Source organism: Falco biarmicus, chromosome 6, assembly GCF_023638135.1.
Source record: "Falco biarmicus isolate bFalBia1 chromosome 6, bFalBia1.pri, whole genome shotgun sequence".
NCBI classification, from domain to species: domain Eukaryota; kingdom Metazoa; phylum Chordata; class Aves; order Falconiformes; family Falconidae; genus Falco; species Falco biarmicus.
Genome location: NC_079293.1, coordinates 51,458,345 through 51,570,398, shown reverse-complemented (window position 1 = coordinate 51,570,398; position 112,054 = coordinate 51,458,345). Strand labels below are relative to the sequence as shown.

The following is a 112,054-nucleotide window of genomic DNA, read 5'->3' as shown; positions in this document are numbered from 1 at the left end:
AACTGTGCCCTCTGGTGCCTGAGAAATACCAGAAGGGCTTCTGCATGGAAGAATGCAATGTTGGTAGCACTAGACAAAAAGGTTTCCCATGTTATGACTGAACACTTTATCTCTGAAACCCCGTTGCAAGGGAGGGAGCCTCAAATCCTTACTTCCTGTGTAAGGTTTTCAGCAGTCCGACTAATCATCTAATCATGCATTTTAGCAAACACTGCTCCATATGCCTACAGCATAATTTTTCAGCCTTTGCATATTACCACAGAGAAGTTCAGGAGGAGTGTAAGTGATTAAGGTGGTCCAGACTTACAAAAGGTAAACCAAATCCTGCCGTGGGGGAAGGAGGGCTGTGGCTCAAGAGAGATGAGGTGTGATTTGGAGATTGGAAGCACTCTAAAGAGCCAGCCATAGCTGTTTGTGTTTAATTTTGCAAGCAGATACTGCGGCTGGTTTGAATAACCTTGAAGATGAAAACCTGTGTGTCAGTTGTGAAAAGCACTCTGGATAGCTGCCTCTTAAAATAGGAAAATCTGTTTATGAGGTGTAAATGTAAATAAGCTACTGTCGGGTAATGGCAAGTGAATGCCGTGATTCCATACCGGTATTTTGCTGAAGGGATCTTAGGTCATGGTTTAAGCCCTAAGCCTGTGTGGAAAAGCTAAAGGAGAAGTAGTATTTCGGGGAGAGCATTCCCCTGGCTTAATTACTGCAGTCTTTAACGCTTTTGGTACTGAGCAGTAAACTGCAGAACTTCAGTATTGATCTGCTGCAGTAATTACTATGCTGCTAAAAGAAACTGAATAGCATCATGAGAATGTGGAAGAAAGAAAAAGTTACTGAAAAAAAGCTTTTCAAGCTGTTACATGATAAAGTATGTAGTTAAAATAGGGGTGGCACAGGCAGATTGGGTTAGGAGCATGCCTGGGCTCATGTTCCTGCTGGAGGCATTTCTAATTGTATCAGAGGGAATGAACTATTCAGGCTGCATATGTGTGTGGGTGTGTGCACCTAAAAATACATGTCCAGGTTTCACACAGCTATATTAATATTTTTGTGACGGTATTCTGTGAAACAACTTCTGTTCATTCTGATGCTAGTAAAACCTGGCCATATAAAACAAAACCTGCTTTCCTGTTGAGGCTGCAGCTGCTGTGCTTTGTCATTGATTTGGTACATTAGTGGGTTTTTGGCCCTAAATATGTGTATTAGTCACTAGGTTTCCTGCACATTCACTTTTCATTCAGTGATGTCCAACCAACATCAATGGGACATGCAGAGAAACTACAGCGGCTGTTATAGCTCCTTAACCCACAGATGGCTGGATGCGATGCTCAACGTGGACAAAGCTTGCAGGGCTGAACCAGCCACGGTGGCATCCAGGAGTATGTCTCATGCCATGTTCCAAGAAAAAATTTGCTCCTTTCTGCCATGAAGAAAAATGTTTCCTTTTTGTAATGCACCTGCCTGGAGTGCTGTATATTCAAGAATTTACATCTGACTCCATTATATAATGTAACCCTGAAGCTACTCCCTTTTGTTAAACATGCACTGCACTTGTTTTCTTGTGAGAAAAACGTGTGCGGATCACATCCATCTTACTGCTTCTGTGTCCCATTTTCCTGGCTACATACTCATTTAACGAGCAGTTGAAAAAAATAAAAAGCTCCGGCAGGATCTTTTCAAAATAAAAATCTCCCTGGTTATCCAGATAAGAGTTACAGAATAACAAGTCAATGCTGCCTTTGTGTGATGCCTGCATGACTCTTACTGATACAAGAGTCATAACTGTGGAATGGAGTCTTTGGAGATAGAAGGTAATCTGGCCATAAAATCAAGGAGACTTAAATAATACAAATTGCCAATTGCCAGATACTTCTGACTCTCTTTTTTTTTTTTTTTTTTTTTTCCCCCTTTTGGGTTTGGGGTTTTGGGTTTTTTTCAGTGCCTGAGCTTTTAAATGGGTTTGGCTCCAACCTAAATAATACCTTGTGTTTGGAATGTGATTAATAATAGGCTCAGTTTAATTGCTTGGGACTTGTTCTAAGGAACATCTCTGCTAGCGGATTACTTGTATAATGTTCAAAAACCTCCCAAACCCCACATGCCAAACTTTTCTTTTTGTATTTGTATGTTTAGGAAGCATCATTCTATTGCCACAAGACACAAATACTAGTTGAGGATACTCGGCATCTCTGAGCCGTGTTCTTCCTTTTCTGTGTCTTCTCTAAAACCTGGAGGCAGACAGCACCTCTGAGGTCAGAGACTAGAGGAAGGTCAAGAAACTGAATCAGAATCAAGGATCAACATTTTAATAATGAGGGAATATTTTCTTTAAAGCTTTGTTTAAATGATTGCTATGGTTACAAGCTCTGTAACCAGGATACTCCGGTTACACAAATAGTAACTGAGTTTAGCCTGCTTTTTAATCTTAATTTTCTGCCAAGGAATATATTGAACTGCATGGGAGGACATGGGAACTAAATGATTGGTAGCAAAATCCTGTGTAAGCTGTAATTCACTGCTGAAGGTGGTGCAGCAGCCAGGTTGGTTGGTGTACAAGTCAAGTGCAGAGTAAGGGGTGTTTCCTCTCAAAAGTTTTATGGCAGTTTTCCCTGATGTTTTTATAAGCAGTCCTCACTTGGAAATTGGCAGTGCTTGTACCTTGTTGGATTTAACTTCCCCTAGCTCTGGCTGGAAGAGTCCCTGTTCTTCTTCATCTCTTCCTTCCCACTTGTGCTGGGGCTGAAGGGCTGCTCACGGGGGGGGGGGGGGGGAATGTGGACCTGGCTTCTTCCAGACCCACCTCCTGGCTGCTCACCTCAGTGCTTGCAGGTACAAGATGCAACACAGAGAGGCTGAAGTCAGCCCTGGAGAGGGCCAGCGTGGGTAGGACTGAGCTGAGTTATCTTGCCTCCGTGTTCTGCCTCCCTCATCTGTAATACGCTTCTGACCTACTTCTGAGGACTATTTATCATAAAGGCTTGCACGGAAAAGGAAGGCAAAAAGGAACGACACTTAACTGCTCCTCCTGCTGCGTGTCAGTGGCACAATACCTGTTGCCCAGGGGAACATCAATCGTGGCAAACTTGCTCATGTTCCCTGCAGCACACAGATGTCTTGTGAGGGTCCTTGTTTCATTACTTGTGTGCTGGAAGAAGATTCATAGGGGCATACTGGTACTTCTGTGATGTGACTGTGTAGTGTGAGGCATCGTGCCTGTGGAGGTGGAGCAGCTACGCAACGGGAGAAGCGGGATCACCCAGCCATCTTTCTGCTCTTTGGGAAGATCCTAATACAAGTAGCTTCCAGGAGGTGGCTGGCTGTGGCTGGAACAAATGAGAAAAGAGTAGTTTACAGCAGAGCTGGGAAGCCAAGCCAGGATTTTGGCAATGTAGCTGTCCTCTGTCTCTTGAAGTCCGTAGAAATGGCGGTGTGCCTGTTTATGCCAGAAGGGGATTTGTCCTAGTGCTTCAGATAATTGCTAGACATCAGAAATTCAGAGTACAGGTATTGCTGTGAACAAGCACTGTATAAATTGGGCTAGTCATGTGTTTGGCAGATCTCTCATTAACAAGGATTTCTTAATAAGTATTATAATATTCTTATTAATGAGGAATTACCTTCTAAATCCCTTTCACAGGAAGAAGTCTGACTCATGCAGTGAGGTGAGGATATAAGGCTGAAGGCATGAAGGAGGTGATGGGAGAATTAACATTTCACTTCCCCTCTGGAGAGCGTGCGGCAGAGCATGGGTGGAGGGAGGGATGTCCTGAAACTACAGACTGGGGAAAAGGCAGAATTAGCATTTTGGTGAAGATGGGGGCACCTTCAATCAAGGTGTTTGATGACTAGTTTAGTTTACCTGCAATATAAAATTTGGCTTGGGAGAAATGGTTCTCAAGTACGAATGGCTTCATTTGGTTTCTCTTTCTTGTCATTGCCGTCACTGGAGCTGGTAGGAGTTAATACCTGTAGCAGTGGACACAGCCCAGTGTAAGAAAGCCTTGAGAGGGGAGTCTGTGGGTTGCGCTCGGCTTTTGCTGAGGATTGTGCCTGCAGAGGTGGCAGTGTTGTCCTGGCCTCAGTGGAGGTTTATTTGTGTGGATTTTGGCATGCTCCGTGTCTGATCTTCTCTGATGAAAATGTGCTGGCAGCAGAGGAGCGCTGGAGAGCCCAGCCCTGTTCTGCTTCTGGGCTGAGGGGACGGCTGCCTTGTTGTCCCGTCACTGATCAGCTGCCACCTCTGTCCAAACACACACCTACACCTAACGCAGCTGGATGTCCCAGGCCATATTGTTATTGAATCCTCTCTCCCCGCTGTGCTCAGCTGCTGATTAGTGGAAACACAGTTTTGTGAGCCAAGCCTGACAGAGCGGGCCAAATTTTAAAGTGGGTATGCATAATCTTTAGAAACTGTGTAACTGTGAACTCTCATTTTCTTCTGATTGTTTTGGTGGAGGTGAGGGCATGATAAACGGGCATGTGAGAACTCGCACTGGATTTTAACTGCATGAATTTGAAAATGGACAGACACGAACAAGACCCAGAAACTTCTGTATTGCACTTTTGAAAACCTGTAGTATGGTACTGAGGACCCCAAAATAAGCCTGACTTTCCCTCCATAGTACTGTTGTTCCCTGTGACTGCTGTGTGTGTGCACTGCAGCGGCACAGTGGAAGGTATTTCAGACAGGCTTTTGAGTCCTGGGGTCAATAGTGCAAGGGCACAAACCATATGAACTTCATCAGAGTGTCTTAACCTTGCCCCTGGCTTTTGAGACCAAATAGCAGACACCTCACAAGTCTTGGCAGTTAAGTAGTTAAAAGTAGTTAACTGCTGACAGTGACTCTTAGCTAAGTTGTTTCTGCAGAATTTTTATTTAAAACATATCCAACGGACTTCAAAATGGTTGTCACACGTTTATTGTTCAGACTTTGCTGCTTCGAGTACACCTGGGAGATGTCCTGTAGGGTACATTTCTGTTCAATATTTGTCGGTGATCTGAATGCAGGAGTTGAATGCACCATTAGCAGGTTTACTGATGATACCAAACTGGGACATGCTATTGATTCTTCTGAGACAAGGGGCCTTGAAGAGGGACCTAGATAGACTGGAGCACTGGGCAATGATTAATGGGATGAAATTTAACAAGTCCAAACACTGGATCCTGCATGTGGGACAGAATAACACAGGGCACAAGTATAAATTGGGAGAGGAGAGGCTGGAGAGCAGCCCTGCAGAAATAGGGTACTGGTGGGCAGCAGGCTCAGTGTGAGTCACCAGTGTGCCCTGGCAGCCAAGAGGGCAACCCGCATCCTGGGGTGCATCAAACACAGAACAACCAGCCAGTTAAAAGGTTCTTATCTTGCTGTATTCAGCTTTGGTGTGCCTCACGTGGTGAGTGCTGCGTGCAGTTCTGGGCCCCACAATTTAAGAAGGATGTGAAGGTCCTTGAATGCATCCAGAGGGCTAAAAAGCTGGTGAAGGGGCTGCGAGGAATGCCCTGCGAGGAGCAGCTAAGGAGTTGGGGCTTGTCTATCTTGGAGAAAAGGAGGCTGAGGGGTGACCTTATTGCTCTCTACAGCTTCCTGAGGAGGGGACATGGAGAAGGAGGTCCTGAGCTCTTCTACCTGGGATCTGGTGCTAGGACATGTGGGAATGGTTCAAAGCTGCACCAGGGGAAGTTTAGACTGGGCATTAGGAAGCATTTCTTTACTGAGAGGTAAAATGACTTTACTGAGAGTGGTCAGACACTGGAACAGCCTTCCTAGAGAAGTGGTTGATGCCCCAGGCCTGTCAGTGGTTAAGAGGCATTTGGTTAATACCCTTAATAACGGGCTTTAAGATTTGGTCAGCCCTGAAGTGGTCAGGCAATTAGAGCAGATGGCTGTTGTAGGTCCCTTCCAACTGAAATAGTGTAGTCTATTCTATTCTAGAGCGGTGGTGGTAGGTTGGTATGACAAGACAAAATGTCTTTACAAGACTGACTTCAGCTTCTTAACCTTTAAGGATTATAAAAGACGTTTGCTTGTTTTATTTTCTCTGGTTCAATGTAACATGCATGGCTGTGCTTTAACCAAGTTCTTGTGGTACTGCATTTTTCTTCTTACTAATCCTTGTAACATTTTGCCTGGCGAGTAGGAGCAGTACATGCAGAAAGTTCATACACCTGTGTAAATGTTACTGTTAACAATTACTACTCTGCTGAGGACTCAGAAAGATTTGCCAAAGGCTCAGAAGAACTTCATCAAGCATAGGAAGCTGAGCTTGTGGGAGGTAGGGCCCCAGTAGCTGGTGCTGTGTCACATAGCCCATTGGAGCTGCAGCTGCAGGGGGGTGAGGATTTTCCATTTCCAGCGGACCTGGATGAACCCACCTGTTTGCCAGCAGTTGCTCCCCTACTCAGCTGGCACAGCTTGCTACATAGTCATTCCCTGAGCAAAGCCAGGTCAAAATGGTTTGTTTGAGCGTTTTCCTAACTAAATCTAAAGCTGCCTGATGCGTTTTCACCAGGCTGAGTTGGGAAATCATCACGCGAGCTGGTAATCTGGCCAAATTGGTGAGGGGTTAAGCTGTGTTGGAGTTCATGGTGAGGTACTGGGAAGGCTGGGGGATGAATGGGGAGTTGGTGACTGCTTTGCTTGGATAGCAGCAGTTTGAACATGCAGGGAACTCATTGCTGCAGTTAAACATGTATATGGGCTCTTTTGTCATGAAATGTGGGTGTCCCATGTCATTTCAGCAGCAGAAGAGTTGCATTTGTTCAGCCTGGAGAAGGCTCGGGGGAAAAGAAATGCTGTCTTCAGCTAATGATGGGAGGCTATGGAAAAGACGGTGGTGCCCAGTGGCAATCTGAGAGATCACAGGCATGCGCTGCATCAAGGAAGATTAGATAGAAGGAAAAAAAATCCACTGTGAAGGTAATCACACATGGGACCAAGTACCCAGACATGTGCAATCTCTATGCCTGGAAAGATCCAAAACTGACAGGACCTCAGCAATCTCATGTGACTTCAAAATTGGTTCTGTTTCCCTTGGGAAGGGGAAGTGGCCTCAAGAGATCCCTCCAACAACAAGTATTCTATGATTATAATTTTTTGTGGCATTTTAAATTAGATGAAAGCAATTAATCTTATTGAGAGTGTGATGAGGTAACCTTGGCTGGACGCTAGCTGCCCACTGAGCCGCTCTATCACTCCCCTCCTCAGCTGAGTGGGGAGGGGAGAAAAGAAGATGAAAAAAACCTTGTGAGTCAAGATAACGGCAGTTTAATGAAAGCAAAAGTTGCACATGTGGAAGTGAAGGAATACAAGAAATGTTATTCTCTACTTCCCATCAGCAGGTGATGTTTGGCCACTTCCTGGGAAATTTGGCTTCAGTATGTGTAGTTGCTCCGGAAGACAAACGTAAATAATGAATGACCCCCCTTCCTCCTCCTCCCTCTTAGCTTTTATATCTGAGCATATGGTATGGAATATCCCTTTGGTCACTTTGGGTCAGCTGTCCTGGCTATGTCCCCTCCCAAGACCTTGCCCATCCCCAGCCTACTGGAGATGCAGGGGATGTGGTGGGGAATGTTGGAGAGACAGCCCTGATGCGGTGCCAGCGCTGCTCAGCAGCAGCCAAAACACTGGTGTGTTATCCCCACCTTTCTAGCTGCCAATACAAGGACAGCACTATGGGGGCTGCTGGGGGGCTCAGCCTGACCCAATACAGCCGCTCTGTCACTCCCCTCCTCAGCTGGACAGGAGAGAGAAAATATAACAAAAAAGCTCATGGGTCAAGATAAGGGCAGGGAGAGATCACTCAGCAATCACTGTCATGGGCAAAACAGGTTTGACTTGGGGAAATTAGTTTAACTGATTACCATCCAAATCAGAGTAGAATAATGAGAACGAAAACATCAAAACACCTTCCCCCACCCCTTCCTTCTTCCCAGCTTAACTTCACTCCCCATTTTCTCTCCCCCCTCCCCACCAGCGTTGCAGGGGGACGGGGAATGGGGCTGCGGTCAGTCCATCACACGCTGTCTCTGGGGCAGGAGGCTCCTCACACTCTGCCCTGCTCCAGCCTGGGGTCCCTCCCACAGGGGACAGTCCCCCACGAACTCCTCCAACGTGAGCCCTTCCCGTGGGCTGCAGTTCTTCATGAACTGCTCCAGCGTGGGGTCCCCCCGATGGGGTGCCGTCCTTCAGGCACAGACTGCTCCAGGGTGGGTCCCCCACGGGGTCACAAGCCCTGCCAGGACCCTGCTCCAGCTGGGCTCCTCTCTCCACGGGTCCAGAGGTCCTGCCAGGACCCTGCTCCAGCATGGGCTTCCCATGGGTCACAGCCTCCTTTGGGCATCCCCCTGCTCCAGCGTGGGGTCCCCCATGGGCTGCAGGTGGCTATCTGCTCCACCGTTAACCTCCATGGGCTGCAGGGGCACAGCCTGGCCCACCATGGCCTTCACCAGGGGCTGCAGGGGAACCCCTGCTCCGGCGCCTGGAGCACCTCCTGCCCCTCCTGCCCCGGCCTGGCTGGCTGCAGCGCTGCTGCTCTCACCTGTTCTCACTCCTCTGGCTGCAATTGCCATTGCACAGGTTTTGCCCCATCTTAAATATGTTATCGCAACGGCGCTACCACCATCGCTGATGGGCTCAGCCTTGGCCAGTAGTGGGTCCATCTTGGAGCTGGCCAGTATTGCCTTCATCGGACATAAGGGAAGTTTCTAGCAGCTTCTGACAGAAGCCGCTCCTGTAGCCCTCCCCGCTACCAAAACCTTGCCCTTTGAACCCAATACAGAGAAGTGAATGTTGCTTGTACTCAGAACAACCCACCACCATGTTCACTACCTGAAATTTACATGCAGGAAGATGAGGCAGAACATCATTCCTCTGAGAGTGGTCCCAAGAGCAGGGATTATAATGCAGAATATGCAGAGGTTTTGGGTGCACAGCCTGGTGTTGGTATTGTACATCTCCCCCTGCTACCTACCAGTGCTGATGGGATTCTCCAGGGTGCCGTAAAGACCCCCGCTACTCCCTGGCGGGGAAAGGCACTAAGCAGAGCAGCAACGTTGCAGCCTGTTTCTGCAGCTTGCACCATTAACGTGCTTACTACGGCTCTGCAGTTCTATGTGCTTCACAGCTACAGTACAACATGCTACATCATATGATACATTATGTTAATATATAATTAAGATCTTAATATGGTATATGTTAATTCACTGGTAAATGCAGATGAAGCTGTGTTCCATCAAGAATCTCTATTAGTATGTGTATATTAGAGACATAGAAATAGATGATAGCAAATATCGTAAACTAAAGGTGTGGAAAGCCTGGGTGGGTTAATGGCCACTGTTCTGCACACACAAGGTAAATGTGATCTTTTACAGAAGGAAAAGTTTAATCTCCTTTCTGGGCAGCCAGCTGAACATATGGTGCTTTTAATCTATATTTTAGTGGTGTGAGTGTATTTAATGATGAAAAAAGTGATAGATTAAGAGGAGTGGGCTGACCGAGGCAGGTGCAGAGAACTGCTGCTGGGTAAGACATCTCTTGTGGCAGCAGGTCCATCTCCTCCTGTCTCTTATGTCAAGCTGCTGTTTCTGTTGTCAAGATTTTTCTGAACAAACTTGCTAGTTGTACAGAATACCACCAGTCAAAAGTGTGGATTTCTGCAATGGTCTGGCAGTCTAGCAATGGTGTAGAAGCACAAACTTGAACCCACAACTGTCTCCAGTTGATGTAATTCAGATATGACTCTGAATTTCAGGAGGTAGCACTACATTACCAAGCCACAAAAAAAGGCTGCTTCTGATAAAAATGACACTGACCACACTGTCTTTTTTTCTTTCTTTGAAACAAATGCCTCATTTTCTTTACATTACATTCAGCCTCTGGTGTAACAGAAAGATGAGTCTTGTGTTCTGGGATGCCATAGTCTATAGACATTAATTTAATAACATTTTGTAGTACAATAAGCAAAGAAAGAAACTCAGTACATTCATATTGCTGAGGGAATTTTCCAGTTAGGATCTACCAGAGTGACTGAGAGCAGAGAAATGATCCTTGAAGTTTGAGCAATCACCTTGCTGCTGGCACAGGACCTGTTCTCGTGCATGAGAACCAGGGTGTCCATATGGAAGCGTGAGACATTTCATTTTCTTTGTGAGCAGAAGATGTAACTCACAGTTCTAAACACTGGAGCTGGTCATTATCATCGTATGTTGGGTATAGTGGCTTCCCTGTCTTTTGTGTAGAGGGTCAGACTGAGATTTAAAATAGAAATTTTCAAATTCTATTTTCAGTCCAGGAGACATCTGCTAAAATAGTCAATGGAAAGGCTACTGTTAACTCTGAGAACAACATTATGCTCCAGAGTTAACATCCAAATGTGTGGATTCCTTTATGAGCCAAGGATAGATGAAGTTCAATTGGCAGTTATTGTCACCAGAATTCAGGTCACAGTTTCATGAGATACTGTCAAAAAAACCCCAACTGGATCACTGCAATGATCTGAGATAAAATTAGCTCTTCTTGGCGGTGGTAGCGGTGAGAGTATTTTTAACCTGAATTGTTTGAGCAACCTAGTTCAAGTGCAGCCATGCAGCAGCACACTGATGAGGGCAGTGGGTGCAGCATGTGGATGGCAGTGATGCCTTGAATGGGGGGGCAGGGGAAGAAGTTGTAAGTCGTGTTACTGCTAGAAGCAGCATTTTATTTTTAATTCTGTGGAAAACTGGTGGAGACATGCGGGAAGAGACAGCTGAGTAACACGATGACTAGCACAACTGGACTTACCCCTTGGGACTTGCTTAAGGTTCTTTCTGTGTACAATTGCTGTGACACTGGAGGTGTTCAACTTGCGACTTTGTTTTTCAGAAACTGAACTAGCTGGCAGTTTGTAAGCTGAAGCTTTTTCTGGTGTTAGCTGTAGGGCACTGGGACCACCTAAACTGACAAAACAGAAAATCCAGAACACCAACAAATCTCAACAAATGCTGATTTTAAAAAAGCTATTGCTTTTTTCTGTTGTTGTGTTAAGTAATACCCTCCAAAGGGATGGGTTGAAAAGTGGACTGAGTGTCACAGTGCCCAACTTTAATGTTGCTGACACCTGGTGAATTATGGAGGGACCTTGAAAGGCTCCCTGTCTGGGTGAGGTCTGGCATGGTCCGTGTACCCGAATTGCACAAGCCAGCTCTCCCAGCCCTGTTGTCTTGGTAAAGTGCCTAGACCTATGTCCAAAGCATGCCTCACTGAGCTGGCACATGGTTCTGGGACCTCAGAGATTTCTCCAATTCCCTGGTGCCTAGACCATAGCCCATTCTTTAAGGAGCCCATGGTGTTGTATAGCACAGCTTTTCCCTCTGGGCTGCCACAACCTGCCATTCGAGGTAGCTTTTTTAGCCTAGAAAACTGCCCAGCTTTGCAAACTGGAAGTGGTGTGAAATAAGAGTGATCTGCCAGAGGAGCTCTTCATGGCCCGAGTGTTACTGGTGTGTGGGGGCATGAGTGCTCAAAAACCCTCGGCTTTTCACAGTTTCCACACTGAGTAAAGCACTAGTACCCCAACCTAATTATAAGCCAGTTTTGGGAGCCACAACAGCAAAAAAAAAATGGTTTTGCTTTTGCAAGAATAATTTTCCACCAGGTTAAACCCCAAACCAGCCACAGCTGGGTCGAGGGGTGCCAGCACCCAAATAAGAGAGGAGCAGAAGCAGGGGAAGGAGAACTCCTTTGGTGGCAGCTAGTCCTTAAGAAATAACAAATACCCAGCTGCTCACAACAGTCACCCGTCTGGTCCTGTATTCTGTGCTGGCTGTAGCAATAGTAAGATCACATTTTGGGTAGCGCTGCAATTGAGTAGTAAGTGAGCAGGATTTTGGTACACCTGAGCTGGCCTAGTAGCTTGCTGCTGCCAGAAGGACTATTCCCACTTCATGCATCAGCACTCTAACATGCTGGAAAAGAATCCTTTGTTCCTTAGTTAGATTACTTTTCTGTTGGGCTCATGAGTTAGATCAGTTCATCAGAGAGCCTGACAAGTGCCTGAGCCAGTGCGGAGGAGGCTCTGCAGAACTGTAAGCCGGTGCGAGGAGCAGGACCTCCCCCGTTGTGGAGACAGAGAGCTGTTGCAGCAGCTCAAATGGTATTGTCAGCCCTGACCTAGATCTCATGTGAAATGAAACCTGAATCTAATCATATTTTGTTCTATTTTTAACAAGGACTATCCAGCAAGCTGCAGCAAGCAGAGTAGGTTTAGATCTGTCATTGGGTGGGAGAAGTGTGAGAAAGAGTGAAGAGCTACAGGAAGTGGGTGAAGTGATTGAAGAAATCATAGGATCATAGAATGGTTTGGGTTGGAAGGGACCTTAAAGATCATCTAGTTCCACCTCCCCCGCCATGGGCAGGGACACCTTCCACTAAACCAGGTCGCTCAAAGCCCCATCCAGCCTGGCCTTGGACACTTCAGGGAGGGGACATCCACAGCTTCTCTGGGCAACCTGTTCCAGCACCTTGCCACCCTCACGGTAAAGAATTTCTTCCTTATATCTAATCCAAATCTACCCTCTTTCAGTTGAAAGCCATTCTCCCTTGTTCCATCACTGCATGCCCTTGTGAAAGGTCCCTCCCCAGCTTTCCTGTAGCTCCCCTTTAGGCACTGGCAGGCTGCTATAAGGTCCCCCCAGAGCCTTCTCTTCTCCAGGCTGAACAACCCCAACTCTCTCAGCCTGTCTTCATAGGAGAGGTGGTGCTCTGCCTTTTATCCTTTCTGATGAGAAGATGTGAGCTGGAGCATTGCAGCACTTGGTGTTTGGATGAGTTACAGAGCAGAGGCCATGGCTACTTGTAGTCAATAAAGATTGCTTTATTGGCACTTTTCCTAAAAGTAGCTTCATTAAATGCAATGTGTTGGCCAAATTCTAATTGAGTAAATCCATTCTTTTTATCTCAGGGCCCCTGAAGTAAAATGTCTGGGTAAAATGTTCACTTCACAGGAACAGAGGGCTTGCTAATGGCCCAGTAATTCAGCCCCTTGGATGGGATTCTCATCGGACATTAGTGTGTGGAGCTCAGCTGGCTCCAAAGGAGCTATTCTGGTTTACACCTGAAAAGATCTGGACCTTTTGTTTTCTGCGGATGGCATTGCCAGAATTATCAGGGCAAGGTACAAAAAATTAAGCCATTAGGAAATTGATCATTGAAAAGGTTTCTTTCTCTTACCAGACAGTTAATGCTTGGGTTCTGCTCTGAAGTTTTATACCTAGTGAAAGCCACTGCCCTAAGAGTCTATGTTTCTGCAGTGTATTGCTGTTGTTTACAACCCAGAGCAGGTGGCCCTCAGCCCAAAGTGAAATCATAAGTAATTCCTTAATATTTATAGCTTGAAAAGCATTTTGAGATCCTCTGAAGTCACTCTCTGTGGTGGATTTTGATAACCAATGACTAAAATGATTCATGCAAATAAGAGGGCTTCCTGAACATCCTTTTCCCCCCCTTTTCCTTCTTTTTATTTTCCAGGGAAAAAAAAGAATATTCTACTAATACAGAACTTGTTTTCTTGACCAGTGAAAATGAGGTATTTTCTTCTTCTCTTCATTGAATTCATTAGAATCCTTTTTTGTGCTCAGTATTTTGCTAAGGCTGTCTTTCTCTCAGGCTGGACTGTATTTTATCTGCGCCTCAAAGCTGAAGCCTGCTTTGTCAGAGACAGACTTGCACTTAAGCCTTTCCCTTTTTTTATTTTAAGCATAAAAATATTTTCAATTGGATAAACAGAGGAAGTAACCTTAAATCAGAAATGCATGGCGGGGGGGGGGTGGGGGGGTAGGGGCGGGGAAGCCAGGATCCAAATACAGGGCAATGTGAAGCTTTTCCCATTCTTCCAGTCAGGGCCTTAAGCAGCTGTGACAGGGAAGGAGGATGATGTGCTTGTTCCCTCCTTATGGGACAGAGACCACATGCCTCATTAAACAGCATGAATGGGTGTGTTTGCATGCCTTTGTCACATCCTCAGGGTAAATCCAGGACTGTCCTAGCCTGGATGCATGACTTCAGTTGCTCTGTCTGGACATGCTTACATTATATGGGTCCCTTGAGTAGGGGCTAGGGGCAGAGAGCAAAGATCATTCCCTTTAGACCCTTGCCCATACACATGTAATGTAGATATTGTAAAGTACGCTATTCTGGGCTTATTTCTGAACCATTGCCTCTTTTGGATCTTCATATGCCCCTTTTTTTCAGACCATCTCCAAATATAAGGAGTGTGGAAGCTACTTTGCTGATGTAGAAAATTGCTTGCAAATGGCATATGCCCTGGTGTCTTTCTTTGCCACCCCCCTCCCAGTGTCAGGACTGAAAGGTGAGAACCTCTGCCACTCCTCACCATGCCTGCGGCGGCGGAGCTGGCCCATGGTTTGTTCAGCCATCTGCAGCCCATGAGCAATTACCACTTGGATTTCTGTGTTGGGTCAAGTGTGATGAGCGGCCAGGGCTGCAGGGTGACCTGAGCTGTGAGCCATGTGATGCTGTGAGCCAGTGGACACTGTGGATGTTCATGTTTCTGGGTTCCCCTGGGGTTTGAACGCTGTCCCAGCACTGTCCTGCCACAGCCACAACCATCATCTCCTCCTGCATCTTTGAAAGGGATGTGATAAGTCTTTTCTAAGTAGAAAAAACAACATTGCACAGTAGTGAAGCATGTTAGTGCAAAAAATTCAAGGGAAGGGGAGCCCGCCAGTGCAGCAAACACTGTTTCTCCCTGTCTGCCCTTCCCTGTCCTCCTGACTCCCTCACCTAGCTGGCATGTGCTGCTTTGCTGGACAGGCTGACTCAAGGGCAGGGTTATGTCCATTCCTTATGCTTGCCCCTTGGTTCAGCAAAAGTCATGGGTAAACATTAGTATGAATGGTATTGCAGGGGTAGTGTGTGCGCCCAGGAGAGGAATGAGTCTTGCTGCCATTTCCTAATAAAGTAAAAAGAAAAGTCTAAATTCAATACTGATGAGTGCGCTGATGTTCATCATGAAGAGAGAGGGGTGGTGTGAATCTGCAGACAACTGCATATGTGGTTGATTGCAATCTGATTGACAAAGTGAATTTAAAGATGACATTGATAGTGAAGCCTAGAATGAAAGTTTCACTGCTATTTACCATACGTCCCTGATCTGGGTCACTTACACGATTGCTCCAGTTCTGTCATCTGGATTATATATTCCATGCCTGCGTCTACTTCTGTTCAGTTTTGTGGGAAAAGTTAAGCTGAAATAGATTAGCTGTTCCTTACTAATGTCTCATCAACAAGATTCATCATTACTGTGGTCTGCCACAGGGATCAGAAATTAGGTGAGAGGGTCATGTTAGCATCATGGATATGATTTTAGCTGTCATCATGAAAATCCCCTCACATTTGGATAAACTCTAGGTTATTGAAAAATGTTGTGTTTTATATGTTCAGCAGGGGAGCTGTTAAATTTTTGAGGTGACAAAGGTCAGGCATGCAGAAAGGGAAAATATTTTTGTTCCTTCCTTGCAACTTTTGCAAATAAAGGCTGTTGCTGGTTCAAAAGCAGTGCAGCAATGGGTGATTTTAGTAAGAAGGATATAGCTACCATCAGCACCTTTCCCCCCCATAAATCTGTGCCTGGTGGTGTGGGACTAACTGTGAAATAAAAGTAAGACTGAAGGAGGCAACCACAGCACACACCAGGATTCATGAGACTGGAAGTATGATAAGGATGAGCAGCAGGGAAGATGCACATCTCACTGCGACTTACCGCCTCCGAATGATCACAAAAGTGTGGTGGGTTTCTGTGTTTTGAGCACAGAGGTACCTGAGGGAAATGCAGTGAGCTTATGTGCAGACTGCAGTCCCAGAGGCTTTTCACAAGGACATTACTACCACACAAAGGCACTTTTGTGTTGGGTACCAGTACAAGAAGAGAGCAAGAGGAAGACAGCAAATAGTGTTGATGAAGAGTGAGAGGAAGTAGGTTAACACACAGAACTCTGTGATGGTGATGGTGGTTCAAATTGCCAGTCTGACGCAATGGATGACGAACAGGCGCGTGGTGAATTTTTACAGATTTTCTGCCTCTATTGAGGGTACTCCAGCCTCCCACAGCTCTACAGGCCATGAGATTACACATAAACCATCCCCACAGTTTGACTCTAAATGCTCGTAATTCAGCCTGGGATCAGCCAGAATTTTCCCTACAATTTTTTCTCCCATCTCTTGCAAAGATGTGAGGCCCAATCCTGGAACTAAAATCCGGGAGGGTCACTCTCCTATGCTTCCAGTGTTGTATGTATGCACTGAGAACAAGGATGAAACTGCTGGGGTAAAATGCAGTTGGTACCTGGTATGGAAAAAGAGAAGGAACAGGCACGTGGGTGGAAACTCACAGAGTAATAAGAATTGCAAGTATGTGAGTGCAGTTTTAGATGCAAGAATTAAAAGGGTGAAAATGAGCAAAGTGGAATAGAGTAGGAGTGATTTTCCCAGAAGGCTGTGTAATTATTCATGAGGGATGATGCTGTAGGAATCAATCATGACTATTTAGGAAGTTTTTATCTGTAGGAACCTCGTTTCCCTGCTTGCCGAAGTTGGAACATATGAGGCAACAATTATATAATTAAAGATGCGACCATAATGATTATGTAAAATAGAACTAATTTGATGTTGCAAGGCCATGTTGATAATTATTATTATGTAATTGAATATTTGAATATATAAGAAAACTTCAACAACTAAAAGCATTCTAAGGGCCTACTTGAAGAAAAAATAAGTTGGACTCATGCAGATAATTGCTAAAATGGCAACAGAATTAAATAAGACCAAGAAAGGAAAAAAGACATTAATGGCTATATAAATTGCATTAATTTTAAAAGTCACCATAACAACAAACAAAACTTGTAATGGAAACGATATTTCTACAGACTTAAGTCAATGGAAACAAAAGAAAGTAAATAAGGTGAGTATAACTTTTTATCTTAGGATAAGGATTTGTTAAAGGTTAACATTTTCACAGGCACATAACTGCCTTGGTTTTCAGATATGGCCATTCACTTAGGGCTTTGAATCTGAACATTTTATGGGATTCATCTTGCCTTATTTAGACACCTAATAATAAACCTTTTAAGTTTAAGCCAGTTATCTTAGGCTGACTCTAGAATCAGTGAAGAGAAATGGCATCTTCAGAGAGAATGTAATTTCTCCTGTCTTGGATGCCAGGCTTACTGTGAGATGACTTGTCCTTGAATGATGCCTATTATTCTCCACTGCTTATAAAAGGAGCTTAAGGTACCTAAGACCTGAATGATCTACTTTCAGGTGAAGAAAGGCATGTCAGTCTTCATACCTAACATAAGGCATCAATATTTGAAAACTAGCCATAGTAGCTACTCGTAAGGCCATATCAAAACTGTTGCAAGTTACGCTCTGTATACTCCAATGGTTAGCTCTTGAAAAGGCTGAACCAGGCACTGCAGACACAAACATGCTTAACCAGGGTGTGGGCCGTGCTGGCAAGTAAGCAAAGATTCAAGCCCTGCGTTGAAGGGTGGCGTGCTGGAAGGGCTGACCCGTCTGCCAAGGATGGCATCTTCACTCTTGATTCACCTGTATTTCAACTCCGGCTTGAATGAGTCACTTTGTCTTCAAGGTCTTGTTGGGATCTGTCTATAAACATGGGTTGGTTTGGTTGTAACATTTCCCTTTCCAGCCTCTGGACATCTTGTTTAATTGCCCTTTTCAAATTCTTAAGCTATCCCGCTCAGACTCCACAAGGTCTGGTCTGAATTCGGAGGAAGGGGGTGAGAAACAAGAAATGTGCCAACAGGACTTTTTTATCCTTCTTCCAAAAAGCCTTCTTACTCTCCTCACTTGAAAGCATACAGCTCTCTGGGTAGGTACCCTCTCTTGCCCCCTTCCCTCTTCATCTTTGTTCTTGGCAGAGAATCAACCAGTTTCTGACAAGGTAGGTACATTATTAAGCAATGGTGTGTTGGCAGGCAGACGGGCAGAGCCGGTTAGACAAGAGGGGGGATGAGAATGCAGCTGGTTCCCAAAGGTGTCTGTGAGAGGGATTCCTGCTTTCCTGGTACCTACTTGCTCCTGGGCTATTTACTTGTGCTGTACTCCAATGAATGAGGTGACAGGTGAGTGTGCTCACCCTTCTGGGATCATCAGCACATGCAGCAGGGCCAGGAGGATGCTATGGTGGAGAGGTTCCTGTGGCCATGACTGGGGGAAGAGGGCACCATCCAGAAGCATGATCTCAGGGGTATCTTCTGGAATACATCCTGGTACCTTCTAGTGTAGCTTCACTCTGCTTTCTGCTCCTGGCCTAGAAGCTGGGATCTGCAACCAGCCTCCGAACTTCTGACCTCATTTGTGAGCTGGAAACAGCCGTGAGCCCCACTGTTAGGCTCATGACCCCAAACAGTATGACAAACTAGCAGGTTTCTGTTGGATGCAGAAAGAGGGTTGTGACCCCTACCTTGGGAATTGCCATCAGTGTGGAAATTGCTGTTGTTTTCAGTCATTTTATGAGGAATCTGGAAAAGTTCCACCCTCCCCTGTAGTTAATGTTAAAAACAAAAGGTCTTTTACAATGCTAAGCAGAAAAGACCAATTGAAGGTAAAGCTAAGAGCTTGTGGGTGCTCCGGCCACAGTGCGGAGCAGTAGTTTACTCATACAAAAATTAACCTTCAGTTACTGCACCTCTCCTTGGGTATGGCTGACCACATTGATGGTTTCACTATGTTACTTTGTAATTACAGATTCCTTTCACCCCATTAAAATCACTATGTGTCCAAGTAGGCCATCTTTCACACAACATCATAACCAATAGATACAATTAATTATGAATCTTTAAATATATGTATGTGAATTGCAATGACTTTTGAAACACAAAACTTCAACAGTTTAAAATTATTTTGCTGAATGAGATGACTCATTATGCCTGGGAAAAAAGATCCTGTAATTTTGATGTATTTTCCTGTCATTAAGAAAATATTATACTTCAAGCGGATGAAGGCAGCAAAATTCCCAGACCCATTATTACTGGACAGTGGTAGCAAAGAGAAGTGGATTACATTTGCCTACAGATATGCGCATGTGTTTTAGCACCCACTTTTTGTTTATTTTTTTTTTTTAAAAAAAAAAAGGGTATCAATTTAGAGGACAAAGTAGAGCTGTGGTTTGTAGAAGACAAGCCTGGACACACCAGTGTCTTCAATCCACTGCTTCCATGTCTGTGTCCCCTGTTTGCTCTGCAGACTGACCTTGGGCAGACTGCTCTGCTGGGTCATCCACGGGTTCTGCAGCTTTTGGTGGACTTTTTGTGGGTCCTGGCATATTCCCAAGGGGAGAAGGCATGTTTTGTGTGGGTGTTGGCATATTTTCGGGGGTTGCTGGCATGCTTTCAGTGGGTTTTGGCATGTTCCCAGCGGGTACTGGCACACTCTTGGGAGGTATTGGCACACTTTCTGTGGGTTTTGGCACCCTTTCTGGGAGCGTGGGCATGTTTTTGGTGGGCTTTGGCATGTTCTCAGTGGGCATCGTCATATTTTCAGTGGGTGCTGGCGTGCTCCCAGTGGGTGCTGGCATGTGTTCAGTGGGTGTTGGTGTGCTCGTGCTGGGCTGCTCACAGTAATTCCCAGCCTCTGACTGTGTGGTGAGAGGAGAGGGGAGCTCTGACACTAGGACAGCATTACATGTTTGAGCATCACAGGTCTCTGGATTGCTGCTGTTGCTTGAGAGGGACTCCTCTGCCTTGTGTGACACACTGAAAGCTTCAGCCAGCTCCTTCAGCATGCTTTCATCAGCAGTGCACAGCTCAATGCTTGCCTGCTCAGAGGAGGAAGGGCTCGTATCAGTGTCGTCATCTTCTTCTAAGACACCATTTCCATTCACCTCCTCAGGGAACTGTGCTTGCTTTATTTTTTTGTACAATTCATTCCTCTCTTCCTGCAAAGCCCGGCAAAGGTTCTCTAGCCTCTGGATTTTCAGCACGAAGCACTCATATTCCTTGGACCTCATGGCTTTCTGTGGTCAAAGACATCAGACAAAGTTGTGGACTGAGTTTGAGTGCATGCAGTTAATTGGTGGAACTGGCAATTAGGAAACAATCTGAGATGTAGGCAGCCCTCACAGGACTGTGCCAGGTAGCTGGCTTTCACCAGCTGTTCTACAATAACTATGGTCTTTTGTACTGAAGCTTCAAGAGGACATTCGCTCCTGTTACTGCAGTGTATTAGCATTCCCCATACAGACTCACATCAGTTTCTCTCAAAAACATTTGCAGAAATACCTGTTGATGATCTGTAGAGATGGAAAAACATAGTGGATGTCCGTACAGATGAGCATCCAAAAGCCTACCTGGACTTGTGGTGGGTGTTAGTGTGAATTTGGGAGAAAACCAGCTGTATTATATTTTTTGTTTATTTTGCTTCTAGGTTCTGTGAGAGCAGCCTGAGTTAGAACATTTTCTTGCTTCTACACCCAGTGATGAAACAAGAGATACAGAATCCCACAGAAACAGCAATAGCACAGAGCTACAAAGCTAACCAGAAGGACCCGGTCCAAGTTCAGTGTAAGTTTGGGGTGAAACTTCAGGCAAGCGTCTTATCTTGTTTGAACAAGTTCCAACATGCTTATGAATTTCCTCTGCAATGCCCCTGTGACAGCATTTTTAAAACTATGGTGAGCCACAGTACTTGCTTTTGGCTCTTAGAGTTTGCCTACACAGGAAGTTAATGAAAGGCGTGAATTTAAAGTTCATTAGCTAGAGCACATTAATTCCCTGGGTGGATGCTCTTGTGCAGAAAGAAAGTAGCATGAAGTGAGCTAATGCCAATTTGCTTCTATGTGAGAGCATTAACAATCACACATTTTTAGAGCACTTAAAATTCACAGTTGCATAATTCAGTTTCTCATGGACATAATGAAGGTCTCTGCACAATATAAAAGCCCCAGCAGTTGGGACTATCTTTGTTTAAAAGACATCTAATTATTAAGTTAGCTTGAAAAAAAGACACTTAGATTCAAGAACAAATTTTTCATTGACTTCTGACAGTTTCAAGTTCTCGCATCTCCTAGTTAAAGCTTTACATGGGGAAAGAGGTACATCCTGAGAAGAAAGAGACTGCTCACCTCTTCAATCATGTCCAGTAATGCTCTGTTACAGTTCTCAAACCTGGATTTCCATGTAGCAGTATCCTTTTCCAACTTCTTCATTTTCTTTGTCATCTATAGAATCGGGAGGAAAAGCTGAATCACAACAGGAATTCCACACTTCAGATTAAATTAGGGCATCCCTTTTATTCAGGTCTTTGGCTATACTCATAACTCTGCTACCAGCAGCTGTAGTGGCTGTGCTAAGTAATAATTTTCATTAAGGGATGAATTTTAAGTAGCTGCCCTATAACTTTCAGCCTTCAGTCTGTAGTCCTAAAGTAGGGCCAGTTGATTATGCAGTTAAAAGTATAGCCAACTCCCAGAGTACAAACTATCATGAAAACAAAAGGCAAAGAAAAGGTGGCATTATTGGGTTTGTCTCGTTACCAGACCACAGTGTTAGGTTGCTGGGAAGTTAAAGAAGGGCTTGTATCTCCTGAGCCAGCAGTGCCAAGGAAGTACCCTCTGGATTAGTCACCTCCATACTACCTCCAAAACACACCGCTAGCTAAACAGCATCATCTTTCCCTTTGGTTTTCTGCAGAGTGAACTCTCTGTGAAGATCATTAGAGGTTGCATGGATCAGGGCACCAGGGTTTCGGGCCCTGGTGGCAGAGCAGAACATGGTTTATTATGACAGTGGGAACAACATGTGGGTGTGTTTGTTTTTTGACTCCCATTCATTACAGGAAATAAGTACCCCAGCTGCAAGGAAGCGGTAACTTGGGCTTAATGGTGGGAAGGTGTCGGTGGGCTTCAGCTGACGCCTGTAGACTGACATATAGCCTGCATCAACCTTTCTTATCAATGCCAGTCACCCAGGAGGCTCTGGGCACTCCTGAAGACATGGGCTGACAAATTCAGCTCTAGACTCCCCCTTTGGTATCTGAGGGTTCTATACCCAACCACCATATTAGGTTTTAGGTAAAATGTTTATTCTTCCAGGCAACTTCGGTTTTAGCTGATAGGGAGAGTGAAAAGTTCAGTTTGCAGTGCTGAAGTCTAAGCTGCTATCAGTTGTGGCTGAGGGTGCCCCAGATGTTATTTGGATGTTGATGAGATTGTTCGCCAAAATGTGCAGAAATGGCTGGACCCCAGATAAAATTATTGCAGTGAGAAACAACAAAATCTAAAAGGAAAGTGTCAAGCACAGAGTTCAGGCGTGAGCTGCTACTCACTTTCTCCATCTCTTGTTTGAATGTGGCAAACACTTCATTGCTTTTGGTCAATGTCTTCTGAAATTCTTCAAACCTTTCCGAGTAGAGAGTGATCTGCATTAACAGAGAAAAACAAAACAAAAAAAAAAAACCAAAAAAACAAACACCACAATAATTTCAGAGACTCCAGGATGGTGAACTTCTACTTTGGTAGAAGTTAGTAAGTATTGTGTTCAGACATGGAAATTCACTTATGTTTGGAGACCACAAAGCACAAATATCAGGGAACTGAAACTCTCTGCATCTTTTTAAGATTGCAAACTATTATGATTCCTCTGTTGCAGAAAGGTAAACTGAGGAAGAACAGAAAGATGCAGGCCAGAGATTTAAAAAAGATCTGAGAATTATGAGTGCCCTATTGTGAAAGTTCCAGCTATGGTGTCTCTACACAGCGTGTCCAGAAGCAAAAGAAGTGGAGGCTTCCAAAAATATTTCCCTTGGTAACTCTGTAGAGACTTCAAGAGGACAGCAGCAAAGTCAGCAAAGATTTCCAGCCCCTGCCTTTCTGCACAAGCCCTGTACACTTCTTTTCTGTGTACAGTTGTGGCTGACATCTACAGGAAAGGACTTCTAGGATGACCTACGGAATGGAAGAGAATGATGTGATCCCTGTGCCATCTCCATGGGAAGAGACTAATCTGAGCTGGTCCAACCACTGGTGTTGTGCAGAACCAGGCAGTGGGATTAACTCAAGGTGAGAGCCGGCATGGTCAGAGCCGTGCCTGTGCTCTGAGCCTTGCTTCACCACGCAGACAGCGCCAAACTCTAACCTCAGGGTATCAGCTCTGGCAGGCTTTAGCAGAGGAACTCAGTGCAGCCTGGCTGCCTAGCTGTTTACCTGCCTTCTTGATTCCCCAACAAGCCAGACTGGGAGCTGGATGCTACCCTGGCTGCACTGCTTCTGATGTCCAAGTGAGCAGGGGGGGAGGCAACCCCACATCACGCTGCAGCCACAGTTTACCCTCTTCATCTTTCCGTTCCCCACTCGGTGGCCCAGGCTATGGCCAGGAGCTGCACTTGATGTGCCTCAATGCGACTCCACCATCGAAGGGGAGCATCGCTGCTCCCTTCCTATGTTATCTGTCATGCAGGGTAGCCCCACCAGTAAGCGAAGCCCAGCCTTTGCCTCACATCACCGTGATTCTGCACTGGATTCCTTCAAGCTGCATCCGTGCACTGTGGCTTGAGTGAGCTGGGAGGGCACCTTGTCAGCTCTGTTTTGTAGCTGTGTGTGGACTGCAGCTACGGGCAAGGCCAGCAAAGGCAGAGAAAATAATCCCCTGCCAGCCTCTTCTGCCAGTTTCACTTCACTTCATGAAGCAGAAGCAGAAGAAAGATCTGTTGCAATGTGACAGCACTTAAGACTATTAAGGCTCCATATTTTGCTATCAATTTATACCTGGTAGCCATGTGAAAGTTAATCTGTGGCTGTATTTTGTCAGTAATACATATTTTTATATGTAAAATCTGTGCATGTTTAAAAAAAAAGATGTTCTAAAGATCTGAGGCTAGTTTTTTCTGCAAGGTTTTCCTGTTTTCTGCTTCCTTTGTTTTTGGGTTGGTTTTTTTTTCTGGGTGGAAAAAGCACTTTCAAAGCTCCAAAATAATGCAGGATGCTATATAGCTAAAACATGGTTATCTGCTCTTTGGAAAAGAAGACCAGCTCCAACTCACTGACTTCCCTCCGGTGCCAGAGCACCCCCAGCAGCGTTTAGGTGATCAGACACTTCATCTGCCCAGCCTGACAGCTCTCGTTAGAAAAAGAGTGATTGGTGTAACACACAGGGGCTGAGGTGAGGTGGGCACAGAGCAATGGGAGGTTCAAGAGCAGCCTGCAGTGCTCAGGTGTCTGGGTGTGAATACAGCACTAGCTGCAGCCCTTCCCCGCTGAGCTGGGTGAAGGCATGGGAGGATGGGAGGTTAATCCGTGCAGAGCTCTGTCGTGCCGGTATCGGAGCTAGCTGACATGAAGCTTGCATGTATGTGTTTATATCAGGCTGTAGCCAGATCTGTGACCTATGCACAAACAGAAACTCAGCGGGATTTGTTTTAGCAACCTGAGTGCCACAGTGGGACACTGATACCAAATGAGATGTTTGGAATAGATGTCATGGATCCAAGGAGAAATGCCTAAGCATCCCAAAGCCAAGCAAGGGAGCAGGGGTGGGGAGCCAGCAAAGTGGGGCTCCTAGCCCAGAGCTGTCATCTTAAAAAAACCTCATCTCAATTTTCTGTCTCTGCTTTTCCTTTCCAACTTTTGCCTATTGTTTAATTAGATTAAAAACCTTTCAGGTTTGAACAGGGCAAGCTCTGATCTCAGCTGGGGCCCTAGGCAGTACCACAGCACCAAGAATAGCTTCTGTAACTTAAATTTGAATAGTAGATGAATGTTTTCATAGTGGCTGGAAACAGGCTGAGAGCTGTCTCTCACTAGGAGCAGGCACTCTTGCTCCTCAGTTAAGGAGATGAGGACCCCTTGCTGCTGCCCAGCACCCTAACAGTGTGGGCAGGGAGAGAGGAGGCAGCACTGCTGCCAGGTGGGAACATGGAAGTGGAGGCAGCTCAGCATCACCATGCCATGAGGGTGCTACAGCAAGGGTGCTGCTTACATTCTTGGTTGCCATAGCCCACTGGTTGCACTACTACAGCTACCAAAAATTAAAACCCTCAGCTGACTTTTATCTTCTTGCTTTATTGTAAAGCACAGAGCTAAAAATGTCCGCCTAAGCAACATGCCTGGGGAGGGTGTGCAACATCCTGGGAAGCACCACCATGGTTTGGGTGTATTCCCTCAGGTGGTGCCAGATCCCTGTCACCATTTGAAGAGCCCGATTTGGCTGTCTCAGGCACACTGAGTCCCCCAATTCCTTCCAGCTCAAGGAAGCAGCGGGTGTTCATTACCTCCTGTAAAATGGAGTGGTATCTCACTCACTATAGCAGCCTGTGAGGGCTACATTATGGCTTCTCCTTATCCCACTGACCAACGTCTTCTCATAATTTCCACGTAGCTGTTCCTCTGTTAATATCCATTTCTTGTTTTGTGCTGTTTGCATCAAGGAGCTCTTTATGCTCTTTCTGTTCTGCACTTGCACAGTGACCTGTGTGATGACATCTGGTCCATGAGGGAGGCCCTTCAGTGCTACCATACTGGAAATACTAATACTACTACTACTACTACCTGTTGTTATTCCCAGTAACTCCAAATGGAGGCTGCTGTGTGACCGGGCCCTCACACTTCAGCAGAACACCTTACTGCATATTCCACTTCAGCAAGCGAATCACTTAATTTTCATCTACACAAGCCCGCAAGGGGCACATGTATTATCAATGCCTTTGCAGACTTGTTTGACTGGATTTTTCTAAAACAATTTTAGCATTTCAAATGTGTGCTTAATATATTCTAGCTTTTATCAATACCTTCAGTTTCATTAAACTGGCTACAGAGGTCTGCCTGCATACAAAACTCTTTCTGGTTGAACATAGAAGTTTAATTAAAACCACTATGAGAAAATTTGAAGCAGGTTTGCAGTTGGGCCAGACTCAGCTGGATGCCTTTGAGGTTTGATTGCAGGACCTGTCAAACTGGTGTCAGCAGCAGTTTATGTGATGTTCTTTGGTGCATTACCGGCTTATCTTAGCCTTTGAAAAAACATGTGAAGGACCAAACCCTTCTTAGCCTGTTCCCAGTTTATCAGTTTAGTGCTAGCCTTTCCTGAGTGCTCAACAGGTAGGAAATAGACCATCTCCAAGGGCAGACCTGGAAAAACTTACCAGTATGATTAACTGTGAGCAAAGGCTGGAAGGGGACTTCCTGATGGGTGAGGAGATGGGCAGCTGCAGAGGGGCTTAAGGGCTGACAGCCACCCCCACCCCCCTGCCAAAGCTCTGCTGGGCGAGACCTTTCTCACAGGCAGGTCAAAGAAGATAAATCTACATGACCATTTCTGTAAGTCTAAGAAAAAAAATCTACCGATGCTGTCACTTTTTGATGTGAAAGTCCAGCGTGTCATCTAATGATCCCACTCGTGTTCAAGGCTGATTATTGCATTGCTCTCAAAGTGTAGTATATACTGGCTGTTTCTTGCTTTTACTGCCTTTCACTCCAGCCTGACTCTTAGTGTAATTTTGGCAAGTAATTTTATTTTATTGAATGTTTCAAATTCCAGCTAAAACCTGAAATCCTAGAGGCCCCTTTGTATAAGCCCTTAGAGGCAGAATTCCTGACGAAGTTGATTAAAACACTGCCTTAACACCCCAGTCCAGAAAAACGTGTGAGTACCTCAGCTCCAGTTTGGTAAACATGTTTCGTGATATGTTCAGTGCTTTGCTGAGTTAGAAACCTGCTTGAAGGGTAGTTATGGTGAATAGTCAAGCCAAAGCACACACATTGGTATGTGGTTGAGTACTATAAACACTCATAAATCATAGCACCATAGAAGAATGGTTTGGGTTGGAAGGGAACTTTAAAGATCATTTAGTCTGGACCCCCTGCCTTGAGTGAGACATCTTTCACTAGATCATGTTGCTCAAAGCCCCATCCAACCTGACCTTGAACATTTCCAGAGATGGGGCATCCACAGCTTCTCCGGGCAACCTGTTCCAGAGTGCCACCACACTCATAGTAAAGAATTTCTTCCTTATATCTAATCTAAAGCTACCTTCTTTTAGCTTAAAGCCATTACCCTTTGTGCTATCACTGCAGGCCCTGGTAGAAAGTCTCTCTCCATCTTTATTATAAGCCCCCTTTAAATACTGAAAGGCTGCAGTACGGTCTTCTCAGAGCCTTCCCTTCTCCAGACTAAACAACCCACATGCCACAGTATGGGCATTACCTTACAGTTGGCTTGAAAATAATCTCTTTCCTTTACAATAGTCTAGGGGATGTAGAATGAGGCTAGAAGGAATACATAGAAAGTAGTTTGGATACTTTACCTGGAATGTACCTCATTGGTTAAAAACTGGGAAACAAAGGCACACCATGCAATCACCTCTCCTACATCACCTGTGCCTGTAGGACAGTCTCTTGCTCCTTTAACATTTTGGCCTGGAGCTTCCATTCTGCAGCTTGGTTCAGGAGCTGTTTTAGACAACAAAAGGAAAACTGTTAGGTCTCTGGTTTATCAGTTGGAAATCCTCATCCTGCAGCTACCTATGCTTTTGACACTGATACCTTGATAACGAGTGATCTAACTTTCAGGTGAGTGTAGTTAGAGGCGTTGGGCAAGACAAAGTATTTAGTGCTATCCTGAGTCATGGGACAGGGCATTTGGTTTCCAAAGGTTTGTTTGAATAGAAGTTCAAAACCTACTTGTAATAAGTGTGCAGCATAGTGGACTCTAAAAAGTGTAGTATTTAACTGTATCTTCACCAGACTTCTAGAGAATGGTTATGGTACTTTCTGGCACTTTCATTTCAGCACAACTTTAGCCAAAGTCTTGCTCTCCAGTGAACAGCAAACTCCCTTTTGCATTAACGATCAGGACTTAGCATACAGGTATAGTCACAGCCAGACGTGCCTCAAAAAATCTGCAAGCTTTCAGAAAGGGAATTCATATTAATTGTCGCAGGTTTACTGTTGTCTTCGGGCTCCATTGGCATCAACGTGCCATCAGTGGGGAAGCCCAGCTCAGGGTGATAAATGCCTCAGATCAAGGAGGCAGCCCAGGAAGAGCCTGACTGCAGATTCATCTCTGGCTGCTCCTGGGAAGATGTGATTCTCTACTTCAAGGTATTCAGCAAAATGACATTCTGATGTGCAGGCTGCAGATGGAAGGGTCAGTCGAGGCTGAATGAATTATAGGAATGAGGTGTACAGAGACTTTTCCAGGCTGCAGTTCTGAGTCAGCACTTCCAAAGTACGTAGTCATTTTGTAGTAATTGGTTTAATCTGAAAGCAGGAAACATTTACTGAAGTGTTAAAGAGATGTGCCTTTCACCTACTAAGCATTTATAAAGCATTTTTACTGGTTAGGCCAAATGTATTTTAGAAAAAGAATGCTAATGATAGCTTGAGAAATGAGATATAAACAATTTAGTTTACCACAGGACTTTCCTCTGTTGGATTAAGTTGTACTGTTTGAAATAGCACAGTTGTGCTCTGAAAATATATTGAAAATAAAAGTGCCATGTAAGTCAGTAGATCCTACTCTTGCATTGGAAGTGAAAGGTGAGTAGAACCATATGCAGAAAACGTATTTGATCCCTAGTAAAAACTTTTATTCTAACCATTTTGTTGGAAATAACATATGTAAACTACTTGAATACCACCTGGCAAAAGAGCTGAGGATGTACCCTGCAGATGCTAACTGAACCCCATAATGAAATCCCTCCCTACCTCCAGCTGTTTGTGGCACAGAGACTGTCTGAATTAGACTTGTTGCCCATGTAGGGGTGTGTGTGTATATATATATATTAGTTGTAGAAAAATATTTTTCCATTGATTTGGCCTTTTGAGTTGGACACACTGAATTTTTATCATCTACAGTTTCCTAGATAAGAATGTTTTACAGCTCAAGTATGCAATGCATGAAGAAATACAATGTTCTATTTGTTTTATACCTGCTTCTCAATCTTTGAGAATTTAATTTAATGTTTGGTTCAAGGGAGGTAAGTCAAATTATTCAGTTTAGATCTTGGCTAAAATTTCAAGTAAGCTGTGTCACAGCCAGTAAAAAGAGATGGTATGAGTAGCCTGGGTTAAATGAGCCTCAGTTCATGCATTTGTTTTCCTGGGAGAGGGTATTTTCTACATATACAAAAAGATTTTTTTTTTAAGTTTGGGTGAAATCTGGATTTTTAAGTTTCAAGTTTCTTCAATAGCTACTTGTTTTGAGTTTTTTTTTAAATTTAGTTATTTATTTTATTATTTTTTTTAGGAAATAGAGGATGTCTGGTTTGAATGCTTTAATGAAAAGTGCTTTGAAAACCTTCCGAGATACCCAATCTCTAGTACAGTCATTACTCTGAAGAACTGGGCTTTTAACTGTATTGCTTAAATCTCAGCTAGGGTTACCTTCGTGCCCAGCGTGCCTGGGATAATGAAAAGGCCCCACTTCCCGTGTGATGCTTCTGCCACAGCACACGAGGTGGGCAGCGAAGGCAAAGAAAAGTTGCTTCTTTTGCCTGTTAATGAAATCCTTCTCTCTTATTGACCCACATAGCTTCTGCAGCCACTAAAAATCCAGGAGTTAATAAACTCTTCTGTAATGGAAGCAAGCCACAGAGAGGCTTGCTCAAATTAGCATGCACTCTTATGCAGCCTGAGGTCATCTAAAAACACCAAGTTGGGAGAAAATGAATCAGGAGAACTGATACATTTATTAATAGGCTATGAAGAGGTAACAAGGAGGCTGAAGTGTAAAGAAATGAATAAATATTGCATGTGGTGTTTACAAAGCAGCACTTCAGTGGTGTGTGGTGATGTCACACGGTATTATTGGAACTATGATAGCTGCTGGAGGGCCAGACAGTCACATCGTGCTCAGGACTAAAAGAACCAGTGCCCAAAAACATACATTCCCATTTAATGACATGGATCTAGGGACTGGCTTAGTGAAAATTAAGCTTCCCTTTTTGCTGCCAGACTCTGCAAATTCCAATTATGTAGAAATCTGATCAATACCTTCCAGTCATATATTGAAAGCCACGGAGGCTTAAACTGTGATTAATTGCACATCAAAGTTTGCATTACAAGTGCTAAAAATATATGGTATGGTAAGCAGTCCAAGTAGAGCTGACCAGTTGTAGGATAATCTTAAAATTGGATCCTTAGGTCAAGTTGACCCTTTGGGAAGGCCACACAGTATGAACCATTGCTGCTTATAGAGGGGATTGCATTCTTTGTTGCACCTGTAGAACAAATTGTGCAAGTAATGAGATGACCTGCCTGTTGAGATGTGATGTACCGAGGCTGCAGGAGGGGACATCTTCCTTGTGTGAGGTAAAGAAGTTTTGTACAGGGGCAAAGATTCCTACATGGAAGAACTGCCTAGGAAGACATCAAAGTGAGCCTTCAAGGAGTAATCAAATAGATAACAGAATACAAAAATTTTCATTTAAAGACATTTGTAAATCCTGCAGCAAAAGCCATGCACAGGGATGTAAAAAATGGCATGGAGGGAAAGGTTCGGAAAGCTGTTCCCTCAAGGAGCAGGATGCTGAAATGCAGTAAGGCTCTGGCTTTGATCGTTACCGAGCTGCAGAGAGATACAGCTAAATGAGAGGACTCCGTCAAAAACACTGTGATTTCATACATACATATATATACACTACTCCCACAGAAACTAGCACAATAGCTGGGTGGGTGGGACTGAAAGCTCAGCAATAGGATTGAGGTGGGAGACAAGTGTAGGCCAGCTCTCTGGGTGCTGGGCTACCTGCGATGAATCTTGACAGGCTAATTGTGCCTTGACTCATTGAATGGCTTCTGGCCAGTCACCTAAGTTCTTCAACGACATCTACCTCGCTCTGAGGCGGTGTTAGCCATACAGCAGCAGCCTACCTCAGAGGAAGGGTTTTAAAGCGTTTCTTTGGACAGTGTGAAAAGCATTCCTTGTACATGGTGCATGTCATTACACACCCACTGCTTAAAGGCTTTGTAGCCTGTTTTCAAACCTGCTATTTCATAGGTGCTAGTCACACATACAGCAAAGCCACAAAGAAAATCTCCCACTCCCAAATGGAGATGGTGATGACTTTCACTGCTTTAAAATAAGTGAAAACTATGCATATCTGTTCTGGATAAAACACACAAAGAAGGTTTGGCTAGAAACAGGGCCAGTCACAGGCAACAGGCAGCCCCAAAACTCTTATTCTGTGAGGCACAGCAAGAAAGGTCATTGATACGAGGCCGTATGTGTCAGTTTTCCACAGTGTCAGTGCCCTGTCTTTTACATCATCTGGGTTTTTTTCCCCAGTATTTGAAATCTGGTGCTCAGTAGCAAAACCCCCAGTGACAGCAGTAAAGCAAGCCCAGATTTGCTTTGCTGTTGTAAGGGATTTCTTGGAAATGTTTCCTAGGGTTTGAATCTGCCAAGAATTAATGAAATTTTGGGGTTTGACTTTACACAGGCCTCACAGCGAAAGACAGTAACTCAGCTGGACCACAAAGTGTCATGCAGTGACATGCAGATGTGCACATGGAGAAGCCCTAGCTCCTCTTCCCCCCCTCAGTCTTCATCTGGGAGTAAAGCTGAGCAGGGATAGGTGTTCCAGCCACAAGGTCAGTACAGAGAAAGAGGATAAATGCTCTTATGGGCAATTTTTGATAAGAGGTGTTTGTTGTGTTTCCCTTGGAGCCCCACATTTTCATCCATATTTTATGATACTTTGGCCATGCTTGGGCTAATGTATCTGTTTCCAGATATGGGGAGGGGATAAATATACTATCTTTAGAGCTCTCTCATGCTACTCCTGAGTTAGCTGGGTGACTGGTGAAGAATAAAGCTTTCTTCCAGCAGATGAGAGCCTGTCACTCCCCCTGAGCAGCTTCAGCTGCTGTCTCCACTGAGAAGAGGAACTATGTGACAGTGTTGAACTCCAATCCTTTGTAGATGTGAGGATTGCTGTGAAAATACCAGGCAGCCTGAGAAAATTAATTTTAGTCTGATTGAGTCACAAAATGTGTGAGACCACGGAGGAGTGCCCCCTTCCCATCCCAGCTGTGCCTGCAGAAGACATCCCGCTTGGCTTGGAGCTGCTCTTCTCTGTCCCTCTGTCAGAGATGTCCCCTCTGCCAGGTGGGGAGGAGCAGCAGATGGGGCTGCTAAATGGACCCAGACCCTTCCTCCATGAGAGAGACGCTGGCAGACCCATGTGGGGAGGAGAACCTCTGCAAAAGAGAAGGGGAAGCTCTGTCACAGCAAGCAGCTCCTGTGGCCTCCTCCACTGGCCAAAACGGACCTGCAGAAGGACCTCTGGGGAGGTTCAGAGCCTGGGGGGATAGCAGCCTTCACCAACCTCACGTTAATCCCACGTTCTTATTCTCCTTTCTGTTTGAATGTGCTCATTTATCATGGGGGGAGATGGAGTATCAAATATCAGAGCCGTTTGAAAGCTAATGGCATCACCTGACCCAATGCCATGATAAATCACCTGTGTAGTAATGGTGAGTTAGCTAGAACGGTCTGTGCTCTAACCCACTGCTCTGCACTTGGCTTCAAAAAGTGTAAATGCCAATGAAAGCAGCCTTTCAGGGGCTGTTCCTTTACATTAAGCGTTGACAGTAACAATAAAAATGTCTCTGCTACCATATCCCAGCTTGTGCCTGAAGAACCAATATATTGGTGAAATAGCATGCAGGGCTCATTTTGGACTTAAGTTAGATAAAAGACAGATTAGAAGGATAGGTACATATTCCTTTTCTTTTTGATGTCGCTCCTCGGCTTCCTTCATCATTTCCTGAGACTGCTCCAACTTGGCATCCACCAGTTTCTGTTGAAGTTCTCTGTGCTTAAATATTTTATCAAGGTGCTGTAAGAAAATAAATTCCGCTGAATGTGCAGGTTTAATTATGTACACAGACCTTCATGCTCATGCATGTACAGCTATCTACTGGAACACTCGTAAAACAAAAATATTGTGAAACAGGAAGACTCCTAGCCTATTGCAATTACTAAAAAACTACAGCACTGATAAGAACAAACTGCGCCAGAATTTAAATGGGAAGGGAAACCTGTTTACATTATCTAGTTAAGGTTTTTTGGGGTTTGTTTTTGGTTTTTTCTGCAATAAATCAAAAAGCCTTAGCATCTTTGCCAGTTCTATGGTCTACATATGAAGTCATCAGTATAATCCAATATAACTGAAGATTAAATAATTGCTCATCAATAATAAATACGCAGGGGACACACTTTTCTTCATACTTCTCTCGATCTTTTAAGTGGTCAATGGATCTAAGGCACTGTGTGGATAAATGTGTAAAGACACACTGCACCTGTAGTACTTGGGAGCATGCGGACAGCTCATGTCATCCTCTCTGTAAATACAAGCCCCACACATCCCCTTGGCTCCAGCCACACATGCACAATGTGGGCTTGGAGGGCCCCGGTGAAAGTACATGCGTGGGGATGTGGAGAAGATGAGACCAGATGAACAGAGGCCTCCTCTGTTCTGTAGACTATCTGGCTCCATGGTGACCTTCAGGAGGTAAATGTTGCTAATACGCTCTTCACTCCTGATTCATTTAGATAAAATTCACAGGAGCAAATATTCTGAGTGCATCCCTCTGCTTTACATTCTCTTCTCATAGAAACCACAAGGCAGGAACATACATTTCCTTCACTCAGATTTCACACATGATGCAACAGATCTGGAAATGCATGTATTGTATCAGGCATTCCAGGTTGTAAGGACAGATTACTTATGTTTTATTCAGTATGATAATGTTGTCTGATTGCACTGAGGCTCACAGCAAACGTATTTAGAAACAATAAAAAGACCCATTGTGATGTTTCTTAGCATTCATCATAAAATAAATTTTAAAACATGGTTGTCTGGGATTTTACTGGAGGATTTTTTTTCGCGTCAAAATTTTCTGACCAACTCTTAATGCTTACAGAAATAATAATTTCCCATCTATCTATTATCTGCTAGATCTTATGGCAAGCATTGTGCCTGCAAAGAGGAATCTATTCCAATGCAAAGGGCCTCCTTTATCTGCCATCTTAATTTTCTGCTTCTGGGGAAGGGTCAAGGCATTTACATTAGAGCCCTTCTCAGCAGCCTGTGTCTGGAGGGAGCAAAAGTGTATCTGGTGTCACCGGCTGAGCAGGCTGTCCAAAATGATGGGACCTGGTAGCTGCTCCGTGGGGACTTGGGGGGAAGCAGGAAAGGGGAGCTGGGGGAGGTCCACAGGGGTTTGGGGGAGCTGTGAGGGGCAGCTCAGCAGGCAGCTGGCACACCTCGCTGCTTGGGTGCCTCGGTCCCTCTCCCCACAGCAGCAAGGCAGTGGTGGGTGCTGCAGGCAGGGTGCTGGCAGAGATTGCCCTGTGGAGTCTGGTGGGCTTGCTGCGTGCATAGTCCTGCTCAGACAGCAAGGTGTGTGTCGGGGCTATCTTCGTTACCTCCATGAGACACCCGAATGACAGCCAGCGGGGAGGACAGGCTGGCAATGCTTTCTGCTTTCCCCTGGGAAGCCGGGTTTGCTGCCTATCCCCATGGGCAGCCAGGGCATTGCTCTCACCTCTTCCCGCAGCTCGTACTGGTCGATGATGCTTTTCAGCTTCTCTGCCAGCTCTGTGTTCTCCTGGCAGAGCTTCATGTTCCTCTCGCTTTGCTGCTCGATCTGAGCCTGGATTTCACTCAGTGTGCCCTGGAAATGATTAGTTATTTCTTTCCTCTTCTCATCTTCCTCCCGTGCCCGCTGAATTGTTTCCTCCTGTTGTTAAATGGGAGAGAATGCAGTCATGTAAGAAAGACACATAATAAGCTGTTCCAGAAAGATACTCTTTCAGAGCAGCATAAGGCTTCCCTTTGAAGGATTATACGTGTTTGTGTTCCTCTTTGGAGATCTTGCTTTCCTCTGCTCCAGCATTAGGCATGATTCTAAATTTACAGAGCAAATTATGCAGTGGCCTTGAAAAAATTAGGAAACTAAGAATTCACATTTCTAAAGATGGATGTGGAGCAGTCTCAGATCAAAGCAAGCCTGGAAAAGGGGACATACATACATGTCTTCGTTCACGATACTGCAGCACAGCTTTTGCTTTGGGAGAAGATATTTAGTAGAAGTAGTCAAAAGCTCTTTTATTGAAATTCTTCTTGAAAGAATTTAAAAAATCACCCTTTAGAATGCCACCTTTTAACTAGGAATGCTCATATTAAGTTTATGGTCTTTGGGATTTTCATTTTTAAGAGAAATCCATCACTTTCTGTAAAATCCCTCCCAGTTCCTTATTTTCGCTTCCCTAACTTTTTAAATGACACCAACCTTTGCACTAATTTATTAGGTAGTGCAATCAAGGAAAGATTGTAGACAGTTTCTTACAGAATCAAAGCAGAAAATCAGAATTTTGCCTGGAGAAAGATAGGTGGATTTTTTTCCCCTGATTATTGAAATTCAGTTTTGGATTTATTTATATAAAAGTCAGTGCAGAAAGAATTTGGATTCATTGCTTTGGATCCAGAAATATGGACTGTTTTTATTCCCTACTCATTTGTTTCCAGGGCAGTCTGCTCTTTTAGGGAATATAATCCTGACATACAGTGGCTAGGACCATATCTGCTCTAGTTACAAATCATGCCAGAACCACATTAAGAACCCACTCCACAGCATGCAAATGGTATACTCTATTAACGCTTCAACTAGCATAGTCATTTACATAAAAATCTCTGATAACACTGCATATGGATATTTTCTATAAATATACTTGAATAAAGCCTTAGCTGACTCTAATGAGGTATAATTTGTATCATAAATGTGACATAAAAGGAGTTGATTCAGGCCCTACTCTTAAAGTAAGATGAATATCAAATGACCCAATTTCTACTTAGCATGCACAACACAAGCCTGATCTTGGACAACTGCTCTTCAAAGCAGGGGATGTGTGTCCTTCTGCTGACGGGTGAGTGATAGAGATGACACCTTGGATGACAAGAGGAAAGTATTGAAACCATTAGTGCTAATAATACTATGGTGCACAGAAATCACCATGAAGCCCTGCTGTGCTCTCTGCAGTTTACACAAGAACACGTGTGTGTACTGACAAACAGAGTAAAACAAAGCGTGAGCCCTGAAGGGCTCTCACTCTTAGGAAGAAGGAATTTCAGATGGAGCTGGGCAAATGACTTGCGGGCTCCTTGTTCAGTACTGGGGTTGGAAATTGGACCCACAAAAAATATGCAGCAAGATGAAAGAGAAGCTTTCCAATTATTTTTTTTAATTGGTGAGGATGATTTTGATTTAGCCTGAAACATTTTACTTGACCAGAAATTGAGCTGTGTTCTGTTTGTAGTTATTTTTGCTTATCCCGTTTAGTGCAATATCGAAACAGAAATGCTGTTCCAAAGTAAAAAATTCTACTCAGAAGGTGTTTTAAATCAAGCACTTTAGCATTCCCAAAACTAAACATTTATTTTTCCTTTGCAGGGGGATGTTTACAAATAATGTCCTCCTTTTCATTTTTGTTCAAAACTTTGCCAAATTTAACTTGAACTCCTAGATAGTTTTGGTCAAGTCAGAACTCCATTTTACCTCTAATACACTGTTTTAAAAAAATTCTCATGCCTTTTAGTTCTCCACTGTATAGGTGCAGCCTTGAGCAGGGAGGAGCATGAGCAGGTGCTCTCACTCCAAGAAGTCAGAGTGAGAAATTGAACTCGCATGCCTAGAGTCCTATTTCTATGACTTCAAAACATCCTTCCTCAAAAATACTTTATTGTTTCAGTGGACCAAATGGTGTTATAACATGTCACTGCTGTGAGTTAAAGCTTTCTGGAGTAATAAATTCGGCTGAATATAAAACAAAAATTTGGTGGATTGTGTGCATTTCACACTGAACAGTTCTATTACAAGGTGAAATGAGACATCCTGAGAGTAGCAATTATGCAAATGTAAAAAACCCCCACCTCTATGCATGTGTTACTCAGAGGATCTTATTTCCTGCTCATCCTCTCTTTTGACGTAGAATAATTATACAGAGTGCAGAGACGATACAAAGATTCATGGTTAAAGACACTAAGCCAGGAAGCATTTAGTTGCAGGGCACAGTATTTCTCTTGACCTCTTCTGTTTCAGAGAAAAAGATACTTGAGGAGGATATTTGCCTGAGGGGGGGCCGGGATGTGTCCCAGAGCGCTCCTCAGGGTGCCTCATAAAATGGCAGTGATTTGTTACACCTGTGCCAGGGGACAAACCCCTCGGTGCCTCAGTGCTCTGCTGTGCCACGGAGCTGGCTGCGACACTGGCAGTGCTCAGCTGATGGTAGGCTCATGCCCAGTCCCTAAGGTAACACGGTTTCAATCTCAGAGGCTTCTAGGTGCTACTGAGAACACCATGGGAATCGTGATGGGTCTTTGGAGGTGCCTGCTTTAAATCTGAGCCTTTACTAGCGGTAAAAGCCTACAGCTGAGGCACTGGCGTCAGGGAAGGGCTGGAAGCCCACGGTGCCACCAGCAGAGCCCTGCGTCCCTGCCAGCTCTGCTGCAGGGCTGTGGGGCTGGCTCCCCTTCACCACCTCACCTGGGCAGGCACAGTCTGGCAAACCCCAGATCATTGGCATCACCCAGCTTTTATTATCGCGAGGCTACAGCCCTAATTCTTTGCTTATACTTGTCCCTGTGACCGAAGAAAATGCACTTTCTTCCAATAGGTTCCTTAGTCCTTCCCGTTTCAAAGTTTCCCATAGTGTAAAGTAAGATCTTTAAGTTTTTCCCCAGACTGGAGGCTTGACTTCTGTATTGTGTTACTGCTATAGCAGCTGAAGTAGCTGTGGGGAGGCAAGAGCTCCTGTCTTGCTTGGTTGCAGGGGGCAGAGGGTGTTTGGGGTGGTGACTTCTCAGCGTCATGATGAATCCATAACATGTAAACCACAACTGGCCTTGTCATCTGCTTCACTATGGGCTTATTCTTTTGATACTTTTTAAATTAAGTGTTCGGTTTTAGTGAGAAAAATAAAGCGTTGTAAATTCTTTTTAGATTTCCAGTTGTGGAAGGCTGAAGTCCATCCATAAACTATTGTTCCCTTTCCTCTGCACTTTCTTAGCTTTGTGCTCCCTATCTACCTTGTCAAAGATATATTCTTGTGTCCTGCTGCAATACTGCTATCATTCTTGTGTTTTACTGCTAAAAATGTAAGAATGCATTTAATAAAACCTTGTAAAATTAAGACAAGGATATTTTGCCATTTGGGATTTATCACTGGAATGTGAGACAATTTGCAAATAGAAGGGCAGGATTGTCTCTGGTCTTCATGCCTCTCTGAGGCAACGCAAGAAGACTGTTGGTTTGCTGAAGTCGTATCAGCTGAGGCAATACGAGCATGGACTCCTCGTTTTCAATGAACCGTTCTCTTCATCCCCAGGCACCACAGCCTGAGCCAGTTTGGAGCTGAGCCCATACTTGAAGCTGCTGACTTCTGTGACATTTGTATGAAAGTCACTGCTTAATGGCCAGTAGCAGGAAGGACAAGGGATCTGAGATGTTCATCACTACAAGATGCTAAGTGGCCACCAAACTGTCAGATAATTGGCAGAACACAAACACCATGCAGAGAAATGAGTTGCTATTGGTCTTAGCAGAGCTACTCTCTATTGCAGTGGGAACACAACCTGCTATTTCACGAACATTTATTCTGCTTTTTTTGGATGGAGAATTAAACATCTGTTTTCTGCTGTGAAGTATAACTGCAAGGAAATAATCTGAATAGCTGGACTGTAAGTAAGTCAGATTTTGAGGCCAGTGTCCAATACTAACCAGAAATTTTTCTTCTCTGATCTGCCCTGTCGATTTTCAGCGCTACTCCACATTGCATATTCATCACCACTTGGCTGCACTGATCTCCAATTAATGGGAATTCCACACACCAGATGAGTGAAGATGACATTTACATGACGTGATGTGCATATAACATACCACACGGTAAGTCAGAGGAGATTCATGATCTGGACAGGCCAGGTTTCTCCTTTGCTATTGAAATGACACAATCTCCTACAGTTTCTATTTTCCACGCTTTGGAACGTAATCAGAAGTGCTAATCCCAAGTGCTAAAAAATTATGAATCAGCTTCTCTGTCCTGCCAAAACCAAAATAAAAATTACTTAAGCAGGAGATTTTAAAAATAACATTTGGTGGATTCTCCTGTTTTGGGCCCTCTCAGTACAGTCATAAGCGAAATAAAATTGCACTCATTTAAATAAACAGAAGATGAGATTCCGGAGAATCACAGATCTCCAGGAGCTAAAGCTTAAATGCAAATATTCCAAGAACTGTGTTAAAGTTCCTAGAGAGACAAAACCAGATAAAGATATGGAATGCCTTTGTTTAATTCTCATTCATTCTGCAAGTGTATTTTGTCTTACTGTCTTATTTAACTTCGAGGGTTTTATGCTGAAAGCACACTTAACAGAGGAAAACTAGTATTCTGGGTTTCTTAAAAGGTCTCTGATTCTTGAAAGAAGTGGGCAAAATTTGAAAACTTCTTCCTACTACCAGATCAGCTTGGGTACCTTTCCTGGCTCACCTTGCATAGGTGCACGATAAAAACTGATAGGTTTATTTAGAAGACATAGTCCCAAAGTAAAACAGTCAAACAAGTGGACTTTCCTAAATGTAAAGATGAAGTATTCATATGCAAAGAGAAAAGAGAAATCATGCTGTTTACTAGTGAGATTAGTAAGCATATGGTAGCTGGGAAATCATGTGAGGAATTCAACAAAACCTTTTCCAAATATAATTACTTTTTCTCTATACCCCAGTTTCCACTGATAACAATTTCTTTAGAAAACTCAGTTAAGTCTATGCAAAGCACTGTACACTGTACTCTTAAATCACCTTAAAGGCTTGTATTTCTGTTGAAAGATTTTGCCCAAAGACTGTCTGGTAAATCAGTGTGGATCAATGTCAAGGTACAGCTCCGGTCCAGTACAACTGACAGGCACAACTGTAATCGGCACAATCAGTATTGTGCTACTATAACTGAGCACAGAGTTTTGCTTCTAGTTTTCCTATCTGTTAAACTGCTTTCGTCCTTCTACTAGCGCACTAGTTTGAGTGTATACGTGGCTGTTCCCCCTCCCAGCTGTATTCTTACCAATGTACAATGAAAGTCAGAGCTAGACCCTGAAGGCCCACTCCTGAGCTGGTGGAAATGAGTGAAAATCCATTACAACTGTAATAGAGATTATATCAGGTGAAATTCATGCTGCTGACAATTGATACGTGTAATTCTATACATAGCTATATCCCCATAAAGAAGGATTTTTAATAGATCAAAGCAGAGGCTTTTTGTATAATACCACCAAGCATCACTAACATGTACTTGCAAAAAGGAAGATCACAACAGAAATATACTTCTTGAAGCTAACATTTTTCAAGAAACATAATCATATTATAAATTTCACATTTAAATGGTGTGATGTACCAAGCAATAGGCAGACATGGCATATGGATCCCAAACTTTTGACACTCCTGAAAATTTCCTTTTAGAACTGATTCTAGTAATCCAAATTACTTCCACAAACAGGTTGGCATTCTTCCTGTTTGGAGGTTTGATGTCCTGAAGCAGATGTCCTGACTGACTACCCCTCACAGATCACTTGAAAATGCCCAAGTGCTCAAATTACATGAAAACGCCTGCCAGCCTTCTGTGAGTCCCCTGGAGCAAAGCTGGTGTTCCTACTACTCTGTCCACACACACACATTTGCATCTGCAGACTCAGAGACCTGGTCTGTTAGCATCACTGGTTTTCTCTGTGCTGAGCTCCCTGATTATGCAAGGAGGGCTTATGGGTAGTGTGGGCAAACTAAATGTCCAAAACTGCTTGGATATTTCCAAACGAGGAATAAAGGCGTGACAGTCCTCAAGACTAGAGTGTACATGTGACTATATATTGCACGTGCAGTTGCAAATGCCTCTTTGATCTGGTTACTAGAGCAAGGTGGGAAACCATCAGCATCTTCTTCCCCCCCACTGCCGGGTAACTTGATAAAGCCACCGCTTTACTCACCTTGAGGTTTTTGTTGTGCCTCTGGAGCTCCCGGCACAGACTCTCGAGCTTGCTGCGGGCGAGGATGGCTCGGCTGTGCTCGCTCTGCAGCTGGTCCTTCTCCTTGGTGATCTGGGCCTGCCTCTTCTGCAGGTACTTGAGCTTTTTCTGCTCGGCACGATGTTCTTCGAGCTGGGTGGGAAATAAAGTGATACAGGAAAGAAAAGAAAATGAACTCTTTTGGTTTTGGGAAAGTCTTCGTACTTCCTCAGCCTCCTAGGAAATGTTTTGTATTTATCAGGACTAATGAGAGAGGAGTGAGTGACCTGGAGGGAGTCCCACGCCTGCTCACTGCAACAGTCCCACGTGTGAGTGGGTGAACATAATTTTTAATACTCTTGCCACACCATTTCAGCCTTTCCTTCTTTGGTTTGAATTTCTTTGAAGGATGGCTGTGAGGTTTTCATTTTTATTTCAGTGTTAGGAACTGCAGCAGCTGGTAGTGCTTTATGCGGTGAGATTTCTCCAGATCATGAGATAATGCAGTAGTTGTTCATTCTACTTTGCAGCTTCCTAGATACCCAAGAGCCAGCTGGAAAAAACAGCAGCAAAAGAGGTGCTGGAGACCAGAGATACCGTCTGTGTGGGGGCTTTGCTGCTGATGAAGGAGAATGCTCTTCAGGGAAGAGTTCCCCAAAATGATGTGTGGGCACTTCCTTTAGCCACGCTCCTCTTGGTCGTGGGTGGACGAGGGAGCATCCGTCCGTTGTGTTTCTGGAGGTCCTGTCATCAACAGGAGTGGGTTGTGGTGAATCAAACCTCTTTTGGGCTCTTTGGCTCCGCGTAATTGCTGAAGAAAACACGGACAGTCCCTGATGCTTACTTGGGAACATGCTGTTCCTGTGGGTGCATGGCTCCTGCCTTCCCTAGCGGGCTGGTGGGGAGGAGGGTATATTTGGAGGGGGGATGAGGGGCAGCAACAGAATTGCTAACAGCAGTCCCTGCACAGGCTGTTCATTTCTTCTGACACGTGCCTATTACTGCTTGCTTTGAAAAAATTTCCTGAACTGCAAATTAACACTGTAACAGTCATGTCAAAGAAGCATTTCACCTCTGAAGCTTTCAAAGATTTCATCTCCTGTTCCAACACACAGCAGCCCTCCTCGCTGTACTACAGGCGTGCATACATTGCGAGGTATTTCAGAAGTCCAGATGTTTTCTGGTTGAAAAACAGCAGCACATGAGCTGCAATGTGCAAACCTTAATAATAGCAGTTGCTATTAAGATTATGTTATCTAATAATCTGGTACCACTAGTATTAATTATTAAGCCCAGTATGACAGGGAAAGTCTGTGAGTGCAGGGGAATGATGTGCAGCTCAAACAAAACAGTCAACAGGCATCATATTTTACACTTTCTCTGCCCGAGGATCTGTTTTCTGCAGATGTTCTGTAATTTATGCTTACAGTACAGAGTTCTGTGTATTATCAACCAAATCGCAGCTAGGCATACCACGAAAGAATGCAATCACCAGCTTGGAGTATATTTATAGTTTATGCCCAACTTTCAGCATGTGTATTGTGTTTTTACCCCTGTCAATCAGAATAGGGGCTTTTGCATCTAATCAAGCTGCACTAGTTGAAATAATTTTTTTAGTATTTAAGGAAAAAATAGCCTCTCTGTAATTAAGGCTGAGATTTGTTTTCCTTTATAAGCTTGATTTTGGCCCCTTCCGTTTTAATACACAAAAAAAGGTTAAAAGAACCTTCATGTTTTGCATGTGCAGCCTGTGCTAAGCAGATAATGATTTATCCAAATTTTAGATGATTCACTCAAGCTGTGCTCAAGATAGGGGGCTTAGAATAAAATAGGTCTTAATCGTGACATGAGAAGTCTTCCAAGCATTTTTTTCTCTTTTTTTTTCCCCCATAAAAATAACTTGAACTAGAAACTTGCATTTCAAAGTTCTCAGGAATGTCTAAGACATGGTGTTACTTTTGCACTGAAGAAGGGAATTCACTGGTAAATGGGAATGACAAAAAGGCTGCCAATGATAAATGTTTAAGAATAATTAATGAAATGTTAGCTAAAATTAACTGGAAATAAAAGGAATTCTGATTTTGGAATGCTGACTTACAGAGATAAACTCTTGATTAAGGAAAAAAGTTTTATCTTGACCCCACTGCAGACAATGACAACACTCATGTTTATTTATTAATGTGTAGTTCTTGCACCCAGCACTTGCGAGACCCTCAGGACCTCTGAAAACAAGATGGTCACAATCAATTCTGCAACAGCTGGTTGTAGGCAGATAAAGCACAGTCTGCTTTACTAACTCCGGCCACTCTGCCTACAGCAGTATTAGTGGATAAAACGCTCTCTGATGGCAAGTAGCACGGCACAACTTGTGCCCAAATGGCTGCACTCCCTTGCTTCCCTGTCCCTGTAGGCATGGCTTCCTTCGCACCAGCCCGTGCTCTTCCTGATGCCTTCCATTTTCTGGGGTACCTGTCGCTTTAGGCTGTGCCAGGGCATGTACTAACAGTCAAATAGCATGTAGCTGGGTGTCTGTGGGGAAGCGCTGGTGCTGCATAGGGTCCCCCAGTATGGGCAGCCTTTTAAGCCACAGCCAGCAGCACACCACCTAATGCAGCTGAAGCCACTGCCAGCACCCAGCTCAGCCTGGTGCATGGCTGCACCTTCCCCTGAGCTGTGCTGCAGCAAGTATTTTGTCACCACATGGTTCACCAGACCAGGGGATGAATCTGGCTGGAAAACAACTCAACAAAAGCAAGAAGTGGCCTAAAGTGTGTGATGGGGATGGGCAAGAGGGAGCAGACAGAGTGGTAACCATTACAGCTGAGTGCTGAGAAGTGATTAATCACACTACAGCCCACAGCCGTGCTGAGTGAGCAATGGAAGACTTTCTCCAGTAAACTTTTAGCTGTGTTTATTAAGCAATTTATTTTAGTGACATTGCACGAGATGTCAAAAACCAATGCTCAGTATTTTTGCTTTTAGCACCTTTCTCCTGCATGGGTTACTGGCAATACGGCCCCTGTTCCGTACAGTGCTCCAGTGATGTTTGAATGCAGTGGAGAGTACAGTATAGAGGAAAAAGAAGACCTACTTCAGTTAATCCGTGGGCATGAAGTCCCTTTAAGCATGAGCTAAACCATAAACAGCCTGAGTCCAATTTATGAAATCAGAGGATTTTACATGAAAAAAGGGAAAACTGAACTTCACATTATGATGAGACATGGACACATCTGTGCGTAAAACCAATTACAAAGTCAATGTTCTGCTTGGCACATTTTTCAGCACTCCACAAGCTGTAAAATGCTGCAGCCTTTTCATTTGTAAGATTTCCACAGCTTATGGCCATACAGCCCTTTAACTACTTAGAAGAAAAAACTTGATCTGAAAATAACCCATCTGAAGTGTGGAAAGAACTGAGTCAGACTGGTGACAGTGTTACAGGGGTGACATTATGGTGGCAGGGGCTTTGACTTTACATATCACTGTGTTGTGGTTTCTTTCACAATTAGCCTCAGTTCTCTATTTTATGATTTTCTGCTTCCTAACATTTTATACTAAGCCCTGTATTATTTTCATTTTGATCAAATGTATTTGGTTTTTTGTGTCAAAGTTTTGGTAGTGGGGGCGCTACAGGGGTGGCTTCTGTCAGAAGCTGCTAGAAGCTTGCTCTGTGTCCGATGGAGCCCATGCTGGCTGGCTCCAAGAGGGACCCCACTGTTGGCCAAGGCTGAGCCCATCAGCGATGGTGGTAGTGCCTCTGCGATAACATATTTAAGATGGGGCAAAACCTGTGCAATGGCAATTGCAGCCAGAGAAGAGAGGAGTGAGAACAGGTGAGAGCAGCAGCACTGCAGCCAGCCAGGCCAGGGCAGGAGGGGCAGGAGGTGCTCCAGGCGCCGGAGCAGGGGTTCCCCTGCAGCCCCTGGTGAAGGCCATGGTGGGCCAGGCTGTGCCCCTGCAGCCCATGGAGGTTAACGGTGGAGCAGATAGCCACCTGCAGCCCATGGGGGACCCCACGCTGGAGCAGGGGGATGCCCAAAGGAGGCTGTGACCCATGGGAAGCCCATGCTGGAGCAGGGTCCTGGCAGGACCTGTGGACCCATGGAGAGAGGAGCCCAGCTGGAGCAGGGTCCTGGCAGGACCTGTGGACCCATGGAGAGAGGAGCCCGGCTGGAGCAGGGTCCTGGCAGGGCTTGTGACCCCGTGGGGGACCCACCCTGGAGCAGTCTGTGCCTGAAGGACGGCACCCCATCGGGGGGACCCCACGCTGGAGCAGTTCATGAAGAACTGCAGCCCACGGGAAGGGCTCACGTTGGAGGAGTTCGTGGGGGACTGTCCCCTGTGGGAGGGACCCCAGGCTGGAGCAGGGCAGAGTGTGAGGAGCCTCCTGCCCCAGAGACAGCGTGTGATGGACTGACCGCAGCCCCATTCCCCGTCCCCCTGCGCCGCTGGTGGGGAGGGGGGAGAGAAAATGGGGAGTGAAGTTAAGCTGGGAAGAAGGAAAGGGTGGGGGAAGGTGTTTTGACGTTTTGGTTTTATTTCTCATCATCCTACTCTGATTTGATTGGTATTAAATTAAATTTTTGAGCTTGTTTTGCCCATGATGGTAATCACTGAGTGATCTCTCCCTGCACTTCTCTTGACTCACGAGCCTTTGGTTATATTTTTTGGAGTGACAGAGTGGCTTTTGGTGGGCATTTTGTGTCCAGACAAGCTTAACCCACCACATTAAATCACTGATATGTACTTTAAAGCAATACCCACATACAGAAGTATGCAAAACTGTTTGCAGAAGGTGAAGGCAGGAGCCTAGGCACTGGCCTCCAGTGTGGGTCAGTTTGGTAGATTCACCTTTAAGTACAAATATTCTGCCTCATCAGCAACTCAAAGCCCAGTTTGTTTTCCTTGCTCTTTACTGTTTTTCTCCTTTTCACCCATAATTGATTATTTGACCCTAACAGTTGTTTTGGGATTCACTTAACAGAACAGACACGACTACTATATGAGGCTTGACCATGCTGCATGGCATATGTTTTTTATACCTTCCCGTGTGGACAGTTTGCACAGAAAAGAACCAGTGCTGTACTAACCAGCTCAGCATACTTCTTAAATAACAGGTCCAGCTTCTCCTCTGGAGTATTCATCTTGTTCAAGCTTTGCATCAGTAGAGTGGCTTCCTTCCCTTAAAAAAGAAGAAGCAGAGATTTGGTGGTAGAGGTAGTTTGTAGCTGATGTACTATTATGAAATTGGCTGGTTGATGCATGCATCTGTAAAAACTCAGGGAGAAATGAGGCATTTTGGAAGGAAAGGAATAACTTTTGCTATGAATTTCTGAGTTTTTCTTCTTCCCATAAGAACAAACATGCTTGAATTTCCCTCCATTTCAGACCTCAGTAATGTGCTGTCTTCTAGCAAAAGCAAAATACTTTTGTCCTGTATAATGTGATTTTCATTTAATGCTTTTGTAACGTGACTGGGTCACGTATACGGCACATTTGACTGAAACAGGTTGGAAAGGGCCTGGAGCCTGAAGGCTCAGAAACCAGATCTCTTCGCAGGTGAAAACTGGTCAAAGCTGGTGCACACAGCTCCTGTGCTGCTCAACCCATACTAGACATAAGGAAGATTAAGTTAGGTACGGTGGCTGTGGTGTGAATGGAAACAGAGAGCAGCAACTGCCAGCCAGATCTGGGCTATATGATAGTGGTGTAAATCACTTCCCTGACTTGGTGAAGAGAGTCAGGATACCAGGGACAGTCTAATAACTATCTGAGCATGCATTGCTAAATCACTGCATAGCCATTTATGTATTGCTTCTCTTCTGTTACTTCTTGGTATTCATTTCAGCCCTGAGTATGAGCTGAAGCTTGAACACTGCTTGTTCATCAAATATAATATGGCCCTGGAGATAAGGATGGGTGTGGTGCCAGGAGGTTGGCCATGCTTTTCCAAATGCTCCTCTTTCCAGCAAATTTGCTGGACCTTTTCTACTTCAAGTCTAATGCAGTCCAGGAGTACTGCCTGTGGAGAAAATACACTATCTCACGCTAAGTTATCTCTACAGCACCAGCGTAAATAAGTTGAAGAGAGCTAAAATCAAATCCTGGAATGAAAACTGTTGCAAGTGCAGCTTGAGAACTGTGCTTTGGTAGTGTTTTCACTGGTCTTGGAGAAGTACCAATAACCACACCAAAGCCAAGGCCATAGAAACTGAGGAACTTTCTTCCGGACATACAAAGAACTTATGGAAAAAATCCGTGCTCTGTCCTATGCTTAGTCCATTGCCTGGTAAGAACGTCCTGCAGTGATTTTTCTATACAGTCTGCGGCTGGGTTCGGGTTCTCACGCAAAGGAGAGGCTTCCAAGGCTGGCGGCGGTTAAATGTGGGAAGGGAAATAAATTACAGGGTTGCTGGGCTGGGATGTGACTACATTGCTCTCTAGTGGCTGCCCAGCAGAAAGGACACACTTTAAAAAACTCGCTGAGACTTCTTTCTAGCTCGGCTCGCAGAGCCCTGCCATAGCCGAGGTGCTCTGTAAGCCCTGTGCTTAGAGCAAATAAGCGTGTTGGCTTATTTCATAGAGTTTGTGATGAGTCCAGAGGTCTGCTAGAAGAAAGATAACCTGGGCGTCAGAGTGAATTTGTTCTGCAGATTCCCGTGCCACACGGTAGCACCATTAAGACCGTTACGACCAGTGAGAAGTCATACCTGAGGAAGCAAGGGAAGAAAAAAATTACTGAGGCACAAATGAGCAGCCAGGTTTTCCTTTGTTTAGGAAGCAGCTTTGTGCAGTGTGTTGTCAGACTCACAACTTTGGCTAACTAGTCTGGGCAGCCCAATAGTACGTCAGAACTGTGTGATACAATCCTAAGCTTTTGTATTTTTAAAAGGACTAATACCTGATACAGCCTGTGTGTATCTGTTGGGTAATTGCTGAAAATAAAGATCCATTAGAGAGAAGTTGTAACAGTCACGTAATTTTCAGTGGTAACTAGAGATCCCACAGCAGAGGCTTAACATGGGAAAGGGCACAGACCAGGGATTTTTTACTTCTGTTCACGGAAAGCGTGTGTAAGTATGCAAATACTTGCCTAGTCCTTTCAGGATTTTCTTCTCCAGCTTTTGTTCCTTGCTGCTGCTGAGCTCCTTTGCTCTGGAAGAATCCCCAGGAGCCAGCTTCTCTTTCTCACTCTCCTCATTCGCATCTTCATACTCCACATCCTCCACGCTGCCTGGCTCTCCCTTCTCTGGGCTGTCGGTTCCAGTAGTGGTGCTTTCCTTCTCCATCAGGCTCACAGCAGACCCGTAGGTTTTAATAATGTCCTCCAGCTGCCGGCTCAGCTCCTCTGAGATGTCACACACGGCTGCTTCGGGCCAGGCGCTGGGCTGCTCCGTGGGGGCTGGAGCAGGGGGCTGTGAGCCAGGGGCAGGTTTGTCCCCGCTCTGCCCCTGGATGTCCTGCCCAGGCAAGGTGGGAGACTGCTCGTTCTCCATGCCTGGTGCCGTGCCTGACAGCAAACAAATGGAGGGTTAATTTAAAAGCACATGGAATTAGTCATCTAACTGTTCCCAAAGCTCGGCCAGCACATGAGTGATTTTGTGTGGAATTTGGGAGGCAGCTCATCCGTCAGCTCTGGCTTGATAAATATGTCACACTTAAATAAACAACCAAGGTGATTTGCCTGCAGGGAGAAAAGCAAATTATATACTTTCCAAGAGCAAAAGCCTGCCCAAATCTAATACTTAAAAATCAAACCCTCTTATTCCCATTCCAGCGATAACACACAAAATGACACCCGAGTCATTTATAGCATTTCCGTACCTGAACATGCTGTTTGCCACATGTTTACTTTTCTTGATCGGTTTACCTGCAATGCTGACTACTGACATGGGTGGCTTCACTTCAGAGCTGCATCAGTTTAATTTCTATTTATCCCCTGTCGGCACATCTCAAGTCAATAGTCATCAAAAGGGAATATTTTAAATGAAGCCTGTGCACTGAAAATTGTGCTGTGCTCTTGCAGAGCCCAGTGTGGTGCTTTATCTACAAGAGGCCTGGCTTGGTGCTGTCACAGTAACAGCAAAGAATAAGATAAACAGCTCTAACCCACTCTTCTCTTGTACCTGTTGCATGCTGCTGACAGCTTGTTTGACACAGTACAAAACACGGAATAAATAAATCACAGTGAAGTAAAACCGACCAGGCGTAACATAGGTTGATAGTCCATAGCATTTACTGTGGTGAATTTCAGCTAATTTGCTCTCTGTTTGCAAAGGGAAGCTTTTGTTTCTGCATGTCTTTGAGCGGCTGTACTCAGCCAGGCAAATACAGAGCCCCTGACGCGTCTGTGTTCCTCCAGAGGCTGCTCTGGCTTACCCAGGACCTGGTGATGATGATCATCAAGAGCATCCCGGGCACCTGCTCCCAGATCCTGCAAGGTGTGGGCCAGCAAAAACCGCATCTATGACTGCATGCGGCTGGAAAACTCAGTGTAGAGAGGGCTCCTTCCTTCTCCGAGTGCCAGCAGAGCTGCTGTCACCTCTGCCTTGCCCTCATGAGGTGGTGCAGAGGTGCGGGGTGTGCAGCTGGGTCTTGCCCTGCAACTAGCTCCTGCTTCTGCATGACTACAGACTCTGTACTCTTTATAGCCATGAGTCCTTTTTGTCTCTTTTTCAGGCTGATTTTTGTTCCTCCTTTTAATGATATGATTAATAATGGTGTAAATGGGGAATGAAGAGAGGAAGATGACTGCTTTCTTGGTTCTGTTCCAGCATCTGAGATAGTTGCTTTCTTATGTTTTAAAAGACAACTTGCTTTGAAAACATGGAGCTAACCCGGAAGCATTTTGTTCCCTGTTCAGTTGGCCATAACATATACCTTCTATGGTGTCTAAGTCCCTACAGCTTTCAAAATCATAAACTAAGTTGGCCAAAGGCAGTATATGATAAGAGAGATGTAATTTACTGTAATATGTGACTCAGTGTTTGCTATTAAACTCTCCCCAGTCAAAGTGATGTTTGGAAGTGCAGTGATGGCCATCACTAAGGCAATGTTTTTCAAGATTTGATTGTCAGCCTATTTGACTGGGCTTACAGATAAGACAGTCAAATATTATTGTTTATCATCTCTCAAGCAAATAATGGGAAGCTTTGAGTGGGGCTCAGGATGTGCTTGAGGACTACTAGCTATAAATCCGTGCTGCTGCAATCCTCCCACAGGTACAACTTGCCAGCAGGAACGGCTTGGGAAGGCAGCTGGACCTGGTCTCTCTGACCCTGTCAGAGGGATGCATCCCATTCTTTCCTTCCTGCTTGTGGCATGGCCATTATATCACTGCAAAGTGAATGCAGAATTATATCCATTTGATTTGATGTCATATTGAGTTTAATTTACGTTGAAACATTAGACCCTATGCACAATTTAGGTAAATAATTCCAGATAGCATGACTGTTAGGTTACAGTTTGTGATCTTGTTTTAACTAAAGTTAATTGACTGCCAATTAATTCAAGGTCATTAAGATTATTGTAAATGCTAAGCTAGAATCTCCACAAAATAAGTGTTTATCTCTGACATGTTCAGACTAGTGTTTACAGTTGTATTCATTAATTAGAGCTAATTGGTAATTGGTGATCAATCAGCTAGAAAACCCAGGATCACCAGCTCTTGCCTAGACAGAACAAAAGTCTCACAAAGTATATCCCCAGTTTAAACCAGCTACTTTTGTCATGTGTTTATCGTGGAAAGAGGACAGGATCGCTAAATGCTCCATCTCCAAATATGAATTTCTCTTCTCTCTGTCTCCTCCTCCTTGCAAGAAGGCACAAGCTGATGCATTTCTCTCTATACCCTGACTCTCTCCCTCAGCTGCCTCCCAACTGCATTGCTCATGGAGCAGCACCATCTGTCTCAGGATTTCCTCCTACGTGAATCACAAAGCATACCTGCAAACACAGTAGGCTTTACATCAACAGAGGCGATCAATTTATGCATGGTGTTTCTCAGTAATAAGGGAATACCATGGGTGAATTGAAGAGAAACTGGGCGTTTAGAATCAAGGACACAAGCTGGCCTCGCAGGAAATCTTCCCTAATATACATTCCTGGCTAGAAGGGGATTAGTTATAATCGGTCTCTGAAACCATGGCGATTCACATCTGCTGAGATTCAGGCCACCAGGCTGGAACGGTGAACAAGCAGGAACCACAGAAATGCCCAGAGATGAACCTTTAACCCAACAGCACCCACCTGCCGGGTCATACCGAGGATTGTATTTACACACACAAATAAATATTTTAATGTTTTATTCCACTCTTCTTCAGGCTAAACCAGAGGTCTGACAGCTACTTTCAAGCACAAACACAACGCCTGTTAAGAATTCTCTGCCTTGTTTTGCGTAACACCTTCCACAGCATCACGGAGTTTATATTTAGGGAGACAGGGCAGCTCTCATCTGCTGAGAGCAGCTCACTTACAGCCTTTGAGGTTTTGCTGCAGTTGGCCCCGGTCCTCCTCCCACTCCAGCCTGTTTAACCTTGATTTACATCAGGAATTCTTCCTTATCAGGCCATAAAAAACTTTTGGTGCCGATCTCAGCAAGACCCAAAGAGTTTATAATATATACTATCTCAGACACAGTGATGCCTAAAAATTAGGTGACTGAGCTCAGAGGAGGAATTCCTTGGTTTCTCAAGGAATTTTAGGCTTCCTCAATTTTAGACTATCCACCTCTTGAGTTTTATGACTCCTACTACTATTACTGTTGCCTCCAGGCACATGAACTTCCAACATGGCCTTATCCTGTTTGATGCAAGGGGAAGGACTGACCAGTTATCTGACTGAGTCTCAGCATTGCATCTTGTTCACTCTTTTCCTCCTGCACTCCCAAATCCTGGACCTATTTCACAGCCCTGAGATCAGTATCTTTCATGGCCCTGGTGTTTTGCATGGAAGCTTGATCCTAGACACTTGTGGTTGCTGCCTACAGATAGCCGTCCTGGTCCTCCTCTCCTCCAGTGGGAAACAGCCCCAAGAGCCAGAGGGTGCTACTGCCTCCCCACTGTGAGAGAGGCTCTTCTCCATTCTCCTCCCTCTGTTAAAAACTTGGGATAACCCAGGACAGCAGTGGAGCTCCTCAGAACATGGGTGACCTCCCACCTCAGGTGGGAGGTGACAGACACTCGTCCCAGGCTGACGCCTTTCCGTAGGAGGACTCGTGACCGTACCTGCTGTCCCACAAGGAGACCGGTGCTTGTGGCAGCAGCAGTCTGTGGCTGGCTCCAAAGGCACAAAACTGGGCTGAGCACACAGCACAGCCACAGCTGCACTCAGAGGCAACAGAAAAAGGTGTGCTGCTAACGTGTCTGGTAACGTGCTCAGTTTGTTTGCCTCTGACTGTATCCCTTAACATTTCACATTTACAGCACAATTTACCCTCACTGTGCTTTGATATCAGCCAGTACTTCCAAAGTAAAAGGTCAGTTAGCAAGAGCCAGTGCCTAATGTAGCACAGCTGCAATAGCCATCCCTCTGCTGCTGGGGAAACTGTCCCCCACATTGGCTGCGCCAGGCCACCTCTTACACTGCCGGGGCAGACACTGCTGCTCAGGCATCATCCTGGCATGAACAAAGCACAAAACAAACGTCTTCTTAGCTTCTCTTGCAGACCCTCTTGCATACTGTTGCAGGGTTTTGTTTACCTTTTCTAAACAGTGTGCTTCCCCTTCCTTCTCATGGGATTTGCTTCCTCCTTCCCTTCTTGCAGTTTGAACTTACAGAGGGCTTACAACTTGGTCTATATTTAGCTCTTGCCTCCCCATGTATCCAGCAGAAGGACACATGGCACCTGCTCTGCAGCCAGGAGTTATTTTAAGCACTTCTAAAACGGGTAATGGTATTTAGCGCTTTATGCTCAAAATTCACATACCCATACACAATTCTCTAAAACAAAGAATTCCATACACTTACACCACCCAGCATATGCTGATAAAATCTGTATTTTATAACACCAGACTGAACTACAGTAACACCTCAAAGCAGCAGACGTTAAACTCTGGAATGGCCTGTGCTACCGTAGCTCCAATTACCCTCCAGAAAAACAGAAGTGCCTTCTCATAGCCTAGACACTGTCTTATGTATTACTTCACAAAGCGGTGGTAAAATCAGCTTTATCGACTACATGCTATATTTGAATAACTTTATGATTTATGCACAATTTTCTACTACAAAACTGAACAAAAATTTGGAGGTTTCATGGCAGGTTTCCATATAGGCATGGAAAGAACCAGACTCGGAGACTTTCCGAAGTCCCCTGCCTCACCTCTCATGTGGCACCCGAGTCCTGATCGCTTACTGTTGCAGCAAACCAGCCATGGCCCCTGGCCTCACGGAAAGGCAAGGTCCACCAAAGTCAGCTCAAATTTTTTTGATCACTCTTTAGAGAAGCATTTCTTACTTTCACCAACAGCCTTAGATACTCACCTGTTTTCCTCACGTCACACGGTGCCCAGGCTTTTGAGGCTTTTCCTAGAAAATGTGGGCTGACAGTTCCGAAGGGAAGTACTTAGATTAAAGCCCTTGCGCCATGCCACCAAGCAGTGACAGGAAGGAAGCTATTCATGAGACTTACCGGAGTAAAGAGAAGAGCTGAGCAGAGAAATAAAGTCAGGCAGAAAGCTTAGGCAAGGGCATGCCAGCAACAGGACACTGGTACTGTAATCCTGCCACTGAGGGAAGAGGGATGGGAAGACCAAGTGAGGGGGGAAGGACAGAATGACACAGCAGGAGCAGACACCGGGAGACCGAATGCGTGCCTTGCAGGGGACCGGCTGTGATAGGCGAGCAGGGAGGCTGCCTGCGAGCTGGCAGCCTGAGCAGCTATGTTGGCTATTCCCTGCTCTGACGGAGAAAGCGCAAGGGATTAGAGACTCGGGCCCTCAGAAAGACAAAATAAAGGAAGGATTCATACACAGCTGCTACCCTTCAGAACTAAGTCTTAATCCTTCAATGATTGGACACATTGTGCTGGGTGAAATTGGTCTGTATTGACTATGGATTGCTCAATCTTGGTCTAATTTTTGTCTGTACCAGAAAGGCTGGGATGGCTTTCCATCATGTGAACTCCCAGGTGCGACTGCCCTTTGCAACCTGGGATTTGGGCAGGATTTGTTAAAAAACAGACTGATTCTTAACCATAGACTCACTGGCTTGAAGGGACCACAGGAAGTCTTCAGTTCTACCTCTTGCTCGAAGCAAGCTCAGCTGTGATTTCAGACCAGGTCTCTCAAGGCTTTATATTAGTCTTAAAAACCTCCAAGGATGGAGACTGCATGAACTCTCTGGGAGGTCTATTCTCCTGCCTGACTGTCCTTGTGGCAAAAAAATTTCTTCTCATACCTAGCCTGAATTTCTCTTGTTTCAGCTTGTGGCCATTGCCTCTTGGCCTCCCACCTTACACCCCTATGAAGAGCCTGTCTCTGTCTCCTCAATAACCTCCTTGTAGGTACTCTGGAGCTGTATTAGGGGCCCCCATAGCTGTCTCTTCTCCAGGCCGAACATCCCACTTCCCCCAGGCTCTCCTGAAGGAACAAATACTCCAGCCCCAGCCAGCCTGGTGCCCCTCCGGTGAACTGACCAGCTCCTCCCAGTGGGGCAGCGATGCGAATGGAGATGGCTGGTTTAGCTGTCCCCCTGATCTCAGTAGCTCCCAAACATATGTCCCCATTGCCAAGGTAACCTGTCTAACCTACTTTCTGCATGTTACTGTGCCGACTCACATTGGCCCAAAGTTTTTTATAAAAGCAAGCAGAGCGCTCCCCAGGGAGCTCAGCTGCACGCTGTTTATCCATCAGCCAGCATCTCCCACTTCTGTGACCCACAAGCCACTCGGGCAGCATCTTGAGGTGCCAGATGGCCTGAGGACCATCTGCTGCCCACTCCCTAGAGAGAGATGTAGGTCAGTTTAATGCACAAATATGCAAACAACTGAGAAGCGATAGGCTGGTACTGGAAGTGGCAGCCAGGGCTATGGAAGAGAAGAGAAATGGAACATTGGCTCCAGTGAAAAATAATAAGGCTCAGAACAACAACAGGAGGAAAAACACACGCATGCTACAATTATTTGGAGTAATCTTTCAAACCGAACTGTTGTTGCATGGCATTAGAGGAACCAGAAATGTTTTGCACCAGATTTACAAGGGATATAAAAGAAAACAGTACTGGGCAGCTTAGTATCAAGAAGTACTGGCTCAGAAATAGTCCACCTGTTAGCAGCACCTCAGACTTTCACTGGAGAGTTCTAAAGGTCCTGCTATATTTGTAGAGACAGTGTCTGTGAGGTGGAAAGAACATACTTGGGCTGGTTTTTCATTAGTCTTATTTATCTGCTTGGAAGAGGCAGCTCATGTCATCTGGGGACATGTGGGTATTGTGGCTTGAGGAAAAATCAGTTCTTCAAATCTTCTTCAGACACTGGTGGTGGCTCAGTAGCATTCCTAAGGAAGTCACAGATTTAAGGATAATGAAAGGAAGCTTGCAAGGTCAGGGGCTTCTGCTGCAAATCCTTTGGAGGGGGTTGGAAACCGGCTGGATGTGTTTTGAGAGAAGATAAAGCTTTAGGTTTGTTTATGACAGGGCAGTGTAAGTGAGTGGAATACCAGTAAAGATAAAAGTGTGTGTGTGCGGGCTCCTTGTGCTTCTCCTGTTTTGACTGGAGAATTCTCCTGTTCCATCCCCTGTTCATCTTTCTTTTGAAATAAAATCACCTTCAGGGTTTCTGAGATCAAAACGCTCAACTGAGCTACCAAGGAGCTAAGCAACAGGCGAGCTGCAGGGAGTTACTCCGGCATATCCTCAATCCTTGGCAGACACAAGGCAGGACGTGTTCAGCTTCGGTGTCTTTCACTGGGGTTAAAGCTATTACATGTTAGCTCATTTTTGCAACAGCCTGACAGCATGCACACAGACCCTCATCACAGTTCAAATGGCATGCAGAGATTCACTGGGCAGTGGGAACCTGGTCATGACCTTGAGACATCAGAGCTTACCGGTAACAGGAAATTAGTTGGGGTCATCATTATAAAAACTAGCTACAAGAAATCCAAAGCGACATGTTCTGAGTTGTTCCTAAATATGCAAGTAAAGAAAACAGTCTTTCACAGGGTCAGGGAGCAGAAAAGGGCAGATAAAATCACTGATCCTGAGCATGTGTGGAGTATGTGTGTGTAGCTCCAGAAGATTAAAAGGGATCTACTGGATTTTCGCCTGTGAATTGAAACAACCACCTCAAGAATGGAAAGGGAAATTCAGACTGAGAGGTTTAGAGGAATGCGTTGAAACTGCCATGCAGGTAATTTACATGCTGAGGACAGCTCATGAGGACTGGCTTTTGGATTCTGCATGCTGGGATGGTTGCATCTGGTGAGCTGAGGAGAGAGCTGGCTAAAAATGCTCTCTGTGAAACCTGCACTGCTTCTGAGGTTTCTGCTTTTGCAATGCTTTGGGTATTTCATGTCCCTGTTCGGGGGAAGAGAAAGAAAAGCTTTCTCTAATCCATAAGAAAGAGGATAAATGTACCTTACTCATATTAAAGCTAGACCATTCCTTGAGAATTTGCTGTAGCATGTCTGAATTTATTTTTCAGTTGTGTCCAGCTGTGAGCAGGATTGCATACCTCTACACTCTCTTTGTTGTGCAGTGGTGTTTCCACTGAGGTCATTGGTAAAGTCACACAGAAATTGCCTGTTGCTGTATTAAACAGCAGCAGCAGCAGCAGCATAGATCTACTGAAGACATGGGCTTCCCGGGGCAGGAGTGGGAAAGTAAATTAAGTAAATTTCTACCTGTATTTATCATTTGCTCTATATGATATTCAATGCATTCAGCCTTACCAAGTGGAAGGACAAGATCATTCATTAAGTCAATGTTACTGAAGGATTTGGGGTTTCTTCCTATGTTTTTCTGATGTGTTTTTTCCTTTCTTTCCCCAGCCATTTTCCTGTATTCCATGCAACATTCAGCTCTCACCTGTTGATGCTTTCTCCCCTCTCAGGTGCTACTGTCACTGGCATTGAAACTGTTACTTTTGGGGATTTTGTGTGGGGTGGGAAGGTTTTAGGTGAGAGAGTGACAGTTCAAATTTAGAGTCTCTCTCAAATGCTCAAGGGCATTAAAAAACGCAGACTGTCTGAAGGTAATACTGTGCTGGTTAAAAGCACTTTAAAAAGTTCTGAGGGTTTCTTTTTCACCACAAGCAATGGCAAGCCTTAATTCTTATTCCACCTAAATGAAAGCTTAACTTCTGCAGAAGCGCTAATATCCCCTGGAAGCCATATAGCCTGATGTGGCCTGCAGGCCAGTCTCTTGACTGGTAAAGAGGCTGAGGAGGGTCTCCTGCCCTTTGCACTGACCAGAAAAGGGCCATCAGCACCCCTGTGCAAATTGTAGCTGCTCTGCTCCGTGAGACCCTGCCTGCAGAAGAAAATCTAGAGACAAGCATTCCTAGTCCCACAGTACATGGGGACGCAGACTGTGGTGGATGCCATGGCCTGCCACTTCAGTGCCAGATCCGTATCAGTGAGAGCATAACTTTTGGATTCTAGCACAGAGCCCCCACTAAGAACTTGGAGGAGTTCTTCACAGCTTTCCTGCTGAACAGTTTTTCATGTCTTTTTGGAAAGATACAAGTCTTTCAAATTATATTCTACCTGGGCAGAACCAGTTCCTGTAATACTACTATTTCAGTCAATTATATTGGAAATAAAATTGATCCATTCTGTTTACATATGTACCGTAATATAGTTATGCCATTACATAATTATATGATATACTTATAACATGATCATATAAAGTAACAAGCAGGCATGTAAGCTATATAATGAAAGTATACTGTGCATGAAGAATTTAGAAATGCCGATAATGTAAAATGTGATAATTACAATTTAGAAAGAGCCTTCGTAAAGGTCACAAGACACAGAAGCATGGTGATGTGTGAGCAGTGGTCTAGAAGTCAGAAGCTTGCTGAGTCTGGCACCGTTTCCCTGCTGTGGGCAGCTACAACTGGACCCGTGTTGGGAGAGTCCTACGAGCTCCCAATGCAATGTGACCTGTTGGGAATCATTTCTCTCTTGCTTAGTACTGTGTCAGTTAAAAAAACAAAGAGGGAAATAATAACATATTTGCATTTATTTGCATATACAAAGCAGGTGCTCCACACTGCATCAATTTTCTACAGAGTTCCTAGCTCCAAATCAATCTCAAAAGGGCTGGGAGGTTATGATTTGCCTTCTAATAAGATTTTATGGCCTGAAGGGTTTGTCATATACCTAAGGTTTGCCAGTGTTCTTTCTTCTACAGCTCAAAGAGTCTGGCTACCAACGGCAGTTAATAATGCAGCCAAATTAACTGACATAGAAAATCCCATTAGGCAACAGACTTAACTATTTTAAGCAAATAATTTAATTCTTGATCTACATCAGTAAGAATATAATTTCTGAATTTCAGCAAGGAAACTAAGATTCTGGAGGAATTCCCCACGGTTCACTACTGAACAGTTTTTGATTTATTCTTGGAAAGATTCAAGTCTTTTGAAACTTTAAGAGCAAGCAAAATCAATTATCAGGGTTTCAATTTTCTCCAGGCAATTTCCACCGCTTCAGCTTGCCCAAGAGATAGACTCTCCATAAATACATTATGCTATGTGCTATTTGAAGAATTTGGCAAAGTGGAGAATAGCTTCACTTGAAAAATCACACATAAGGTAAAGGAATCCCTCAGGTAAGGCATGCAGTCTCACCTGAATGCATCTCTGCAGTTTGGAAACAACTCTTCTCTAATAAATACAGGTAATTTATTGGGAAGAAAAAGAGCAGTATTAGCTGTTTCCACTTGTTCTGGTACTGCAGTGAAGTCACTGGTGATTTACACCCTTATAAGTTAACATAAAACCTAGCATGAAACTTCAAAAAGGTACTGAATCCTGAAATGGTCTATTTTTAATATAATTTAATTTTAAAATGATGCTCCTCTAGCTAGAAATGATCTTCTGTCAGCAGACTGTGGAAACAGAGTTGGGCCAAGTCAGCCGTCAGCCCTGGACATTTTGTGAACCTGCCAGGGGAAATCTCTGGGCCCAGTTCAGACGTGATCATGCTGTAAATCACACATCAAGTGTAATCTGGAAGTCTTTTAAACGGCAATGGTACATTGGCCAAGGGTGAGTTTCAGAGAAAAAATTATCTATTCCTGTAAGATAATGTAAACTGATTTGCTTTGTATAAGGTAGCTTTTTGCCTTTCCCTCCCTTTTCTATCCCCTTCCATTTGCCAGTAATGTTCATTTGCATCCGTTTCATTACCAATATGCAACATTTTTTTTTTTCAGATGGCTGCTAGAACTGGCTTGTAAAAATTAGAAATGGAAAAGACTCATTAGAGGCTGGGTCCTGCAGCTGCTCTGTGTGTGGAACTGCCATTGATTTCCCCAGCAGCACCTGCTGGTGAGCAGCACGGAGAATAAAGCCAATTAGAAATTGAAGGCTAGCTCTCTCAGCTGTACGGGCTGTACATGGGCGGTAAAGCATCTCGTAATTGGAGGCAAAGATCTTTCTCTGGAAAGGACAAGGTCCAAATTCTGCTGACAATTATAAGTAAGCTGAGGGGCACAGGGAGCTGAGCAACACTGAGGTTATGACTAACCTGTCTTAAGACTACAGGAGGGAAGAATAGGGACTGACACAATGGGAATGACACAGATTGAGATAACGCTTAAACAGTGCTTGGAAATGAGGGGAACGTTTGTGGTGAAAGATAAAAACCTGCAGAAAGAAGGGGGGAAATAACAGAGACAGTGGTGGTGAAATAAATCCTGATGAGCATCTTGTTTTATAGGATAATGACAGGGTGGCTGATGAACTGTTCGTTCAGAAGGAACCATGCAGTGATCTGCAGAGCTGGCAGCACTACTAAATGTAGTAGTGCTACATGTCTGAAACTGCTGCTGATGTAAACACCACTGACCTATTTTAAAACATGCATGGAAGGAGAATCACTACATGGGAAAGGCACAAGGATGCAAAAGGTATATTGGCATTAACAGATAGAAACTGTGAAACAGTGTTAATTGAATCTTTTTATAAAGGTTTTCTAGCTGTCTAGATAGAGTCACCTTATTAAACATAACAACATTTGGGGGATCAAATGAGTAAAACAGAAAATAAAAAACAAAGGGATAAAAGGATGAATAAAGAAAAGATCAGATGAGAGTGACTTTCATATTTTACCAAGCTGAAAGACAAATATGAGAGGTGGCACCAATGTCACCAGTTTGTTAGAATATAGCAAATCTTCATTTTGCATACATAAAATACCTATGCAAGTCATATTTATTGTGAAAGGCAAACTGGTCTCTGGTTTACATCCTGGACTTGAATAGGAGTATACAGACAGATATACGCATAATGTTTAGTTTTAGATATCTTGAGATGTGTCTCCAAAAGTCTACTACTACTACTACAACAACAAATTTAAAGAGTGTTTTTCCTTTATTTTCAAGACCCTCAGAGTGATTATGTAATTTAGAGACTCCCCAAACTAGTTGGAGTATGGGGAATTGCTAAACCAGGGGAAAATCAACCATTTAGCACCACCCTTGGAATCACAGAGAACAATTCTAGTTCACTCGAATACTCTGAAATCATCATCAGCCAATCTGTAATACTGTCTGTGTTTCTATAGCATTGCCAGCATTGTAACAACACATCAGTTGTTACTCTTTACCTTATTAATTTGTATTTTTTTTGGCTCTTAGCTCTTTTCTGAGCCCAGAATGTATTTTACTACAAATCATGGTTATCTGGGGTTAAAATATTTAAATCAAAGTTTTAGAATTAAAGATGTAGGAACAAAGTTCTGTGCAGTGATTTGCAGTTGTATGGTAGCTTGCATGCAAGGAGCTAATATAATCTATTAAGCAAGTTCAACATCAAGCAGCAATGAACTGCAACAAGCACATTGTACTCATTATTTGAAAGGGTAAACTGAGACACAAAGCATTACATGTTAATACACAATAAATAATGACTTGCCCAAGGTCATGCAGATGGGAACAAGATGTGCTCAGTTCTTTCCTACTTTAATTGCGCTGTGCTTGCTTTATATATGAGGGCCAGAGCTGCATGCTTAGAGTGAAGGGGAGGTCCACCTCACAAAAATGTTCAGTGTCTTTATGTGCTTTATGTGCCTTTGCTTTCTGCAAAGTGTTTGCATTCATTGTGAAATTCATAGGACCTGTCTAGTCACCTTGAATAAAGATGGTCTAAAAACCACACTGCTTTGCACAAAGGAGGGCTAAGTTAGGTAATCATAGGACTGGAGTGCCAAAATTTTAGCCAATATAATCTTCCCTATACAATGGAATTGTACTTCACATGACCATGGAAGATCAAAATTCTGAATTTCATTACATTCATGAGACATCTGTGAGATCACTGAGCCTTTTTAGGAGTTGTGAGTACCACAGCCCACACAGAACAATGTAAATACAATCCCAGGGCTGTCATATTGTTGTTCTAATGACTAATAAATATTACTTTTTCTCAGTTTGTTTTTTTCCTCATCACCTGGTCTCCCACCTGCCTTTCCTGTCTTATAAGACAGCCAGTAGGTAAGTCCCCCAGAGACACCTTTCTGTTGCATGCGTGTACTCTCCTGGCACAGCGGGCTCCTGCTCTCTGGTTGTACCTCCAGGCTTTAGTGTTAGATTCTGTGCCGTAGTCCTTTCTCACTAGGAGGTCAGCCAGCAGAGCAGGCAGGAAGGATAGTCACTATTCGTAAGATTGTGGACTGTTTCAGCAGCCAGAAAATGGCGGGGGGGGGGGGGGGGGGGGGGGGGGGGCGGGGGAAGATCTGCCTTTAGTCCTATTCTTTCTCACTTGATAGTCACAGAAAGGAAAAGCTACTGGAGGGCAGTAAGTCCCCCCGAAACCTCCTATGTGCCAGACAAGAGCAAACAAAGAGAAGTTACGGTTCCTTAAGTCTGGCTTGCTCTGGCTTCTCTTTTATGTCACCAACTAATGTTGACTAGCTGAGTCCTTGTAAAGCCTTATAAATTTCAAAGTCCTGTTCTGTCATCCTGTTCCTTCCTTGACTGTCAGGTGTCAAGGATACCCACAGGTCATCAATTTTTCCATGTATCCTTCATCAAATGTGGAAGAAGAGAGAAATGCAGCATTTCAGCAGGATCATCCATCTCAGGTAACAAACACTGTGGAATCATGAACCTGGTAACTGCTGGCACAAGCAGGTGTAAGCTGGCAACTTCCCTTTCTAAAGGAAAGTATGAAAGTCCCCTGATAACAATGGATGCTTTACTGGCAACCTCAATTGGTTGGGATATTAAGCACTATATATGTCTATTTTGTCACTGTTTTAGCAGAACAACCAGAATAGAAGTGCCTATACCCCTAAGACATGACATACACGACAGCGAAACTCGCGTATACTTAAGCTTCCTTAAAAAGTAACATGCAATTTCCTCACAATGAAAGAGGATGGCAAAAGCCACTGACCAAAAGCAGTTTGGAAGAAGGAAAATGTTAGTCAATCAGATTTGCATCTACCTTCCTTTCCTTTTCCATAGTTAGAGGCCACCTACTACCAGGGTGATAAAAAAAAAACCCAAAACTAAGAAAGAAGACATTTCCAAGTTGTATCACCTTATGCTGCGGAAAAAAAAGAAATAGAAGGTCCCACTAAATCATTATTAGAGTGATTTTAACAGTAATAAAAACCAATAAGGTAATATCAGAGGAAAATACAGATCAGAAAATACTCTAATCCGTTCCAGACCCAAATGTCACTTCAGGAACATACTCAAATATGTGATATTATTTTTGAATTAATAAGGACTTCAGATGGGCTCTTGGTCATCACAGTGATTGTGAATCCTGACTTAATCCAATCTGAAATTATCATCGTAAAACAAGGTCTTGGAGTTACAGAGAACAGTTCATGTCTGTACCTACATGCTGTGCTCATGCAATGTTTGAACTTGGCTAAGCAGGGACTCGAGCAACACCACTCCAGACTCTCAAGAAGGATTTGCAAGACCTGAAACTGATCTACTCCATTATGGTGCACCCTGGCCAAGAAATATGTAGTCCTCCAAAAATGAAGAATCTGTTCAGAGCACTTTTAGACCCACTGACACTGGTGGAGTGACTTAGGGGAAACTGAAATAACTGCATTAGACTTAGAATATGCAATACAGTTTTGGTATAAAGTACTGCCTGTATTCCAAAAGGGATCCCAAGGGTATGACTATACTGGGTAAGCTATCAGTCAGGCCTTGATTTTTGACTTGGACACTACTGGCCAAGCAGTTACCTAGGTCAGAACTAGACCTAGAGTATCACTGATCTAGATTTTCATGGTGAAGCTTATCTGGGAAAATCACAGGTGAATAATAATCTTAATTCCTGTTAATCTTCACAATTCATAAATCAAGATCACTGCCTTCTGAAAGCTAACCATAAAAAAACCCAAAAAACCAAACCACCAACCAACCAAAACATAACAAAATGGAGAAAGGATCTCCTGAACTTGGCTTTCATACCAGTCTTTTCTTGTTTTGCCTTAACTTCAAAGTTATGAAGATACCATTCAGATCAAAGCTGTTATGTACAGAAAGAGCTAGAGAGCTCTGAAGGTGAGGCAAAGCAGCAAAGTATTCTCCCTCTCTTCCTTAGGTCAAAAGATTAACAGAGAGTTCAGCTTTGGAATTTAGAAGTGCTCTGCTTCACTGGTTTCTGTGGAGCCAACCTCCTCTTTTAAAAACAGCCCTTAAAACAGAGCCTGGGGGAAAAAAAACACAGTCCTTTAATAGAGGACTTCATTGCTTGCGATATTTACGTGGAAAATGAACCGTGTCAAAAAGTATCCCAGACTAGAACGTCTGGACTAGCAGAACCAGAGTAGAGTCCCTGTGCCTACTAACCTGATGCTTGTGATGGCACTGTGGAATTGCCGAGATGTAATTCTTGCATTAGGTAAAGGCTCAACTCCATAAGCATCCATCACTGTTCACTCTGACTACATTCATTCAGTTAAAACGTATACGATAAATCAAATCAAAGGGCTGTTCTTTTGAAGAATGCAGTCGATAAGAAAGGCAGGGCTTCAGCTACACCTAGTGGACGAGCCCCGAGTGCTGCAGCTTTTCTGCAGCCACGCCGCCAGCCTGGGTTTAGCTGTCACGTCAAATTACTCCTGCTCTGCTCCAATACATAAACTGTGAATTGAAACTAAGCACCTCCAATTAAGCATCAACAATTTAACCAACTCCTTTCGAAAAGCTGTGTGATTATCTGTGCGTTGCTGTCTTTCATGTAAAGCGTTTGATTAGAAGGTGAGGCAGGAGGAGCTCATCTCTCCTGGCACAGATGAGGAGCGAGAGCTAACGGAGAGAAAAAGCAGCCCCAGGACGGGACAGAAAGCTGCCCGGCAGCAGGGCCCTCTCTGTGAAGCCAGGGATGGGGTGAGACACCCGTCAGAGGTTGCTCTTGTCCTTATAGGGCAAAGTCACACACAAGGTGACTTGTGACAGACCAGCTGTCGCCCTCCCCTACCATCCTAGGGCACGGCTGCAGTAACCCACCGCAACGGCTGACCACGCATCCCGACACAAACACACTGGCGCCTCGAATGCTTTCGGTAACTTCTCCTTGCCCTGATTCAGCTGAAGTGAGGACACCAGAAAGCATGGGGTCGGTCGTGTTTCCTGGCCCTTGAAAGGGAATCCCACCGGACGAGGCTGAGATACGGGATCACAGGGGATTTAAAAAGAGAGAAGGTGGGTTTTAGAAGCAGCAGTGAGCACAGGCTTGAAGTGCATGTTTTGGCTGCAACAGTTTCCAGTGTGGTGGCTGATTGGGAATGGGACTGCTCCCTACTCATCTTCCAGGAGCAAGGACATGGATCCCGTGTCTGTTCCCAAGAGCAGAGCAGCTGGCACACGGGATTGCAGGCTTCATCGGCTCTGTCCGACGGCAGCTTTGCTTACTAACATCCACCAGAGCAAATTCAGATTTATGTTGTAAATAATGGTCTGTGAAGAAAGTTAACAACCTCACGCTTTCTCAGATTCTCTACTTCTGTGTACAACATGGTGCCCTGTCAAACATGACAAGCAAAACCAAGCTGTCCCCATCACTCCACCGACAGGCACCTGTTTTAGCTTGTGGGTTAGGGCTGACTGGTTTTCAGACCTATCCCCTAAAACTTTTTCTATGATGATCATAACCGAATTTTTTCTGTCTGCTACTTAGAAGGGCTTTATATTTATCTCCATGCTTATTTTGAACCTTTCCCTTCATCTCCTTGTCAGATCACACACTAGACTTAGTGCAGCCTGCTGATAAGCAACCCAAAACATAACTACACAACCCTTAAAATCCTATGAGCAACCTAAAATGTAACTATTTAGCTTCCATACAAAGCAGATGTGCACAGGGGCTTGGTGTCATTTCCTGTCACTGGAAAATCCCAGGAATCCACTCCTGCCTTCAAATACATACTTCATACAAAGTTGATGGAGAACATATGACTGCACCAGGTTTGTAGGCAGATACAATATCAATTATTTGTCATACTTATTATATTGCATATTAATTATTATATTACAATATAATTGTAAATACCAAATTCTTTGGAAGAAAACAGAAAAGATTTTTAGTAACAAGCCTTTAAATACTTATCCCAGCAGAGAAAGAGAGAGTGATACCTGACATTCTCTGTTACTTCTTTTTGAATAGCAGCGGAGATGGAATTTCATACACTTTCAGAAACTTCATCCTCTCCTGCGCAGTGCACTGGTGTTGGCAAAGCAGGCTGCAACTCTCTGCTCACAGTGCAATTGTTAGGAGGCTCTTGATCAAAACTGAACATACGTAGATGCACCTTCAGCATCTTACTGAGATGAGCATCTGCTAAATATTTTCTTTTGAACTTAAGAAATGCTGTGTACTCACACTATTAACTTCAGCCATGGTTTTAGGAGCTTGAGAATTCAAAAAACTTCTTCTGTTTTACTTTATCGATGATAAAATAGAGAATACATTGCCAAATGAACACGCCAATAGACAGACATAACAAAATGGCCTGGGGAAAAAAAAAGGTGAGCGATGTGGTCAGCATTTTACAGAGCCTGATAAGCTGGAAAATCTTCTGCTTATTTTTAATATGGCAAATATGTCTTTCAAAATCTGTTTCAGGCCTGTGGTCAAATTGCCCCTCTGTAATTTTTTAAGAGGAGGAAGGGCACAGCAGATGGAGAGGGACTGCAATACCTGATCCATCTCTATTAAAAACCTGGTGTTGCAAATTTCTTTCTAAAGTCAGGCAAAGAGAATAACAGAGAACCTACCATAACAGCAGTTCATCTGTTCAGTCATTTGATGTATCTTATTATTCTTGCAGTTATTGAGACTCAGCTTTATCTTGTGAGTGAGCACAATAGTGGCACCATATTGAAATGTGTAAATATATTTTCAGAAACTATGTAAAACACCTCCTCTGTACTGACAAAATGATGCACTTAGAATACATGAAACCCTGAGAAAATGCTGCTGCCTTAGGTTCCGAATTCCTTTGATTCCTCATCTTAGTTTTATTGCACATGCAATGTTATCTGACAAATATGTTTGCCTGGGTATTTAAAAAATACTTTGCCTTATCATTTAAACGGCTCACGTCAATGTTACTTAGTCCTTGTTCACGCTACTACCCCTATGAGTGATGATATAGAAACAGAGCAGGTTAAGGTCGGTGTGTGCAGCCCAGATCCCTAACATTGGCATTTCTTATTCCTGTCTGCGATAGCCCTACAGCGAGTACTTTGGAGGAAATGAAGCCCTCAGAAAGGATGGGTGTATGGTCAGGGACAAGGCCTGCTTTTTCTGACTTCATTTCTCTCCCCTCCAGGCCCAAACCCACACCAATTTTGCTGAGGTTTCTGACACGAGAGGGTGTCAGTCCCTTGGGTGCCAGCTCACGAATTAAGCCTTTCTGTGGCACACAGCAGGGAGGGAGCAGGGGCAGGAGGGGCAGGATGGCTCCTATAAGCAAGACGTTGATTGCAGAAGTTCCCTGTGCCCTAAAGACGTATCGCTGTGTGGCTCCACAGACACTCGCCATAGCCCTCGGCCAAACACCAGCCATCGGCGCTTCGCATCCAGCCGAGTGTGGAAAACACCTCCGCGGGGGGGGGGGGGGGGGGGGGGGGGGGGAGGGGGCGGAGAGAGAGAAAGTAAAAAAAGAAACAAACAAAACAAATGAAAGGAACTCTGCAAATCCAGATGTTGGAATTTTCCAATCCCCCTAGCAAGACAAGATAAGCAGGGGATAATCCTCGTTTATGTAACTTTTTTTTTTTTTTTTAATAAAACCTGAGAGCAACAGGCATGTTTTCACAAGGTTTGTTTGCTTGTGCTCCAAGCCCAGGCCGAGACACTCGGGGAGGCCTCGCACGCCCTCGGGCCGCCGTGCCGCGCCGTGCCGCCTGCGGGCACCGCTGCCCCCCGCGCCGCGGGCAGGGCTCTGACGGGCACCGGCACCGGCGCCGCACCGGCTGCCCTCGCTGCAGGCCGTGCCCTTCCTCTCCCTCCCGCACGCCTCGGTGCGGGTCCCTCGCCCCGCACAGCCCAGCGCCGCAGCGCGGACGAAGCTCCCCGGCCCGGGGGAGCGGCTGCCGGCCCCCCCGCGTTCCCCGCACCCGGCGGCGGCTGCGCGGAGCCAGCGGCGGCGCCCGCGGGAGGGCGGTGGCAGGGAGGGCGGCCGCCCACATGGGGGCGCCGTGGCGCCGCCGGCCGCCCCGCGCAGGTGGCTGCGGCAGCCGCGCCGGGCCGGGTCCCCCGCAGCGCCCCGGCCCCGGCCTGCAGCGGCGGAGCCCGGGCGGCGGGGGAGAGCCGCCCCGCTGCGGCCGCCCGCCCCAGCGCCCACCCGTGAATTCCTTATTCCCGGGAAATAAGGCAGCGGATCGCGTTAATCGGCACCTAATTTTCCGCCGAGTGTGCCATGCGTGGCGGGGCGGCTTGGCGCTGATCTGTTCCTGGCCGTGGCTGGCGGGAGCGGGGCCCTGTCCCTGTGGGACGCCCTTGAACCAGCCCCAGTGCAGAGGTCAGGTCTCCTGTACTGAACGCAACCAAACGGGAGCAAGACGGCAACGTCCTCTGTGAGGCTCTGGCAGTAGCTGGAAAACTGGGTCACTGTGCATTTTTCACTGATCGCTGGGTTCAAATAATGAATTACTTCGGCATATTTCTAAGCGGTGCGGAGCTGGAGAGGGCTCACTTGAAGGCCTGTGACTGCTCCAGCCACGGGAGCTGGTGGGAACGGTGTCACGGGGCTCACGTCGGGAAGATGGGTGTCAGGCCCCGGTATCGCTTGGTGGATGATGCCGTGAATAAGAAACTAGGTGGTTGTGCCATCCTCCGGGACCTGACTCTTCATTAGGAATTAAGGGAGAAGGTAGGCAGTGTGATTGTTTTGCAGATTTCCCTGGGGCCTGCTTTTAAGAAATGGTAAAACTCCTTGGTGCTGCCTTGCCCAAAGCCAGCGCTTTCAGTAGCTGCTGCTGTTCAGAGGCAGCAGCTCTCAGGAGTTTTACAAGGAGTTGTATGCAAATAGGCTCTACCAGCATGCCCGTGAAACTGCCTATTCTTGGAAAAGCTTATATAGGATTTAATGTTGACACACTCAAGCAGTGATGTCTCAACTGTGAAGAATCTGTTGTTTAACCAACTTTATGAAGCAAAAGTGCTTATCGTTAAAGTGAGAGCAGTCCCTTTTAGGAGAGCGTGGAGGCTTTAAACATCTATGTGATTTGGTATACATATAATTTGATAGTCTGTTTTATAAGAAGTTGATTAGAATCAGAAAAAACCACCCTCCCAAACTCCAGCAGAAGAGGCCAATGCAATGTGTGGAGATCAAACAGCCTTGAAATGGAAAAGGGATTTATATGGTGGCAAGTTGGGCAATGGCTTTTAAAACTACAGCTGTATTCTTCAAAACACTCTTTCATGTTATTGGTGAGTTGATAAGTTATGATTCATTGCCATTTGATGTTAAATTTACTGTCAGAAAACATTAGCGATCACTGGCTGAAACCAGAAGGTTGGTTTTTTTGAATTCTTGGGTGCTGAGAGTTGTCCAAGAATGGGCTGTTACCGCCTGCAGAGTGTTTTGTTGTCAAGTTTTCCCCAAAGTGTACACTTCCTTCTTTCTACTTTTGCCAATACTTTAATACAATCTTTTTTAATCTTTTTTTTTTTACATTCATAAAACATATCAGCTGCTTCATGTTGTAAGGCAAAGAAGGCCAAGTATCACTTTTCTCACCAGCTGGGGCAATTTTAGCAATAGTAATCAGTTTAATTTGCCAGCTTGATTCAAAACACCGCTATTTACACTCCCATTGTGTGGTGATATCCTTCCCTGTTTATGTGCCTAGGATTAAAATTTAACTACATCCACTATGCTGTTTTTCAGAAGACGTGGCTGAAAAAGTAAGCAAAAAGCAAGCACGGTGGTATTGCTCCTGTATCGAACTTGGGAAGCATGGCTAAACAGGATTACATGTATTATTAGGCTCCTGATCCCACAGTCGTCACTGAAGTAGTAACTCGTGCGGGAGCTTTGCCAAAGGCCAAGTGGGGCAGAAGGCTGCAACAGTTGGCACTAAAGGAGCAAGCTGTTGACTACCTGGTAATAATGGGCATTTTTCTCCCCAATATTGAAAGCAGACCTGTATGAATTTGTCTCGGTGGCTTTAGTTGGTGGCAATTTCTGGGAGAGAGGGGTCAGACATGTCCCACGGTGGAATATTTTAAGGCTATATGCCCCTTCTCCCAAGTCGCTGGATATAAACCACAATCGGTTCTGGTGTGATGAAAGATCTGGGCTGATGCAGCAGTCTCCTGTGTTAACCCTGCGAGGCGAGATGGACAGAGAGACCCACCACCCTCCCTTCCCAAGTTATAAATACTTGGGTGTTAAGCGCTTGGCCATCTTACATAGCTCTTCCAGGTGAGATAATAAACATACAAAAGAACAAAGTCTACTATATAAATGAAAGCAGATTTATAAAATTACAAGTTTAATAGATAAATATAATAAATACTTTATGCATCATAACTCTGGACAACTACATTTAAAGCAAGTATGTTGGCAAGTCACAAAAAAGTTGCGCCTTGGCAACTTTATTTTTCATAAAACCACACTGACAGGCATATTACAATGTTACGTATGAGGCTTTATGCTGTAAGTATGTTCAAATCCCGCTCACCTACCAAGTTCACCATGACATATATATGGGCGTAGTGTACTTTCTATTTTGGAATGTCTTTTTGCACACCAACACGGTTGTACAGATAAGATGTTCTACTTACCAGGGGCAGTGGGGAAGAGTTTTGAAGAAAAATACTGGTAAATGACTTCTAGAAAAACTAAAGCATTTCTTAACTTTTTATTGACATTGGCAAATTAAAATAGAATAAATTAACAATATTTTCTCAAAAAAATGTTTTGTACAAAAATACTGTCAAAATTTCCTGAAAAGCTTTCAACACAGTAGTATCTTTTCATGTACTGAATAAACTATATTAGCACAGTGTCAAAACGCTGAAGACAGAAACAAAATTAAAAAAAAAAAAACAAATAAAAACCTGTGAAATGTTTGCCACTAGTCAACATTCCATCCACACCATATTATTGTCTGTACATATGGGGGAGGGGGAATGGGTAGCAGACTTTTTTTAAGTAACAGTATTACTTTTCCTGATCTGGAAAGGTTTGGCCCACATCTGTTAAGCTTCCAGTTTAGCATATTGGAAAAAAAAAAAAATCATTAGTCTGCACTGCAATGCATAGTTAAAAATTAAGCAAGATGGCAGCTTTTGTGCAGTAGTATCTGCCCTTCAAAGTTCATGCAACCAACTAATGCAAATTTTTTTCCCTCTTCACTCAGAATTTGAATGCAGTTCCAAGTCATTGGAAATCATCGTTTACAGAATCCACAAGATCAAGCAGTTTGCCAAGATTAATATCTAAATTCAGCACTGTGGGAATTATGGGCACGTTACTGCGAGGAAATTAAACGAGCGAGGAGGGGAGGGGGGCGACCAAAATAAAAAGGCAGAGTTCGCTAGAAATTATTACTATGGGAGGGGACGTGAATGTCAAAGCTACAAAAAAAGTGGCAGCGATTTAAGAAAGAAAAAAAAAAAAAGAATTTATACAAGCGCATAGTTGACTCTGCTTTCCAGATTCTCACCTTTTCAAGCCCTGAAAAGTGAGACACCGTGTCTAGGGGAATGTTTTCATTCGCACCGATAGAAAGTCCTTTGTTTGTTTTAAATGAATCAGCAGCTCACCCTGCTGGGCTGCTGTTTGCAAACGAAGTCTGTCATGAAGTCAAACTCGTTCTGTCCCAACCACAGCTCGGGAAGCTCCTTGATGCGATCCAGCCCCATTTCGATGACTAAGGACATGAGGACCTCCTCGTCGATGAAGTCAGTGTCTATGACATTGGGCGGCAGCATTGCCGCGGGGACGTGGGGGACGGCGGGCGGCAAGCCGCTGCCGCCGCTGCCGCTGTGCTTGGGGTTGCAGTCCCTGAAATGCTGCTGGCTGCTGCCGTTCAGCTGGTGGCTGCCGGGGTGCAAGTCCGGCATGTAGTGGCTGTGGGGGTAGGGGTGGTGGCTGAAGTACTGGTTGTTCAGCTTCTGGAGCTGCATGCTGGCGCTCAGCTGCCCTCCCGGGCTGGCGACGGGGGGGGGGCATGAACTGGGAGCCGCTGAAGCGGGCGGGGGGCGGCATGCTGCCGGCCGGGTGCCCTCCGCTCACGCTCCCCGGCCCCATGGCGTGCCTCACCCCGCTGCTCGCGTTCATATTCCCAGCTCCGTAATGTATATGGTCGCCCATCAGGGCGCTGAAGGCGTGCTGCTGCGGCGGCTGCTGCTGCTGGTGGTGGTGATGGGGAGTGGGAAACTGCCCCATGCCCATCCGATGTGCAGGGTGGTGGTGAAGCCCGCCGGATCCGTCGGGGAATCGTCCGTGGTTCATGGCCATCATGTGGTCTGCCATTGCCCACCTGGAAAGTTAGCGTGTGAATACATTAAGGAAAAAAAAAAATACACCCTCGGACATCTAGCCGCCCTCTCCCGGCCCGGCTGCATCTGCCCGGCCCTGGGAGAAATTGCTTCGCTGGTCTCGCCGTCCTCCTTCTCGGGAGCAGGGAGAAGGAAAAAAAAAAAAAAAAAAAAAAAAAATCTCCTACCGCGGCTCCAACGTGGAGTACAAAGGGGAAAATAAATGGGGCGCCTGCGGTACGAAAATCCCGGTCCCCTCCGCTACTCCGGCGAGCAGCACGCCTTCCCGCTCCAACTCGTGCATACCCACCGGCGGGAAGTGTTGCATACGGCAACGGCCGCCTCCGCCCCGCACGCTCCGAAGGCGCCCGAGCCCCCCGGCTCCGCCAGGGAAGGCAGCGGGTTTCCACGGCGCTCCCGCTAACTTGCGGGGAACAAGCAAAGAACTGGCAAGTCCCACCTAGCCGCTGACAGCAACTTTTGGAATCGAGTCCTAATTATGTCGGTAAAAACGCAGTAATGCCCAGAGAAGGAGGTAAAGCCAGGCAGCTGAGAAAGACCTTTCCTCGCGTGTTTAAACAGTCACATTTTTCCTGTTGCACACAAAAGGGACACCCGGCACCAGCAACGAGAACCGCCCCACTCACCTCCCGGCTTCTTTCTTCTTTTGCTTCAAAGGCGGTGGTGAAATCAAGTCAGCAAAAGTCACCCAGCATAGAGAGGGCTTCCCCGGCTCTCTCGGCGCTTACGTGACGGCGCTGTGGTGGCTGCCGCAGCCCCGGAGCCGGTCCTCACTCCTCGGCGCGGCTCATCGGCACTTGCCAACAATGAGCTGTGTTTCTTACACGGCTTTGGCCACGGCTAATATAGGATTTCAGAAGGGAGGAGCAAAACCCTTACAGGCAACCAGAACTAAAACCTGGAGCACGCGGGGGGGGGGGAGGGGGGGAAGGAGGGAAAAAAAAAAAAAAAAAAAAAACCCGACACCCAGCGCGCGCGCACAGGGACGCGCGCGGACGGGCACGGGGCACAGGCGCAGCGCGGCCCGCGGGAAGGGGCCGGGCGGCGGGGGCGCCCTGCCGGGGCCGCACGTGCGTCCGCGGGTGGACCGGAACAAAGCGGGGCGGCGCGGCGGGGAGCAGCGCCCCGCGCCCCCCGGTCGGCTCCGCGTGCGGGCGTCGCCGGGCTCCCTCGCGCCCCGCCCGCGCGTGTCGCCGCTGCGCAGCGGCCGCGGACACGCGTGGGGCCGGGCGCTCCGGGGGCGCTGCCCGGGCAGGGCGAGGGCCGCCCCTCCGGCGCCGCAGGTGCCCGGCCCCGCCGGCTTCGAGGCCACCGGCCCCGCGTGGGCGCCCCCCGGGGCCGGCCCCTCTCCTGCGGGCTAGATCCGACATCCACCTTTTCCCACAGAGGCGGGCGCCGCGTGCCGGAGATGGGGCGGTGGGGGGTGCCGCGCACTCTTCCCCTCCCCCCCCCCCCTCATGTTTGCCCCACAGCCACCCGGGGTGTGCAGGGCGAGCGCCCACCCACTCCTGCCCTTGGCCGCTTTGGTGGGGTTTATTGGCATTATTTACGATTGTTTTTCTTGGAATGGCAAAGAAAAACAGAGCACGCGGAGCGCGGGTGGCTACATGCTTTGCAAAGACATGGCCCTGGCGCTCCACGGCGTCCGTGCAGGGCAGCACCCTGCCTCGGAGCACCACCCCGGCAGCGCCAGGCGTGTGCAGCCCCCCACCCCCCAAGACCAGCGCTCCTGCCTCTTGCTCCAGATCCACCAGCCCCTCGCTGAAGGGTGGCTGAAGTAGCATGATGGTGGCCTGTTTTCGGTAGTGCCTTCTGGCTTCCTTCGCGCCCTCTCCACTTCCCTCCTTGCAGCTGCCCACAGGCACACTGAGGGGGTTGCGGTAGGCAGGATGCCCTCCGCGGACACAAGGAGTTGTGTGCTCCTCTTTTGAGGTCAAAGTGGCTATTGTGTAGGCCGAGATTGGGTTTCTGCTCCTCCACACACTCCACAAGGACACAGTAGTGCAGGAGGTCCTCCCTGGGGTGGTGCAGGCGAGGGCAAATGGGATGCTTCAAGATGCTGTCCATATGGCAGCCCCCTTTCCCCCCTTTTGGGCGGGCTATGTCCTTACCTGGCTGCAGTGAACTATGGAGGTGAAACTAAAAGGAGGGTTAGCTTCACCTCGTCTCCCCCTAGGATGGAGGCAGAGCTGGGTTCCCGGGCACAGCGAGGTGTGGCAGATGAGAGAAGGGCAATTCCCTGCGTGGCTGGTGCAATCCTTAGCAAAGCCATGTGGGCAGGCAGTGGTGGGTGGGCACATACAAGACACCAGAAAAATGCCGGGTGACACCCCAGCTGTGAGGAACAGCAGGGATGGAATCAAAGTCCTGGGAGGACAGGAAGCTTTACAAGTGTCAGGGTTACTTCGAGGAAGTGACCTCATCCTGCAGTTCCCTTTCCTGCAGGGATTAAGTAGGGTGCCCACCACTGCTTCACCTTTTGCTCTTCAAATGCGTGTGAGTAGGTGAATGTCTGGGAGTTGCAGCTGAACTGGGACCTCCAGTATGGCCAGGGATGGTCAGGGAAGTGATAGTACCTTTCCGAAGATTTCTTCTTCTCGTGGTTGTGCAGGTTTTGCAGGGCAAAACAATGAATAATAAGAAGATCCTGTTCCATTTGGCAGGTAGTCAGCAGTGTATCATGACAAGTGGTTTGTTTAATGTCACATATCCATGGTGATACTGGTGTGCCTTTTTGCTCTCCGCTGCCTTAAGTTTGCGATCCTTTTTAAAGCCAAGCACACATCATATCACCGCCCTGCAAATGCCCTTTCCTATTTTCGGCTTTCAGATGCTGGAAACTGCCAGCTTGCCAAAGTGAGTTATGGAGAATTGGCATGAGACTGCCAGAAGCAAAAGTAGGGAAGTCACAGCCTCTATGATACCTCACTCATACAAAACATATCTTCAGGTATTTACAGCCCACATAAAAAGAATTGGGCAGGACGGAGCTTTCTTCATTGGTGGTTGCAGTGGGGTCCAGGTAAGGCTCAGCAGAGCAGTGCCAGATGAGCCAAGTTTGTCGCTGTTTATGGCCATAGCAAAGTGGGAACAGAGTCAGTTGGTTGCTTTCCAGGAAACGGCTGGAAGGCTGGTGACAGGCAGCTAGGGGAACGCAGGACAAAGCACAAGCCCATCACTGCTGAGCTAGCAGGAAGCCCCGAATCTCATCCATTTGCCTCTCCTGATCTAAGCCATAGTTTTTAAAGAAATCTTTTCACTCATATTCTTCAAAGTCTTCTGCATACCTGAGTTGGTTCTTCAGTCAGACAGCAAGAAAGCAGGGCACTGCGTATCAGGAGAACGCTGGAGATGGCCAGGGGTGTGAAAGAAAGCAGCAGGGTTCACAGAGTCGCTCCTCAGTGAAGAATATCTGAGTAGAGCTGAAAGCAGAATGTGACTGCTGGGCCCATCTAGGAAGAATCACTGAGAAACGTCAAACACAACAACGGAAAAGAAGGGAGAAGATGGATCCTCGGTTGGGTGTTAACATTTTGCGTCGGAAGGTCAGACAGGCGCTGAAGCTGGGTTATGGATATAGCCCCACTCACTCCTTCCAGACTGGAATATCTGCAGAGTGTGGTGAAAGGAAGGAAAGGAAAATCAGAAAGGAGAATCCCAGATGGTGTTTTTCCAGATATTTATGGGAAATGTTCAAGCTGGCTGAATACTTGTAGTTCCAGGGATATATCACTGGAACAAGATACACAGGGCAATGGATTTCAGGAGGACTTGGATCTCCAAAGTCCTTTTTTGCAACTCCAAAAATATAATCCCTAACTCTCTGTAACTTTGCCTGTCCCAGCTCACTGTGGAGGTGAGTTTCTATGTGTTCCCTCCCACGCTGACACAAAGCAGTCAGGAAAACCCAGTTCAGGACATCTGCTAGGGTTATCTGATAGGAAATTTTATATTAGAATGATATCCTGAAGAAATGCCCTTTCTGTAGAAATGATTAATCTCCTCTATTGAGAAGACAAGCCATGATTTTCTGGCTGCTCTTGCAGCTGACCTTCTCATAGCTTCCTTCAATCCCACCCTTCCCTGGGGCACCGGGTGCTTGGGAGGGAAGAGGGAACCATGGTGCAGAGATTCCCAGCTCTCTGCTTTATTAGCGCTGAGCTGAATGGCTATCACTGGTTTCACTGCCCCCCCTGAGGAAAAAAGTGAACACGTCAGGTTTGTTCCAGATGAGCACCCAGGAAGCAAAGAAATCAGTTTTGGTCTCTCAACAAGCCTCTTTTTTCCTGGAATTCCCTTTGTGAGAAGAACAGTGGGCCTTTTTGCCTGTGGGGTGAAAACACAGGGGTTTTGACTAGAAGGGAGTTCCATTTTCTGACACGCTTTACTGAGAGACCTATTATTCTTATGTGATTGGGGATGAAGAGTGGACACAAGATTAGCCACGGGTCTGGGCTTAAGATCTCCCAAGTATCCAGGTAGGAAGGAATTACCTTGGCAAATTTAAACAATATTTGAATTACCTTGGCTGTTTGAACAGCATCAAAGTCCAGACTATAGCAGAAAATATAGGCTTAACTGAGTTCACTTAGTTCCTTACAAGGCACAAGGTTCCTAAAGCCACCACAGTTCCCCTCTGCCAGTCCAGACATCACCAGGAATTCCCCAGAGCTGAGCACCTGCCCTCCCATTTTAACTGTCCTCTGCTGGGGAAGGCCACTGGTCGGTGAGGTAGTCATCTGCCATACAGGTAGGCAGCCTGAGTGTGAAAGAGATGACCTACTAGGGGTTTCTTTCAGTGGTGGCTTATGTTGCAAGGAGTTACTGGAGTGATGTCAAAGCAAATCTGTACTATGTTCCTCACAGCTGGCTAGTGTGGGGGAGTCGGTGGAAATGCAGAGAGATCCAGAGCATGCGCTATCTCCATTAGTCAGCATGCATCTCATTTTTATTTTGCCAGGTCTCACAAGGTAATCCATCTCTGCTGACTGCCTGTAGTTACTCTGCTGAGAATGGAGGTTACCAGTGTATTTGTCAGCAACAAATCTTTAAGGAAAGCAAAGAGTTACCCAGAGCAAGGAGCTTCCTGAAGCATTTGGGGGTATGTTAGAGGGTTTCATGTCCTTCCATCCCTTGTTATTGTGCCAGGAACCAAAGACATACACATCGAAGTGCTGTTCTAAATTAAGGAACACAGGCTATGCAAATTGTGCTACTCTCTCTCCACCCACCTTTTCCTGTTTGTTTAGATGGTTCAAGATAGTAACATGCTGGTATATTTTATGTTGATAATAATGAATGTGGCTTTGCACCCTTCATCTGCATCATATTGTTCGTGTGAGAGTGTCTTCAGAAGTGTGACAAGCTCCATTGTTTTATTGTTATACCCTCTCAGCGCAGTCCTTCAAGCTTGTGTGATTGCAACTGAGGTTCTTCCTTAAGTGAAATTTCACTGCAAGGTATTTTCTTTGAAAAAAAGTAACTCTGTAAAAATGAGAAAATGTATTAAGAACATTATGTCTTGAAGAGGCTCATGAGGATGTAAATATACAAAAATAAACACACACAAGTAAATCATTAATCAATGTCATTCCGTTTGTATTATGTCACACAGAACCCTCACACGGATCTTTTTGCTACTCTACTTTTGGGAATTAGTGGAAACCAGAAATAACAAAAGGAAAACGTTCAGGTGCCTTTGAGAAAGTGGTAGTAGCATTTGTAGTAAACCAAATGACACCAGATTCAAGTAGAACACAGGCATGGGAAGCGGCCACCAGCTAGGCTGTATGAACAAAATTTTGTTCCATTTGGAGACCGAGCCAAGTAATAATACTACTGTTTTGGGTCAACAAAGACTTTTAAAAAATCTTCAGGTAGAATGAAATGTTTTATTTAATTAAAAATTATTAGAAAGCAGAGTACATACTTCTAAGTATGTATTAGACCTGGATGATTACACCTAAAGTGTTCATTGCATACATTCTATAATTAATTGAACTGGTAGTTGACAAGTAATTTATTTGAAGTCCACTGAATAATTGAAGCATATTATTAGAATGAATTGGAATGTTCCAAAAAAAGAAAGATTTATGATTACAAATATAGGTCCCAATCCAGGATACATTTATACATATGATTAACAGTCACATTTTTTAGGCAGATCATTTCACACAGTACCCTACTCTCTTGTATCTGCATACAAATATTCTGTTTTAAATCTGTGTGGCTGCGCAGGAAGCGTGACACTTCTCAGTAAGGGTAAAGATGACAAAATCTTAACTTCTGAAACCACCAACTGATCAAATTGACACAGCTTAAATCCAACAATGTTCTGTACTTGGGACTGGATTTCCAGGTGGTTGCATCTTTACAGCACAACAGTCCACTTGAGACACTGATCTGTGTGAGTGTCTGGACAGGAATTTAATAATATCCAATCTAAAATGTAATTATATTATTCCATTGATTAAGTTCACATTTTCCCTTTGCAGTTCCAATATTTCTGCCTTGAAGAAAATATTAGTAAAATTAACATAACAATTATATAAGAGAAATGTTCTGTTGCTGTACTGAATGTCAGTTTACATTTGGGTAAGGATATACTTTGGACATGCTTATTGGACCTAATGGTACCATATGCAACAGAATCTTTCTAAATCACAAAAGAAATACTGACTGCCATGTCCCTCTACAAGGGTTCAGCATACAGGAAACAAGTGTGTGACAAAACAGTGTTGCAGGATGTAGGAAAATAGTTCTTCAGTATAATCACTGTGGTCATTAAGGCTTCTCCAGCATCCTTGCCACTTTGAATTTTATTTAAATAAATAGGGAAGTAGTTTAATCCTCCTCACGATGACGAAGGGTTACAAGCAGCTGTGGTATTGGTCACACGTCACATTGTCAGCAGACAGTTGCAGTTTCAGTTACATTTTCGCCTTTGATTTGATTGTGTTTTTCTCCTAAATTAAATAATGATGATGTGTGTACTGTGTGGTAACGGCAGCAGTATTCATTCCAGGCCTTTACGAATATGCTGTGGGTTCAGGAGAATTTGTAAGCAATAAACCTTCTCATCCTGTTCAGCATTTTATGCAACTTATTTCACATACACTTCGAGGGTGGTTTCCTTTTACAGGTATGAAGGCTCTGGGAATCATTCCAGTCTGACCCGTCTTTTCAGTGGATTTTCACTGCATGTCTTTAGTTGAGAACCTGTGACCCTTTATAATGCAAACCTCTGTTTTGAGGCTTTATATATTTCAAATTGGGTCTCATCGCAGTCTTGTACTTCACATTGTCTTTCTCTGGAACACAGATGTTATCTTTGTTTTCTGTGGCAAGGGTTAATCTTGCTCAGACAGGCCATTCTCAGTGTAGAAGATGCCTATCTGTGTTTCCCCCTTCCTGAATGCTTGCTGCAGAAGAGGCTTGCTGCTATCCCTCTCAAGATTGGTTACACACTTTCTATGTGGATTACTTCCTGTTTTCCCTCAACCTTTCATTTTGGTTGGCACCAGCAAGTGTTGTTTCCGCTTGTGTAAGTAGCTGTTTCATGGGCCCTAGGATTCGGAAGCAACAGACTCGACTTCGGTATGTTTCAAGTTTTGGTCTGAAATATGTACAGTAAATCAGTTGGACCCCTGAAAAATAATGAAGTGCAAACAAAATAAATCTAAATAGTTCAAAATAGTTTATATTTCCTAAAAATAGTTAAAACTCAAGTTTTTTAGCCCCCTATTTGGAAACATAAAGATAAGCCCTGGTTTTTTATCAGACATATCTTTGTGAGTACTGCAAAATTATGATACACTGATTTTTTTCAGTTGATTAATTCCGGTTTAAGATGTTTTTAGGAAGGCACAGCAGATGTGTGTGATTTTTCACACTTCGCTGTTCTTATGCGTCAGCCTGATGATATCATACTCAAGCACTAATGATGCTACTAGCCTTTTACATAAATTAGCACTTTACAGCTTCAGAGCATAATACCAACATTACCTAATTACTCTAGAATTGAGCATGCACTGTTTTCCTTTTAAAGTAGAAACTGATGGATTTAAATGGTGATATGTTATCAGAAAGGAAAACAAGTCCTTTAACAACCTATGTAGTGGTCTGATCCAGAAGCCAGGGTATTTGTTTTCCTCCCCTCTCCCAGTTTCAGCAATGTCATGAAAATGTGACTTAAGCACCCAAATTCCTTTCTCTTTGTGGATGTCTCACACAGACATCAGTTTCTATAAAACGGAAAAACCTGATACCCTTCTAGAATATGCCTATCAGAGATCTTTTTGAGTGTATCACATATCTCTGTGACCACAGATATTTGATGTCAAAAAGATTTTAAAGCTATCCTAATTTTCTGTTTTTATTTCAGATCATGAGTGGGACCCTGGCCACCTTAATGTCAGTAGAAATCAGTTATTATCGTCACTGACTTCAATGGAGGCAAGGTCCACCCCTGACACTTTTAATGTCATACAAAAGGTAACCAACCCTTTCCATAACCTCTTGGCAGCTGCTCCTCGCAGTGTTCACTCCCACCCAAGCAACAGGACAAAATGCTCCCCTCTTTTCTCTGCCTTCCCTGTGTCCTAAATATTCCACTCCCAGTGCCTCTTACCAATTACCTTTGCAAGAATCTTTGGAGGCTCTTGCTTCCTTTCTGCTCCAGGATGAATTATCCCTGCAAACTTTCAATCCTCATAGCTCTTGTCCAGGAAGATCACTGCAATTTTGCTTCCAAATAGCCCATTTCCTGCAGCTACATGCAACACCCCCAACTAAATCTCTCACATGGTGAATGGCAGCAGTCCAACAGCATATTATCCATCAGAGTGAAGTTATGTTCTTCGATAACAACTTCTTTGCATAACCACATCCACAGCTTCTTTCTTCCCTCCAGACTCTGACATCCCAATAACCAATTTCCGTTCATGCAGAAAATGTTAAATCCAACAACTTCCCTCACCATAATGCCCACGCACTATAAAATACCCTACAGTTTGCTCTAATATGGAAGGTGTTGAGCAATAGCAAGAATGTGTTCTAGGGCTTTTACATCCATCTGAAGTTGTCTTCAAGATCTTCAGTAAAGTATCTCCCCCAAGTGTGAGTCTGACCTACCCTTCTACCTCCTGAGGTTGCCTACGCTTCCAGTACCACCTGCCAGTCCCATGCCAGGGTAGGAAGAGGTTTGTTGGTTTGTTACTACTAATAAACATGTACCTATACCTTTACTCCTCCAAGAGTTTGAGAAATATCCACTACTCTTTATTTTCATTTACAAATTTTCTAAAAGTCTTCACATATGTGGACAAAACTACTGCCAGTTTGCAACGCTTTATGAACATTTCATTGTCTTTCATGTATAAATTCTCAAGGCTAGTTGATTGCTTATTTAAGTTGCTTGCAGAATAAAACAAACGGCTCTTGTGACTAATACTGGCTTAAATGCAGTGTATATCTCTGATTAATGCTATTTTTAACTGTCATATAAAGTCCATTGCTGCTTATGTATTATGGCTAGCTACCCCTGAGTGAATTTTTGTTAGTACAGCACAACGGAACTTGATTTCAGAAAGAACAAATAGCTAAAAGGATATCTGAAATTGTCACATGTACTTTGCCTGAACATAGGTATTCATAGCACAGAAAAAGCTGTTGGTATGCTAAGTTCAGTATCTGCCTACTAGCAGCAACAACACTAATGTCTTCTAAAGAACTCATAATGCATCAGGCATTCAACACCACTGTACCTGGGGAACCTCGTGGGCATACAACTGAGAAGACAAACTTCTGATATAAAGCAACTTGCCATTTATATCATCACTGATGGAGCCATAAATCAGGGATCTCTGTCTTAACCCTGCCAAGTCTTGAACATTGGAAGTTGAAGGCTCTTGTCATTTTTCTGTACAACAACTGATGAAATGGTACCTCCCCGATTTGTATAGTCAGTTCTACTGATTACAGCAGTTAATGGACCGACTCAATTTACATGAGTTGAAAGACTGGGTTTTTTTTTTTTTTTCTTTTTTAATGTATGTTTAGGTCTCCTCCATTTTGGCGCTTAACAAAGCTATTTACCATAGTAACAATTTATGATTGGTATTCTACAGATTACTTATACACTGCATTGATAACTGATGTCCTTATGCATGTTTCCTTACTATTGAACAAAGTATATAAGCATGCTATGTGCCATGCCTGGTGTACCCTTCATTGTACAGACTCCCCAGTACTCTTTCTTTAAAGGCCATCATTCTGCTCTCTTAAGGTGCTGAGAGCCTAGGATGAGCTGTGGTCAGTAGCAGCGTAGGTATCTTGGCATTTGGTAGGACTGACGTCTACAAGGTCATTCGGTTTATTCTGTAGGCAGGTTTCTCTTCCACCTCCCTCTAAGGCTGGCTAACTGAAACTTTCTATCAATGTTTTATATAATCCCATTACATTATTTTCTGTCATCCATTTTTTTATTACAGCTTATTTTCTGGGTTTGACCACTGCAGCACACAGAGCAGACGTCTTCATTAAGCTGTCCACACTGATGCCTCAATCTTTTTGTTGAAAGGTTACAATTAATTCGGAACCTATCTGTGTATACAAGTATAAATCATGCCTTCCAAGGCGCATTACTCTGCACTTATCTACACTGCATTCCCTCTGCCGACGCATTACTCAGTTACTTAGTGTTGTCAAGGCTTACTGAGGTGCCTCATGATCCACCAGCCTTGTCTTGCCTGCCAGTCTTGCATATCCAGCCTTTCTAGCAGGTCCTCAATAAGTACATTAAACAATGCCATTGTTTGTATTGAACCTTGAGGCACCCCACTACTTAAATGCTGTGAAGAGACTGAGAAACTATTCTTGCTCTGCCCTTGTGTGCTATCCCCTAACTGGATTTGCATCCAGGACTGCAGGGTGTCACCCACTCTCCTCCTCCTGGCAACTGACTTTCCTTAGCAGCCCCTTGAAAAGTCTTTACTCCAAGCCATTTGACTGTTCAAATAACTTCCTCCGGTCCCCCCTTACCCTGCATTTTGCTATCACTTCACAAAATCGCTCAAAATCCAAAGATCTGACCTCAAACCGTTCTTTCTTTTCACAGATTTTGTTTGCTAGGAGCGGTGTTATTTCATTATCCCGTACAGGCAGGTGAGTTCCAGACCCGTTTTTACCTGCAATGCTGCTGTGACAGGGAGCTACTTGATAAACTAAATCCATCCAGCGGGTGGATGGCTTTTGTACCAGCAGCAATCTCTTCAGAAGCACTCTCTTCTTGAGAGCTTCAAAAATAAAATACAATTGAGAAAACACGCTTTGTCAGCAAGGTTGCATCCAAGTACCCACACCCCGGTTTGGGGCTGGCCGAGGGTTCACAGTTAACCCTGGCGTCCTGTGCTTGTGCGGCTGCCTTTGAGCGGGCTGCGGGCAGCTATCATCCCCTCCCTCATATCACGCTTTTGTTTCGGCCGCATTGGCGCCTCCTCATGCCCCCGGTGCCAGCCAAGTGACTCCGGCTTCCCTTCCCCTCGGGGCCTCCTCCCGCCCAGCCACCCCACAGCGCTCGCTCACCCCCGGCGCCGCTTCCCCTCAGGCCTCACACCGGGGCCTCCGCCCCGCCTCGGGCTCAGCCGGGCCGCCCTCCCCGCCGCGGCCACCGCCGCAGCCGTCGGCGCTCGGGCCGCAACGCCCCTCGCCACGCACCGCCCCGGTGCCCTTCGCCGGGCAGAGGCGGCTGGGGGCGTCGGGCGGGGAGCGGGGCCGCCTCAGGCGCCCTCCCCTCCGCCGCCGCGTAGGCGCGGCAGATGCCGCCTGCAGCGGCCGCGGCGCGGCGGGGGGCGGCGGGGCCGACACGTCGGGCACGTCGGCAGGTGCTGGCCCCGTGCGGGGAGCGGGGAAGGGGCCGGGTGGGATGTGTTTGGGCGCTGGGGCAGGCTCCTGGGGCAGGCGTCGCTTTCACGGCGGTTCTTGCAGCGGCCGTGAGCTGGGACGTGCCGACTGGAAGGAGAGCCGTGGGCCTGCCTGGTCAGACCCTTGGCACAGCCCAGGGAACCGGCCATAGCTGCATGCAGAAATCACCTGGCTGCGGTTTGGCTTTGTATGGATCGCCATTTTACGAGTCTTGTTAGGGGTAAGGGAGAGAAAATCACTTAGGAAAAAGAAAGGAGGAGTTCAGATCACTTGGTGCCAAAAAATAATGGCCCAAAGCTCTAGGAGCTTTCTGCAGCGTGTGGGAAGTGGCCTGGCACGGGAGAGGCAAAGCTGCTGGGAGCTGGGGCCCTTCACTGCAGGGAACAAACTTTATTCCTTAAGGCCTTGGTTTTGTTTGTTTTGTTGTTGTTTTACATTTTTGCACAGGCTGTTTAAGCACTGGTAACCGCTGGGGCACAGCTCCTGTTACAGCTTCGGGAGGGCTGATGAAGGTTTGGAGCAGTCACTGGCGAATTCAGCGGGAGCCTCACCGGCAGCTGTGCGCCGAGCATCGCTGGTGTTGATGGGGTTAGACTGGCCTTGTCACTTCTGAGACTCCAGAAAAAACACTGGTGTAGACAAGGCCGCTGCGCCCCAAATGGCAGACACAGCAGTTTTTGAAGGTTGCCTTGTTTTCTGCTTGTTGGCTTTTGTTAGCAAAAAGTAACGGTTTTAAATGTGCAAGACCAGCTGTGATTCCGGTCAAGACACAACCATCATGCCAGCATGGGGTAGGAGGCAAAGATGGGTGTGCAGTGGCACGGGAGGAGGGTTGCACTGCTTGTTCTGCTGGCTTACACAGTGCAAAGCGGGACTGTGGGTCCCCTCAAATAATGTGCATGCAGCCAGGTACCTTTTTCATTATTCCAGGTAGCAGAAGGTGAAACAGCAACTTGCACCCTGAGCAACTTGCATGCAGATTCTGCTCCCTCAATAGAATATAGCTTAGTGCCTATATACTTATATAGTGCCTATGTACACTCTGTGGCTGGTACTGTTGATACCACTTCAGTTTCCCAAAGCTTTCAGTTCATGGTATTCCAGCTTGGTGAATAAAAAGCTTAAAATATTTTTTACATTCACTTTTATGTTAACCTCAGACTAGACCTGCCAAATCTGACATGCTGAAAATAAGCGATACTCATTTTGGATTAATTTTAAGTCGCTCTTAAAAAGCATTATTCTTCCCCCTTCTGATAAAAGAATTTTGCAGTTGGTTTCAATGATCCATTTAAAATCTCTGTGCTTTTGAGGTTCTTTTTGTAATCTAATTTAAATTTCTACTGCTTGGAAGACCTGCTGAGAATTCTTAATTGGTATATGGAATGGTAAATATAAAAACAAATGGCAAAGAATAGTGGAAGAGAACAAAACTCTCTGAATACAATAGAAGCAAGGAGTGACTTTGTTGCTGCTATTCCAGCAATGCAAGCTTTTTTCTCTAACAGCATGCTGCAGGTCAGTTCTCTTCCATAACTTTTTACCCTCTTCTTACGCATACAGGATTTTCCTTTTTTGAATTATTTTAGGAATCATGGTTCTGCAAAATTCGATTTCCTCTTTTCACCCCTCTATTCCCCTCCCAACTTCCTTGAAACCAAGAAATTAATTTCTTTCTCTAATAATTGCAGTGTGGAGTGGAGATTATATCATAGAAATTAGAGATGCAAATGGGCAAGTTAGGTCATTCAGCAGTGCATCTGCACTGCGTATGCATGATGACTCCCCACACTGTAACATGTTCTCTAGTGTTTTGTCCAATCCAATTTTGTAAATTGGGTTGATTTCTATTTAAATTGGGAGGCTGTTCCATAATACAGAGAGATTACCAAGAGGAATGTCCTACATATGGCCCAGTTGAGGGATTTTTTTTTTTTAATCAAGCTTTTGCCATATAGAGTTTTAAAAACTCCTTGCTAACACCATATGGGGAAATGCACAGAAACCATCTAAGAACATTGGAATGGTGATGCAACTTGTAATCACTCTGAAGGAAAACTGAGGATTAATCTTATCAATAAGTGCATTATGGGGACTGCTTCCACAGCAGTTCTTCCCACACAAGCACCCATTACCCCAAATAGGAGCTGTTCAAGTGCAATAGCTGCAAAATCAATCCCGCTTTATGTAGCTTCCATTGAATAAAAAACTAGAAGTGCAGTGTATTACCAGTTTTATCTACAGTCTGAAAGTCTCTCAGTTGTTTTTACATTTGAAGTGATGAGGTGCAAAATTATTATATAACTGCCTAAGCAGAGATCCATTAATCTAACCTCAAGAATTTTGAAATTATTTGCCCTAGTTTATTTGGTGGAGAAGGAGATGGGAGGAACAATGTTATTTAGGCACCTCACTGGGCTTGAGTGATTTCAGCGTGAGCTGGCCATCTACACAGCTGTTCTGTGCCTTAGACCTTTGTAGCTTTTGGCCTGAATATTTGGCCTCCAGTTCCCTGCTCTAAACACTGCTTAGGACTTCTAATTCAGTAATTTATCATATGAGGCATTAAAAAGAATAGATGAAGCTTCAATATTTCTTCTGCATGTGTTTGTTTTGGTTTTTTTTTAATTAATTTGCCATTGTTATGTAGCTTAATGTTATGTTTTTGTTTCCAAAGATAAGCAGTCAGTGGGTACTGTTGGCAGTTGGCTCCTTTGGAAATCAAGATTCTTTTTTCAGGTGCCTGAGGCTGTGGGTGGTGTTCCAGGCTGGAGCAGCAATGCAGTTTTGAAGTTAATTCCCCAATTGTCTCTGCCTACCGAGCTCTGGTTTAGTTTGCAAAGTTTTTTGGTATGTGCTAACTAAAGTTTGTTTCCTTTCAGAGAAACTAAACCAGAAGCTTCATTCTGCTTGTACACCAAAAACAATTCAACACCTGGTGGTTGTCCAAGCCTGTAATGGGTCCGTTGGACAGCTTTGAATCAGCTGGGGGAACACACACTCAGTTGAGGGGATTAGACTAAGCCTAGACTGAAGTAAGTTCCCCAGACTGCTTGAATTGCAGATACAGGGGTCTCAGTACCAACAACTTTGATTGATTTATCTGTGCCTATAATGCCAAATTATTGGCTAAGGATAAACTGAGCCTGAGATTTTAGGAATATAATTTCTGGCCCCTCTGGCTGGCAGTTTGGACCTTTGTGTGCATTAGGGCACTCCCTACATGCCTCTTCTAGCTCCACTGGAAGAGTAAGTTATCTTTCTCTCTGGCTTAATCACTTGGAAACTACATAATCTTGCATTAAAATTGCTTTTTCCTATTTACAAAACTAGGAATGGTTTCTAAGAGCTCTGCTCCTCCCACATAGCTTTCTTTGCCTCTTTTCCAGCTGGGTCCAGCATGATTCCAGTGCTCAGATAACAAAGCACCATCCGCATGGTAATGCGGGTGGAGGCGCATTGAAGGAGTGTAACAGCCCACCACAGATTTAGATCTCTTTTCATTGAATCAGGTGAAAAAGATAGTACTTAATGCCTCTAAGAATGGGCTGCCTGCGTGACAAGTACAAATTATACTTCATGTTCCTGTAATTTGACCAGTCAACACCTGGTCTAAAACAAGTGATATACTGTTAAAAGAGAATTCCAAAGCCACATCTAACACACAGACACAGTATCATTTTCCCTATGAAATAAACAGGCAGTTAAACCCCCATTTGCACCCAATCCTCCCCAGAAACCCGAAAACCTAAACATGCAAAACTTTACAAATAAGATTTTTAAAAACAAAGAAAATGTAGCTAACACCATACCAGTTTATATTTACAGATGTGTTTTTTTTAAAAAATTAATGCCTGTATAAATCAATTTTCAGTTTTTGAATCATTACAAAATCGAAACATTTAAAGATAAAACCTGGAAAATAAAAATTCACCGGATAGGGTCTCTATCAAAATAAATATGTTTTATCTTGGGTAGTAAATTTAAGTCCTACTTAAATTTTGTGTATATAAATAAGAAAACTGGAGTGCTCAGGTGACATTGGTTTAATAACTTCCCGTGAGAATTATTCTTTAAATTCTTTTCACTGCCAGAACTGAGTGTAAGTACCCAGAAGACCAAACAAAACCAAAAACAAAACAGTAAATAATTGTTAAGAAAGTACTGTTGAATTGTGGCACTTGGATTAATAACATTTTGGCTCTCTATAATACAATATATAATTGAACCAGCTTGGGGAAAAAAAACAAACACCAAAACAAAACTCAAACTTGCTGAGAAAGAACAATGTCTCCATGCATCAGAAATACGTGGGTAGAAAAGAACTCGAGAGAATGAGAGCTTAAAACCAGGGCAAGGAAGGAGGCAGTCTGCAAGTTTCAGTGGCTACCAAGGAAGAAGTGAGTCTGGGGGCTTGTAGTGAGAAAAGTGCACCTTAGTCTGCTTCAGGTGGAGTCAGCTGAGTAAGCTCAAACCTCCTTTCTTTGCTGCTTGAGCAAAATCAGCACAGCTTGAACAAGTTTGGGACTGACTACAATGAGCCCTCCAGTTCTGTGAGAGCAGGGATGTCTATCAGAAGAGAGAACAATTAGAGAACATTTACACACTTGTCTCCAAACTGAGCATCTCTCCACAGTACTGGCTTTAAGAAAAGTACCTGGGACTGTGCTTTACTTGCAGTTTGTATGTATTGAGGATGTCTTGTGGCTGGAGCCATCAACTGAGGAATGTCTTAAACTGTGTTACATAAGAAGTGTCTGTCCCAAGAGGTCCTGGCACAGACCATTCCTGATCTTGTTAGAGCTCCTACTGTGAATGAGGTCTTGACTACACATAAAGCTATTGCTGATTAGTGCCACATGTGGATGCTCTGGCCACACATGATATTAATCAAGAACAACTCCGTGTGTAGACAAGCCCAAATTTAATGTGAGGGTGGTCACAGAATGGTGCTCTGCACAAGAGAAATCTCAGAGCAGATGAGTAATTGCCTGTTGTTTCCATGTGGATAGTAATGCGCTTGGCAGGGAACAAGTAGACATTTGAGAATGATTTAATTTTTCATTACCAGGTACACACACATACACCATTGTCAACATACCAAGTCCCACAAACACTGGAGTGTGAATCACTAAAGCATCTCTTGCTGTTGCTGCCTGGTATGTGCAGCATTAGGCTTTATGTGCATTACTAGACACTTACAAGCATGGTTGTGATGGCCAAAGGTATGAAGAAATGATTTTTTTCATGGACAGAACCTAACCCTTTGTCACTAAATGGCTTGTTTTGCTCAGGACAAGCTTGGGTTAAATTTTCTTGTTGACAACCACATTATTGCTAGTGCAAGACTGCTGACAAATACTTCTTGTGTGGGCAGCTTTTAAAGACTCTGATGGTTCAACCTATGACAGGATAGCCTCTTCCCATTACCATCATGGCAGTTTTACTGAGTTGAGGCTGATAGGAAGCAAGATTATTCAGGAAATAGTTTGGTGTGCTCAGAGAATATATGACTATACCTGAGCTGTTTCCCAAGCTGGCTGTTACATTATTTTTATGCAAGCTCTTTTCTGTACCATTTTGTGAGGAGCCGGTTGCCTATGCTTAGCTTGCTGTGGGTGTGACCAACACTTCTTTGTTCTTTTTTTTCTGCCTGCCTTTTAGTGCTCAGACCAAGAAGTTGCTGCCCTGGCTAAGTGTCTGGTTGGGTTGCTAGGACGCTGGTTCCACACTGCTGGGATAATGTACTTTTTCTACTCAGAATATTTAGTGGAGTTCACTCCAGTATATAATTTCTCATGAAACAATATAAAATCCCTTGAAAGCCAGTGTGTTACAGGTTAGGATAGCGAATTTATTTTATTTTATTTTATTTTGGTGTGGTTTAGTTTATTTTGTTTTATTTTATTTTATTTTATGAGGGAGGGTGCAAAATAGCAGGCCAGTATTCAGACCATGTTAGTATTTGGTCTGATTCAGAGCCACATATGAACACAGGTTTCCAGTATTTAGGCCATAGCATATTTTTGGGCAAGTATCTCCTATTCAAACTGTTCTACTTCACTGGGAATGGGAGCCTGTGAGACTAACCTGCTGGTTAAAGTGGTCATGTGGGAGACTCAGATTCATATGCGTGTTCCAAGAAATGTACAAATGTTTATGCGAAGTGGAGCAGCTATAGCAGGACAGATTGAGACAGATTTTTTCAAAACATCGAATGGCTTTGACATTTGGCCACTTCCCAGAGAAACAGCAGAATGGGTTCAAGTTCATTCAATGAATCAGGCAGAAAGGAGACTTCAGAACGTATTTCCCAATACACACGCATGTGCCCTAATCCTGACAGATGTGTGCCTTGACCCTGCTGCTCCCTTTTACCTCCCCCCACAAAAGCTGAACACAAGATTTCCAGCAGGGATTAGGCATGAGGCAGGGCTGTGAACAGCTTCACAGCCTGGTGTGTGCCTACCTGTTGATCTCCTGCTCTGCCCTCAAATTTAGGCAGGGATTGAAAAGGGTCCGTGGGTTGCAGTAACGCTGAAATGTTAACCTGAGGTACCCAATGGTGGAGACAGGCACCCAAGTCATTTGTAGATTTAGTTCATAAAATCTAAAGTGTGCTATAGCTTAATAATTGGTTTCTATAATAAGCACTTAATTTTAGCAATAAAAATGTGTTTCATGTATGTATAAATTGGCATTTTTAATTACCCATTTTTCTAATACTCTTGTGAGGATATAATTTATATTGTAATGTCATGGCACTCAGATGTAATTCTAGGAATAGCATTTTTGGTATGAACAGGTTTTTTTCCTGTTACATTTTACTGAACCATTTAAAATTATGGTCAACTGAGAGAGTGTGTGTAACTTTTATTACAAATCCCTTCTTATGCTGATTCTAGGTGTCCAAAAAGCTGAAAAATAGTGGCTTGGCATTTGTAACCTTTCCCTTCAGTAGATTTATGCTTTAAAACCTCATCATTAGCTCATGGCCAAATGCTTTTCATGGTGCCACATCTAAGAGGCCACCTAAAACTCTGGCTGGAGCAGGATGTAGGTGTTCTCTTGTGTCCCCTGTGCAAGGGTGCTACACTCCTGCTCTCTGATCTCTGCTTTCTTTTGATACATCTAGGGTTGCAAGATAAAGAGTTAGCTTTAAATCCCAAGGCCATAAATATGTTTTTCCTAGGTAACAAAAAGAATGTTTCTGCCTCGGTGATAATACAGAATTGGAGATATCTGTGAAGCTTGGCCTAACAGTCAGCTGCAGGGTTCGATACAGGGCATATCTAAACAGGAATCTATTACCATGGAGTTTGCTTCCTCCATTTATTGCCAGAGCATGAATTTGTTGACCTGTAGGTCATGCTGTCTTGTTCTACTACATCTTCTCTGGGGACGAGAAATGGGAGGATTCAAGACATGTTTCTTGGAAGGCTTTCTTTTTTTTAAAAAGTATTTTTGGAGAGTTGAAGTAGGAAGGTCTAAGTGTTTGGACATGAGTGCTGTTCACTAGGGCTTAGTTTAAATGGATGGAATACAGATATTTTGACTATGCTTAAATAAACAAATAATATCATAAAGGGACATAGCCTTTAAAAATGTCAGCTATTGAAAGTTACTGCAATTTTGGTCACTTTAAGTCATGGGACTGGCATTCAGATGACAGATACTCAAGGTTTTGCTGACCTTGGGAACATTACCGAGTAATCAGTCATTAAGTAAGCATGAAGTGTTCTTGAACAATTTAGTCAATGTCTTCAGCACTTAACATACTTTCCCTTGAAAGCATGCATCTTGCTCCACCTTCTATTCCGGGACACAAATTTGTTCTAATTTAAAGAGAACACTAGTCTTCATTTTCCTTGCGTTCTTTTTCTTGTCATATCTCTTCTTAATGGGAGTAAGAGCCTTCTGTTCAACTTTTGACTTTGCATATGTCTCTTAATAAAAGTATAATAAAACTTGAGGCTTACATCTTCAGAGAGCAACATAATCTAGAGTGTACAAGGGCTGAGTTCTGCCTTCAGATGAAAAATCATATTTCCCATTGAAATAAATAAAACCCAAGCATGTATATAGAGAGAATAAAATTTGGATGTCGGACCGTTTCTTGCAAAATCCTGTGAGGAAGGCAAGGTAAGTGTTATTATACCAATCTTTGCAGGTAATCTGAGACAAAGAGGATTAATGAATTGTCAGGATCCATTGAAAGAATCATTAGTTAAAGCTATTGCGGTCACTCAGGAGTTTCTGGGCTCCCAGTCCTATGTGCAATCCACTTGGCCATATTGCTGAAACTAAGGGACCCTAGGGCGGTGAATAACTCCACCAAGAAATCATGGAAGGTTGTTTACATTCTGCAATTTAGCATGCAGACAACCAAATTGGTGCTTGGACCCACACACTTCTTTGTGGTGTATGGAAGCAAATCAGCAGTGAATAAAAGGCTCTGGAGGCCGTGGCTGAAGGATGAGTTGTACTGTTTGGTGTACTGGGGTGGCAGGACAGTGTGAACGGAGGGGACCTTGGGGAGGGAACTTCACGATGAGAGAGAATAGGGTGGGAATGGGAGGAAAAAGAAGTGAGGAGTATGAGAGAGAAAGCGGAACGTGATGGAAAGGGATCATAGAACTAAATTAAACAAAAGCAGATTAATTGATGCCATATCTCATAGTTCAAAAAGTGCCCATTATATGTATCCATCTGCTTACTTTCTATGCATCATGACAATGCTAATTTGAATATGTATTCCAGGAATTATTGATTACTTCTGCAACACAAACAAATATGTGTTTTAGCCATTGTTAATTTGATTTTCTGGGTTTAGCAAAGTTAGTGTTGTAGTTTGTGATAGATTGGAATCAGAGTTGCTAGCTGAAGCACAAAGTATTAAACTGATTCCTGAAAAAATAAAGGTTTGCACTTACTCCCACTGATATTAATATCAGATTTCAAATTGACTGTAATTAAAGTGGGATTGTGCCCTTACATGAAAGCCATGATTTCCTAAGCATTACATTTTCTATTAGATGCAATGGGCATCCCTTTCATGGCTGGCAATGGAATATGTGTGCCCACATTTTATCACTAAAATTCCAGTGTAAAATCTACCCAGGGCTGCCTGACTTAATGCTTTTTTATTCTGAACTACTTAAAGGGACCCTCTTTAAAACTTTCTGGTTAGAAATACACGCTTTCTGGTGAAGTGCACTTAACTAATATACTCTGAATTATTAAATTGAAGTTTTTAATTCCCTGATGAAATGCATGAGATCATTGAGTAAGAGAGAAATTAGAGCTTGTACATGCAAAACATGCCTATACCAGCTTATTTAGGATGGGCATACAATCGAATGTCAGAGATGTAGATATATATTTCTCTGTTGGTTTTTTTCAGTTGCAGTAGCCTTCAGTGTTATTTTTACTGTTGTGGATACCACATTTGATAGGTGTAACAAAAGTGTGGTTTTCAAGCTGACCCTTTTAAGGCAGAATAGCCTGAAGGAAATGCACCCATTCTGCTTCAAAGAGGATCTGTCAGTAGGAAGGAGGAATAATATGCATGCATAAGTAATTAATAATGATCTGAAGCTTTGATATTTTGTAAGGCCCAGAAAATTACATTTTTACAGGATATACTATATTGTTGGGTTAAAAACACATGGCTTAATTCCATATCCTGTAACAAAATTTCTGTTGAGATAAATAGGAACTGAGCTTGAATAAGGACAGAAGTATCAAAAGCACTGGTTTGAGTGCTGTGTGTGTCCTTTTATTATACCAGTGAATACAGTTGTGAGTATCACTGCAATCCTTAATAGGATAATATGGATGAGAAAGATCTTCAATACAGAGTATAATGAGGTGCTCAAATAGCCTGACTTTTCACTTAATTTAAAGAATTCATTCCCCTGAAAAGCTCAATTTCTACATACCTAATAGTACAACATGAAATTCAGAGGCCAAATCTCATTGACTAGATTTTGTTTGAATATGTTTTAAAACAGCTGCTTTGACTTCATTAGATGTCTTTAATGTAGCCATTTGTAAAGTCCTTTTCTTGTATAATAGATTAACTTGCAGAGAGGAACTGGCTGATACAGCGATGCCTTTTGACAGTCCTATTTTTAGAAGCAGGGAGAGGTACAGTCAAATAAAACACGCTGCAATTAATAAGCTGGATATCAAGCATGGATCATTATGGGGAAGCTCCCTTTGTATTTTAACAGTTTTCTGGGGCTTCCTGCCCCTCTTATAACCACAGAGAATCCTACAAGCAGTTTTTACCTGGTGAGAAAGTACCTGTGTACTTATCCATTCATAATGTAGGCATATATATATTTATTTTTTTCAGGGACAAAAGATGTGAGCCTGACTATCAACTTCCACTATATATTTATCTCTCATGTGTTGTTTCTACTGGACATCAGGACACTGAACTAACAGGTAAGCACCCTATTATGTGCCATAGCTTCAGCAACACCACTCTGGTACATTACACAGCAGTGACAGACCATGATTTGAAAGTCTGGGAATATGTTGTTATGATATGCGTTGGAGGGGTTAAAGTACTCAGGACCGAACTGGCGAGTTATACAGAAACATGGAAAAATCCAGGAGATTTAAGACTAAACCCCAAAAGTTTTAGTAAAGGAAAAATTGCAATTCTGGGATCAAAGGAAATGGATTAAGCATGGTTTAACTTTTGGTGCACTATTAGCACAGGGCCCTTATGCACGGAAAGTATTTCCCTCATGCCAGACTTGTTGGTTAGTTTCATTCTGTGCCTGAGACATGACCAGCAGAGTATAGGCGTTGCCTCAACTGAAACATCACACATTTAGAAATTTGAGTAGCAAGGTGATGGAGTTCACAATTGAAAACATCTATGTATTTTTGTATGGATAAACTGCCTTTTGTATGCAAATCAGGCACTGATTGATATGATATTGCCAGAATATGATTATTGCTGTAGAACAGCTTTTCACTGAACAGCTCTGCCCATGAAAGCTGTCAGGAAAGAAAACGTTCAAACCTAAGCTTCCTTGACTGGAAGCTTGGATTGGCAAGGTGAGGGTAGTTAACCTAATTTAGGGATCCGTCCCCTTTAGTACATTGACAGGTGTCTGGTGAGAAAGGTTGAAGATGAAATCTATAAAGGCAACTTCCCTGCAGGTCAGCTACCCCGAAGTGCCTCTGTTCTTCCAGCCCCTTGTACATTCCCCTTACCTTTTCCCACAGATGTTTAGATAAGTTGGCTCCCACGGATGCTTAGGTAAATTGGTTGTGCATTCCCACTGAGCACTGGAGAAGAATGTGCAAAGCAGCTCAGATTAACACGGGCTAATGGTTCAGGGGATGCACTCCTAGAAGTCCTTCTAATACATTGCATGATGGAATTACCTTTGTCAATGCAGGCGCTTGAATGCTATTGTGTAGTATGACACATTCTCTAAGTATATGAAGCATTTGTGATATTTCCAGTTACCATACATATTTGATCACATTCAGACAGCACATTTCAAGGTCATTAATGAACAACAGAGAGCTAGACAGGCATCCCCAAGGAACCCAACTTGTTACTTCTGTCTTCTGCAATCCATTGTCAGCACATTGACTTTTTGTTTACGCCTATTGGAACAGTTTGTTATCTAATTCTGTATACTTACATCCTGCAAACAAGTTATCTGTTCTAATGCTCTGTCTAGACAAAGACTTAAAGGTGTGATGTTAGCATGTGCAACCAACTTTAACCCATGCTAACCTGGTAGAGCCTAGGCTCCTAGCTTGAAGACAGCCTATTTAGTGTGTCTTAAAGATAATGTGTCTTGTCTAAAGCTTAAGAAAAGTATAGTTTGATAAAAGCTGTAGAAGACAGCAGTGTACATCACTACACAATTCGTGTAGCACTTTGATTTTCCCCCTCCCTTCAAGTTGGCATCGTATATTTTTGTAAAACAATGTGTCTTTGTTTTATTTACAAACCTGCCTATCACTTCTGCCTTTGTGGAAGACTCCACAGTTTTATCTTTGGCTGACCGAGGCTCTGCAGTGAGTTTTGAACTGATGTATTTGCAGTCTCATTTAATCTGCAGTGTGGACTTCTAGTTCTGCACTGAGCTGGACAGTTAACCCTCAGAGTAAACCATACTAATAGTACTTGCTTTTTTACCAAGCTAGTATGTCTGCAATAGGTAGTGTTGCCACAGTTGTTTTATATAATACAAATCATGCTGAATTATGTGGTCAAACTTAAGTGTCCTATGAAATATACATTAAATTCAGTTCTACTCAGAGCAGTTCTTTACAATAAATATCCAGAAAAGCAGTTCTTCTCAATAAAAAATTACTTTATAGTTTATCTGATTCCTCATTTATTAGAACAGTTGATTCCTGTGCAGAGTACTTCATTCTGAATCAAATAAAACATGTGCATAACTTTTCACTCTAGGACTATCTTGGATTTCCAAATTTATAATCTGAATGCTGAAACATGAGGGATTTTTGTCAGTGTGTAACCACTGTACATCTATAGTAATGAAAAAAAAAAAAAGAGAAAGAGAAAGACTTTAATGTGTATTGACAACAGTCAAAGATTTATCTCCCCTCTGTCTCCTTGATGTTTCTCATTTTCAGTTTCATTGTTATTTTTTTTTACAGGTAAGGTAAAAATAGGAGTAATTCTTTAATAGTCTGATACACACCTTGTGATAGCCTATGTTTCTCATTTGTGCTAACTTGTTTTCTTGATCATTGAATATTGTCAGGTGTCAGCCATTTAGGACCAACAGTATTCCAAGCTTTTATTCATTTATATTCACTGATGTCTTTATTGTTTGAGCCTGATGGTGGCAGGTGCTATACCACCATCTTTATCTCTTGTCTCTGATATGCTTAAACCATATTTTAGGACATGTTAATTATCTACTTATTTTAGTGCTGGCCTTTCTAAAAACCTATTTCAGAACCTCAGACATTCTTATGTCCTCTGTCAAGGTCTCCACTAGTTCAGTTTTCAGTATTCCTACATCATCTTATTTTGCACTGCCATACCCTTTACACATTTTGTTTCAGTGATTCTTCTTATACATGCCCTACATAACTCACTGAGACCAGTTGTCATTTCATCCTCTCGCCTGTTTGACTACCTCTTCACTTTTTATAGTGAAATTTTGTTTTCTGATAACATAATTTTGAACTCTTCAATAAGCTGGTTTGTGTTCCTTCTTGCATTCTTAAAAACCAGGATAAACCTGCTCTGAGTGATACATAGAACCAAATTCAGTATGTCCCCTGATATCTTTATTCGCTTACCATTAAAACACTGCACTTTAGTTCCAGCTAAGCATTTTGAGTGTGTAGAGCAGAATCTTTGCTTTTACTTCACAGCTGAGGAGTTCTGTCTGGCCCGTCCAGCAGGCAGAGAGCCACACGATCATGAGCAGTGCTGGCGCTACCAGCAGGTCCTCAAAATTCAGCAGTTCTGCAGGAGCAGTTAAGCAGCCCCAGGGCACCTGCAGACCTACAAGGTAGTTCTTTTGTCACAACTCAGTTAATTGGAACCACTGACTTTTTATAATCTTTACTTTGTTAAATAGTATTCTTCATTAGTGTTGGATTTATTCACATATTTGCTTTCATTAGGCAGCAGGATGATGAACACTCATCCTGCCTCATAAACATAAGTTGGACTAGCCTAGTGTCACAATCTGGTGTGAGTTACATGATTGTTGCTCACACATACGTTCTTGGGGGAGGACGTTGCATTTCAAATACAGACAAAAGACATTTGACACCATTTTGACTTGATGTGAGAAGCGTGCAAGTGTCCTGTCATGTGTTGGATGCTATACTTTGTCTATTAGCAAAGAGATACCTTTTCATCCATAATGCACGCAAGCTGTTTCGAATGATAAGGCAGAACAAGAGACTTGTTAAAGGATGCTCTCTGCTTTTGCTAAAGGCGAGCATGAGACTCCTGCCTCAATATTGTTTGTCATTCCCTGACAACATACCAACAATGAGGTAAGGAAAACACTCCAGATCTTCGTATTATAAGACAGAGAAATTCAAGTGGTAATTTCTTGAACACTCAAGACCAGGGCACTTTCTTTTGTGGCAGAGGCTTTCTCTTAGGTGGGAGGTGAGTGTGAGCCCATGTACGAGTTTTGTAGGTCTCATCCCTTGCCCATAAGACCCTAGTATTCTTACGGAACAGTGAGAGTACAGAATGATCTGTGGAATAGAGCTGTATTTTCCCTTGTGCTGCTCCCCTGAGCAATATAACAGCAAGGAATTATTTTCTTTTAGAAAGAATAGATCCATAAAAGAAAATTTCCCCTTTCTGCACAAAATGTGGTGATGTGATCAGCCCAGGGTTATAGGTGCCGATAGTGTCTAATTACTCTTGCTTTCTGTAAAGTTCTAAGAACAGCTTTACGTTCTTTCATTATCTTGAGACAGGTGGAAACACTGTTCATTAAAAATTTAACGCTCTTCTCATTTATTCAGAATAGATTAATATAGTGGTGTACTATGAGAGGTAGTTGCATATGAAACCAGAGATGCTGTTACCCTTGAGCCAGACATCATCTCTTTCATAAAAGGATGCTGTAAATGCACACAGTTCTCTATCAATCATGGTAAAGACACAGGATTTTTCAGAAGTGTCTATTAGTTTCAGATGCGTCACTTCTGCTTATCTTCATAAAACTTAAGAGGAACCTGATTTTCAAAGAGCAGGTGTCCATCATTTTATAAAAATCCAGTTATATTAAAGTGTCACTCAACTTGAGGTATCCAGATGTACTAAGCCATTTTTTGAAGTCTTGTTCAAACCAATGTCTTCTGCAAGACTTCGTAGTCTAATTCAGCCAAATACAATGTATAGAATAAAAACAAGATGAGGCTTGAGAAGAGAGAGAGACATCAAAGGGAACAGAATGAAAACACAGAATTTGTCGTATCAGAGCAGACCATTGATCTGAGGAGGACTGTGTTCTGCTTCCAGCTGTGACCAGTACCCTGTGATGTAAGAAAAGGGCCAAAAATTGTGATTCATAATGTGCCATACAAAAATGCCCCCAAAGATTTTTGCTTGTGTTGTTCACTGCAAATAGATTGGTTAAGTAAGAATGAGGTGGAAAAAGAAGCCATGCATGCCAGTTGATAGTTGATGAAGGAAGCGTATCTGTGTCTAACATACAGGCAAAATGCTACAAGACTAGTTCATCCTTAGGAAAATATTATCCCTGTAATGCTGCCAAATTCAGTGCCTACATGAGTTATGTCTGCTTTCAACAGAAACTGCTAGGTTTGCAAGGTGAATTTCTTTGGAATGATTTATCTTAATTTTTTTCTGATTGCTTAGAAAACTTTTGTATTTTATTCATTTCTTCTTTGTGCAGGAACTGTTGCTCAAGTTGGAAAACACATCTCACCAGCTAAGGCATTACTTCCTCAAAATGCAGATGTAGAGTTGGGCACTGGAGGTCAACCTGTGTGTCATATCCTTCTTACCCTTGTGTCAGTTAAAACTTACATTTTCCTATTGATCATGTTACAAGAAGGTCTGAGCAGAATCACAAGAATGAGCTAGGTTAGAGGGATCTTTGAATGTCATCTGGTCAACCTGCCCCTGCTCAAAGCAGTGCTAACATTCGGTCAGATTGCTCAGGGTTTTGTTCAGGAAAACTTTGAATATTGCCATAGTTGGAAGTTTTATGACCTCTTTGTGACTGTATTCCTTTTCTTGACCAGCCTTCTTATGAATTTCTTTCCCCTTCATATGTAATTGGAATCTCCTGTGCTGTAAGTTTTGAGGATTGCCTCTTGTCCTTCTGCCGTGCACTGCTGAGAAGAAGCTGTCTGTCTTCTCTCTGGCTCTTCTGCCCCCTTTAGGAAGCTGAAAATAGAAACTAGACTCTTCTTTAGCCTTTTTTCTGGGTTGAACAAATGCAGCTTTCTCAGCTTCTCATCATATGTCATGTGCTCCACCAACCTATTTGGACTTTTCAGCTTGTAAAAGTCTGTTTTGTCCTGGGCAGCCCTAACTACACACAATGCTCCAGATGGGGTCCCTCAAGTGCTAAATTGATGGGAATAATTGATTATTTATAAAATAGGTCACGATTGGTTTCCCTCTCATCCCTCTACCTTAAGGTAAAATAATAAAGTGAGAAAGCAAGATTCCGGGACTACAAGAAGGGAGAAAAGAGATGCTGTGATGCTGTGCTTAATTTTTCCTTCTGGTTCTTTCAGTTTTGCTTTTCTTTCTGCATAGTGACACAACTTCAAAAGAAGGGGCAGATGGTGCTGCTACTGATCCCAGCTGTCAAAGAAACACCCTCTTGGGATGGAGGCGAGGGATAGGGGCTCCAGCCAGTTCCAGCTTGGTCCTGTCAGTTGTTTGGGAGGGATGCATTTTGCATGCAAAAATGTTAGGATTTTGAAGCTTTTCTGTGTTTGCCCATATTGCAGACACTCCACTGCCCCTGTAGCAAGTAGAATGTGTGTGCAATACCTTAGGCTGGACTTCTGTACCTTTGGAAATACTGCATATATTAATTTGTTTGGGAAATGCAATGCTTAGGTGATTTAGACATAGGAATTGCCTTTCTAGTGTCTAGGTTTCATTGCTTTCCCTAGACTGAGGGAAAGCTCTGTGCTGGAGAAGCAAGGCACTTTCAAGACAAAATGACAGCTGAGCCGGGCTGCTGTCAGGTGGGTTTTCTAGGCACATGAAGTGCCATTTAATTGTCAGTCCTCTCTGGGGGGAGTCTAACCTTAAGAGTCAAAATTCAGAAGTATTGTCAAATTTTAGAAGTATTTAGGTAACTAAGTGAACAGATAAGAAAATAATGTGATTTAAGGAATTTTCAGCCCTGCCATGCCTCTGTATCCTGTTTGTGACATGGACATATTCTCTTCTTGCAAGTGTGTTCTTGGACACTATGCTGTGTGTGGGCCATAAAGTTACTTCATCAGATGTTATGATAGAGGGGTTTAACGCTCCTGATATCTCAATCCAGTCAGTCCTCTGCTTTCCTTCTGCTTGTTTGCCTTTTCCCTCCTGTTTTATTGTGATATACTTCTGTTCTTAGAGCAGCATACGCTGATGAATACTGATGGCTGAGTGAATGTTGTGGAAGAGGTACATGCTCATGGATTTCTTTTCTCCATGACAATTCTACAAAAAATAACTGCAAAGCCATTCATGAGTAAAAACCAGGCACTTGGTATCACTGTGCAGAGTATAAATCAACAAAGAGGCAGACTCATGTTTGACTTTATAATATGGAGCAGAAGTGCCTTCACATTGTCAGATGTTGATGCTATGGCTGCCATTCCCGAGTTGTGTCCCCCCCCCAAGCCGCTGCTAATAAATTACAAACACATTTGCTCTCATTAATCATTCTTTGAAATGGCAGAATAGTCTTTGCTGATTGAAAATAATTATTAGCTTCTCAAAAGGATTAAACAGCCTGTTTAGATTTTCATTTATATCACCATTTTGATGGAGTGATGTGGGGGTATGTACACAGCCTTTGTCTTAAAAGTAATAATAATAATAATTAAAGCTGTGTAACAAAGACTTTCAGAAGGACTTCAGACAAAGAAAGGAAGAAAAGGCAGGCAAGGTGAGCTGTGAAATAAATGTAGGACACAGAACTGAACATAAGCTTGTGTTGGGCAGGAGGCCTCCTACTGTAGCAGAGCAGTGATAAACACAAAGGAAAATTTGAGCATTCTCAACATAGTGGAGAGACTTGAAATTTCTGGCTAACGTTACAATGTGAGCAGTGTAATTAATCTGGAATCGAAAGAATACCACAGATGTTTAAAATTATTTTTTCTACTGAGTCAGTATCCTGCACATTTACAAATTGTAGGTTGTGGATTAATAGCCCCTGAGGTTCATTACCCGGTGGGCCTTGCTCCAAGCTTTGAATTTGCACTCAGCAAAGTGTATCTGGGTTGAGACAATTTCCTAAAGTTAGGCCCCAAGTTTTAAAGTTTGTTTGCTCTTAAAGTGTTCTGTGGACACTGGGATGGGAGTGTTTGCTGGAGTGCCAGAGGTATTAAATTAAAAAAAAGGAAAAAAAGCCAGATAAGAGTTAGCACGTGTATTTCAGAATGGGATGTGATGCAGAGATGCCCAGATAGTATAACCCTATTAATGTCTTATACCCAAAGTGTAACACTGATAATATAACATTGTATTTGCCTGCTGAAGGGCAGGACTTATTAACTAGATCCATGTTCTATACTAATTTGATTGCACTGTCTTGGGACCTGAGCTGACGTACCCATGTAGTGCAATACAGCTCTCAGTGGAGGTAGTAGCTAGTTTGGGTTCATTACATGATACAGGCACGCCTTCTAAGATGCTGGATGGTACAGGAAGACTATAGGTCATATTCAGATAGTGTGAATTCCACCAAAGTCTCTGTGATTGGTATTTCCTATCGGTTCTCTGTAGGCAGGTCTCTGCCTTAAGCCTCATTTCAGTCCTTTAAGTCATCCTTTAGAGCCTGTCAGATGCCCAGTTCTTTTGACATGGCACTTAGATGTAAATGGGGCTGTTAAAATACATCCCTCTGTGACTGTCCTGTTTCATTCATCCTCGGTGGCATGCTTGAAGTGAGAGCCCAAACACTGGGAGCCCAATAATGAATTTTTTTCACATGGGGGCATGCGAGATGTGACATTCCAGTTTCCACTCAGAAATATTTACACATTTTTTACAAAATGAAAAAGCCCTAGCAAGAAGAGTAGAGATGTGATCTTGTTTGGAAATTATAATAGTCATGTAACAGTTGAATTAAATCTCTGAAGCAGAAAGGACTTCCATAGCTGTTAAGAAGAGAAGCATCCAGAACTGTTCTTTATGTGCTCTTGTTTACTGATGTGGGCTCCTGAGAGTGAGATGGAGGTACAGTGCTTTTGTGATTTTTTTTTGGATGAAGCAATCGTTGGTCTCAGTTTAGATGATTGTGCATCTACTCAACGGCACCTTGTTGACTTTAGCAGTGGAAGAAGGGGATGTTTTAGACATTCAGTGTTCAAATAGTGCCTTAAATGTCAGGCTTAGAAACCTAAAGAGGCACATAGGTATCTTGTGAACCTAAGTCCGGTCAGCTCCAGCATTCATTTCCTGGTGGTAATCTTTGAATATTACTTTTTTCATCTAAAAGAGAAACTGTATACAGATGCACTGAAGTAGCGTATCTTTTGTTCCCCATCACAATTTGTACTGAGAATCACAATACAAAAGCTTATCTGGATTTCTGGTTGGATAAATGGTTTTGTGACACGGGTCAAGGAACCCTTGACTTAATTATTTAACTAGCCTCTGGAGCATTAGTTCTCTGACTGTACAATGGGAATCTTAATTTCTCTTGCACTTTGCTGTGCTTAATTAGTGTGCAAGGTCTCCTGACAGGTCTAATTTCTTAAAATGTATGTGAGCATTTTAAGGACCTATGCACTGAGATCCCCATTTCCACTGAGTGCTGCGGTGAAACAGATAACAAGATGGGCCATGTGACGGGGTGCTCTGCAACCATAAAGTTAAAGACAGTGTCTGTTCCAGACAGCTTGCAATCTAAATACCAGTGATTTATTTTAGCAGCTGTTTACATAATTCTTATATCAGTGTGAAAATTGCCTATGAAAATATTTCAAAGTAAATGTAATTTATTCTTCCAAAGTTCAGTATCCGGTTCCTAAACCTGGAGCTCCAGATGGAGATTTATTTACTAGAAATGTGTCTTTTACATTATGTGTGGCAGTATATGTTCTTCCTTTCCTTTTACAAGGTGTTCTTATTCCTATGTACAGGTTCCATTTTTCAGTCACCTTGGAAGGCATTTCTGAGAACTGTATATACTGAAACAGGGTCATGACTTTCCTGTTTTTCTCACAGACCACCTTAATAAATATTGAATTGATTCATTACTATATTAGTTGTGTCTTTAATTCAGCTTTTCCATACACAGCTGTTGTTTAAATGCACAGAGATCAACAGGATAGGGCAGGTCAGACCTGCTTATATTTTGCATGCATAGATCATTTGATTTTATGAAGGGAAGGAACTGATCTAACCTTGTAACTAATAGTTACAGGTTGATTTGCATAACAAGTTGATGGCAAAGCTTTCCTTGTCAACAATGAAAAGCAATATTGGTTTCAAATTAACAAAGTGTTGAGAGTGATAAATCAGAATGTACTGATCCTGGGAATTAAGGCAACAAAATGTACATCTTCCACATGTTAGCCTAATTCCTACTTTCTCTGGGTTCAGATCTCCTTCACAAGTCACTTCATGCAGCCAGATAGGAAAGCATTTTCCTCACCTCTTGGCATCTGTGCAGGGAAGACCCTCACTCCAGTGAAATCCATGATCCCTTCATGACACAGACATCTGATGTGTAGGTGGGAGGACTGGGTCTCTTTCGACACCATCAGCATGTGGAATGGGGAGGAAGGTGTAGGAGATACAGATTTGCTGCTACGTACTTCCACTATGGGTCAAGAACTTTCTGAGCTTGGTACCACAAAACTTCTTTGTAAGTTGGATTTGGTTGCATGTTAGCTCCCCTTGGTGTACTCCTGCATATTAGCACCTACTTAGATATTTCTACACACAGACATTAAAATTAGTGCATGGTATATAAAGTTAACCACTGAGATCTTTGGTTACGAACAGTTCTACAAGTACAAAGAAGAAACATAAGGGAAGAAAATAAGAGAATAAAAAACTAACTTAGAAGGGTAATTTTTTATAAAAATGTTTGCATGATTTATTAAAATATGGGATTTTATAGAGCAAAATACATTTGTGTGTGCTAGATAGAGTCACTGAGAAAGTGGGAATAGACAAGGTAGCATTGAACATGGGTTATCAAACCTATTTTATTATCGTTGGCTCTGTTTTTATTTTTGTACGGTTTGGGCCTCATCCAGTATATTCTTACCAGGAAAGAATGTTCTTTTAATAGGGAAAATAAGATTTTGTCATTTTGTTTGTTGATTTTGTCTGCTCATTAGAGTTCACTTTTGTTTGAGCTGTTAACAATCTGTCACTATATCTTAAGAGTCTTCCTGGATTATTCCTTGACAATTGGGAGACTGTATAATACAGCAAATTATTAACAAAAAAAGGTATAGAGTATAATAGAAAGTTGCTCTACGATTTGTTGTAATTGTTATTTTGACTCACTTGTCTATTCTAAACAAATTTTACCATGTTATTGCAATTACTGTACATCAAAAAATAGTAAAAGCAAAAAATTTATATAGGCTTCTATTTCAAGACAGTTATTAATAGGAAAACCTGAACTTAACTGCAGCATTAATAAACAATATCTAGTTCTGCCTTTTTAAATCGAACAAAAGTTAAAGAAATTGTGTGTATGAAACTAAAGTGTATTTAGACTGTTTTACTTTGCTTGGTGCTAGGATAGAATATGAAACTAAATATGTTCCTCCAAAGATAACTGAAGTTCCTGCTCCTGTTTAGATTTCATCATCTGTTAGAAATCTCCTAGGTGATTAAACTAATGCACTGTAAAAGAATGAATCAGTCCTGCAGAGCTCTTCTCTGTACAGAGAATAACTTGCTCGGTTAAGTACTACTGGGGTTTTACTAAATTAAAATCCTAGGAATTTTTGTACATAATATATTTTATCTGTGAAAACTGAACAAAATTTTATATGTGACTCAAACTAAATTCCTATGGTAATTAATAAAGAAGATTTGAATACATTTCTGGTAGAGTCATCTTTGACCAATTTAATAACTTGATTTTCTTAACAGAGGAAAACCCTTATCTCTCAAGGCTTGTGGCAACATTGGGATACACCATGAAATTGTTAAGAGAATCAGAGAGTCTCTTCTTTGTTGGGAGAAGATTAATTCAAACTAGAAACTTATCTTTTACTGATTCAGGTGGAACACACTGTAAGTAATTATTTAATATTTATATTTTAGTTTCTGTGTAGGTTCCAGTAGATCCCTGAAACTCCTATCAGAAGCATCGTCTCCATTGTGTCCCAACACATGAAAATATGACCCTCCCTCAAAGCTGAACTCACTGGACCCTGATAAGGCTGCTAACATGTGCGAAGTTGGCTCATTTTAACTATTCACTTGTTTACAGATAAACGTGAATATTGTTTTTTGCATGTCTGGCAAAGACAGGCAAAAAATGTAGTCAGATGTACAAGCTTCTAACAGATATATATACACACACACTTGCCTTTTTTTAGTAGATTTATTAAAAGTTACTTATCCCCACCTCCTCTTGGCCTATTTTTTTGTGACTGGTATGGCAAGGGGGAATGACAAGAACTGGAAAGAGATAAGGAAATGATCTTATCAGTCAGATCAGAGATGGCATTTCATGAGTGGCATTTTGCAATTGTTGCACGGAATAAAAGTGCAGCTATATAGTAAAGTTATGTTTTTCAGTGCATTTTTTTTGGAACTCTGATCTCCAGCTGCAGCTTACTCTTGTCCGCTTTGCTCAATGTAGTTGTGGATAAAGACTATATGAAATTAATTGTAATCCAACAAAAGCTTCCTTTTATGATATGACATAGCATTTATGTGTGCATTCACTGTCTTAATTCTAATACAGTGTTTGATTTTTGATTGTAGTGAACAGAAAGAATTAGTTCAGCTTTTTTAATATGGTACATGTTTTTCCAGTTTTTAAAGCTTTCTTTCAAAATTCCATGTAAATGTCTTACTGTGCTGCACCCAGTGAGTACCTGCACAATATACATACTGCTGTACGTTGCTAAATCAGAGTTAAATCCGACTAGAGTTGACTGAATTGTGAAGAAAAAAAATAATAATTGTATGCACTCATTTGCAACAGGAAATTTTAATTCAGTCATGTCCACTGCCCTTTTATACTTTCTGTTTGTGAACACTTAAGAACTTGATTCTTGATACGGAGAATATTCCAGTAACATTTAACACTGAAGATTTTATGAAAACAAATGTATAATATAGTAGTAACAGGGTGAGAATCCTTTTGTCCTTTTGTAATAAAGCTTACAATGGCATTGGGGAATGATGCTTGTTTTTATAAAGAGTTGGTTGATGTGGAACTTGATTTGGAAGAGGGCTTTTCTTGATTAAATTCAGTAGTGTACACCAACAGTTGGGGAAGGGTACCATACTTAGGAAGTAAAGCCGATAGTTTTCCATAGGAGTGTTACAAAGTGACATAGATCTATTTGATCTGCTTGAAATGACCAATATTTTCAGGAAAGGGTTTCTTGTGCAACAGCACTTGGCAGAATGGAAAAGAGGATTTTACAGTCTGTAAGAAGAAGGAGTTGATAGCAGCTCATCATACAATGTTTTTCTTAGTTATTTTGGAGCAGTACATTTAGTTAGCTTTTGAGCTGGTATCCTCCTAAATCAACAGTAAAGGTCGGACAGATAAATAAGAGAAATGTGATGCACCGGTAATTAAGGTGTTCTGATTCAAGGCAGTAACTTAGGGGAAATGAAGAATGCAAACAGACAGATGCAAATAGAGGGGAGAGCCTTTCCTGGGCTACTCCGGTAACCTTTGAGCTCTGCTTCTGCGGAGTGCAGTACTTTGCCCGCTGTGGAGGGACAGCTGAGCTGCTGCTTTGTTTTCAGCCTAGAGTCACTGCAGCAGTCTTCATTCAGAAAATGTTAGGGACATGGCTGAAGTTGCTGCAAGTGAGAAGGATTATCCACACAATGTCTATGTATGGTTTCTATTTCCATGACAAACATTGCCCCCAACAAGAGAATACTGGTAGCTGACAAATTAAGTCAAGGCAGATCCTGAAGGAAAGCTCTCCTTTCAAGAGATGGCATTCCGACAACTGGCAGGTCAAGGAATTTCATCTTTAATGGAATGGAGACCTGGAAGTTCTTTCTACCTGGCCAGGAAGGTGACAGTCCAAATTGCTGAAGGGTCCAAAGGTAGCAAATTAATGAGCTCAGGAGAGCAACAAGCTGGACAGAGTGTAAATAAGCATGTTAATGAACTTAAGAGTAAAATGGCTGCTAATTAAAGTACACATTGTCTTATTTAAGTCAGCAATTATATTGGAAGATAGCAAATATTGTACTTATTTTTATAAAAAGGCCCAAAACTAACCTGCAGAATTACAGACCTGTAAGGCTTACTTCAGCTCTTGGCAACTTAACTGACAGGATGATTAAAAATACAGTTATAAAAAATCTGAGAAATACAGAGTTTGATGATATGATAGGGAAGGAAATTGCACAAATTCTGAAAAGAAATATTGCACCTCACTAAATGTATAAATGATGCAGTACATGAATGAAAACCAGTTGATAAAGTATATTTGTGTACATAATCACTACTACTTCTTAAAGTGACAGCTAAGGAAACAAAAGCACGTAGGTTTCCCTAAAAAGGTAGTGAGAGGAGGTAGAAGTCTGAGATTCAAGTCTTCCTTCTGAATTGGTGCAGAAGACAGATTTGATCTTACATTCTCTGTATTCAAAACAGCTGTTTAAATCTGTGGATTTCCGAGATCCCAAGGAGTGAATTTTTCATTCCCTTTGTTCTGATAGGATTTACAGTCCCTGGCAGAATGCCTGTCTCAGCTGAATTGGTGCCTAAACCCCACCCATTTCCTCTGTTTCACTGCTGACTTGCTTAGCAGTGTCACATTCAGCCAGCTTTGGGAATTTCTTTAGCTGCATATTAATTGCATGCAAGTATGCCATTAGGCATCAGGGCATGTCTGAATTAGGCTTAGTAACACTTTAGTATCTTTCATGTTTTGAGAAAGTAACATCCTGTGTGGATAAGAGCACAAAGCAGAAAAAAAAATAGTTAATTTTCCTCAGGGGAAAAAATAACCTTTGGATTATCTCAGGTTTGCACATATGAATGGAAGTTGATCTACTTATTAGACATTTGGAGATGGAAGACCAATGAGGTATTAAATTATAAATATGCACCAAAATAATTTGATTAAGGTCAAATAAATGTGGACAAACTTCAGGAGGAGCTAACAAAGCTGGCAGTAATGTTGCCACAATGGCAGGCTAAAATCACTGTTGCTTTAAAGTGGTGATCATTAAATCATTTTATGGCAAAGGACTACTTTCACACCTTCAATTTTGTCATGGATGGGTTTAAAAAATGTGAATGCAATGAAGAGAACATCTCAAATGAGTAATGAGGTGCAGATGATATAATCAGAAAAATTCAGAATAAATTTAAGAATGAAATGGCTACTAGTAAAAGCATGCACTTTCTTCTCATCACAATTTTAATGGATGAATTATAGTACTGTTTGATATGCTCCTGTGGACTGTCCACCATCTCCTTTTCATGGCTTAGCAGAATTCCATGGAAACCACAAGAATTTGGTTGGGATCTCTTGGCCTAAGAAAAACGTGGCATATTGAAAGGTACAATTTTAACTATTTTTACATCTTAATGGTTTTAAAAACCTGAATGTCGCTCCTCATTGCTTAGTGAAGTGCCTGAATTACTAGTGCCTGGAGCTGAACTCAGGCTGCCTGCCTGCCCACCCACAGGCTCAGGGAGTTCTCCGTGCCAAAGGTCTGCTCACCTAATGGTTTTCCACCTTTTTTTGATTTGTAGCATCTTGAGAAATTTCTTGTAGAGATGCAGGCTCCTGTGTGGTAAGTGCAAGTGTTCTGATACTAGGCTTGGGTTTTTTTTTTTAAATGACCACTTGCAGATCCCAGGAGTAGTCGACAGAGATCCAGGAACCCAGATAGGTTAAAAAATAAAAAAAAGCCCTCCAGTTCAATAAGGGTTTTTAAAGGAGCCTTTAGTTGAAAACTGTGATGGTTAGGATTAGAACAATTGTACCTAAGCACATGCTAAAGTGTCTTTTGCATTTTATGCTGTAGCTATTTTTAGCATCCCTACTTTATGTTTTTCAGTTTGAACACAGGCGCTTTGTTTTCAATGAAGTTGAAAAGGAAGACATTCTGGAGTAATTAGAACATTACTGCTTTTTTCAGCATTAGTGCTCCCTTTATTCTTACAGTTTTTTTTTTTTTTAATATCCAAACTAATGGACTTCAGAGACCTGGTGGTTGCATGGGCTTGGAGAAGCAGCAGGGAAGCAATATACTTAATGTGGCGAAAGGTGAGATAGCAAACTTTTATGTACCTTGGGTACCAGGTATTAATCTCCTGATAACTGCTTTCACATTTGAACCTTCTGTCCCTTATGTGAGATCCAGTAGTCTTTGCTTTTTTCTGTTCTGGGAGCAATTTTCCAAATCATTAATTTTCAGTGGCCAGGCTTCAATTAGCTTAATCAGGCATTGATTAGATTTTTCAAGTCCCTGGCATTTATTTTCCACCTTGCCTATATGGTTCCTTGACTCCATTACCTGATTGTTCACTTATTGCATATAAGGTTGATTCCTCTCCATTAACATTCCCTGATGAGAGGTCTCGTTAGCCATCCAGCTAGCCACTTTCATTAGTGATGGTGGCAATTCATGGTGAAGGCCAGTTTCTACTGCCCTTGCAAAGCAAGATATTTTCTTCTAAGTAGTTTCTACATTCTTAGTGTTCTTTCTACTTTCTAAGTGTTTCTCACTTTCTAAGTAGATTATTAATGTGCGGCTTATGAACAATTCTGACCCAAAGAGAAAAAGCTTTATTTGGAATACACTTTGTATTTTGTTTAAAGAGTTGTGAAATCATAGCAAATGAATGAAGTAACTCACTTATTTTTTCAAAGCATACTTCATGCAAGTTTAGGGGTTTTTTTCCTTTTGGTCTTCTTAGTGTCTAGCCTGATGTATTAAAATGCATTTTCATAGCCAGTACTCATGATTTCTGAGGGAGTTTGATGTAGTTTTATAATCAAGAGGGGTGTAAGGCACAGGTAGACTCCATGTCCCCACTGACAGCAGCTCCCATAGGCACATGCCCTGTTCCTGGATAGCAGTGGCTCAGCATAGCAGTTTGTGTGCAGGCTCATTCCTCATGGTACGTGTTTTGGGGATGTGTGAGCATGCAGCAAGTCCAGTGGAGGATGAGGCTGGAAGTGAGGGATTGGACAGAGCTGGAAAATGGGATTTCAGGTTCAGGTGAATTTTTCTATGTTGAAAACCACTTTCTTTTCTCTAAAATCTGTTCAGGGTCTCAAATTATCTGTGGCCAGATTTGTTCATTATGCTTTGCTTTTGGAAAGGGTGTCTTCTGAAGGCACAGACCTCTTCCTGAAATTCTTTTTTTAACTCATGTGTCTATGCTAGCGTGAACTAGACAGACCTGATTGTAAATGAACTTGTGCCAAGATCGATAGCAGGGAAGTTCTGATAGCACAGAGTTTCGATTTTAAGAACTTTGTGTAATATATGCTAATTAAGAACTCTAATAATAAGTTATTTTACAATAAAATATGGTTTCCAATTAAAAAATATAGATTCAGATCTTGAAGCAATTTTTTTCTATAGGTTCTTTGAGCTGGGTGAGTTGCCAACATTTCCCTTTCTTTGTAACCAAACCAAAGTTGCTTAACTTCAGTTTTGATGAGTCAGCATTTCTGAAAAAATGATGTTTTTCTAGGAAGCTCCTAACCCACTCTGATTTTCACACATTATATAGTTAAAGATATGATTTGTTTTCTCCCAGTCCTAGGACATATATATGCCTTCTAATTTAAATGATAAAGGATAAAAAGGGATCTTCTCAAGGTTTAACAGTTTATTTTTCAGATTGTTCTCAGAAATATTTTGAACAGCAGCTTCAGCTTTTGCTCAAAAATGCTAGCGCAAAAAATTTGTAACAAGCATTTTTCATGATCCCTTTCTTCTTAACAGCTAGGTGAAACAGTGACTAGATTCAGTGTGAGACTGTTCTGAAGTCCT

At 43.5% G+C, this 112,054-nt stretch overlaps 2 protein-coding genes and 1 long non-coding RNA gene across 3 annotated transcripts; 1 reads left to right on the top strand and 2 right to left on the bottom strand.

Moving 5' to 3' along the window:
• The first annotated feature begins 1,940 nt into the window (after window positions 1-1,940).
• LOC130151078 (uncharacterized) lies at window positions 1,941-45,546 on the top strand. Its single transcript, XR_008822497.1, has 3 exons — window positions 1,941-3,295; window positions 38,834-38,958; window positions 41,594-45,546. It is a non-coding gene; the product is annotated as an uncharacterized LOC130151078 (long non-coding RNA).
• On the bottom strand, window positions 19,146-48,559 carry TXLNB (taxilin beta). Its single transcript, XM_056342775.1, has 9 exons — window positions 48,157-48,559; window positions 46,154-46,245; window positions 41,046-41,216; window positions 34,564-34,758; window positions 32,733-32,852; window positions 27,385-27,459; window positions 22,344-22,436; window positions 21,142-21,237; window positions 19,146-20,034 (listed from the first exon to the last, which is right to left on the bottom strand). Exons 1-9 carry the CDS (start codon window positions 48,557-48,559, stop codon window positions 19,222-19,224), a joined length of 2,058 nt encoding a protein of 685 aa, XP_056198750.1. The 3' UTR covers window positions 19,146-19,221.
• Window positions 48,560-70,189: 21,630 nt separating this feature from the next.
• On the bottom strand, window positions 70,190-73,083 carry CITED2 (Cbp/p300 interacting transactivator with Glu/Asp rich carboxy-terminal domain 2). Its single transcript, XM_056344481.1, is given in 3 exon segments — window positions 70,190-71,892; window positions 71,894-72,206; window positions 72,852-73,083. Coding segments are annotated over 2 exon segments (723 nt in total). The 5' UTR covers window positions 72,200-72,206; window positions 72,852-73,083; the 3' UTR covers window positions 70,190-71,475.
• Window positions 73,084-112,054: the final 38,971 nt, after the last annotated feature.

Coding starts and splice junctions, on each gene's coding strand:
- TXLNB (XM_056342775.1), bottom strand. CDS start 48,559: ATGGAGAACGAGCAGTCTCCCACCTTGCCTGGGCAGGACATCCAGGGG. Junction 46,246..48,156: donor GAAAATCCTGAAAGGACTAG/GCAAGTATTTGC, acceptor TTCTTTTTTAAG/GGAAGGAAGCCACTCTACTG. Junction 32,853..34,563: donor AGTACGAGCTGCGGGAAGAG/GTGAGAGCAATG, acceptor ATTTTCTTACAG/CACCTTGATAAAATATTTAA.